This window comes from Bradysia coprophila, chromosome X, assembly GCF_014529535.1.
Source record: "Bradysia coprophila strain Holo2 chromosome X, BU_Bcop_v1, whole genome shotgun sequence".
Taxonomy (NCBI): domain Eukaryota; kingdom Metazoa; phylum Arthropoda; class Insecta; order Diptera; family Sciaridae; genus Bradysia; species Bradysia coprophila.
The window spans coordinates 8071151-8185398 of NC_050737.1; the positions used below are offsets into that span (position 1 = coordinate 8071151).

General features: G+C 34.6%; 5 protein-coding genes and 2 non-coding genes across 11 annotated transcripts; 3 read left to right on the top strand and 4 right to left on the bottom strand.

Annotated features, from left to right (window-relative positions):
• Nucleotides 1-15091: 15091 nt before the first annotated feature.
• LOC119085769 (homeotic protein labial) lies at nucleotides 15092-60071 on the top strand. 3 transcript variants are annotated; one of them, XM_037196259.1, is made up of 4 exons: nucleotides 15092-16251; nucleotides 51082-51165; nucleotides 56653-56834; nucleotides 58260-60071. In XM_037196259.1, the coding sequence occupies exons 1-4, from the start codon at nucleotides 15369-15371 to the stop codon at nucleotides 58416-58418; spliced, it is 1308 nt and encodes a 435-aa protein (XP_037052154.1). In that variant the 5' UTR covers nucleotides 15092-15368; the 3' UTR covers nucleotides 58419-60071. The 3 variants fall into 3 exon arrangements, with proteins under 3 accessions (XP_037052154.1, XP_037052155.1, XP_037052156.1); XM_037196260.1 differs by having other exon boundaries at nucleotides 15110-16251; nucleotides 56656-56834; XM_037196261.1 differs by lacking the exon at nucleotides 51082-51165 and having other exon boundaries at nucleotides 15110-16251.
• A 4687-nt stretch (nucleotides 60072-64758) lies between these two features.
• Nucleotides 64759-86939, top strand: LOC119085770 (slit homolog 1 protein). Of its 2 annotated transcripts, none has more exons than XM_037196262.1 (10): nucleotides 64759-65039; nucleotides 66202-66371; nucleotides 80043-80150; nucleotides 80215-80368; nucleotides 80438-80530; nucleotides 80597-80767; nucleotides 83063-83162; nucleotides 83223-83392; nucleotides 83461-83727; nucleotides 83813-86939. In XM_037196262.1, the coding sequence occupies exons 2-10, from the start codon at nucleotides 66331-66333 to the stop codon at nucleotides 86765-86767; spliced, it is 4059 nt and encodes a 1352-aa protein (XP_037052157.1). In that variant the 5' UTR covers nucleotides 64759-65039; nucleotides 66202-66330; the 3' UTR covers nucleotides 86768-86939. The 2 variants fall into 2 exon arrangements, with proteins under 2 accessions (XP_037052157.1, XP_037052158.1); XM_037196263.1 differs by having other exon boundaries at nucleotides 64759-64928; nucleotides 66217-66371.
• Nucleotides 68069-70449, bottom strand: LOC119085772 (verrucotoxin subunit beta-like). The gene is made up of 3 exons (XM_037196264.1): nucleotides 70265-70449; nucleotides 68595-70147; nucleotides 68069-68534 (listed from the first exon to the last, which is right to left on the bottom strand). The coding sequence occupies exons 1-2, from the start codon at nucleotides 70367-70369 to the stop codon at nucleotides 68879-68881; spliced, it is 1374 nt and encodes a 457-aa protein (XP_037052159.1). The 5' UTR covers nucleotides 70370-70449; the 3' UTR covers nucleotides 68069-68534; nucleotides 68595-68878.
• Nucleotides 86940-90049: 3110 nt separating the features above from the next.
• Nucleotides 90050-90121, bottom strand: Trnaq-uug. Its single transcript has one exon. It is a non-coding gene; the product is annotated as a tRNA-Gln (tRNA).
• A 383-nt stretch (nucleotides 90122-90504) lies between these two features.
• Nucleotides 90505-90592, bottom strand: Trnaq-uug. Its single transcript is given in 2 exon segments — nucleotides 90505-90539; nucleotides 90556-90592. It is a non-coding gene; the product is annotated as a tRNA-Gln (tRNA).
• Nucleotides 90593-95952: 5360 nt separating this feature from the next.
• LOC119085773 (forkhead box protein N4) lies at nucleotides 95953-113476 on the bottom strand. The gene is made up of 4 exons (XM_037196265.1): nucleotides 113276-113476; nucleotides 101347-102783; nucleotides 98055-98254; nucleotides 95953-96321 (listed from the first exon to the last, which is right to left on the bottom strand). Exons 1-4 carry the CDS (start codon nucleotides 113333-113335, stop codon nucleotides 96273-96275), a joined length of 1746 nt encoding a protein of 581 aa, XP_037052160.1. The 5' UTR covers nucleotides 113336-113476; the 3' UTR covers nucleotides 95953-96272.
• Nucleotides 98958-100274, top strand: LOC119085774 (glutathione S-transferase-like). 2 transcript variants are annotated; one of them, XM_037196266.1, is made up of 6 exons: nucleotides 98958-99198; nucleotides 99268-99282; nucleotides 99347-99443; nucleotides 99600-99713; nucleotides 99777-99839; nucleotides 99904-100274. In XM_037196266.1, exons 1-6 carry the CDS (start codon nucleotides 99166-99168, stop codon nucleotides 100218-100220), a joined length of 639 nt encoding a protein of 212 aa, XP_037052161.1. In that variant the 5' UTR covers nucleotides 98958-99165; the 3' UTR covers nucleotides 100221-100274. The 2 variants fall into 2 exon arrangements, with proteins under 2 accessions (XP_037052161.1, XP_037052163.1); XM_037196268.1 differs by having other exon boundaries at nucleotides 98960-99198; nucleotides 99907-100274.
• Nucleotides 113477-114248: the final 772 nt, after the last annotated feature.

A 114248-nucleotide genomic window follows, 5' to 3' on the forward strand; every position in this document is an offset into this window, starting at 1 on the left:
ACAATCACCGTCGCTCGACAAAGTGATCGGACTAGCGGATGTCATTTAATTTTTGTCTTTTTACTCGTATCTCATACATTTTCTCATTCCTTTATTTTACTCCATCCTCATGCACAATCATCCCACCACACGAGCACAATAGAGGACCTCCAACAGCCTCACAAGATATGTCGGCCTCCAACAGTCACTCATTCCCTCAAACGTGCTGCTCAGCTCGTTGGAAGATGAAATTGAAACCAATGAGCTACCAAATCCAAGCAACGATTGCTTCCAGTGACCGCTCACAGATTTCAAATCTCTAATCCAATGCTAGCTCATAGATCGCACGTCCATTCGATCTCATTCACAACATCCACGTAAATTTCGTTAATAATCCACATAAAATCAAACACACACATACTGATGCCACTTACGGATATTTTAATTGAAATTGAGCAAATAATTAAGGCAAAATTAAAGCAAAAAGACGAATTTTTTTCGGAGTAAAAATTTACACGTCCGTTCATTTTTATACAGCCTACACCTCCACGCTTTTACACAAACTATATCGTAAAACTTGCTGGAGACGATAGAGCGTGAAACACTGTGAAGCAAATCCGTTTCCACCCGTTAAAAAATGATGCTAGCGGAACTTGTCGTATATGCGTATATGCGTTTAAAGACACAGACCTCCGCCTCTCACAGTGTTGCACGACCACTTTCAACAGTTTGAGGCAATAGATGAAGGATCAATCTGATTCCTGAAACTGCAGTTCTTTCTTGAAACTAGAGTTTTGAGTCTTAAATCTTGTTCCTCATCAGATCGTTATTGTCGGAAAATACCCTTTGTTCGAATTTTCGTGGAAGCAATTTTCATGAAATTTTTATATCAAAGAAGCGGAAAGATCTTCAACTCTTCCTCGACCTTATTAGATATTATTATATTTACATTAGAGTTAGTGTAAATATCTATTAGGGTGCTTCTAAAAAAACGACTGTTTCTCTTACCATCGTAAATATCCCTCCTATATCTCCAACAAAAATTTTCCGATATTTTTTGGGGCATAATAAGGTGGTATATGCATGCAGGAATAGTACATTGAATGACAAGGGGCGAAAGTAAAAAAATTCAACCGTGTGCGAGAGTTGAAGCCCGCGCCGAAGGCAAGGGCTCTAATCGCACAGGTTGAATTTTTTTTACTTTTGCCCCGAGTCGTTCATACTATTTTTTTTGATACCAACATTGAAAATTGATACGTATCGCAAACATCGCAACAAAATGTTGAAAAAAAAGGCATTTAGCCAGAAAATGCGGGGGTCCAGGGGGCGGCAGCCCCCTGGTATATGAAAAATTTAATAATTTAGCCATCACAACAATAACACACACAACAATTAAGATATAACTAACAAATCATTCAGTAACAAAAAGTATCAACTTTGTATGCTAATTTCAATAAGAACACTGGCGCACAGTGTTTTACAATTTTGATCAAAGTATTCTGCATAATATGAGCGGATTTTGTTGACAACTCGACTCATTTCTCTCATTTTCTGTGACGTCAGTCACTTTCGCTGTTCGTTCAGTTGCGTTCGCTCTTCGTTAAGTACTTTCTCCCCGTGGGATGCATTTTTTTACTTTCGCCCCTCATATGCGGGGCGAAAGTATCATTTTTCAATGTTGGTATCAAAAAAACTTGTTACATAGTCTAGACTCCTTGTTTATTGAGACTCCTGTCGACAAAAAAACAGGTAAAAATATAGGCTTTTCAGCAACAAGGATTTCAAAAAATTAGCTTAACATAATGTATAGTTAGAGGCAGTGAAATTTTAGCTGATCCACACAAAAAATCAAAACTTTTTACCACTACCACGCGCGTGTGTGTAGCAGCTGTAACCGTATAAACCGGCTTGATTGTATGTGTGGATCAGCTGAAAAACAACTGAAGCAACATTATGGAAAAATTTCACTGCGTCTGACTGTAACGAAATTCCGGCAAGTCCAATTAATTGATCGGGGCTATCAAGCAAAGTTATTTTTACGCGATACAAAGTTCATTTAGAATACTAAATTGTTCTATCACATGCCTCAAAACCCTTCGGGTGTCTGAAAAACGGTTTTATATTCAGGCAAACCAAAAAAGTCTCATTCTCTCACCAGATAGAGACCCAATACAACAAGTTTCTCTCTCACTTTTATTTCCCAATTTCTCGTCCAAGTTCTGCCAATTTTACTTTATTTCCCATTTTTAGGACTTGCGCCACTTTTTTCGCGTTTAAGAGTTTTTTTTTGATACCAACATTGAAAAATGATACTTTCGCCCCGCATATGAGGGGCGAAAGTAAAAAAATGCATCCCACGGGGAGAAAGTACTTAACGAAGAGCGAACGCAGCTGAACGAACAGCGAAAGTGACTGACGTCACAGAAAATGAGAGAAATGAGTCGAGTTGTCAACAAAATCCGCTCATATTATGCAGAATACTTTGATCAAAATTGTAAAACACTGTGCGCCAGTGTTCTTATTGAAATTAGCATACAAAGTTGATACTTTTTGTTACTGAATGATTTGTTAGTTATATCTTAATTTTTGTGTGTGTTATTGTTGTGATGGCTAAATTATAACATTTTTCATATACCAGGGGGCTGCCGCCCCCTGGACCCCCGCATTTTCTGCCTAAATGCCTTTTTATTTCAACATTTTGTTGCGATGTTTGCGATACGTATCAATTTTCAATGTTGGTATCAAAAAAAATAGTATGAACGACTCGGGGCAAAAGTAAAAAAATTCAACCTGTGCGATTGAGGCCCTTGCCTTCGGCGCGGGCATCAACTCTCGCACACGGTTGAATTTTTTTACTTTCGCCCCTTGTCATTCAATGTACTATTTTTTGATACCAACATTGAAAAATGATACTTTCGCCCCGCATATGAGGGGCGAAAGTAAAAAAATGCATCCCACGGGGAGAAAGTACTTAACGAAGAGCGAACGCAACTGAACGAACAGCGAAAGTGACTGACGTCACAGAAAATGAGAGAAATGAGTCGAGTTGTCAACAAAATCCGCTCATATTATGCAGAATACTTTGATCAAAATTGTAAAACACTGTGCGCCAGTGTTCTTATTGAAATTAGCATACAAAGTTGATACTTTTTGTTACTGAATGATTTGTTAGTTATATCTTAATTTTTGTGTGTGTTATTGTTGTGATGGCTAAATTATTAAATTTTTCATATACCAGGGGGCTGCCGCCCCCTGGACCCCGCATTTTCTGGCTAAATGCCTTCATATTTCAACATTTTGTTCTGCTGTTTGCGATACGTATCAACTTTCGATGTTGGTATCAAAAAAAATAGTATGAACGACTCGGGGCAAAAATAAAAAAATTCAACCTGTGCGATTAGAGCCCTTGCCTTCGGCGCGGGCTCCAACTCTCGCACACGGTTGAATTTTTTTACTTTCGCCCCTTGTCATTCAATGTACTATTTACTGACAGCAGATTACGCAATATGTTGCAAATGAATTACGTAGCAGTTTCCAATGTATTTTAGTTTATTGTCTGCTCCATGCGCAAATTATTTATCACAAAGTAATTCAAGTCAATGTTCCACATATAATGGATAATTTTCAGGGGGTCAAACTGCCTTGTCAACATTCGCATGTGAGGCAATAAAATGATCAATTTTTACTCATCAGCGACGCCAAATGACACCACAGTTAATTAAATTATCTCCCTAATCTCAACTTAGGCTCCCGGAATAGCCAGAATAGTAGATCAAAATTCAAGCAACTTCATGTAGATTTTTGGTTTATTATTGGCTCAATCTTGACTTTGTCCGAATTTTTTTTTAATCGAGCCAAATAAAATATCGGCAAAGCAGTGTAAAATAAACCAGGCAGGAGCGGTTAATTTTCAAAACGTCAAATAAGGGACCTAACACACTGTATGAAAATGAACTCAAATGATTTCTGACATAAATTGAAAAGTATAGGGCTACTAGATTATTCAGGTCCCTATTCAAATCAGCGCTCCTGTCTGGTTAACTTTACTCTGTCATGATATCGGACGACCCGGAATAGAAAAATCGATAGTTCAAATAATTTTCGAAATGTGTTTACAATAGTTATTTGTGTATCTGTTTTGGACGAAACATTTTAGGCAATTTCGTAAGTTGTAGCCCGAACGAAGTGAGGGCTACATGCGAAAGTGCCTAAAATCAATCGTCCAAAACAGATACTCAAAAAAATTTTCATATAAGGGGTCGAAAACCCGAGAAAAATCTCGAAACTCCCTCATTTTCGGCAGCGACACATGAAAAATCTTTTATTTCATAAGTTTTAAACATTATTTGTCGTTCATTTTTTGAATGTTGCTGATAACTGATGTTGAAATAATGCGGTTATCGAACGATATCAAATCTATTTTCTTTGTCGCCTGCAAAAGAAGTTTGGGAAATTGTGTAAACAATAACGCCAGTGAATTAATTTTTGGTAATTTATGCGAAAACTACGCCTTTACGGAACTAAATTATTCATTTAACTCAATTACCTTACGAGTCAAAGTCAAAAATTCAAAGTAAAAAACTTTCGTCTTCATTTAAAAAAATAATTATTTATGATTCGCACAACTTGTGGTCATCGTCGTATCCTGCAAAAAAATTTTATACTCCGAAGCCACTTCAATCATTGCATATCTATCCTACCAATGTTTTCATCACGTCGAAAATTTTAAACTTTTTTCTGAATCGACGACAGTAAAATCATGAAGATACCGAAGGCAGGATGTTCGAAAATAAAAGAAAAAAATCCTTCGTTTGAAGAAGATCTGTTGAAATCTTCAATATATTTTATGAAATGCGCACATGAGACGTGCACAATTATATACTGCGTCGAATAAATGGAAATGTATCAAAAATGCTGTCTATAAAAGACACATTAGAAATTTTAGTGACATTTTTCGGTAACATTTTTGACATTTTCTCTTGAACCTTCTATGAAATCGTATTTTCGTGTCAGAAAACTGACAGTGAACAGAAGAAACGAAAAGAAAATCTTATCATCTCTTTAGTGTTCGTGTTTGATGACAAAGTAAACAAGAATAAAATTTCCTCATTTTATCATTTCCGCATAACGAATGTTCGCACTTTCAAAGACATTCACTTTTCTTGAAGATTCGTGAGTACTTCTACACTTTTATACGGACGACATGTGACTATATGTGATATAGCCTGTAGAATTGCAAAATTAAGAAGAACAACGTATTTTCTCATATTATTATAATACTTTTCCACATATCGATTGTCAAAAACCAGACTTGATCATTTCATTTCGCTTTTACCTTAATTTTATTGTTGGGAACAGATTCGGCAAACAAATGATTGTAAATCTGATGATTATCAAATGATTATTTCGGGACTATTTATAGCACATTATGTTCTTCCAAATTTTTATTATTATTTATCCCCTTTGGGTCGAGCCATTCCTCCCCCGATCGTAAAAATAAAAATTTGATAGCACAGACATATTGTACTATTACATACTTTATGTGTAAGAAATACAAGAGGTGTAATTTCGAGTTTTTCTTACGCAAATTCGTAGGTCAAAAAAATAGTAGCATTTGGGGAGTAAAGTTTTAGGAACAGGAGTTTTAGTTTAGACAGGAACCAAATTCAGGAACGTGGAAACTTCTTGCTGTTTTGTTGAAGAAACCCGAAGCAGTTTAAACGCAAGTGTCTGAAATAAACCTTCCACAATAGATAAAACTTTTCATGCTGAGGGCCTAAATTGCGAGAAAAATTCCATTCCCAACAAGGCATGAAAAACGACCTTGGTCATTTGAAAACCCTTATTCAAGATGCCAAATATGCGGTTAATCGAATAACGTTATTGAGAATTTGATGCATGGTGGCGCTGTCGATCAAAGGAAACCACAAACATATAAGAGAAACCAGACATGTTGAAATAATGACAGTGCCACCTTGACATCTCTATGAATAAAAAAATTAAGCTATACTTTCGATCAACGAAGAGAGGGCTACATGCGAAAGTGCCTAAAATCAATCGTCCAAAACAGATACTCAAAAAAAAAATCATGTAAGGCGTTGAAAACCAGAGAAAAATCTCAAAACTTCCTCATTTTCGGCCCCGACACATGAAATAGTATTTTACATAACTCTGGATAAAAATAAAAAGTCTCGTCTTCGTGTGTTTATTGACCTCGGCTTCGGCTCGGATCAACAAAATTCACACGGAAACTCTACTTTTCATTTTTTTATCACTTGTTATGTTGTTATTACACACTTTTGTTTTTCCTGGGTCGAAAGTGGCTTATTACACACATCGGGAAAACAAGAAAAGTATGTAAAATCCATAACATAACTCGGGATCAAAATAAAAAGTATCGATGTCGTGTGAATTTGGACCTCGGCTTCGCCTTCGGATCAACAAAATTCTAACGAAAACTCTATTTTTTAACTTTCTCCACGTTGTTATTTTCATAAAAAAACATTTATTTCGGTTATAACGTTACGGATACATTGAACGCTTCAACTCAAATCACATATAGATGCCTTTTTTCGTATAACAAAATTTAAAACGAACACATTTTGAAAATACGTTTTGCAAGGAGGTAAGCATCGATATTCAAATCCCTTGACGAAAGCATTAACGAAGACTGAAAATTAACCATTCAACAACAACCGCATCAGTATACCTTACGTGACGAATTCTCTCAGAATGATCAATCTTTTATTCACAACAGCCAATGACAATATATACAAAGTCCAAGGAACTTTTGTTGAAATGCATGTTTGAAGTAGAACGACCTTAGACTATGCGGAATACATCCACTTATTTTCACAGCAAGCAAAATATTATGTCCTAGAATCATTTAGTCAAACGGTCAAAAAATCATTCAATTTTTTCGATTGTGCGTCTCAAGAAAAATTCAACTAAAGTGTGGTGAGTATGAATCGAACAAATTAACAAAAAAGAGTGAAGAGTCGGCGATCTGAAAGAAAGGATGAGGCGTGTAGCGGAAAAATACTGTTTCACAGGAAGAAAGTAGCAATAATATAAATGCGAAGCTCAAACAACGTCACTCAAGCTGGAATCGCACATACACCGTTAAGGAAAAAGTTCATCCGTTTACACGACAACAAAAGCAGGTGAATCAAAATGATTTTTTAGAGAAAAGTAGCGGGGAAAGTTAAATCGTCGACTTATAGACAAACCGATCGCATCATTTGTTAAATGACCGTCGGAATGCCTTCCAACTTAAACCACGGCAATACTCTTAAATAATATTGGAAGCACACTTTTGTCCTTCGTCGCTCAAGCTGCAGAGTTCCCACTCCTACTAAAATTCATAAAATTCATAAAATGGACCAAATCCTCCTAAAATCTCCTAAAATCTTCTAAAACTCCTAAAATTCCTAAAATGAGCTCACACTCTCGAAGAAATTTTTTAATAATACTGAAAAAGTAAAAACGGTAAAAACAGCAAAATTATGCGGCAATGAATTTGAACTTCTGTATGAACCTGACTCAACTTGCGAAAACACTCCTTTCTTTGAGTCATGCAAATAGCTATCCTGAACGTGGATTTAGCGAAAATAAATACATTATCGAGGATCGCAGTTTGTTAGAAGATGCGACTATCGTGTCACTTCGAACGTTTAAGGACACATTGAATAATATAAACGTCACTGACTTCCTAATGAATCGACGTATTTTCCAGATGTCCTCCAATGTACTTTACTTTTCTCGAACAACAAAAAGTCGAGAAGGTACTACTTCTTAAGAAAAAAGAGGCGGAAGATAATACCAATAAAGCATCTTCACAAAAAAAAATCGAGTTCAGAAAAACTTTCCGATATCGAGAAATCTCTCCAGATCCAGTAGAAAAAAACTTTTTAGTGCACAAGAGCTGATAAATGATGGAAAAAAAATTATGGTGAATCTTGCTAATTCGAAAGGCGCAGTCGACAAGAAAAACCTGATAAAGGATCAGTTGCTGGCTAGTCGAGACTGGCGTCAGAAAAGATGAAATCATAAAAGTTTCAATTTATTAAACTACATAAGGAAAAATATGTTTTGACAAAAAAAATAACTTTTTGTCAATTTTCTTAAACATTTTTAGTATTTTACGAAGTGTATGAGAAACAGAGAAACAGAGCAAAAATTCCTCCGGAAATTACTTATACAACCTTTCCCACATTTTAAAAAATTCCTCCTAAAATTCTCCTAAAATTACCTTCCAAACCTCCTAAAATACTCCTAAAATTGCCTTTAAAATTTCCTAAAATTCCTAATTTTAGGAGCCTTCCTAAGCAGTGGGAACTCTGAAGCTGTCTACAGCTGGCCAAAGTCTTGAAATCTCGAAAATCTGTAACTTTCTCTAAAGATTTGTAGCTATCAAGAACTTTATTATTGTCTAGGATGCATACCGCGTGATGAATCGAGGAATCAAAAGTTTGAGGAGTTCGTAACTATGAAAACCGCTGTCCTCTTCCATAAAGTAGGTACAGTTACTTAACAAATTAACTTAATAGCAACTAAGTAGTGAAATTACTGTTTCCTCCTCAGACGTTTAATCTTAAAACGATAAACCTCTGAATGGAAGACTCCCTTGAATATTTCCAAATTTTACACACCCAGACCTCGCACTCAAAAATGGCGTGCCTTATTAAGGAAATAAGGAGGTTTTTTAAAAAAAATAAGGAGAAAATAAGGAGCTTGGAAGTAAATTTTTGGGTAAAGATCTTGATGATTTTTTATACGCACACCCCCTGCACGCTTTTTTAGGCTCATAATCAAAAATTACGAAGTTTTTCAAAAATTCCCATACCCATATTCAACGATTTTACACTAATTTAATCAACTTAAATCCACTTAAACGCAATGGGCCACGTTCAGAAACGAAACGTTCATGATATCTGGGTAAACTTTCACGACCAAAGTACATCGTGAGAAATCTAACCTCAAAGTTAAACTTGACAGCGTTAACTCAACGAAACGAATGTTCACTCAGTGAAGAATTTTTCGTTCCTGAACGCGGCCTATGAATTACCATGGTTTAATAGTAAAAGTTAAGGGGCCGTTCATAAATTACGTAACGCAAAAATCAACATTTTTCAGACCCCCCCCCCGGGTCTGTAACGCTAAAAGGGTCAAGTTTGACCCAATTTTGTTAGAACCGTAACGCTTGCCTCATACCCCCCCCTCCCCCCTCTAGCGTTACGTAATTTATGAACGGCACCTAATTTGAAATTATTAATCTTAGCTTACCGCTACTTTCTTATACCATGTCAATTGTTTATTTTGTGGACTGTGAATATTTACGTGTAAATATTAATACAAATAATCCACACAACCCACAAAATAAGACTATGGCTCTTTACAACATTCCATTGGTTGTAGGTCGTGTTTTGAACCTCAGGATAAAACTGTACATTTCTCAATATGCTACATTCCTTAATTTTCTTTTAGGTGAAGTAGAGATTTGAGGTCAGAATTATATCAAATTTGTAAACAACACAATAATTTGATCAAATGAATTTAAGTTTATGTAGGTCTTGTTTTTTTGTGTGATCTACCACCAAATAGTTTGTTGGGAAAGTTTCCCTCTTAGTACATCAGTGAAATAATAAAATAATGATTCTTCCCATAGATGACTTGGAACAGGTAGATTCCATTGACCTTTTCAAGCCTCCAACAGGTCGCACACAAGTGGCGTCCACCAAAATTTTGAAACTTTGGGACCCCCTCCCCCACTGTGCTCTATTGTCGTTAGATTGTTTCTTAGACTGACTTTTTGTAAAGTCGATGCTTTAACTGACTTAGTTTGACCGCGCTTTTTAGCGTGAGACAGAGGCAATTCTTTCCAAACATTCGTCCGTTACCTTCAATTCCACCCTCCCTCCCCTTCTTCAACACCGCTCTTCCCATTGAGTGGGAAGGTAGCAAAATTACTGTAATCCACGTGGATATTTTTCTTCAGTAAAATCGACAACAAGGAACTACATTTCTATGGTTTGTTTACTAGCAGTAGGAGATCGGGTGAAGATTTACGATGACCCTATTGCTCAGTATTCTGCCGCGCAGCGATTTTTTTTATTATCTGTTATCCAAAAATGTAGTTTTCTCGTCAAAATTATTGAAAAATAAGGAAAAAAAAGGAACTTTTTCAAAAATAAGGAGGAATAAGGTGGTTTTTTCAAAAATAAGGAAAATCAGGAAAATAAGGAGTAGTACGACCCCTGCACCATAGCAAAGGAATCTTGATATTTCAAGATACGGAGTCCCATATCCGAAAATCTTGATATATCAGCCGAAAATTTTAGTCAAACATATAAACATATCAGTGTTAGATACTAAATCTTGTACTTCTTTAGTTTGAATATACTTTTCACTATCTGAGACCACATTCAACGGAGGTTATTGCTTATTTTGTCATTGCTGTCGATAACAGATGACAAAAATGCAACATACAGCATTGACAAAATGAACTAAATACTACTAATAATGGAATTTTGCTTCACTTGGCCCAGAACGGAGAGTGTCTTTATATGTGTAATCTCGTGACTCCGTCATCTCTTTTGAATAAAATGTTGCCAATTGTTTGGTACAAACTCTGCACACTTCATCAGTTTCATTTTACTACGATGACTACCACCGGTGTCAACACTTTTTTTGTCGTTGTTGTAACGGTAACAGATGTCGTTCTAAAAAGTTAAGCACACTTTTCATGTCCAATTTTCGCCACACAGTGAAAACGTTTTTGTACCATAACCCAAACGTATCGCGATAAAATCATTTACACTGCCATTGGCAAAATTCACGTACACGATTTCTAACATTTGTGAACATACCTTCATGTGGACGTGCTTTATGGACGGCCTCTTGGTGTTTAATAAAAAAAAATTCAATCGCTCAATCTCATCATGACTGTATTCCACTCTAAAGTCTGGCCAAAGGATACGAACTGAAAATTGGTGATGCAAACGAATGCACCTTTAAAGTTGAAAAGGGACATGAAACATCTGTCGAATAAAAATTTGTGACAAAATTGTTTGTAAATAACTCGTTGATTAAAAAAGAACGGTTGCCGAGGGCGCATCGATTGCGAAAATATTATCCTTCAAAGTTGCGGAGAGATTTTTAAAGAAATTGAAAAAATTTGTTCAGGGTATCGTTTAAAACGCACAGTGGCCAATATTTTCTTTTCCAACCGAAATCGTATTTGCTGTTCTGTTTATCAAACCAACAAGTTAGTGTAACAGAAAGAGACAAAACTGAAACTCGTTTTGTATATACCAATGGAAGAACGAACTTTGTATTTCATTCATCGAATTAATCGGGGAGTGGCGAATGCGTTGAATCGTCCAATAGAGAGCGTAGTTTGCACGTTCCATGTTAACAATTCATAAACATAAATCTAACATGTTTTTGAAATGTAAACAAATTTCCAGCAAGTGGTTACAACGTTTGGGTATTATGAATAATAATTTATTTTCGACGAGTTGCTGCTATATTCGAGATCAGATAGTCCATACGGGTGTGACATCCTTACGCTGAAGCGTGTTGTCAATATTTTTATAGAAATTTTTATTGGGCATTTTAACCTGTCACAGACGGTAAGCACATTAACAGTTTTACGGTTCAAACTATTACTTCATTTGATCGAAGATTTTCAGAGATTGATTTCAGATATCTTTTACTTCATTTGTTTTGAACATGCTTTTTGCTATATAAAGTCTCATTAGTCAGAGCTTATCGCTTGTTATTGCTGTCGGGGTCGATAACAGATGAAAGCCGTCTGTACCAGCTTAACTGAGGGGAATAGGGGAATTCTGTAATTGGACGTACTATTCAGTTAGTTTCTCAATATTATTTTAATTTAAGGATCTGTTAAAGTCTGTTGAAACATTTTGAGACCTGGGAATTACATTGTAGGTAGAGTCCTTGCCGTTCAGTGAACGAAAATCGAAAGTTCAGGTAATCCATCTTCTATTCCTATTTTATCGATGACAGCAATTGGAATCTCTTGTTCGGAATTTTCCAAAAAAAAAAAAAAAAATATTGCCAAAATTGTGCTAAACCTCCTGTAATATCGTCATTTTATAATCTGAAGAATTTATAGAATGCTATTTTTCACACTAGATTCTCACAACGCAATATATTAGCTATTATGTTGCCCCTACTCTAAGTTTATAGGGGACGCGAAATCTTATTTGACTGAAAACAGAATCAATCTTCCGAATATCGCACCTCTAAAACCTACTTTATCTTTAGAAGTATTTGTCAGATTAATTCGTTGCAGAAAAAACTGATATTTCATCAATGAACAATTCTCGCTATAAAAATACGTACAAAAAGTTGAACGCTATGACATTCTATACACGATAAATTAGTGGAAGCGTTCGAAACAAAGTTATACGCAGGAGCAAACTGTTGCATTGATTGATACTCCTCCTCATCAACGAACTTTATTGACAACGTTCGTTTTTCTTATTTCAGTTGTAGTTGAATTAAAGTTTTTTTCAAAATCAATGTAAGTCGGTTTCCCTTAAACACACACATGGAATTTTGAAATCCGACACATTTTCTGTTACTTTGTTTTAATTGAGTTTCTGATTGAGAATGATTACGTGAAATAGTTATTTACGTATCCCGTAATTTATACCCAAGGCATGAAAAGGGTTTCTATAATTATAGTATTTGAAAAACTACGAGTGGAAATGAATGATCTGTATTAATGATCTGTACAGATGTTATAGGAAAATGCAGTTTCGAAACTAAATCTCAAATGTAATAGATTTTTGTATGATTCTATTACATTTCTAGTATATTTCGTCGGTGCAGAGTGAAGGCGTTTCACAAGAAAATAGATAGCAGATAATGATGTACTAAAAAAATTGTGCTGCCACAGACCAACTAAAGATGAAGGTCGTGGGTTCGGTTCCCACCTGTGCTCAATTTTTCATTTCAAATCACATGTCCACAAGAACACTACAATCATTTACACATACTCATTTGGTACTCTGATGGTCCGTTGCAAGATCGTTCAAAATATTAAATAATTATTTATTGATAATTTTTTGGTTTCTGCCTGTCACTAATGACAAAAAAAAGTCCAGCGAAACAGTGAAAAAACAACCTTCATACGTCTAAGAAACATCTAAGAAGTGTTGTCCAGTTGCGAAAATAATGATTAAAAACGTGCAAGTCGAAATTTGTAATTAAAATTTAAGGAACTTTCCACAACCTTTCACACAAAAACTTGAATCATCAATTTTTTCTTAAAATTGTACATTTTTTAGCAATATATAATAAAATCTAACCATGTTTAATGTTACCGCCGCTAATTTAGTTGTCATCAAATATTTACATTAAATTAATATTTTTTTGCAATTTTCTGTACCTAAATTCTAAATTGATAAATATTGATCGATTATAGTTTCTTGTCAGTTATGGAAGGGTTGACTTTTGCTACTTGCAAATACTTTGACTGGAGTAGTCCATCAGTCAGCATTTTTGGTTAAATTCACAGTGAAATTAATATATTAAAAGTGGTTAGTAGCTGCGTAAATGGGGAAAAAGGTGTTAATTTGTCACAGTTTCTTGTAATCAGTGTTCAGTTTCAACAAGGCGGGAAACTTTCAAATATTTTACTTCTTTCACGGCATAGTAAAATAATCCAGGCAGTAGCGGTTCATTTTTGAAAAGTCAGCAAGGGACCTATACACACTGTATGAAAATGAACACTGATATAAATTGAATAATTTTATCGTGCTTATTTTGAACTAAATATTGTCACAAAATTTTCTGTGACTATCTGCGCCTGGGTATACTCACAGTATTTATTATTGTAAATACTATTTATGCGATCTATATGACCATTTTAAAGGTCGTTTGAATAAACGAATCATTTCATGAAACTTAAGTGAGGCTACGTTTGAAAATACCGTCACTTATTGTTCCCTCATTCATAAAAAAACGTTTATGAATGAAAGAACAATAGGTGTCCGAGGATTCATTCTTGTCCGAGGATTGGTACGCTCACCCTATTACACAGTTTACTATTCCCACTCGCAGTGACTTAATGAAATGAGTTCATTGCATTGACAAAGAGACCTGCTTGATTTACGAAGAAATAAGGTCTTCCTCCAGATCATCGGTATACAGTGACAATCTGTAAAGTTTTAACAGAAAAATATTTGTTCAAAGTCGTTTCATTAAATCTTCATTTGTTAGATTGCCAACAAAACACAACAATCTAACTCGACTTCTTTTAAGCAAATTAATTCATAAAATTGATGGGTTACGTTCCGGAACTACATTTCAACGTCAGTAGATTTGCTAATGAATATGAACGGTGATCGGAAAGCCGAGAGTTTTATTACTATTTTTGTTATTAAAACAAACTGGAGAAACAACCGTCAATAAATTTTAAAATTAACGTCATTAGGAACGTCACCGCATGAGATTTAGGACCACTTTTGTCAATGCTTGTTGCTTCGACGTTACGAAAGTCCGTTTACTGACGATTCAACTAAAATCTGCAGCTGTACGCACAGATTTAAGCAATTAGGACGACAATCAGAAAAACAATTTAAAGAACGCGATCCAAGCACAGTAATTTCACCAATATGCAACTCTTTGCTTTTAATGAAGCTATACACAAATCCTATCAACAATCACATCAACTGCAAAACAATGTCCATAAAAATGAAGAAGCGTCCTCTGATGCAGTAACTCTCAAAGATGCAACAGCCACCGTATCTACTACAGTTCAAATCAGATTACGAACGTTTATTCGTGTAAAACTTCATTTTTAACAAAATGTAAATAGAAAATTTCTGAATTTCATTAATCGAACATAAGACTGACACTGAAAATACAAATCTGTGAATGGTTTAACATTCTCAATTGTTCACATTGAGTTGTACAAAATTAGTTACTTATGAATTACGAAACGTTACCGCCCTCAGTAAACAGCGATATGAAGCGGAACAGAGACAGTAAAGCTTTATCTTTGGCAATTCATGTGTTCAGAGTGGGATGACTACAATGGTTCCAATCACATAGCTTACAAATTGAATAATCGTAAATCATATGCAGTCTAGTCGGTATAGTGAACACATCGTGTTGTGTTGGTGATTGTTGAACGTTTTTTTAATTTTTGTTGTTTAGAACACCTCCAAAGTGATTGTGCAGTTTGTCATACATTAACACTGAATGAAATTATAGGATTACGTTTGTGCAAATTCGTCAATTGAATTTCCATTTCGTTTGTCCGGTTGTTGATTTATTGCTTCTTATTCGTCATAAATAAAAATTAAGTTAAAAAATGCGCGCCGGTGTGTCAGTGATGTGCTTCATTTGAATTTATGATTTATTTTGTATATCACGCGCATCTGTTAATCAAATATAATCAAACAAAGAGTGTCTTACAGATATATGTGCTCGTGATCAATATGATGGACGTTAGTATGTATGGAAATCATCATACATCACATCCAACCGGATATCAACCATCCGACATTGGATCATCCGGCTATGCTTATTTTCCAAGCCATCACCACCATCATCAAGTCGGTGAAAATGACTCGATTGCTTTCAATCATGCAAATGCAACACCAAATACAACACCCACATCCACGTCGTCGAATTCATCATCGAGTCACTGTTATCATCCCCATCTATATACACCATTAGCTGCCGAATACGGAATAACGGCTAATTCACCATCGGATGATAACTATTACGAAGCCGGTGGTGGTGTACCAAACTTTTACAGTTCGCATCCTAATAACCAGTCAACCGTCATCCAAGATCATATTATCAGTTCGGACAATGGGCTGAGCTATACGAATTTGGATTATATGTACAATCAGACGGCGCACGCTAACAACGTTTATATTAACACCGACGATAAATCATCGATTCCTCAGTCATACAACATTGGCGATGATATTCTAATACCTGCCGGTCAAAGTCATTCCCATTCAACGGCAACAACTCCATCAACTTCATGGCATCAGCATCGAGGTCCCCATACCGAATATATGGAGAATCAGCTAACACATCATATGGGAATGACGACAATGTCCACATTGCACAGTACGAATCAGCTGCGACAACTGGTTACACCGAATGTGCGGCTGTCGTCACACGGTTCACCAGGAGCTCATACCCAACAGCAACAGCCGCAAACATCGCAACCGACGTATAAATGGATGCAAGTGAAACGAAATGTGCCAAAGCCTCAAAGTAAGTACATCGACTTTTGCTTAACTTAAATATATCTAAGGTCTGACGGTTTGCAACGATTTACAGCAATTCTGCAGATTCATGTTCTCGTTTCAAGCCTAATGGTTCCTCTTCATTTTAGTGAATGATATTAAGTTAGAATTAAAATTTAAGTCTTTAGGCCCTCACAGTATCATCAGTGTAGTTATCGAGTCTATTACTTCTTTTGTTCTATATGTTTTCTACAAATTAACAGGAGATCTTCTACTTCTTCTTCTGCCGTCGATAACAGATGAAACATCTAGCTCTGACGTTGTTTAGATGAAAGAACCCTTATGATCAGCACATACAACACTGAGGTCCGAGCTACCTCCTTGAATTTAACGATTTCCTCTGAGCTAAATTTCTGAGAGTAAATTGATAGCTATTACGCTAACATATGCCTAAATATAAATTATGCGCAATAGATGTGAAAATTGTCAACCCAAGGCGAAGCCGAGTATAAGCACAAGTTAACAACACTTCCAAAACAAACATTTGAGCTTTGTCATAAAAAAAAATTCAATTTTATAGATCATTCACCTTATACTGAGTAGTGACAATATTTTATTGACTATCCCATGCGAAAGTTGAACATTACAAAGCAGTTTGCCTCATGTGAAGAAGAATTACATGAAGAATATTTTTGGTTCATTTTACGTGAATTACTTTATGGTAAACAACATTCACAGGGACAGGTAATAGACCAGACTACATTGATGTTAGCACAATGGGCACGAAACGTTTATGCGTGTTTTACTAGATAAAACAGCTGGTTTTAATAAAGAAAAACATTATATTGTCCAGCTCCTACGTAATTCATTAATTTCAAAACAACCTTGGTATACAAACTCACTCATGTGTTTCTGAGCAAATTGTTCGTCTTCCGCTCAGATATTAATATACGAAACTCTACTCTTACCATTAACAAAAGACATTTACCATAGGTAGTTGCTCAAAAAACACATTTGTGAGTTTGCTATTGTCCCAAAATTGTTACCTCATGTAATAAATTACTTTCGCAGCATCCAATGTAATCTACTATTTTCCTTGCATCATAATTCGTTTACTAACATAAGAAGGCGCTATTTTAATTTTCATGTCGCATAACATATTCACGGGATAATAGGCAGATGTTAATTTTTATTTTATAACAGCGAAATGTCTCTGGTGTCACAGTTCCTTTTCGCAATTCGTACAGAGTGACAGACTGTCTGATCCATAAATAAAATTTTAATATTTTACCTATGTTCAGCATGCTAAGTGTAGTAATAGATAGATTATTTGGAGGTGTACAACGTAAATCATTATTACGGGGGCGTATTGCTCGAGTGAGTACTTATATCAGGCACGTTACAAATTACTACAAAACAAACAGTTACTCTACTCATTATGTCGTAGGTAGCGGTTTTTAATTTCATCAATTTTAGTATTGAAACTCATTAAAATATTTGTGAAATTTCACGAAATTCCTTTTGGAATACACAGATGCATTCTATAAATGACAAGCTTATCCTCTGTTGCATAAAATGTTGTATAAATCTCGGTGCGAATTCTGAAATGGTTGTCCAATGTCTGGAAAAATCTGTTACTTACATTGTTCTAAGTATTGCTATGAAAATCTAGTACTTCTTCTGTTCTTTATAAACATTTCATTACATAAGAGCGCATTATTCTGAGCTTCTCGTTTATTGATGTCCTTATTGTCAATAATAGATGGCTAGCCGCTTCTAAAAGGTTTTATCCACTGATATCTCATACTCCTACTCCTACTTCCAGATCAAAATGATAGGCCACGCAGTGTCATCGTTACGTTGCAATTAATATCAGTATAAATTAAGGCGGATATTTTATATGACGACGTTGATTTAATTGATTGTCCATAAATCAAACACCAATTTTTTGCGTAGTCCTAACATAAACTACGAAAATTTCATTGATTAGAATTCACGGTTGTAGATAAGAGATGACTAGTCGTCCTGAGGTAGACTCACTCATCTTTTAAGTTATCGATATACCAACTTAAACTTGAGCGACAATACCCGTAACATTTCGTAATGATGTTGACATCATACACACAACATCCACCGACTTGAAGGGTCAGAAAGGTACGACGTAATTTTTTTTCGTCGTTTCAAATATTGAAATGAATCCTTTTGAATGTTTGACCATAAATAAGTCGCTATGAGACAGTCGAATATTCAAATTCATAAAATCATATCAAATTGCATGCAACATCTTCAAAATAATGTTACTGTCTTTTCACACCATGTCAATCGGCTAATTACATTATTAATGGGGTGCTATTGAAATGGACAGCAAAAAGTTTACTTTTCATGATTTGTTCGCCGACCTTCTTTACCTTATGCTCCATTTGAAGTGGACTGATGATAAAAAATTTTGGCAAGAGATGCACAATCTTTTTTATCTGCCGAGAACATTATATACCGAAATAAACAAAAATGCTCTAGAGGGATTTTAGTGGTAAATTATTTTTCTAGATAAACAATTTTGGCGTACAAGGTGAAACCACAAAGATATTGAAATAATTGGCTTAGTCATTTCCTCAGATTTTATTGAACGTTTAGTGAACAAATATGTTTGAACGGTAGCATGACACATTTTACTCCATAGTCATTGCGAGCACCATCTGATTACGAATCTTAAATAAGTAAATACTCATAGCATGTTATAGGTCATGAAGACAATGTTCTTGGCCATTGTCTGCTAGCTCTTATCCCTCAATCTTCAATCACTTCATAATGCAAATCATGTTGTCGGACAGCAAATCCTAAATCGAATTGAATAAAACTACTGAACATTTTCAATTTAATTCTACTCGCTTCAAACGGGTCGTTTCATTTCACGAAAACAAATATATCGAAACAGTTACACAATACACCCATTTTATGTAGAATTCTTCTTTTTTTATCCCAATGTATTATAGCGAGCATAACATGGTAAAAAATGTATAAAATCATTGATCTTGTCTAAATTAATCAATTAAAGAGCCCACGCTAAACTTAATCAAGTGTGCAGCGCTGGAACACTCATACTTTACAACAGTGAAAAAGGAATAAAAATTAGAATTTGATGTAATGAATGAAAGCGGGTATGCGACAGTTGTAGACCTTAGCAATTAATCGGTACCCTACAATAGTAAACAAATCTAGTGAGTTATTCCGTTTTAACATTTGATTTGCCTTTTCCATTATGTCAATATGTACGCAGATACGTGATACAATATCGTTCAGTATTTTCAGCTTAGTCCTCAGTCCATTAAAAAGGATTTCGTTTCACTCGTATCGAAGAGACTAATACTGAAAAACGACTTTTTCTGATTTCTCTCTTCGTACCCAAAGTACGGATTCCACTACAAATGATCCTGCCATTTCGACTTTCCTCTCACTGAATGCTTACTTTACGATCAAAAGATGGACCAAGTTTATTATATTCTACGCAAGACGGCATCGCAACTCTTGATTGTTTTTTCACTGAGTTATATTTCAAATCTGTCGTTGATAAAACATTATGATTAAGTGAAAAAATATTCGATGTTTGAATATTTTTAGTTTTAAGTTTTTTGTTATTGGACGGGTTACTACTACCATTACGATCTGGGCATGTATATGGTTCGTTACGTAATGAATTTTAAATTGGTTTTGTTTATTGAGGAGTGAAAAAAACGTGTGTATTGTAGTAGGTCAGCCTCAAGTGTTTTACTAATAAAGAATGACTCGTTAGTGAGCATGTAGTATACAACGAGTAAACAAAGATCAACAGAATCGCATTTTCGACATTCGACCAACAAAACTTCAACTGCGGTTTTGAACTCATTCGTAAGACATTCGAGCTAACCAAGTAAAATAATGGCCCAGTCATATTTTGGTTAGCAATTCAACGACAAGAAGAATCAAAACCCTCGTCACATGGGTATGTGTTGCCTGTGAAGGTTTGAAAAATCTTTCATAAGTTAACAAAGCTTAGCATTCGTTTGTTGTCAATGAGATTTAGTTAGAATATTATCTCAATAAATTTACAATTGTAAATATGTTCAATCCAGTGAACACCTCATAACGTCAAAACAAATAAAAAAATGAAGATTGTGTACAGGCCGAAGATAATTTTCCGCAAAACATTTTATCAGAGTCAGGATACAGTCAGGAGACAGTGAAATTTCAGCATGAATTTGCTTCAGCTGTTATTCAGCTGATCCACACATACAATGAAAACTGTTAATACATCTTGTTCTAAAAAACAGCTGAAGCAAATCCATGCTTAAATTTCACTGCCTCTGACTGTATCAAATTACAATCATTTTTCGTGTTACTAACCTATTTTTTACCCTCTTTAATTTTGAAAAAAAGTTGACTAATTTGAGTTATCCCTATTCTTCAAATTGTGGAAATATACCAGTAACTACTGTGAAAATTCGAATAGACCTGGAGCCCACGACACTTTGAGTCTTTCATAAGGCCACGGCTTCAAACCTATGCCATTTTGCTACACTACACAAACGAAAAACATTTGTTCTACGACTTCTAGAAGGGCCCTAACGAGGGTAGTGTGTATCTCGGCCATCTCACATCGTAATCCAAATTGGTGCCAAAATGAAGGTATTGGTGCCAAATGGCGAATGAAATTTTAAAATTAAATTTTTAATAAAAGGCCTGTCGTACCAGACAAGTTGAAATTACGATAATTTGATTTGTCTGGCACAAGAGGTCTTCCAATAAAAATTTGTTTTTAAAATTTCATTTGTCATTTGGCACCAATACCTTCATTTTGGCACCAATTTGGATTTGATGAAAAAGTGGACCGAAAAATACATGTCAACGCTTCTTTGTATGAAAATGACGCTAAGTCAAAAAGACCTCCACACTTTCCATTTTGAATTTCGACCGCACTTACGGAGTGAATTGATTGACACAAAATCTTGTAATTCTAACTGCCAAGACTAGCGTGATAACTTGATGTATTTACGGATGTGCTTTACATAAGTCTAATAATCGACCTATCATGTTAGCACAAGGCATCCAATGTGACCAACCTAACATACTCTCATTATAAAGAGCTTATCGCTTATTTTGTGTAGTCACTTTAAATAACATAAGGTAAGGTAGTATGGCCATAACTAATTTGGATGAATCGATCTTAAGAGTACATGCTGTGCCTTCCTTACCTTTTAAATCTTGGTAAAAACCATCGAAATCAAATGTCTGTTTCAACCACCTCCCGTCAGTTGTTCCACTCCAGATCCTTTCCAAGACAACAAGAGAGCATCGCTATATCATTATCGAATTTTTCACAATTTTTGTGCAAACAGAAATCGATCTTTAGTGGAATTTCAGGACTCGTTTGGAATCTTTAATCCTTCGTTCATAAAGTATTAGGACCAAACTCAATGTTTTCGTTTCGACTTGAGATAATCGTTCAATTCCTTCTTTGCATCTTATGCATTACATCATGTACATTGTACAAGATCTATGTCCTTCCCTTTTTTTTACCTTAACCACCGATAATAGTAATTTATTCCAAGCAGGAAATACCATTACTTTCAGTCTTCTCTGCATAACACCTACGCAATGTCACTCACCCATTGTTGTTTCCTTTTGTTTCACTTCATCGGACGTTTAAAACAAAGGCTATACAAAGAATGAAACGTTTATCTTCTGAACGAATTCGTTCTACTTTTGAATAAAGAAGTATACAACGCATGTTATTGACTTGAAGCCTCTAAATAGGGTAACGTAAATATCCCGTTGTTTTTGGTCAAATGAAAAAAAAAACATAAGAAACCAACACCGACATTTCATTATTAATATCATGAAAGCAAAATCACATTCAACGAACCACTCTATTTATAAGAGCCACTCGTCGTATGCATGATGTACTTTATTTACATGTACTTTAAATATTCATTTACTCTACCATATTTTGAACTGTTTATCAGGTGAAATTAACATGAATAATATTGAAACAAGCCAAGCGCACTCAGCTTTCTTGACGTTTTTTATTTTGTATATTCCATAAAAAAGAGGGTAGATTTTAGATTTTGTCGCCCGCAATGATGTGGGTGATTAGGCCAATTTGAATACCATAACATTAACCCCTATTTACACAGTGGTATGCTTCTTTTGTGTGTGCATGCGAGGTGAGAAACTTGTAAAGTAGTTTAATGACTTGCCAAAAATATCCCAGCCGTAGTTTAACTTTGAAAATGTTGAAATTGAAAAAGAGGAAAAAAACGAATCAATTAGTCGCTAATAAATTGGCTGATTATTTTGTGAAAAGAAAATTAAAATTCAGGAAGACATGTGACTTATTTGTTATCTATTCTTGGTTACATTGAAATACGCTCAATAATGTTTCGACGTGTTTTTGTATTTAAGGCTTCCTTTCTTAGTATTAACGCTACGAAAATGGTTCTTCTGGATCTGGTACTATAACTTTCTAACACAACACAGTAGTTAGCAGCCAGAACAAATTTGTAAATAATGATCTGTTGATACTAATTTATGGGCTTTGCATAAGTGACACCTACAATGCAGACTCTGCATTTATGTGGTCCTTAAAAAAGAAGAGGAATAAGGGGACGGACGAGAGAGGCGTTGATGATGCTTGTAAATGTAGAATCTAGAGCCCAAAATGATATAGTTTTGCACTGGTAAGAAGTGGCAAATCATCTAGGATCGACAACGACGACAATATTCTTTTCATGCCTTGGGCATAAATTACGGAATTTTTCTCACAACAGATGCGTAAATAACTATTTTATTTATAAAGTTTGCCCCTGCATTGTGTGAACTAATGAATTTAAAAAAATATTAGCAGATGATGTAAGCAAAATTTATGTTAAATTTATTGAAGTAGAAGATTTCAAATCATATACATGAAAATATTATAAACAGTAGTTACGCCAGTTGTTTGTAAATGATCTTCTTTTAAAGCTAAGTAAAAAAAAATGAAAGTCTCAAGTTTTCTTCTTGTTCTTTATTTTTAGTCATTTCTAACTTTTGGGGTTTTTCGTTTTTGTCTCCTATGAAAATATTGCAGTAACGGCATTTTTTTGTAGGGTTGAAGAACTTAGTGAAGTTTCTTTGGTCAATAGATGTTTTCACCATTTAGCTATTTTGGATCAATCAATCTAAAGAATGTGTGTAACTTTTAGAAAGATGTAGAAAACAAATTAGGCCAACTTTGGGTAAACCATGGTTCTAAAAAATTTAATTTCAAACGAAGTGAAAAGCATCTTAATAAATTCAAACACTGTATAACACTTAACATCTTTTTTGGACTTCCCCTGAGTCCTAATATCCTTAAGTTTAACCGGTCGCAGCGTCAAAAAATATTTTCGAATTTCACTTGTTTAATCATATAGATAACTCCGGTTGATCTTAAATCTCAAATCGGAATTGAAAATAATCGTTAACTTCAAACAAATACCTACTCAGCCTACCTCACCTCACATGTAACATTTATACCATTACATACTTGTCAAGTACTTGTATACTTGACTTATCGCGTTTTGATTAGGAAATAATTTTATAACCGTCGATGTGTCTACTTGCACGTATAGTTGAAAGTTTCTTAATTTTCAATGGACCTTAGAAAGTCTGGATCGGGTGACCGTTGGACTTTTATTAAGTATTGTAAAAAATGATGTTGGGTATGGATCACTTAAAATTCACTAAAATTACTCAAATATTTGCGTAACAAGTAGAAAAATGATTTGACAGAGCCATGCCTCCTAATTATCATATCATCAAAAGTTCAAGAAATTATTTAGAATCTTATCTCACTGTTATTGTAAATTTCGTCCTTGAGTACAAAGTTCCTGAAAAATGGTTGAAAAATGATTGAAAAATAGCATACAGTCCACTGACTGAAAAATTGTTGAAAAATGTGTGGAATTACAGTCCACAGTTACCAATTTACATTCTAATACTATACAAGTACTGGTAATTATATTTCACCCCAGTATTTCTATACCATTAGAATGTAAATTGGTAACTGTGGACTGTAATTCCACACATTTTTCAACGTTTTTTCTAGCCTAGTGGACTATGTAGTGTATGCTATTTTTCAGTAATTTTTCAACCATTTTTCAAGGAATATGTACTCGCCTTCAGTGTGGCTCTTGCGGCTCTTACTGTCGGCTAGATCACACAAGGCAAAATATCAATCTCCAAGCTAGTAAGCTATTCTAAATCCACAAGAATCTAGCCTAACGGCGGATTTTCAATCCAATGCACGCCAGCGTGTCTGTAGTTTTTAATTCTCAAAGATAATTGGCTGAAAGTGAAAGGAAAACGACAGGAAAAACCTCTACCTTACAATGATTAGTTAGGACACAATAACTAGTGGAAAAGAGAAATCGCCGTCTAACAAAACGACGAGTAACATCAACGGAACAGGCTGAAGATGAGTGGGTTTTCGGAAAAAGAACAAACTGTGATAAACCTCTTGGTTTGAGCAGATTGAATTATCCAACAAAATTATGAATTTTGGTGGTTTTTATGTTTTCATAATTTGAATTTTTACCGTCGCCTAGACGCTCGGTACAAACACGCTAAAGAAATTATGAAAATTTATCTCGAAAATGGTGTGGCAGATGATCTTACAGCAAAAATAGTTTGGAGTTACACTTTTAGAAACAAGAAATTCTCAAATAGTTGTTTGGGCACGTTTCCAACAGAAGAATCTAGTCTATCATTTGTTAAGCAACATATTATAACATAAGAGATTAATACATAAATCTCGTAACGGAAATTGAAAGTTATCTCTGTTGTGTCTATACTATAGACTGATATTCTTATTTTGTTTTCTAAGGACATTTTTTATAAGACAAACGAGAAGCCTATGTCTAATGCCTAATGTACCCCACATAGCCTATTATTATAAAAAAAATCTCCCCATCATCTCTGGTTGTAAGAATTATAAGCGACAACTGATTCTCATAATTTTAAAAACTTTGAAATTGATCTTGGCTCAGCACACAAGACATTATAAAGACACTAATCGTATAAAGATTGTTGATATTGTGTGTTTAACTACGCCATCAAAATCAAACAGTCGAATGGACGTGAAGTAGTTTAATATAATATACGAGGCGAACATTGCGATAAGAATCAAAATGGTAAAGTCACCCTTAATGAACGTATCATTTTACAGTTGCATAATATTTACGTAAACAATTTACAGAACATGATTTTTACATTAAGTTGCGTTTTGTTAAACCGCATATATGTGTATAGTCACATGCCTACCTAAGCGTATTTATTTTTACTTTCATTTAATGGCTAAAGAGGTAATTTTTTTCACGATTTTTCCAGTCAGCTTTATAGAATCATTTTCAGAGGTAAATAATTCCTTCGAAGTATATAGTGGAAGGACTAGCAAATTTTTTTTGTACAAATGTTTTTTTCTGTAATAAATTTAATGAATTTTCTAAAAGCATTCACTGTTACATTTGCATTTTCTGATCAAGTAACTGTGTATGTGTCTGTTCTTCAGTAAAGTCATTCAGACGACTATTTAAGGTCTTCTCATAGAATCGTCTACATCTAAAATAACTTGGTATTGGGTCACGTATTAAATTTCGTATGCTCGGTATATATATGCTCAAGGTGTACTAAAACCATAAAAAACATGTCAGAAAATGCCTTACATACTAATGTTATTTTCGGTATATTTCTGAGTTTACTTTTCACTGCCCATCAATCATCACCTACAAAAGTATACCAAAATTTTAACTCATTCGATCTAACAATCATCCGCAACTTATGTTTAGCAAGTCGTCATCAAAACTTTGGTTGCTCATAGTTATCAAACTTAGTTCTGTCCCGTGTTCAGTTACATGTTGCTGGTGTTGACAATTCGTTCATTTTTTTGTGTTTCTGATTGGTTATATACTGTAATCGGTTTTGATGCGCTTATGTCGGTGAGACAAATTAATTATAATGTCAGTGATAGAATTTTGCAGAATAAACAGAGTACGATAATGTGTTGGTAATGTGTGCTGAAAATAGAACTTTGGATATTTTTGAATTCAGCGGTATACTCGTGAATACTCGGTCTGAGTTTATCTCTAATGTGGATTAAATGCTGGGTAATAATGAGGTTTTCAATAGGTTTTAATCAGTCGACAAGAGATATCTTTCAAGCTCGAACCGAACACGTTTGTTTATGTATGTACTAGTCAGGGAAAATATTTCTATTTTTGAATTTGCGTTTGATTTTAAACAATCTTGTAAAATGCACTACATATAGAGCGTATTTTGTGTTTTATATTGAAGTTTTTCTACTATCTGGTCGACGATCTTTCTATTTCCAATCCATCTTAACTATAATGAATTCAACAAAAAAAAGCCCCATGTAGTGAGCATTTGTACAATAACATTAGTCCGATATACAGTCAAATGTATTTTCCATTTCCAGAATGTAATGTAACATTCAAGCGAATTTATCTTGTTTAACATTTTGTCTACCAGAATTGTAATATGAAATTCAATTTTCCAAAAATCGCAAAATATGTTTCATTTATTATTATCACTTCCCCATTCCCAACCAGTATAACAATATTCCATACTTTCCATTTGCACTAATTCTGTATGCCATTTTTATAATTCTGTAACGAAGTCTGACAATTTGACGGATCACCAATTTTATTTTTCTTCGGTTATATTAAGGGAAAGAAGGACATCAGGGACGCACATAATGTTGGTTGACATGTTTTCAACAACTTTGTTATGTATTGCTTTTATTTACACATGAATATGTATAGTGTAAGTGTACACATATATCGCATAATATATATATTTTCGGTGTTATTATATATACGGAAAGCACTGTAGCACTGAGAGCAGTGAAAAGATAAACTGCAGAAATTCATTAAAATGGAAATGCATGAAATAATTTACAGTTACACAAAGAAATTGATATATTAGGAAAGTTTGTACAGTAACTGTATTGTGTATTGTGCTGCCGGATTGGTTTTGGTAGTTTTATAGTAATTTTAAGATGGCAATAGAATTCTAGAGAATTTTAGTGCTTCGAGTTCAAACAATCTGTTTAGCATTACACGAATAGCTCAATGTTGGGAGTTTACAGTTTCATTTTCGCTCGGCGTATTTGATAGAGATCTGTATAAAGGAAAAGTCAATTCTAAAATATTGGAAAAGTGCGGCTGTGGCAGTTTTCAGAATTCACGCCAAAAGTGGGCTTCAGAATTCACGCCGTAAGTGTGCCTAAAATTTTGAATTTTAAGTGAACGATTCGATGAAAAAGTGAACCCAAAAATACATTTCAACGCTTCATTGTATGAAAATGACACCACGTTAGAAAGACCTCCGCACTTTCCATTTTGAATATCGACTGCACTTTCGTCGTGAATTTTAATTTTGAGTGAATCAGTGAATGAACAAATTAATTGCAAAATGCAAAGCACTGTATTATGAGATTAATCAGTCCATTTGCAGCATCAGTGCAGTAACTTTTTCGACACATTCATCATGTAAAGTAAAATGAATTTGTTTATTGTCATCAACTTCGTCTCGAATCAACAATCACTCGATAAGCCGAATTTTCATCCATACTATTTGATTTAATTTTAAACACATTACAAATAGTCCATCAAGACATAATCATTAATCTACTACTTCGTATCGCATGTTTAAAGTATCGACCATTGTTCGAATCTTTTTCTTCTTTTGTTTTACCATTACTTTTTCTACATAAACGCTGTACTAGCTGGAGCTCATCGCTCATAGCCTTTTATTAACAACAGTCGAAGTCAAGTAACCTTTGACAAAGTAAGACGTGAAAAATTTTGCTCCCTGAACAGAACCTTTGATTGGATTCTACAGCAAATATAGTTGTCCTGAATTTTCATCAAAAATCTCGTTTCTGACGATTTATAAACATGGTCAAGATTCGCTCCATCAGTTCAAGAAACTGGATCATCTGAATCAAAAAAAAAATCGAATTGTCCTGCCAAGCATTAATTGTTTCAACGACTTTTGCATGAAGTGGAAGTATATATATCTGGATTCAAAGAGGTTGTGGGTATGCCCGCTGCCAGAAAGGAATTTTTGATGCCTATCAAAAATAGCAAGTTATAGGCCTCAAAAATTTATTTAATTCAATTAGTGTAAAAAAGCCATACACTCACGGAATTTTGAAAACCGACACATTTTCTGTTCTGTGTTTTACTGGTTTTTGTGAATTTTGCATGTATTTTTATATGGAGAAATCAGAAACTCAAGTAAAACACAGAAACAGAAAATGTGTCGGTTTTCAAAATTCCGCGAGTGTATGAAAGAAAAAACAGTCAACAATTTAATCAGAACAAATGGATTATTTTTGGAGAGCAAATTGCAAATGACTATTGCAGGCTTACGTCCTCATTACAGATTCCTTTTGACAGTAGAAACGAGAAACGGTTTCCTACTTCGAAAAACATGACTCAAAACAAGAAATCGGAAAATTCTTACGCATTTTTCTCAGAATTTCCTTGAAAATTTTCAATTTATTGGCAGGGCCTTTGTATTAATTATACTTTAAGGTTTATCACCTAAAAATTTCTTCCTGAAACAGACCCTAACAAAGTATGCAAAAGTTCATTCAGCTTTTTTCTCTAAAAAAAATCTTTTGACTTTTACTTAAGCGTACGCACACCGTACACATTTTCATTACTAAAAGCATGTGGTAGCACAGTTAGCATTACTCATATGTGATGTTCTTTTTTTCCCTGTTCCACGTTCGCCATCTTCTCGAAATCAATTTGAACAATAACACAAAAGTGTATATATGTAAGAAATGAATATGAACGACAAGTATATAACGCATGTGGTTCATATAATAATGTATATACATAAAAATAGTAGATGGAATAAAGCGAACATACTTCAGTTTTCTCCATCGCATATAAAAATGGTATATACGTGGATGGAGAGAACAAATATAATAACATAATACATTTTATTTTTATCCCTACAGAAATCCCTCATCAAAATCTTTTTTGTACCATACGTCTTCTTTATTGTATTGGTTTCACAAAAAAATAAGGGCTAGTAAACCGTCAAGTTTGACATGACAGCTCTATTCTACCGTCTCTAACAATAAAAGCATATGTGTGTACAAGGGAGAATTAACATTGAGAAATTGATAAAAAAAAAATATGGCCGGCATATCAATATAATTTCAAAAAATTAAGATATTTCGATGGAAACATCTTTACTTTAGCCGAGTAAAGCTTATTTACCAATGGTCCGGGAGATGGTATTGTATAATAAAAAAAATATGTTTTTTTATGTGAAAGAATGAGGTCATTATCATAATTTTATACAATACACTTACAAAGCTACTCACCGACGACATTACGTCGAGATGGATAGACGATTCTAAGAAGAAGACGAAATCGAATTAGCGTTGTTACCTCCAAAGCACATCTTAATCAAATCAATCTCGAGATTACATTTACCGATTATATCATATCACCGGTTCTGTGTAACAATTATCCGTACGTTTATAATTTTAGTATTACATTACAACGTTGTACAACGCGATTAAGATTATACTTATGATACAAGTGTCAATTGATCATGTTCACAATCCGTAGATACATTCATAAAGTCTTGGGTTAGTAGAAAATGGAAGTGGTTTGAGTTACTTTTGCGAGTGATTCACACGAAATGGGCTTGATTTGGTTGATAATACTTATTTGCTGTATAATACGCTCATGGCCTTTTTCTGTACTTTGTCTTTTTGCCGAGTTTGCCGCAATTTAATGCGAGGTGTTGCACGAATTCTTTTAGAAGCATCCAAGCGCGCCGACTTCTAGGTGGCAATAGGTGCCAAAGCCCATAAAAATCTGCAGAGCACCGACCAGAATTTGGTGTCACTTCACCGCAGTGAATAGCAACAAATTTATTTGAAGTGTGTTTCTTAGCAGTTCATCCATTGATTGTAGAGAAAATGTACGTCACTAACAAAGAACGTTTTTTTTTCAATATTCTTTCGACTATATGAAGGTTAGTAATTTCTTCACTTCATGTTATAGTCGTTCGATTTAAAATCTAGATAGAATTTAGCTACCTCAATTTTCCACCTTTCATTTCGATGCCTTGAGGCAAAAAAAAAATCAGATGAAGACTCCACTTTCCATCTTTTCATCCCTAGTTTGTTATGTGACTGACTATTTAATGTTATGACTGAGTGAATTATGCTATTATCAATTGGAAACAAATACGTGCAGTTTGAGTTTTGAGAATGTTTGAATATTTAAGCTGCCAGAATATCATCGAAAATGAATATTGATCTGTGCATCGCATAAGATGGTCTCAATAGAAAGTTTTATATGGCAGGTATTTATTATGATCAGCATTTATTAAGCTTAGTTTCACTAAATCTGTTACTTCTATTGTCCGAAATATTTACAAAAGATCTGCATAGAAAATCTTCTACTTTATTATTTAGCGTACATTTTGTATATTATAGGAGAACACAGGTTTTTCATTTAATCATAATATGACTCAACATAATTTGAAATGAAAAGTGTGCCGGGTTGCTCAAGTGGTAAGAGCATTACCCCGGAAAGGTGAAGATTGTGGGTTTCAAATTACACCTTCAACATCACTATACATTCCAAATTTACTTTTTAACACTCAGAATTTCGAACATTTGAAGATAGTCCGTTGGTAAAGCGTAACGATAAAAATACCGAAAATTCTAATTTTCAATTGCAAATTTTGATTTAGCGAAACTGAAAACAAATTCAGAGGGTTTTTAGCGTTACAATTTGGGAACGGGCTGAGGATACATACATAACGCTCGGGGACGAGGACAACTACAAATAAATCATCAAAAACTCCTTTTCAAACTTTAATTTTGGGTAACAGAAGAGATAATAAAACAAAATTGATTTAGTTTTTATTGTTGATTGAAGATCCCGTGTAGAACAAATGTTGCGTCCTTAACCAGGACGTTTGGGATTACTGAAAATACCCCCATCTGAAATGCCTACTGATAAATTGCTAAATGAACACAAGAAAAATGACGAAAACAAACAGAGAAATCGATTCTATTCCCTCCCACAGCTCACGTTAAGTGAATTTTTAGACATAATTGCTGTTTCGACCTCAGGTACTGACGTCGGTCATTGGCTAGCGTGGTCTGACCATCTTCAGTCGCTATGTCAATACACTTCACAAGACAGCATAAAATCGCAACGATGAACAAGTTGTTAACGATTTTATTTTGAAAAAAATGCGGGAGACGACGCTTTCTCCGACGATAAAAATTATTTTTTTCAATAAAAAATTTTATCATTTTTTGTTGTTGTCATTGTCTATAACAGTTGACTATAACTGTTTACTTAAAGTTTGTTTTGTTCTAATTTGATCTAAAACGATCTAAGAATAAAACAACTTAAATTGTAAAAAGTTGACTCACACTAGAATAACGGCGTATAATTGGAACTGTAATCGATTTATAAGTAAATCCAATCTCGAATTTTCATTAGTTCAGCAAATCACTGATTGGTTTTTTGTCCCTAATCGCATTCAACTAGAAACCCTTTTCCAATTGTTGAAGTATTTTAATTTCGAGAATATTTTATCCAGACGTGGATAAAATGGTCTTAGTTAAATTCAATAGGTGTACTCAATTACGTAATATCAGTGCTAAGTTGGTGCAACACGTACAAATACCTCTGTAAATACGTTGAAGCCAGTGATAGTCCAACTATCAATCACTACTTTTCACACTCATTTCAAAATTGTTTTATCATAAGTGAATAGATTACACATTAGATAAAACAGTCATTGTGATTAAGCTCTTAGTTTAATAAAACAAATTTCTGCACCATCAAAGTGGATATGCCATTGGACTTTGGCATGCGGTTCGGAATTTGCATGTATGCCTTAGTCGATATTAGATTGTAGGCAAGCTGTGAACAAGAACAATGACAGGCAGATTCTAAACTTTAATACACAGCCAAATTCCGATTAAACTCTAGTACTTCTATTGTTTAAAGTGTCGGCTTGCGTTTGATGGTTTTAACTAAATAGCCTCAATTCAACTTACACACACACTCCTCGGTGAGTGTGTGTGTAAGTTGTATTGAGGCTATTTAGTTTTAACTTCAGTCAACTTTAGCGTAATTAAATATTTTACTCCAAGTTCGTCAGGGGTAGCAGATGGAAAGTCACTATTGTTACTACGGATGATATTGAAGAGTTTATGTGTCAAAATACAGTTTCTTGTCATTGGTAAGTAATCCTTCTCAGATGGCATGCATGAAAAATTTTGTGGAGACTATTTTTGTATTTAAGGGCACAAAACTGGTCTTGCAGGAACATCAGTCATGATATATCTCGACTCCTGACGTATTGAAAGTATTGTAGTTTAATGTCTTTTTCATAACTTTATCAATTACTTATCAAATATTTAGTCAAAGTGGCATCGCAACAATCAGGACTTATTCACTTTTAAGACTTAAAGTTTAAGTAAGGCAACAGGATTAATAACTAGAGATACATCGAACAAGATACACATTTCAAGCTAACTACACATAACTTTCGAAGCTGTCTAGTTTAATTCAACTGAGTGAAATATACGAACCATTTCAATTTCATTGACTCTTATGATTGCAGAATACACAGAAGGCTTATAAGTCGGCTTATTAACAGCATTTTTCGTTGATAATAATTTTATCACATAAGCGGTCGGTATGTCAAAGATATTCTGTCAAGCATCTGGGAGGTAGATCGTTTTTAACTCGCTCCCTTGACGTCACTAGTTTATTGCATTTACCATACACTAGCTAGACTTTGAGCTAAATTGAATTTTTATGTTTTATATCCCCGTGTGAAAATTCCACTCTAAGTACTCTTGCATTCATATTCAAACTCGTGCTGCGCCTTGTTTCAGTCACTAAACCAATGTTGTAAGATATTATTTAATGGAATCATTGCGAATCGGTTAACAGCTTGTAAGTTGGATCATGTACAGTGCCATCTTTTCAACAGACTCAGTTGAAAAAGACTAAGTTATAACGCATTTTGCGAAATCTCTCTAATATGTTTTTGTTAACGGCATCGATCATAAAAATGCATTACAAAAATAAATAAATTTAGAATGAAGACGACAACAGCGCGGTAATTTCTGAACATTGGACAATTGAAAATGTCGAGTAATCTTGATTCAATTTGGGCGTTTGGAGTATCCGCGTATTTTTAGTGTTTATAATGTTACAAATTCTATAAAATTTTCTTATCACTTCTTAATCAAGTATAAACATTGTTGAAATATGTCACTTAAAATCACATATATCTTCTCCACTTCAAACTTCTATGTTCAGTACTGAAGTACAAATACGGCTTTATCTTTATCAAATTTTATATCACGAAAAAAAAAGATGAAAAAAAATGTATTTTACTGAACTGTGTTACATTTATTCAAAATATAACCAAAAAAATATTCCAGATAGCTTAAGTCGTACTGTCAATATTTATGTATATATCTACATATTGTACAACGTGTACACTGTACATGGACACATCTACCTACCAAAGTATATATTTAGTAAAGAACAGTAGCGAAAATAGCTGAAAAAAACATTGATAACAAAATTAAATAACAATTGATAAAAATGTCATAAATATAAATGTTATTTGATTAGGTCGTTTTCTTAAAAAATACAGGAAAGGGTTTGCATTTCCAAAACCGAATAAAAAAGAAATGCCAGAATGGGACTCTGTGTCAATACAATATCGTTGGTTTGCTGGCGCATAGTTATCAGTTTTAAATAATTGAATGCATTTCTCGAACATCGTGTTATATCATTATATATGGTGTGTACAAAGGCGCGATAAAACCGTTGTAATTCATTTTTTATCGGGTGAGCTTCCGATTTTTGTCTAGTTTATTGCAAAGAGCATTCCAAACAAACAGAAATTGGTTTTGTATGCACATGTGTTGGGTGTATTCATATTAAATGGAACTGTTCAATAGATAGATCATATGACATTCCACTTTTCATGCACATTCCGGACAAATTATTGATGTGAACGGATTTGGCAAAAGCGTACGTTGAATACATTTCCGAGATTTTTTCCAATCATTTTTTAACTTTGCTGGTGATTTGAATTAACGTCGATATGTCTGGCCATATTTACGCTTATAATATCGAATGTAGACTTGAAGTGTTTTCTCGAATATATCATATAAATAAGCAGACTCAGGCTAGTACAATTATAAATGTGTATCATTTGTTTTGATGATGAATTTTTGGTTGGACCTAGATTTTAGGGGTTCTTTACAAAGTATGCAAGTAAACGATTTCACGCATTTCAAACCACTACCCAACTCAACAAATCTTATGACCTTCATTATCAAGTGATGGTACACGTTTCACAAATGCCTTGGTATTGTCATATTATAATCATAGTGTCTTACATATCAAATTGATATTTTCAATGCCATAAATGATGCAAACCAAGGTCAACAGTCGAAAACATTTCGTTCTTCCTTGTTTAAGGTACCTCCTAGTATTGTAGATACTGACGCAAAATCTTGTACTTCTTTAGTTTTACCTATTGAATTAGTAAGTAAGGAAAGTCTGTCAGTCGAAAACATGGTCAATAGTCGAAGTCATTCCGTTCTTGCTTGTTTAATGTACTTCATTCATTTATTATTCATTTTCAGTCGTCTTAAAACAAGCGGACTATTAGAGTATAAAATATAAAATTGCAAGAAGAATAACGTATCAAACATAGTTTAGAGTGTTCAAGTCAGAGTAAAGTTTAAGGAATCACAGATGATCGTCGATAGAGTTTAGTTAACAAATAAATTAATCAAATTAATAGAATGGAATAGAATAGAGTAGAGTAACACAGATCGTCACATAAAAATAGTTGCAGGTGTCAGTCAGCGTATCACATTCGTAAAAAATTAATCAGTTTGGACTCCAAACTTCGGAGTCTGGTCGCCGATACAAGGCATTGCGGTGTGTGGCAATGTGGGGTCGATAATGTTCGAAACGGCGTTGAACATACGACAGGCGTTGTTGAATGGGAAGTTGAACGAGCGACTCGTTCTACACGCGTCGATGAAGATCATACCATTGTGCGACATTGTGTTGATAAAGAGTTTAATATAATACGGGAACGAAGTGTCGGTGAGTTAATCTTTCCGGTGATCAGAGAATGGATGAAGGGTATACGCGCATTCGTTCTGCGACGGATTAATGTTTGTAGATCGAATCCAGCACATCTTTTAACATATGGACTGAGTACGTAGATATTGTCAGATCTTTTGAGATTATCACCATTCAGGAACAAAACGAATTGTTTCTGTGTGCTCTCTATCGTGCTCCAATGCGTTGCACAGTACCTCCTAGTATTGTAGATCCTGACGCAAAATCTTGTACTTCTTTAGTTTTACCCACTGAATTAGGAGGTAGGGATTGCCTATGAATGCATTTATATGTAGAAATTCATTTCCAAGATGTGCTACAATCTAAATTTGAATTTGTGAAAGTTTCCTTTCATCCGAATTCAATGATTTCAGCATATATGTATTGCTACATAAGGGTCAATAAGTTATTGCTAAGACTTTTTAGGCTTACAATTTTAATAAAACAGACAAATTCTGTAAGCCTAATTGAATGATGAACGCGCCTACGCATTCACCTACCAGCTTTGACTGTAATGAATTCCGAGCATAAGATGAAATGTTATACCGTTTCTTTATATTGAACGTTACAAATTAATAAATTTCATTGTACTGTCCAGTAAATCTGCTCATCACTTAAATAATTGTCAAAGTTAATGAAAGAAGAAAAAAAAGCAACGAAATAAAATATGTCCAGTCATACATATATACAGATATGGGATACATTCATGGCATGTGAAGCAATACAACCCTTCCATTTGGAGGGATTAGCTTGGAAATATCTCTTTTTCTTTTAATTTGTCCAAACATGAATCGCCATCTGTCAAAAAAATAAATAATGTTGTTTATGTTATTGCTTTCGCTTTCAGATTTCATCGTTGTGTAATAAGATAGGTCAAACATTCTATAATTTCTACCTACGAAGAATTGTATAGCATACATAACACATACAACAGTCGCGTAATATGTACAGTAGACGGCAGACACAAATCAGACAATAATTTGATTTGTGATGATTCAATAAGTGTTTGTATAAGTTTAGTGTGTTTATAGAAAGTCTGATTTGCGAACCCATATCGTTCACAAATCAAATAAAAACATTGTTTTAGGTTTAGGAAAACATTTCGCTTACAATCCATTATGTACTAAATCCATTCTATTTTACGTCTGTAAGAACTAACGGACTGAGGCTTGATAACACGTTATTCTCGAATCTCAAGTGTCTTATCAAAACAGGATAGAGACCAGATACTGATCCAATTACGAGCGGTCGTCTCGACCGCCTGGGTTCTTTCAAATGCATGTTTAAAACAATTGAAGTACCAGATGTGAAATGAACCGATTAAAGATACTTTGGAAGTAATGGAAGTAATAGACCCGATAATAATACTGGTCATACGCTAACCGTCTGTAACAGGTTGCAAAAATTAAATTCAACCACCCAGGTCAAAAAACGTGTCTGTATCCTCCATTATGTGTAAGAAATCATGTTTAAATGTTCTTACCATCTAATTTTCTGCATTGTAAGTTACATTGCAATTAGTGTTGATGCTGTTCTTTCATTACCAAAGTAATCTTCAATACCAGATCGAGGCGTGCAGCACTTCTTGGATGGACTTAACTCAAGAAGTGCGGCCCACACGTGATAATGAAGTATTTGTATTTTCCTTTAAGAGCGCTCACCCCTTGGCAATTTTGTAGCCTACATTTGTGCGCAAAAATAATCGTTTTTCTCTGAGCCAAAATCTGTTTTTGAATAAGTAAAACCATTAAAGCATGCAAAAATGTGTTACTTTTAAGGGAAAAATTGGTTTGTGGTTGATAACTTAATCCACTTGGAGAAACCTATGCAAAACACATAAATTTACACATTTGCAAAGGTTTCTCCAAGTGGGATAAGTTATCATCCACAAACCAATTTTTCCTTTAAAAGTAACACATTTTTGCATACTTTAATGGTTTTACTTTTTCACAAAAAGAGAAATCATGAAAAAACCAATATTTTTGCGCATAAATGTAGACTACAAAATTGTCAAGGGGTGAGCGCTCTTAATGCTATGTTACATAAAAAAATTCTAAAAATTAGAGTCTAAGAATTTTGGTTATACTATACTGGCTGTAGTTATCCCAGGCCACTAACTACTGTGTCTCAGTTATGATTGTGGTGTAAAATCTATCAATAAGTCGAAATTAGTACACAAAACTTTTCGTTGATTCTATTGCCGTCTCGGACTAGATACACATAAATTAGTAAAAGTCACAGTGCATTATCACTGAAATACGCATCTCTACTACTGTTACAAAATACAACAGGACATTGGACCTGTATTCTTTAGCGTACTAACCCAGTTAATATTTCTCTACTGACTTTCAAATGCAATCCACCACTACTCTGCGTACATTGTGGAAAATAATTTTTGCGCAGTTTGAATTAATCGGTGCATTTACCTCATACACAGATGACTTTCGATATCTATGTAAACGGTGCGGCTCAACTTTGTCAAACTGATTACGGATTCCACATTTGAAAACAAAAACGAGTGTAGACAGAAAAACAATGTGATAACTTATCTGCAATTGAAACAGCCATAAAATTATTCTCAGTGGTCGTGGTGGCACAGTATAGTATACATCCAGACAATAATGCGTCAGTTGTATTTGCAATACGGAAAGATTATCAGGTCCCATGAACGTAAACGCATAAAATTTGTAAAAATTCATTTTTTTTGTCTGTAAAAATTGAAATTTCCAAAGATGCTGTCAATGTGTTATTGTTGTAGGTCTCAACAATTTTCGAAAGATTTTTGTTAATGAATGATAGATGCGTTTGAGGTATAAATAAAATTTAAAGGACAAACAAAACCACACAAAACGAAGAGATATGCTGCAAACTGAAGATTCCCAGTGGGTATAACAAAACTGAATAGCGTCTATTCTACACCATACCTACATTTACTATTACCTACATCGTGTTGTTGACACACACAAAAAAATCCTGTTGTATGCTTATTAAAACGATATCCTGAACATTGAACATCGAAATTCCATCAATTCCCTTAAGAGATTTTATCAATGTATTTTCATGTTCCTGTGTTAAGATCAAACTCTGATCAAAAAAAAAAAAAAATTAAATCCGAAATCGTAAAATAGATTTTGTCTCATTTGATGGTTCTACAATAGACCCATGGAAAAATGAAATGTTTTGAACGTGGCTCGTTTGACTTTTCTCTCATAAATATAGGTAAAATAGGAAAGGATTACCATTATGTCATAGGCAAGTCAAACAGTCATTATGAGTGTTCAATTAAATTTACCAGCTGTGGCACACTGTTAGGGTCTCAACGGGATTTTTTTGCACAGTATGAGTGCTGGGCGTAATCATCGTATTCTTTAATTAAGTCACTTCGCTCACTGTCACATAGGCTGGTAGTATAACCTAATTGAATTCGGTAAATTAGAGTGAACTACACTTTAAACGGGTAAGGATTACATGGCCGATAGATTGTGGTTAGGATTGCGACATCCTTGCACCTTGGCCGTCGATGGGTCAGTTGCCCACAGTAAAACTAAGATTTAAATCTATTTTAATTGTTGATGAAATTCAGTACCGACTTGGGAGAGATATTCTCAATGTAGTTATAGTTAAGAACGAAGACGTCTAGGCACTTCACTCTAGCTTTTAAAAAAGCGGAGCACTTACACATTGGTCCCAATGAGTATCTTCTTTGATGCCGGTATGTAACATAGAATGGTTTGCGACTATTCAACTTGCAAATGTTATCCCTTAAGAGTGATACTTAGCTGAAATTAGAGTCTGGATTTGAGCGGTCCGTATTGTATTTTCGTTACTAACTTTTTACAAAAATCTTTTTTGAAAAGTGTAAGACAGCCCATATGTGGCTGTACCACTGCTGTTAATAAAAAATCGATTTGTTTGTAACAATTTGACCAGTTTTAAGAAAAGTCTACATGGGTCTAAATTTGCATAGACAGCTGAGTTTTCTCAAAGATGGGAAACTGTCACAAACAAATTTATTTATTAGCTAACACATTTGTGGTAATTTTTGTCGTTTTACACTTCTTCAAAAAAAAATTCTTTAAAATGATATCAGCGTACCTAAAAAACGTCCTAATGTAGGCATTTCGACGAAGCATCCATTCCCCTTAATTCTTCACGTCGAGATTTTTTTTAGATCAGTTCCGTAACATTAGAACTGGAAGGAAGAACTTTGTTTCTTTTCTTGTTTCAACACAAATATTATGTCCATGTCCTTGACCAAAATAAAATTTGCCAATATTTTTACATTGCTTCGTTGGGTCTATGTTTTCTCTTGAATTATGAATGTAATATATAATACAATCGTCTAAAAATTAATCATTGCCACCTCAATTCAAATATGAATCCATCACCATATTATTCTTTCGATTTACAATCATAATTCATGCTCCGTCACAATGTACTATCATTGATTGGTGAGTAATACAAATTCGTAAACGATTTGAAATGAGTCAAATTCATCACCTTATTAGAGATTTACAATTACGATTAGATGTTCCAAAACAATAATAAATGCGCGAATGCAAATTTTACTCTTTTTTTTCGAACAAGGTTTATCGCTCCAATGATTTGCATATTTTCTATTTACAAAAAAATGTGTTGTACCATGACGTGCTTTCTTAATTAATAATATAAAATTCATATTCTGCGCGTGTGTATAACATTAAAGGTCCTTTCGGTAGAGATGGGCGACTGGGTTTTTAGACACGAACCCGACTACACAGTTTCAATGGGGGGTTCGAGCTGTTCTTAACCCAATACTTCCGTCGCAGTCGAAAAATTAGGATCGAAGTGTTTCCTAAATAAACACCAGCTATCAACAAGATCTGTCTCTGAGTCGATTTAATTCTGAACTTTAGCAGAACTAATCGACTAGTCGAGCGGTTGTGACTTCAAAGAAAATCTGCACCGGCCATCTCTAGTTTCTTGTTTTGTTCCATATGCAAACGGTTTACGGCAGACAATTATTTTATACGTTAAGTGATTGTAATAATGGCCATGCATATTTGTGTCAGCACCGGGCTGTCAAATGTTAGGAAAAACATTTCGACTCAAACTAACTTAAATTTTGGTATTACCACTTCATCTGGAATTTACCTTCGTTTTGGTCTGAATTGCAACAGAGAAGGAAGGCCGAATTGAAACCCCCAAGATCAACTTCGGGCTTTGAGTCATCAGCAAGTATGAGATTCCGTTCCACCCTTTCTGGTAAATCAACACTTAATATTTGCTGAATTTGCTGATAATATTCTAAAAGAATCGAACAAGCAACACACTTGTCTCCTTGATTAAAAGAATTTCCATTAAGATTGTAACGAAATATCAAATGTTATAAGCAACACGCTCTTCAGCTGCTCTTGTATCGTGCTGTTCCGAGTTCTTGTCAAATGATTTGACAATATATTTCAATTTATATGATTGACATGACTGTGTAAAGTCATGTTACTTACTGAAACAAGTTACCTTGTTCGTGCTTAATGTTCCGTTCAGTTTAAAAAAACTTCAGTAAAATCCATGCAATTAATCAGTTTACTAGCAAGAAATAGTTTAATAAACGTCAACGTCAATGAGATAGAAGTTGCACTTCTCAAATTATATCTGCTGCGTATTGTCTTAGCAGTGGCTGGAGGAGGGTTCAGATTTCACACACTTGCCTGTCTAGAAAATAAGCGTACACATCAGTGATACACACAGAGTCGAACTGGCTCGAAAAAGCCACTCGTTATAAATTTTCATGGAAAAATCCCTTTGGGAATCACCCAAATTCACAATATGGCCGGGCCGAGTCTACTGATACAATTGGACGTTCAGAGCGTTAAACTATCCAAAGGAAATGTCGCAGGTGTAAGCAAAGACATTGGAATAAATTTGTATAGCATTGCAATGCGAGGACTTTCTTTCGAAAATTCATGTTTATTATGCAGTCAAAAATTGAACAATCAGATGGTTTCTATATGAAGATCATTCAATTGAAACCATCTTCATCCACATTGTAGACATCGCACATACGAACCGTATTGTGTGCTGAAATTGACTCATACCTTTTTTGATTGAAATGACACTTCCATGGTTATAAGTGTACGCCACTTCCAAAATAACACACAGACAAGAAAAATACCGAGCATTAGCAACATGATTTTATTATCATCTTTTTTTTAAATAATGTTTTTATGATACAAAATTTACCTAAATTCAATAGAAAGTTTATAAGTCACGTTAGGTATGTGTGTAGAATGTTGGTTTTTATTTTTATTATTATTTTTTTCCTGTTTGAAACATACATGTACAAAAATATTAAACATTTGCCTTAAATTGAAGATCAACGTCAAGATATTTTATTGTGTTTATTGTATGCAAGTCAATCATATGGTGACTTCCAACTGAGTTCTAGCTACCTTCTATAAACTGAACATAATCTTGAAATACATTTCGAGTATTTATTAACCATGATTTACATAGGCTACACGTAGCCGTAGAGAGATATACACGATACATAAGATACACAGAATAATATTCAATCATGCATTTACATTTAAGTGAAATTATTACGTTAATTTCTATAACGAATTGGTTAAAATTCATCGTTAGATGGCATTTTAATGTTAATAATTCACCAAATCTACGGCTTTCTTCGTTTTTATGTAAGACACACGGGCACGAATTCGGTGGATGCATTTCACTTCACGTTACAATTATATCTATTGAGTATTTACCAGTAACGCACCACACCTGTTTAAAATGCTTGTAGTTCCTAACGCACAACTAGAACTGTTATATATGGGTAAATTATGAGCATGCGATGTCTGTATCATAATTTTTTTTTTTTTGTTATTATAATGACAAAGATGTCTTTGCAAATACGAACGGCGTGACTTGGTTGTCAAAAAAGTGATTTGAATGTCAAAATTGCTTTTATTGAAATTTTTTTCCGAATCTAAGTCATAGGCCCGACCGAAAAGTTATTAGAAAAAAATGGGTAGAGATGTTACAATTTAGATATTTAAAGATGTTCAATCGTCAAGCGTATTACCATTAATGAAACTTTGAATCTGATACTTTCTATTCTCAATGTCATACTTTGATACCAAATCTTTTACTTCGTTCATTTTAACATATGAGTGGTTAAATGTGTTGAAGCATTGGAAATTGCGAATTTGATATGAACGAAGTAATGTGGATTTAGAATGCTAAAAAACATAAATTGTTTTTCAGCTGATCACGTAATTTCGGTTTGTTTATCCTGTTCTATGATCTTTATAACATCACATTTTTGCAAACAGTTCATATCACTAAACTTCATTACAGTCCAAGATAATTTTCAATATTTTTGGTTATTAAATTAAAATATTCAATTAATTATCTCGCTAATTTAATGTAACATAATTACGTCCGGCTGTACATAAAACCGGCTTTTAAATTATATTTTTGTAGAGGGGTAAATTTGAGCAAATTTTAGTATATTACCGGCCGAAAAGGCCAGTGATTCAGTTTAATATTTCTCTCTGTTTAATGAGTTTTGTGGGTTAGCCTCGAATAATAATTAATTCTATTGAATTATTAAAAAGCTTTTGAATGCAATTGAATATTCGCTGTAAGCAATTAACTATAAAAATGATAGAAATCTTGAAGAGCACCTACAGAAAGGCAACTTTGAATAGCAAACGTACCGTCATTTAGTTATTAGATCTGTTCCATCTTTAGCGGAACACCGCATAGTGTTTAAAGCAAAATCTCTTACTTCATTATCCCTTATTTTCGTGAATGTCGGTAACATATGATTAGTTAGCTTTATAAGGGTTTGAGATGAATCAGTTTCCTTAATGTCTTCATGTGGCGAATAATTTCATTTTGTAAAAAAATCCAAATTTTATCGTTCGTTCCGTTCTGAAATCCGAACCTATTAGTATCTAATACTTCATACGTGGACTCAAGAAGCGTCTTCGTTATAGTGGCACCAGTGAAATTCAGGAACAGTTGACACGGCCGCAATTTTATTTTCACCTAAATTATACGATTTGATTATTATTACAGAGTTCCCACGGCTTAGGAAGGCTCCTAAAATTAGGAATTTTAGGAAATTTTAAAGGCAATTTTAGGAGTATTTTAGGAGATTTGGAAGGTAATTTTAGGAGAATTTTAGGAGGAATTTTTTAAAATGTGGGAAAGGTTGTATAAGTCATTTCCGGAGGAATTTTTGCTCTGTTTCTCTGTTTCTCATACACTTCGTACTAAAAATGTTTAAGAAAATTGACAAAAAGTTATTTTTTTTGTCAAAACATATTTTTCCTTATGTAGTTTAATAATTGAAACTTTTATGATTTCCTCTTTTCTGACGCCAGTCTCGACTAGCCAGCAACTGATCCTTTATCAGGTTATTCTTGTCGACTGCGCCTTTCGAATTAACAAGATTCACCATAATTTTGTTTCCATCATTTATCAGCTCTTGTGCACTAAAAAGTTTTTTTCTACTGGATCTGGAGAGATTTCTCGATATCGGAAAGTTTTTCTGAACTCGATTTTCTTTGTGAAGATGCTTTATTGAGATCATCTTCCGCCTCTTTATTCTTAAGAAGTAGTACCTTCTCGACTTTTTGTTGTTCGAGAAAAGTAAAGTACATTGGAGCACATCTGGAAAATACGTCGATTCATTAGGAAGTCAGTGACGTTTATATTATTCAATGTGTCCTTAAACGTTCGAAGTGACACGATAGTCGCATCTTCTAACAAACTGCGATCCTCGATAATGTATTTATTTTCGCTAAATCCACGTTCAGAATCGCTATTTGCATGACTCAAAGAAAGGAGTGTTTTCGCAAGTTTAGTCAGGTTCATACAGAAGTTCAAATTCATTGCCGCATAATTTTGCTGTATTTACCGTTTTTAGTTTTTCAGTATTATTAAAAAAATTTTTTGAGAGTGTGAGCTCATTTTAGGAATTTTAGGAGTTTTAGAAGATTTTAGGAGATTTTAGGAGGACTTGGTCCATTTTATGAATTTTATGAATTTTAGGAGGAGTGGGAACTCTGTTATTAACTTATACTAAAAAACTTTTTCAGCTAATTCGATTCAAGCTCTCGCCTCCGGCTCGAGCTCTCATTCGCTAAAATAGCATTTTAGTCTGCGTAAGGAAAATAACTATTAACGATCAGATAGATATCTGAAAACTTCTTAGTAGATAGATTTCACAAATAATTTTTACAGAAGCGGTAAGAATTTAGTATTTCTTACATTATTCAATAATGCGAAGATCTGAATATTATGTAGCTTTTCTAAATGCTGCAGAGTTTAGAATGTAATGTTCAGAGCATATAAATTTAGTTTTTATTGATAAACATCTACACTTGGTATCGTAATCAATTTGAAGCTGCAACTACATTTGATAATTCGACAATTCACCAATCTGTCTATCCATTAAATCAATTGTTTTTCATAGAATATTTGGGTGACTTCCCCTTTAACCATCTATCGACATATATTTGTTTACCGTTATTATTATTTACCGCAGAGTGACTCCCTTGTTGCTGTTGTCATATGCAACATATTGATATTTTAAACGTAAATTTAGAGCTCAGATACGCAATTTTCAAGGTTCGCGTCTCGCACAATTCGCTAAACAGAGCTCTTCTTCGTTATGTAGCAGAAAGATTATCGTATCTCACTTATTCCATTTTTTTTGTATCATAACCGTAAATCCAGTTAAGCCTGTTTATCAATGGGATAAGTCGTTGGAATTTAAATCTAAATCCGATATTTGAATTATGAATTAAGGTATAAGACTGGTGTTTGGGAGTCTAGGAAAATTTGTCAACATTTTCCCTTTGGTCCATTCGAGTTGATATTTACAAGTAAAGTTAAAATTGTGATTCATATCTGATCGGATTGAGCAGACTGAGTGCCAGACTTTACTAGACGAAACTACTGTCAAGGAACGCCCATTAGTCCTTTCGGGATTTTTGCGTTTGTCCAGAAATGTTATGGAGATTTTCTTATGCTATTCATCAGTATCGTTGTCCGTGTTTATGATAACCCTGTAACTTACATGTCGCCACAAATTCTACCGAGCATTTTATTCGATTATTCTACAATCGTGTAAATAAGAAACAACCGGTCAATTATCAGTTTTTTAGTATAATTAGAGACAAGTTAATATCATATCTAACACATTTTTTTACCGTTGGTGCTATCTCCTTTTACTTGAATAATGGATTAAAAAATGATTCATTTCAAAATTCTTAAATCAAAATCTTATTAATTGATTACAAGTGATTTTGAGCGTTCGATAAAAAAAGTGCTTGTCAATTACTAAAAAATTTATTGATAAGACAGTTACACGATGTACAATATTCTGTTATAAGTCGAAAAAATCATGTCACGTGAATATCTTGTATTTGTAGAAAAAAAAAATGTTTTCTCTTATCTACCATTAAGTACATACAATTGCACATACATTTTGTTGTACTACATGTACACATCTACGCACCATTTATATACACCTTTTTCTGTTCGACTAAATAATGCCCACTGTCACTTTACTAATTTCAAGTTTGTAATTTTCGATAACGTAAAGCAAGATGGATCGTTATAAATACGTAATAAGATTACATGTACATAGCGAAATGATGCAACGGTTTCATGGCGTTTTTTTTTTTTCTTTCTTTCTTTCTAAAGTCGTCATCAAATCCTATTGCCGTAATTTTGTAGTACGTTACGTGAATGTATTTCTTATTATTCGCACAGCCTAAATGCGCAGTATCACTTAAGCCAAATGACGATATTCATGATTCAGTTGCGGTAGAATGACGGTATTCAAAATTTTGCGATAGACGAAGAACGATTAAGTTTCATGCTAGAAAATCTACAAGAAAATTTAATTTTGGTGCAAGTATTTTAAGCCTACCGGTAAACAGTTATTATCCGTAGGAGAACGTTTTGACGTTTCGTAGGTAATTCGCTCAAATAAAAACGAGCCCTGATTTTACACACATTACCGTCAATTGCATGTGGAACTTTACAAAATCTTACTCTTTGTTGAGCAAAGTGTTCAGAAACGATTGAGTATGAAACCTCCGAGGAAATTTACCTTAAAATTAAACTTTCACATCGAATTTTATTTATATATACAATCAACGTATCGCGTATCTCGATTTCGTCATAAAATCTATTACTTCTTTTGTATACAGTACTGCCTAATGTTCTTTATTTTAAATAGTTGTTTATCTTTAGCAAATATTTTGATTAAATAAGAGAACCTCATTGTTGTTGTCGTTGAAGATAACAGATGGTTAGTAGAATCTGCTCATTAACTTATTGATTTCCCAACTGAGGTACGTAAACATACGAACTTGATTTTATTTCAGTCATCGTAACTGAACCGAAATAAACGAAAATGGTAGACAGGCTGCCTCCATGGCTTTGGGTATTTGAAAGATAGTTTTATTTGGTGATTTATTTTATTGCGCGCGCAAATGATGAGCTTGCAAAAAATACACCTTTGTTTGACACCTGTAATCAAGTACTAGCACTGTGTAGGAACATTTGTTTTTAAACTTTTACGCTTAGAGAAGCTTAGAGAAGAATAATGAGACAAAAACTAAACATTTTACTGTTCATAAGACAAGTTCTGCGATTTATTCCGCCAAAACATTTTCGGACAAACACCTTTCCCACACCCGACTTTTGGGCCGGAGCTGTCACTTCATCATATTCATTTGATTTAACACTGATATGTGAGTGATTCATTTCAATTACTAATTACAATATCGCGAAATCGTGGCATTAATTCTGCACTTAGTGAATGTGCCCTTAGTGTTACTGATTTATTAGATATACAAAGTCCACAATTACCAAAATAATTTCAGTCACGTTTGCTATTTCAAGTACTTTTGGTTCATCCTAATCAGTGAAAACCGCATTGACATGGTAGCATAGGCAGTTTTTTTTTCTATAAGTGGCTATATTGATAACAATTATGTTGGAACAAGCCGAGTGTCGTCATCTGCGATTTTTTCTCCTATTTACTTAATGTTATTCCAGTTGTTACCAGAACGTTTGCAATGAGATTATGATACAATTTTATAATCAGCTCTATACTGGGACGTTGGATTTTGCATTGTAATTCGAATTGGTAGGAATCGACGAGTTTTAAAACGTAATTCATTGCATTGCAGACACGCATGTTCAATTTTTTTTCCGTCGTAGACTAATTGGTTTTTTTTTAGTAGTTTTTCAACATAATTACTCGCACCTTCAGGCTAAACCATTCAAACGTAATTTTTTTGAAAGTTACTTTCACGTTTTCTGAAAGTGTCCACGCACTTTCCTTTGCCTGCAAGCCTATAATGCCCACACGCATGAGCAGTAGGGTCTGTCGATTTTTGAATATTTTCCATCCGAGCTTTTGGACCTAGCTGATCCGACTCAGCGAAGTCTAAAGAAAATTTTAAGACCAAAAAAAATATTTTCAAAAATGTTGTATGCTTTGCCCAAGACGATTTTTTGAAAGTCTTCTGGGCTTTCTTGTCTTAGCCAAACTTAAATGGGTCATGACTAATTTTTAGTCACTCTCATAGCGATCACTCGACCGCATTTAAAACTTTTCTCAAAATTTTTTTACTTCTTGGTTCCCTATCAACGTAGCTTTAAAATAAGCTATTGTGCGACAAAATTTAAACTCTTTTTGTGGAAAAATCTGCAATAGAAACCTCTCTCAAATAAAAATATCGGAAACCTGCGAAACTTTTTTACCCGGAAAAAGTATTTTCCTTACAAAAAGCATGTGTCTTTTGGGTTTGTTTATTTGGCATAGACAAGAAAGCTTTTAGAGTGTCGATAAATCGAAAAACTAGAAGATTTTCAAAAAATCGTCTTGGACAAAGCATAGAACATCAGTTAGGTCCAAAAGCTCGGATGGAAAATATTCAAAAACCGACCGGCCCTAATGAGCAGTCCACTTATCTCCTAGTCTGAATGAACGTCTAGCCTGATCGTGACCCGACCCAGTGTTAGATCAACAGGTTCATACATTATCATTATTTGATACAATTTGTCTTGAAACGAAACTGTTTTTTTTTTGTGTTTTTTGTGCAACCAAATAACCAAGCCGATTCGGATCTGCGTTCAATATTCTCGGCGAGCTAAAAAGAATACTCAGTCAACACGTGCGAACAGTTGTTCACCACTGCGTTCCAAACGAAAACATTGATTAAACTTCCCAATGACCCATATTTTTAACACATTTTGCCCGGTAACAGACTGGTTGTACATTTGAATGTGAAACATCAGAAACGTAGACGAATGAATGAATGGAAATAAACAAAACAAAAACAGTGGCAGTGTAACTCCAAAATAAAAAAAAAGAAAGAAAAAAGTTACGAACGCAAATATAAATTCGAAAGTAATTTCTAGTCGAAAATGTATTTAAATAATGCTTGTCATAATATTCATTTAAATGTAACCTACCTGATGTCTAATAACCTTTTATGGATATACACACACATTTATTTTTCATAATTATTATAAAATATCAAAAAAACAGAGAAAAAAAAGAAAATGTTCTCTCCCTTCGGTAATATTGTTAAAAATTCTGATGATTTTATCTCCAATTGAGTGACATGTACAGAAACTACAAAAAAATATTGTTGCACGAAATCATATTGATTTTGCCGTTTGCTTACACCTAGTTTAGCCAGGTATAATGAATAAATATTCAAGCACATAACACTCCGACAATTCATAAACACAGAGAATATACTTTTTAATATTTCATTTGAATTATTGTGTTATTAATATATCTAAATTTATAAGTGTGTACAACATATATAATACGAGAATCAGCTATATTCAAAAACATGCCTATATCTCGCGTCCTTTGGTATAAAATAGTAGAAAAGTAAAAATAATATTTGAACGTCGAAATATATACATGTACACATATAGACTTCCTTCAGCTAACCGAACCACCACTGCTAATAATTTATGTATATTATGTTTACTTAATTAATAAAATGATTTATTAGGTTCGAAAGATTAACATTAAATCACCCTGTTAATTGATTGTTAATGTTAAAATGTCTTATTAAAATGTAACAGATTTATATATCTGGAGAGGTTGTTGGAGAAGGTAAATACCGTAATCCTTTGTGGCATGATAAACTTTGTTTTACTTAAAATAAATGAGTCGAATTAAAAGTTTCAATGAAACGTTTTTGTAGGTATTGTTGTTGTTTAGGGTATCAATGAGAGAAAATTTGAATATTGGTAGGGTGAGTTGATTGAGACTGGTTGCATCGGCATATGGTTTGTCGTTTTTGTTCTTTCTGCTGAAAATAATTTCACAGAAATTAAATTAGTACGGCGATTTTGATACAACGTAACGTTAGTCAGCAATAACATTTGAAATGAAGTGGCTAAGCTTTCAAATGTATGATCTTAGGAACTTTTATTCATCTGTTAACGGCAAGACAATTAAAATAATCGATGAACTCTCGAATGTGCTCTCTTGAATAGCAAATACATGAACCTATTTAAGGTTCAGACGATATTTGCTAGATTTACTCCTAAGATTCAGCTTTTTTACCAACGCAATTCACAATGTCAAATCAGCTGGAATTGATAAAACCTGAAATGTCAAATTTTGGGTCCTCGAGAGTATCATCATTTCATAACTACGGTTGATGTGCTCGAGCCAACCAAAAATCCTCAGATCATATTTTTTATATTGAAGGAAAAAATAAAATTTGGGAATTTGTGAACAATTCTGAGAATTTGTTTAAATTTTAAGAATTTAATTCCTTAAAATAGTCTCTAATGTTAACACTGATGAAGTAACAGATTTTACATCTATCACTAAACATCATTTCAAACAAAAGAGGTAATAGATTTATATGAAGTTAGTAACTCTTTTGTAAAAATTATAGTTCTGTGTGTTTACTTAAAGCTTACTCGCAAATGTGAACATAAAATGTACCACGATATACAACTATGGTTATTTAAAAATGAAAAACCAAATCTGAGTATCATTAATTGCAAGTGTATTATTGCGCTAAATCTTAAAAAAGTTTTCGATATACCGTTCCAATTCCAATAAACGAACTACCTCACAAAATACCACCCTTGACATAGGTTTTGCGTATGCTAATTTTCTGAATAAATTTTACCTAACAACTAGAACAACTCACCCCGTGATAATCACCTTCAACGAGTTCATAATCAGCCTGGATTTAGCTCTACTTAACGTCGACTGGAATTTGTGTTTAGTCATCGTAACCATTTGGTAGTTACATACATGGATTCGATTTCAGTTGTTCACCTTTCGTAGACGGCAGGCATATCAACAGTCTGTTACTTCATTCGATATATTCAAGAGATTGTTGCAAAATCTTTTACTTCGTTTACACTAACAACGTATTTCCTATATAAGAATACATTAGCCAGGACTTCCGGGTTTTCGCGAGGTTTTTTCTCTCGTCGCTGCTGATAACAGATGACGCTCCTCGTGAGAGTTTAACATTTTGAATTACTCATTTGATATGAAATGTAACACTAAATTACCACTAACGTTGTTCCATTATATTTTACAGCTCCAAAATTAACTGTAACACATCAGGAGTATGCTCATCCGGTGCACATGGATTCATGTAGGGAAATGTCCTCGTCTCTACTAGGTAATTTAATATTTGTTTAGAAATTCATACGGTAGATAATATTGCGGCACATCCTTCAAGTAAACAAACGATTCATTTGAACTGAATGTATCCCTAACGGTATTATCATCAAGTAGACAGTCGAGAGAAAGGCACAGTTTTATTAATAATGTATTCGATTTTAGAATTAATGTTAAAAATTTTGGGTTAAATATTTTTATTGAAAACAAATCGTTGCGTTAGCATTACAACAGTTAATTATTCTTCATTATGCTCTGTTTCTGCTTCATACATGATTGGTCCAAACGGAACCTAACTCCTGGATAACCCATCGCGTTTGGCCCAGTCACTTTGTATAAATATCCAACACTGCAATTGTTTGAATTGGTTAGCCATTCTAGCTCTTCATTAAATGATGTTTTAAATGACCCTTTCGGTTGCTTTGCATCTCTGTTGGCTGTTGCCACTGTTGTTTTGCTGGTATCTGAATTTCTATTAGAATCTGGCCTGTTCTAAAATTTTGAATCGTCAAATCAATTCAATTTGCCCACTGTTCGTTTTGGCTTCGTACATCGGATTAAGTTTAATGACTTTACTACCACCGAAAATGGCAACATAGAGATTCCCATCTAGATCATTCGTCATTCCATCCAACACATAGTCAGGCTCTGTGCCATTTCGCATAATAGAAGAGAAGATATGCTAAATATAGATGAGAAAGAATTATAATGTCCTCGTCTACGACAATGTACACCTACACAGATTGCCCGTTTTTGGCTTATAATCAAACTCTAAATAATGTCATAAGTACACGAGTCGATGTAATAAAATTTTCCTCAGACCTTTTCCACTTTCGTATCTATAAAATGGACCGATCGGTTCAATGCAACGACGTAATATAAACTTTGAGTTTGCGGGTCAAAGTGCGGTTCTTCACCATGAAATACCCTGGGTGATGGTACTCACTGTACTTGTGGTCTGAACGTTGCGTCAGCTGTGCATTTAGCGATCTAAAATTAATGGATTCAGCTTTGCGTCAGTTTTTTTAGAAGTACAAATTGGATTAAGGCTGTTCAACTGGATAATGCAAGAGCGAACCCCAACCGAGTATTATCAAAACAAATCTATTTTGCGTTTGCATTAAAAATATTGACTTGTTATTACGGTCGTTATTTCAAAATTAAAATGACTTTGAAAAGGTGATCGACTGAAACACAAAGAAGTTATTTATTGAAAATTTAATTGCTTCACTACTTGCAACTTGCGAATACTTATGCTATAAGAAATTATTATCGACGGCGTGGAATGTTGTGAAGAAAATTTCCAATTAAACTGTACTTACCTCAGTCATTTTTAATCTATTGGTCCAAGGATTCTTTAAAATAATTTGTTTTAAGTATTACTAAGAATGGTCCTGTTAAAGATAACCATCTTCTCAGCTGAGTGTTAGAATTGATTAATTTGTTTCTACTGATGAAATTGTAAGTCCGATTTTATGTTGTCATACGGCGATTGCACCCTTTGAATTATGTCAATTATTTTAATTGATTTTATCAACAAAAAAATCAGCGTGTTACATAATTAAATACAATTTTCTCTATAGAACCGAAATATTTCACGTCGATTAAAAATAGCATGCGACAGTATAGTGAGCAAAAACAATAATTAGTTTGTTCGTACATGTTAAGAAATAAGCTCTTATTCATATTGTCGACATAGGTTAAAATTAACCAATTCATCTGTTATCGATAATGACGACAAAAATAATGACAAGCTCTGGGTAATATTGTCCTTTATAATTCACAGACGTGTGGGGTGTAATTAGAAAGGTAATCACATGTACTATTGAGCCGAATAGGGACTTATTATTATTCTCTTGGGTCGTAGCCCATTCTAGGCACAAATAAAAAAGTCCACTGGAAAATGCGTCCGATTTCGGTAGGCTGTTTTTCAAAAGAATCCCTCAGTTCGAGTGTTGAAAAATCTTTGTATCTGAACAAGACTGTTATATGTGTTTGTACTTGCATAGTTTAGTTATGGCAGTGCTTCCCGTATTAAATCTTTCACAGGCATGATATTTTATGACAGGACAGTTACTTGACTTTCGTTGTTGACTTTCGATCAGCTAAACAGCTTAAAAAGAAGACTAGATTAGACTCGTAGATTTGTTATCATTTCATACTTTTTGTGGGGATCTTTGTTTGACGAAACAGTTCTGACTGATCGTTTTTACACCCTGTTACAGTTGCTGCTCTGCAGATGGTTTGATTTGTGAGACTAGTTCAAATTTTTAATGGTAAATCTGCACAGTAAATTACGAGGAGATGCTACTGCTACACCAAGTACTAAAATGAATATGTCGACATAGATCTAAAAATGAATGATTTTCTACTGATTTTTATTTTTCGTTCATTTATCGTCACGAAATCAACGACAATCTTTATTTTCCGGCTGTCATACAGTTACTAGATTGGAGCAAGCGGAATCTTACTCCTGGATAACCTCTCGCATTTAGCCCAGTCACTTTGTATAAATACCCCGAACTGTAATACTCGAAATCGTTATAGCCGTCTGTGCTTCTGAAACAATGAAAATCTATCTTATTTACCCCGCCGGTTGTTTCCCATCTTTGTTTCCAGTTGTCACGAACAAAATATCTAAATTTGGGCCACCAAAAGCCAGAGATGAAATTTGAGTTGCTGGCAGTTCAACTTCCATCAGAATCTTCCCTGTTCTAAAATTTTAAATCATGAAATCAATTCGACTCGCATTCGTCATAGTTTCGTACCCCGGATTAACTTTAATGATTTTACTACCACCAAACGCAGCAACATATAGATTTCCATCTAGATCATTCGTCATTCCATCCAACACATAGTCAGGTCTTGTGCCATTTTGCGTAATAGAAGAGAAAATTCTCTGTCGATTTGCTAATTATATTGAAAAATCTTATTGGCATAGTGTCCTCTTCGACGAAAACATCTCTAATTACATAGTTCGCCTGTAGTTGGATTATAATCAAACTCTTTGATATCATAGGTGCACGAGTCGATGTAATAAAACTTATTCGTCGTTCGCAGCCATGTCAAACCATTCGAGATAGTCACGTTTTCGAAAAGTTTCCTCAAACATTTTCCACTATCGTAACTATAAAATGAACTGATCGGTTTACTATCAGCTCCACACGGTTTACCTTTCTCAACGGCTCTAGTTCCACCGTAAAACCTCCCCCACTCGTCAGTTTTGACATCATTGAAAATTACACCCGATGTTCCGCAGTCTACTTCGAACAATGGTCGAAGAACAGTTGCTCTCGGTGACTTACCATTCCATTTAACAATTACTGCAGTTTTGTCGATGCCGACCAAAAATTTATCTTTTGTACGCGCAACGGGTAAAAGGAATAGCAGTGTACGTGCTCCGTCCACTTTAGCTGAGTAAACACGGTCCTCCTGATAATCATACCGTAACAGCGATGAACTATAGTCGCCGTTTTCATGAATGTCAACGTAATATAAACTAAGTGTATGCGGATCCCAGTGTGGTATTTCACCCAGTGTTGAACGCGGTGATGGCAGTTTTCTTACATAAGGTTTCTCAGTTACTTTAGCTGAACAAATGATCTATAAATAATATAAATTGAATCTAAGAGCGGCATTCACAAATAACGATTGCATTTCCGATTACAACTGAAGAACCCAACAAGGAACTCCAACAGAGGACAATTAATAAAAACTTGTCTTTAATTCCCATTGGAAAATTGATTTTGATGTTCGGTTGTTGTCGTTCGACAACCAAATAAAACTGAGTGGAAACCATAGCGAATTGCACTAAAATATTTTGAAATAATTACAATTGCTGTTGTTGATATTTGCTATCAGAAACCAACACATAGTCGACCTGAATTGGCGAATAATGTTTTTAATTTAATTGTACGCAAGTTATTGCCATCGATATAAGACAATGTGAAATTGCTTTAACGTAGATCAGATCCGGACTGGCATGAAAAAATTCGTCGTTGGCTTTAAAATTTTCATACAAACTTCCAAAAGGCCCTTCGCCCGATTGATCAGTGCGATACTGAGTCTATCTTTATTTCGGTTGTTCATGGAAATTTTGCTTCGATTACACGACTGTTCGTATCAATCGACTAGCATCAATTTTTGCTATATTTTTCCCTACTTTATATCTATTCGAAAGTGACAGTGTTCCAAAACGTTACTGTCACATTCATATAGTTATTTGTGTATCTGTTTTGGACGATTGTTTTTAGGCAATTTCGCTTGTTGTACATGCGAAAGTGCCTAAAATCAATCGTCCAAAACAGATACTCAAAAAAATTTTCGTGTAAGGGGTCGAAAACCTGAGAAAAATATCGAAACTCCCTCATTTTCGGCCCCGACACATGAGAAATCTATTTTTGACATCAGTACGTCACTTTGTGACCCCTTTATGTACCGAATTACCCTACAGTAACAGTAGACTTTCGAAAAACCAATAAACATTTTTCTTGGTTTTTTGGGTTTTTTAGCTCATTTTCCCTTGAGGGGTTTTGTAAATTTTCCTTGTTAAATATAAAAATCCTAAGGACGCCTGCCTCTCGCCTTCACTTACTGCTGCAGAAATGTTAGAGACAACGATTTTATTTCATGAGGCTTTTTTGAAATTTTTTGGTTATTGATGAAAATGTGGAATAAGAGATCTTTTTTACAGCGATTGGTGAGCAGGTAGGTTCGGGAACATAGCAAATACCATAAAGAATATGCTTGAGGTGTCTCAATGCAAGTTGCAACGTCCTTAGGATTTTTATATTTAACAAGGAAAATTTACAAAACCCCTAAAGGGGAAAATGGGCTACAAAACCCAAAAAACGAAGAAAATTATTTCTTGGTTTTTCGAAAGTCTACTGTTACTGTAGGGTAATTGGGTACATAAAGGGGTCGCAAAGGGGTCGCAAAGGGGTCGCAAAGTGACGTACTGATGTCAAAAATAGATTTATGAATGTGGCAGTAACGTTTTGGAATACTGTGGCGCGACGATGGAAGAAATGCATTTCGTCCACACCACAGAGTTTATTAAGTCACATGCGTTTTGTATTTGCAAAGAGTATTCTGTATTATTGCCTAAAGCTTAAAAACCATGTTATTTATTGATTTAACGGTAATTGGTATGGCCATTCAGAAAGTGCGCAAGCGAAAAATATCGAATTTCAGATCCCTTTTGCCTCATTGTACACAAAAGTGTAGGATTGTTTTTTCTTAAATATATGAAGCCCACTGTTTTCCTGACCTCTCCACCCTAATTCGCGAGCGTGCTTTGTGAATAAAGAATTTGAGACTGAAGATTGTTACTCACAGATTATATTGACGAGATTGTAATTCAAAATTTGCTACTGCATACCATTTTAAGTTCCTCCTATAAATGACTATATAAATCGAGCTAAAATGCACACTACAAAATTCCTAATCGAATAAATTTAAAAAATAATATTTTTCTATAATTTATCAGCAGGTTTACCGCCATCGAGTATTACCAGCAGTCTACTGGCAAACAACAACAATAATTCCGGGCGAACTAATTTCACAAACAAGCAGCTTACAGAATTAGAAAAGGAATTTCATTTTAATAAATATTTAACTAGAGCGAGACGAATAGAAATTGCCAATACTCTGCAACTTAATGAAACGCAAGTAAGTGTCCACTTTCCGCAGCGTTCTTATCATTATTTTGTCTGCAACGTATGGGGGCAAATAATCGAAGTTATCGTTGTTAAACAATATCCCATTCACGGTGCGCTTGAATTTTTTTTTATTTGACCTCTCGTGGACATGAAATGTTTTTAGTGGTTTTTGTAGAGGGCGGCAGCACGAGTAGGAATAACATAACAAGAAAATATTTCGATGGGAAAATTTTTAATTAGATCGATTTTTCGTTTTTCTGTGCCCTGCAGGAAGCTTCGAAAATTGTTTGAAACCTACTGGTGACTTGTTTGATCACAAAAATATAGTTACTGTTTAGCCTGAGGTCTAGGCTTTACAGCGATACCAATCATGACATTCATGACCACCAAGAAACATCTTTTATGAAGGAAAGTCATTCTACTATGTCGATGTGAATTTTAAAGGCTGTATCATACGTGGATTACTTATATTTCCTCTTAAAAAGTATTTTTAGTTAATTAACATAATTTAAGGGGTTAATAAAAGGTCAAAGGATGAGCTTGGATTTCATTCTGACAAAATCTTTGTTGGTACACCTGAACGACCACCCAAATTTCTTCGTATAATGTCTCATTTTTTAGTGGAAACAACTAAAATGTTGCAGAATTAGCTTAGAATGACTATTGGAGAAACTACGAACGAAACAAAAGAAAGGTTTTTTAATTTTTGACTCGAGATAATGCAGTTTACTCATGGGTGCAATTTACAAAGAAACCTATTTCGAGTTAAAAATCTTCTTTCGACCTTTTATTAACCCCTTAAATTATGTAAAATAACTAAAAATAATTTATAAGAGAAAATAAAAGTAATCCACGTATGATACAGCCTTTAAAATTCACATCGACATAGCAGAATGACTTTCCTTCATAAAAGATGTTTGTTGGTAGTCATGAATGTCATGATTGGTATCCCTGTAAAGCTTAGACCTCAGGCTAAACAGTAACTATATTTTTGTGATCAAACAAGTCACCAGTAGGGTCCAAACAGTTTTCGAAGCTTCCTGCAGGGCACAGAAAAACGAAAAATCGATCTAATTAAAAATTTTCCCATCGAAATATTTTCTTGTTATGTTATTCTTACTCGTGGTGCCGCCCTCTACAAAAACCACTAATAACATTTCATGTCCACGAGAGGTCGAATAAAAATTTTTTCAAGCTCACCGTGCATTCAAGAGGGAGAAAGAATATTTTTTTGAAAAGATTTTCTTTTTACTTGAATGAGGTGTACGAAGTTTGAGTCTGGTAAATGCAGATGAGTAGACACGTCGAATCCTCAATAAAATATCTCTTCATCTAACGCAACGAAACGAAAGTAATATTAATAGAATTATCTGCCCCTCCGTCGGTGGAACGTGTTAGTGCTTCTTAAATTTAATTGTTTTCTGTTTTATTTTAGGTAAAGATTTGGTTTCAAAACCGGCGAATGAAGCAAAAAAAGCGAATAAAAGAGGGCCTCGTACCAGCCGAAAGTGTAGATTCTATGCCAAATGTAACTGCTTCAAATAGTGAATCAACATTACCTGAAAATAGCGATAATAGTAGAGAATCAAACTAGTTACTAGAAAAAAAACCAACTATTTTAAGATGTAAAATGTAATACTAGATTATTATCACCGCCGTATTGTAGATAACAGAATATTTGACTAATTATTTCTTTTGAATTGGATAAGTTTTCACTGCATTCGTTGGGATGCTTTTTTCGCCACCATATCTAAGTTAATTTTCTAATGAAATGGCCAGAGAATACAAACGAGTATTAATCTTACGCTTACCTTACAACTGAACGTTATTTCGTAAAATAGTCCAAATTTTACAATTTGAAAATTTGCGCCTGTCGACCGCTTACTTTGTGGGTGGTCTGTGGATTGCCTTTCGTGCTTTTTATGTGTTATGCAGAAAACCCCATTTCGCGGAATGATATTGTTGAGAAACTTCGCTTCTTTAGCCACATTATTTAATCATTCCTTCGTAAAGTCAGATGCACTGAAATTTCAGCATGAATTTGCTTCAGCTGTTTTTCAGCTGATCCAAACATACAATCAAAACTGTTTATACGATTGGAGCTGCTGCACTCAAGCGTTTGGTAGTGGTAAAACCATATATAATCACGTATAAGGAGTTTTGATTGTTTGTGTGGATAACTTGAAAAACAGCTGAAGCAAATTCCTGATGAAATATCACTTTATAAAGTCGTCTGAACGAACTGATTTTTCATTTAGTTAAAAAGCTTGTAAGAAAATGATTGACCATTTTGGCACAAAATACAAGTAGATTTAGCGAAATATCTCAATAAATGGACCATCTTAACCAAATTTTCGACAATTCTAAGAATCGAGCGCATTGTTTTTTTATTTGCAACTGTGCTATGATTCATCACGTAGAAGTGTACACTCTTGTAACAAAACTTGGAACATTTGAATAGCAAAAGATGTCACCAGCATTCTGTTATCTAAAATATGACGGTTTCAGCATAAATATAATAAGTTTACACATTTAAATCTAAGACATTTGATAAACAATTGGTTAATTAGCACAGTTCACTTTACTGATGGTTAAACGTAACTAAATTTATCTAATTTGAAAGAATATTATCCCTTCGTTTGTTACGTTCATTGAAATGGTTCTGTACTTGAAGAATGCTTTCCGTTTTTCTTTTGTTTGAAAGATCTTTACTAAAAATTTAAAAATTATAAAGAACTTTGAAAGTACTGATGGGCCATCGTTGGCGTTGAAATTTACAACCCTTACACATGTCTACAGATTACAACTCTAAATAAAATCTAGTACGTAGCAGATCACAGCGGCTTCAGGCTTACAGTTAGTCCTATATCTAGTGTGTACGTAACCCGAGCGCGTAACCCGAAAGCCATACCTATTACAAACTATTATGCTTTGCAAAGCTCGTGAGTGTTTCGTAAATTTTTGACACTTAATGTATGAGTGAAATGTCAAATGTTTACGAAATAGTCGTACCTACGAATCATTCGAATTCGAAAGCTCATGATCCAGTTAACTCATAAGAAATGACAATTTTTCCGCACCATTTCGGAACTATTTGATCCCACTTCCGATCGGTGAGAATTTCAAAATAATTTTCGAAATCGGTAACTCAAATTTGGCTCAACTTTGCTACTTCCATCATTATCCAATAGTCAAATACAGCGAGATAAGCAGACCTAATTTTTAATTTTAGTAGTGGGTGTAGCAAAAACAAACGCACACACGAAGTAGAGGCCGAACAGCTTTTTCGTATTCAGAAAAGTATCGAAAAGAGAATCTTACGAGGAATCTTAGATTACCTACAAATAGTCTGGGCCTCGATCCTCATACGTTCGTAACTTTAAGAATTCGTACCTTGACAGTTCTTATGGGATTTTTTGCACGCAACTGTCAATTTACGAATATTTACGAATATTTCTAGACGACATTAGGGACACCAGTCGTAGACATGACTGTCTGAAAATATGGTAAATACGGTAGCACAGAGTTATAAAGTAAAAATCAAACATCCAAAATTGTTGTTAATGCTGTAATGTTCAATGAAGTGAAATATTCAAAATGGCAACTAACTATTCTTCAATTCAACAATTAGGCACCAGTTGCTTCAGATACGATCACAAAGTATGAAATTTAAATTTGATGAACAAACTTAAGCCTCTGTTCTATTGGATTTTACTATCAACTTCCAATTATACTTAGTAGGTATATAGTATCCCAAGGTGATATCGGTCCAGGTAGCTCAATAGGTAGAGGACTCACGCCCTATATGTCACGGGTTCGACTCCCGTGTCAGACATAGTTCATAGGCTTTTTCCTAATCGTAAATGATTAGTCTCTGCTGTTAGTTACCACTTCTCAGCTCTATCGACCGTAAGAAAAGTCTCTAAGAAAACAACAACAAAAAAATGCTGAACACAGTTCTCATACGTCACATGCGTAAGTCACTATCGTTAGTCTAAAAATGTCAACCACGAGCGACACCTATGTTCTAATAGAAAATTATATGATTCACAATTGTAAAATCCCTCGAAAACATGGGTAATGCACAAGAGGCCCATTTTCGGCTTAGGTGCTTGGAAAGTATCAACTTTCCTGTCCATCTTATCCTATCCTATCCAATCCTAAGGTAATAGAAGAAGGTGACAGTGGTTCAATATTAGTTGAATTGAATTTGGAATTCCATTAAATTTTATCCATTTTTTTCACTAACAGCTATTCTCACTTAAACATAGGATTCAGAAGTACTGCTCACATCGATATTCTGAAGACGCATGTAAGAGCTGCCTTAAAGAAAGAATATTTTACACTAAGCCCAAACGAAATTCATGTAAAACCGCTAGCTAGTGTGTGTATGTGTGTGATCGTAGCCCCTCGAAATCGGAATGACCATTTCGCATCACACATCACGTATAGTTCAACGAAGCGTTACATTCTCCGAATCATAGATTTTGATGTTATTAAGATAATTGAGTAGAACAACACAAAGGTTCTTCTTGCCCCAAAAAAAATAATTTTTTGTTGAATTGTTTGCTTTACTTTTTTCTTTTTAGTGCTAATTTTCGGTAATCTTTCATTGAACGAATATAATTTTAATTATTTAAAAATGTTTTTAAAAAAAAATTGTATTATACTAGTCAACAGATTTAATTAATTATAATACAGGAAGACCTACAAAAAATCAATTAATTTGTGTTTCATTTTGCATTGAATACTCAAGGGTCATCGTGACATAATTCTAAACAATATATTGTCGTTAAACTTTAAGATTGCGATTTCTTTCTGAATGTTGCCGGTTATTGTGGCTTGTCAACTTTAGGCACACCGGAAAGTGCTAAGGGAGTCGAGGAATACCTCCAAATAAATTTCTAAAAATCAATAATTTGACTTGATTTTTAGAAATGTATTTGGAGGTATTCCTCAACCCCCTTAGCACTTTCCGGTGTACCTAAAGTGCCTGCTCGAGCATTATCCCCTACGTGTTAAGTAGCGAAATTTTTCGCAAATTTTCAAATTAAATTAAGGGTCTGATAACAGTAACAAAGACCAAATAAGGGTGAAATTTTGTCATATTACCGACGGACATCCATTTGTTATCGATAACGACGTCAGTAATAAACAACAATTTATGACTAATGTCGTGTTATATAGCAATACTCATGTTTAAAAATGAAGTAAAAAATGTGAAATGGATCTCGATAAAATACTTAGATCGAATGAAGTAATAGATCCGATAGAACGACTGTGACTGTCGTCTCTAAAACGTTAAGAAACGACTTCCATTTTTCTACATATTTGCGTTGCAGAGCTTCCAACCTATGTTGAGAACCCACAACCACGTGAAATTCATACGTATCCACTAGTGTATGACGATAATCCTCATAAAATTCATAACGTTGTCCCCCCATAACCGTATGCAATTCATCTTTTCAACTCGTAAAACTCTAGAACAAATTGGTCATACTTTACGCAATAAAGTTGCAATCATAGAATTGAAGCAAGGCCTTAATTCTTCGTCAGTGAAAATTTTTAAAGCCGGGTATGAATATACAAATTATCGTTCCTTCAAAGAAAAAAATGAGCTTGGGATTGCTACTCTATGTAATGAGAGGATAGTCATTTGATTCCGACGGCAAAAATAGGCGATGAACTGATGACAAAATTGTCTTAACTAGCGGAATATACGTTAAAACTTACGACGAAGTAACAAAAACTTGGCATCAAACATTTGGTGACAGTTTTTTCAACAATAGTAGTAACAGATTTAATGATTTTATAGCGATCGATACGCTTGTCGTTTTTAAAGGATTAAAACGAAATACAATGAAACTATTACATCAAGTCAACTTCAAACTAATCAACTAGAATAAGAATTAGGCAGTTCTGTCGCTACCACAAAACTATGGACTCATTTATTGTGGCAAGTAAATCATTATACATAAAAACAAAACCGTCCGTGTCGTATGAATGCAATTTTAATAATTAAACCGAAGAGAATGTCTGTTTATGAATGCCATCGAACTGGAATTCAATCAAACACCATCAGGCGTACGATCACATCTTTGTTAATTGGCCGATAATCACAATCATGTATTACATTCATATCAGTCGTTATTTACCCTTTTACATGAATTAAAAGCCAACAATCGACAATTTTAACAGGTAAATTACAATGAACGTTTTATTAACCGTATAGTATAAATGCACCATCAGGCACACACTTAGAAGTCATTCTTGTGCAAGAAACAAGTTTATACACCGCAAGCATATTTGTGTATTTGTGTTATACTCTTCGAACTGGCAAAGCAACCATTTCGTGTGTAGTTAATACCATGAGGCTCGGTGATGTTGCCATGTTAAAGAAGATGGAAATGAATGTTTGTTTGGATGGTGGTGGTATGAATTGGTTAATTCAATACATACTTAACGTGGATTAGTCTCGTTGTCTTCGGCGATGCGGTAATGAAAGCTACAAACTGATTTTTGATATGAATTCGAATTTTTATCCCGTACGAGTAAAAAAGACGCTTACGTAGACACGTTAATGACATATAAATTCACTTCTATATTAGTCAGATCTTTCACTTCGTTTGTTTTAACGTAAACTTTGTTCTATAAGACGATAGGAGTCAGAGATTAATTGATTGTCTGAATACTAGAGAATGTTGAGGTCTGATGGTCGGGAGCGATAACAGAATTTTTCCTGGTAGCTTTCTTACAACGCCTTGCTAATAATAAGCTAGATTGAAACGTTAGAAATAATGGAAGATTTGTATGGACTATCAATAGTATAAATTTTCATGTCTGGTACACTTTCCAATGTCATTCACTTTATTTACTCGTATAGCTTTACATAACAAACAGTTCATTCGCTTCGCTTAAAAAAAGAAAACAATCAAATTTGTCTTGATAACACTTCGAACTAAACGTTTATCGACATTCTCATTGTCCATAAAACGCTTGATCCTATGGAAAGGTTCGATGCACAATGACCTGGGAGGTTCGATTTTTCATCGGTAGGTCCGCTGCAAATGTTAGGAAATTCACAGTTCATGTTGTAATCGATGATTTGGTTGTATTTTCGAGAACGAAAATTCGTGGGCAGTATGTCGTGTCCATATACTCTGAATAGTAATAAAATAATAAAAGCAAAACCAGAGCAAGAAAACAAGTGGCACTATTTACTAATTTAATCGATCAGTTCTATCTTTCTTCCATATGTTAGCGACAGCGACGACAATAATAAACGGAATCATCGGATTAACGATCTTTTTTAGCAAAATGTATGATAAAATTAATGAAGTAAAAGATTTTCTGTCAATCGTTTGAAAATACTTAGATCAAAAGAAGTAGTAGACTCGATAGTTAATAGTAGTAGCAACGCACTCCAAGAACAGGCACAATAACAAATTTTCTTTAACGGTCAAAGTCTCTTATTTTGGTCCCCGCAGTGGTATTGTACCAACATAAAAACAAAATTTATGTGAAAAATTCTGACTACTGCGTCGATTAGGTCTGTTTGGAGTGCGTTGATAGTAGTGATATGCTTGCTGTCTACGAAAAGACTTTTTTTGGGTCGTTTCATGAAACTATGGACGACGAAACCTTCTTAAAACACTAAACCTTCCACTTTACGGCTCCAGAGCCAGTGTAGAGTGTGTTTCGTAAGTTTATGCCGACTGTTTAATCGAAACAATTCCTGAATTTTATTTTTCACATCCTTACCATTAATGTATACGTAATACAATATACCAGAACCGATAACAATACACAACAACGCTCGGTGTTCGCTTCAATCGAAACACTCGAATCAAAGCCAACAGTTATTCACCTGACTAACATTGTGTGTTTCTCATTCATCCATCGAACCAAAATAGTGAGCGTGAAACATACCTATCTGAAAATGTGGTCATGAACATTGAATGTACCACAAACAATCATTTAGATAGTGGTGTTTTCACCAAGCAGTTCCTGCTATTTTCTGTTAGTCGAGTAATTCACGTTGAACGGAATTCATCGTCGATATACAAAATCGGTGTTTTTGAGTATTTAGTTCGAGTCCAAACTGGTTTACAAGAAAACATTGTTTTGTTATTTAATCAACAATATTTTTAAGACTCAAATTTTTACCTCATTTTTCAATTTAATTTCAATTTGTGTTTTTTTTCCGAAATAAACAGTAAGTTTGTGGTTGTGATTAAGACATAGTTAATCGGTTGTGTCAATCCGAATTCGAAAATATTTCAGATTTTTTTTTATTAAATCTGTGAATATTGTAAATGTTACAATCCTCTTTCAAGGGCAACGTTCGCGACCTACATTATATGTTTATATTACGAGAAGCATTAAATAATTCAAAAGATTTTTTTCGGTGAGAAAATTGTGCACAATGTGTAACACTATATACAAAACACAATTTTATATATTATACACTCCGCTCGTTGCTTGCCAGTGTCAAAGATTTACCATTGATTTTTACAATACATTTTTTTTTTGATAAATAACCGAAGAAGCAATAGGTTACTAACCTTTTATAATTGTACAGTGTATTACAGATCTTAATTTGATTCTTTGTCGAAATGAACCGCAGTCTATACACATGATGTGTACCAAACCAGTGTACTTTACACATACCATATTAAAGTTGTACAGTCTTAGAATGGTCAAACAGATCTGGTGTGTTAACAGTTATTTTTCGTGTATATTTTCATTTTTTTTATATTTCGATTGATTTTTTTTTTTAACCGCAAACGCAACAAGTATTGTACTTTACTTGCACACTTGTCTTATTTGACCTAACAGTTTTTACTCAAATGTTTGCTCTTTGATTTAGATTTTTTAAATTTGAATTTCAATTATATTTCTGTTTATTAAAATTTTGAATTGAAAAAAAAATTGTGGAAGCCGTGGTACCGTCTTTGTGCCAACATGATCAAAAATGACATCATTCTACGACAAGCCTTTTTTAATTAAAAATTCATGAACTTTTTTTCTTAATGTCCCATCACTCCCCCAAAAAGCATTTTTTTTTAAATCTAGCAAATCCATTGGGAAAGTCCAAACTCTTCGTTTCGATTTAAAAGCTTAATGTCTTCAATGGGAAATTTAAATTGAAATGCGCGTGTAAAAGTACCTGACCTGCGTAAAATTGTGTTAATGTAACGGGTCCGTATAGCCAAACATGTGCTTTGGACATATTAAAATCTTTTTTTTTTCGTCGAAATTATCCTCCGGGCATTATGCTATTAAGTGTTTTTGTTTTTGGTTTGGCACAGTTCGATTGGTCTCGGTTTTTCACATTCAGCCAGATTCTAAAAATTGGTTTTTAAAAACTGTTTCAGTGAAACGATAAATAGTAAATTGATTGTCTAAATAATTTTCCAATCAAAATGACTATATTCGAGTAAGAGTTTATATTGACAATTCTTCAAAAACTGTGGGCAATTTCTACACCTCAGGCGCAAAACAACATGTGGCTATATAGTATGCAATGTCATCAGAAGCGAAAAAGGTAGGTCTTTTTTTGCATATTTCTATACTATACGTACACATAAGTTTTGGTATATTAGATTACTGTTACTACATGTGGTAATTAGAAATATTTTTTTGTAATTACTTTCGTATCACTTGTACATTGTATGTAATATGCGAACCATGGTGTCTTTACTGCGACGCTTCCACTGTCTACTTGTTAATCGAAAGGAATGTTCTGCATAGGTCTTGCTGAATTAACTGTATTTGTAGTTATCACTTTACACACCTGTTCTGCCTGTGTGCATTCAAATATTTATGGCTTGACGTGTTATGCATTTCGCTTACACCGACCAAGGAGGAAGTTTATGGATTCGGTCAGAAACGAGTTTGGACCACCATGCACGAGATTTTCTCATTATTATATGCTTATTCAGATCTCTAGCCGAGGGCTAAAGAAATTAATTAGAAGAGTGTACTGGTCTTGCATGGTCTTGGACTTAGGCAGAAACAGCAGCAGAATTAGCAAGAAATGTTCAGTGTAATTGAGGGACACTATAGAGCAACTATTTCGTGTCATTTGTGAAATAGCGATATGAACTTGAGATATATACAGGTAGTTTGAGCTACTGCACGACAGAGAAGTTATCTATGTTAACTAGTGTACCCCGGAAAGATACTAGTTAATTTATTCTTATATTCCGTTGCCAATTCGCAACGTTAAAAATATCGAATGTCCTATTAAATTTCATACACACACTGAGGAAAAAGCGTTGAAAATCTCACCTGTAGCTGGTAATTTTGTCTCCAGGTAATGTACAATAGCTGAGGCAGCTGTATTTTTTGTATGCGGCGTTACAGCTGTGGTAGCTATTGTAGATTACCTGGAGACGAAATTACCAGGTACAGGTGAGATTTTCAACGCTTTTTCCTCAGTACAAAGACTAATATAATATCTATGTTCACACACCACACATACACTACACATTCAATCTAGCACTCTACACAACATAAAGGCGTTCGAAGTAAATATCATTTTGTGTGAACCCGTGGCTTTGGCGCTAGAGTTATCGACTCATAATCGGGAGGTCCCGTGTTCAAATTCGCGGCTGGGTAAGATGGTTTTTCCTTCTTTCGCTTTCTATGTAACACTTACTCGTAGATATTCTAATAGTCCGTTGCCAATTCGCAACGTTAAAAATATCGAAAGCCCTATTTTTTTCAAGCGATATGTTATTGTCCCTAGAGTGCTAAAGGTTTTGCAAGCAAAATTATATCACTAGAAAAAGAGATGTTTGCCTACTGCGATAAAGTACTTCACTGATATAGGGCTGTATATAAGAGACTCGTACTACAGTCGGAGAAATATCGATTTCGGGTTTTTTTAGAGATATCATCATTTCTCTAATTTTCTCAATTACCATTTGAAATAACATGCGAAATGAGAGAATACATAAAAACGATGAAAACGATGATGTCTCTTAAAATCTCGAAATCTATTTTTCTCCGACTGTAATACTTGCGCAAGCGCTCGTATACGTACACGTCTCTTATATACAGCCTTATAGCAGTAATGTACTATTATTTTATGAATTCAAACAATACACTCATTAAAACACTCAGCTTCCACCTCACCGAAAGAATTGTTCAGAAATGAAGTGGGATGGATGGGTCAGCAATATAAAAAAATTTGTCTCGTGATTCATTGGGCAGTTACAATTAAAACGACAATTTTGTCAAAAATAGGTGTCCAAGTTTTATTAAACAACCACTGAATGTCCGAATTTAGACAAAAACGAATTCCTTTTGTTTTATGTAAATTATGATGTCCTCTTGTATATGCGAATCGACATATTCTTAGGTATTACTTCCTTATGTTGAGTTTTGAAACTTATTGTTTCCCAATAATCATTTCGATACATTGCGGTTTGGAGTTGAGAGGTAGAAGTTGTTCCGTCTGAATATACAAAGTTGATGAATGAACTCGAACCACCACAAGCGTTTTGATTGCATTGAGAGGCTGAGACAATCCTTGGCGAAATATCTTCCTGTTTCCCACCGTTAAAACTTTTAGAAGTGCCGCCTTCCGCTCTGAAAAATAGACCAGCGTATAGTGAAGTGATTTGCTCCCAGTTGACTGAGGGCCATAACGTGTTAGGTGCAGGCATTCCAGGATATTGTACATACACGTAGCCAACTGGAACTTAAAATAAAAGGAATTGTTAGTTTGTTCAGTAATCCACTAAAATGGAAATTTTCATACCAGGGTTTTTCAGCTGAGTGTTGATATTTACAATCTGATTCTTCATGTAGTCCATTGACCATATTTCAGACTCACCAATTGGGTTCACCTCTGTATTCATTAAATAGTTCTCAATAATGCAATCGTGATTTCTATACAATCGCAGTCTGGTTGGCTCAACAAAATCGAAATAAGTCTGTTTTTCGATGTCCTTAAGGGCGTCTATTTTGATTGCAACGAAAATTCCGTTTTGGTCAAATGTTTCCCGTTTCGCCAAAATACTTCTGAATGCAACCATCGGCTCGTCAGTTAAGTTTGGAAACTCGACGGTGTAGAAAAATATTTTTGTTAAAGTGTTCTAACATAAATTCTTGAAAACTTGTCCCTTTGTCAAGTACTTTAACTTGCAAATCAAACAAAAATTTCAAAAATTTAAACTCTGCTTGAAGAGTTGAGAATTGCTCAAAATCTATTTTCTTTGGAGATAATTCGTGATTGTTAGCTTCGTTTAGAACGTTGATTAGTTGATCAATTGTCTCATTTCCTGATCTAACCTTGATTAAAGCCTCTGCTAAAGTAAGCTTTACTTGGTATCGGTAATTGTCGTAGTTTTCAGAAAATGTTACTATTTCATCTAACTTTTCTTTAGCAACATAATTTTGGTATTGTCTCCTCTGGGTCAATAAATCCTCAACTTGTTGATCAACAATATTCATCTCGTCGAACCATTTGACAAACGAATTAATTGTACCCTCGTTTATAGATTTCAAGATGATGCTGATGCTCGCTTCCACACCAAGCAATTGTCGGTACAATTCTAAAGGAAGTAGCGTGTAAGACACGGCCTTCCCCTTCCCTAGATTACCTTCTGTTAACAATCTTGCTGAAGTTTTCATGAGCACCACTGCGTCAACAAGAGTCACTGGCATTTCTGGTGGCAAAATATCGCCATATATCTCAAAGCTGTACCTATTGTACTCATTGATTAACGTGTCGTTAACGCTAACCTCACCGCTCGCACCTACTGATGCAAATAACATTTCCAGTTTGGCACTTAGAGAACCTGCAACTGTTAGTTGATCACTTCCCTCATAGTTAGAGTCCTCAACAGAAATGAATACATTTCCTCCCCACTGGATGCCAACTACTACGTGAGTAGCATCTATTTCCTCTAGCACATCCATATCGATTAACCTTTTTTCGTCTTTGTTTGTAAAGTCGACAGACTCGACTTCGGTTAACATTGATGCTGCCAACGAAACTTGAACACTTCTGGAACTGTGTTTTTTGTCACTCAAAAATTTTCCTGAACCACTAACTTGAACCAATCCGCCTAGAACACTTAACTTAAGTTCTGCTTGAACATTTAGTGAGGTTAGTTTTTCCTCCAAAGTGTTCATCTTCAAATATTTGATGTTGGAATGTTTATTCTCGGTGGACTGTATGGTTCCAGCAGGTAAATTATTTTCTGTCATTGAAATATGTAGAAATTGGTCCGAACGGGCATCATATAATTCACCGATTCTAGCTACTCTGCCCACAGCAGCAACAACAATAGGGGTTACTGTGGTAACCTGTTAATTTAATAAAGTTCATACAACTTAGTCGATATCTATGCAAATTACTAAGGCTATAGTACTAAAAGTGAAATTAACTGCAAAATTCCTAATTTGGCAAATGAATTAACATACCCTTTCGTCTGCGACCTGTGGCTGCAACCCTTGTGACCAGGTTATGTTTAAGAATGCCAAAATAAGGGAAGTTAGAAGAAATAGTTTAACATTTCCCATCTTCATCTATGTCTTTCAATTTATTTAATGCTTCACTATAGTATCGACTGTACCACTCGATGAAAATGGAATATTTTTCTGTTAATTTAAAATTGATCTGCTATTACGATCTCGTCTCAGTGTCTTTTATACTTATAATTGGCAGTTATAAAATAATAAAGAAGATAGCTAATCAAATATACGGCAGGATGTTGTTAGTAATACATCGAATAAAATTTGGGAGATAAACGAATGTAAAAAGATAAATTTTGAATTTATCAGTTGGGCTTTAAGGTCTATTCTCACTTTCGTTAAGTTTTGCAAATGAACAGTTAATTGCTAATCTGCTTTCGACTTTACGTTTATTTTTGATATTTGAGCGACCTAGATTTGATTGCTGTTGTAGTTGATGTTGTTGCTGCTGTTGATTTCGCAACATTTGCTGTTGGATTTGTGCTGGAGTCATTTGCATTCCAGGGTCCAGGCCCGGCATTTGACATACCAAAACCAGCTGAAACGATAGAAGAAAAATAAATTCAATTGCAATTCCATTACACACAACGTCGTCCCATCAAATCAAACTTACGTTGAGATTCGGATTGAATCCTGGTCGTATTCCATTGCCATTAAAACTCATATTTTGCTGTTAAGACATAAGTAAATGTCGCCATTCCTGTTGTAAAACCATCGGCGTTGTACACCAATACCATGACCGAATGGGCCACTCATTTTATGACCGCCACCATGACCAGGCCGTTGCATATACATTGAGTGTTGTGCCACTTACTTGTTGGAAGAATTTCGCCTGTTCGTGACGCATGTTAACAGAACCAGCCGGTCCCATATTATTTGGCATTATTGCTCCCATTCCCGATGGATTCATAGCATTTGGAACCATTGAATTCATACCTCCTCTTCGTTGTCCCATGTTTGGAATCGTCGATCCATTATTTGGAATACTTTGACCCATCATATTCGGGCCCACCCATATGTGGTCCAATATTCTGAGCAATATTCATCGATAGGCCCATATTTTGCAATTGAATTAAATTACTTCTGGCAGTGTTTGCATTTTGTGGAAGTCTTTGTGGACCGATATTATTACCGGCATTAGGATTCGATATACCAACATTCGATGGACCCATTCCCGACGCAAATATGTGCTGGTTTTGTGACATGCTAGCCATCCCAGCAGGATGTGGTGGTAAATTTCCGGACTGTGCGAATATTGCCATTGTTTGACGACATATTGCCAGATGACCCAGACATATTTGATAGAAAGTTAACACTAGTTAACTAGAACGGAGAAAGTTAACGTTATTTTAATCTGCCGTGGCTACTATCGTATGTTTTATTTATTTTTTTTTTATTTATTTATTTTATTCGGAATAATCATCGACAGCATGTTTGCTAACTGATGATGAACGATTACAACGATTATCAATCAAACTCTTAAAAATTATAAACAACAAATGAAGCCTGACGAAACTTAGAACGAAAACCAACTATCACTACAAAAAACTTGAATAAGAAAAATAACTATGTTATGTATGTTCTGTGATGACACACTTTCTCACTAAACAAATAAAGAGCGAACAACCCCGGATATGATATCATTTAGCCAAGGAAAGAGATAATGAATATCGTTCCGTTTTTTTTGTAGGGATATTACAAGTATAGGTGTGCAAGCAAGCGGTAACCAGAATGATATTTGTGCATTTAGAAGTTGTTTGAAGCATTTCAGCAACTAATATAAATTTCTATTTACTCGAAAATCTTTAACGATTTCCAGAGCAATGTAACAGCCGAAACGCATCTGAGAGCTACACAGCAATCTTTCAGTTAGACTTTCGAAATGGACCCGGACAAGAATATTAAGTGAAGAGGTCGGATTAGTGTTCTATAAAATAGCAACGCTTATGTTAAACCAAATGAAGTAACAGATTTTGTATCGAAAGTAGTTCAAGCAACAGATGAAGTTATAGATTTAATGATTTTATTGCGATATGCTGATCTTTTGAATAGGACTAAGGCTTGACCAATAACTATTTGATTATGTTCAGACTGTTCATACAAAAACGCATCAAATCGTCCTTTTATCAGTTTGAATTTAACAAACAAAACGTTTTCTGAATTGCTCCGTCTAATTCTTTTTCTCTATCGAATATAATTGAGAGCACTTGTAGCCAAAGTCGCGGTTCACTTCAAAATATTCGAGGCGTAATCGCATTAAAACACCAACGACAACAGACGGTTAATATACGTTTAAAGTAGGTGGCTTGCAAATTTGTAATTGTAATTCGGATTTATAAAAAAATCAAGATATCTGCTGACCTCGTAGATGGATGCAGATATCCAAATTAGTTAACAAAAGACTCCGAACAAGACTACTTACATTCATGTATACAATGCAAAACGTACGTACTCATTGTGCTAATTTTTTTTTTCAATTCGCCTTCTGTCACCGTTCAATGAGTGTGATGAATGAAATAAAAGAATTAATTGATTCTTCCTGTCGATTTTTAATTGGGAAAAATTTTCGTTTAATAAGACAAAAGCATCTTAGAATTCTTTATGAAAATAGTAGGTAATGCGCTCATAGGTAGTACAATAACAGACGATAATAATATTATTGATGTAACGGATATACAAAAAAATATTTGAAACTCTTACTATCGAGACCTACCTCAATCATTAAATGGTGTTTATCAGCGCCTCTTATTTTCAATCTTGTTATCGCAACAGAAATGTTAAAGGCTAATTTTTTTTCCTATCATTTTGTTGTTGTTATGTAATCCTACTCGAAGATATATATCTGCTGTGTGCTTTTTTATATTGAAACTATAAAATAAAAACTTGAATGGTGACATTCTTTTTCCTCAATCTCATCGTTATACGAATATGACTTTAAGTTATTAATATTCGGTTTCGCAAAATTGGTTAGAGTGAAGACACTCATACACACACACAATCGTATCCGTGCGCACACTACTTCATCGTTTAAAATACATAATTTTATGTTTGAAGCATAAACATTCCTGGATTTTCGATTTAATGAACAGAAAAAGAAGTTGTTTTACCTACACATACCACAGGTAATGTGTAGCGTATCAAATAGTGCGTTATAAGTATAAATTGATAGAATTTTTAAATTTACTTCGCTAATTATTTATCGCTGGGAAAACATGATAGCAACCACACATCAATACCTAAACCACTTTGTCTATGTGACCAAAAACTTTGTTTTCGTGACGAAGACGGAAGACTTTTGATTTTTTTTTTATTATTTCTTTTTTCAAATTTTTATATTTTTAGCAACTTAAACACTTACAACCAGCACACCATAAATATTGAAATTTGGTTAATAAATTCACAAAATTTTAATAATATAAGAGCGACATGATTAGTCAATCACGCATTGTGTATTATTACATAAAATTGCAAAATATTTGACGTATCAGACACATGGAATAGATTATAGAGTTAATGGTCAAACGATCCGATATTTTTTCCCACTAATGACTTTGATTATACAGCAATCAACATATATGTTAAACCATTTGCCTTGATTATATGTCTCATCGAGCACCTCAATTAATTGACAGTAGTTAACAGACATTGATTCTTATGTAATGTTTTCCAAGACGAAAAAAAAACATTTTCGTACGAGCCTGGATACACTGGGAAATTGAATAATACTAGTAGTATGTACTAATACGCACGGTATGTTAATGAAATGTGGTGGAGTACATATAGAATACCATATATGGCACCACGGCAGAGTAAAGTAAACCAGGCAGGAGCGCTAGATTTGACTAGGGACCTGAACTATCTAGTAGCCTTATTTTTTGCGAACAAAATTATTAGACTTATGTCAGTGTTCATTTGAGTTCGTTTTCATACAGTGTATTAGGTCCCATTTATATGACGTTAAAAAAATAAACCGATCCTGCCTGGTTTATTGTGCTCTGGTGTGATGTCACAAGTGTAGTGAATACGCGAGGCAAGTATTTCATACAACCTGCTAGTTTTATTCAGGTTCCATGTTTTTCAGTGTACATTTACAATGTGAGGAAGAAACCAGTTTGAATTTCATTAGCAAAAAAATATTTCAATTATTGTTTTAGCTTCAATGTTGTAATCGATATAGATTATTGGCCATTCCATACACAATTTTGTATTTAAATGAAATCCAAAACAACTCAAACTCTTGACTGAATGGAGTGACAATCCGTGTAACTTTAATTTTACACTGAACTTGCTTTCACTTTTGTACTGACGTAATGCAACAAGTCTATTACTTCAATGTCATTGGTTAGGGTTATTCAGTTATTCTACTCCAATACGCTCCGAAATTTAACGAAAACAAGTTCAAGAAATCTTTTGGAAACATCAAAATTAATTCATTCAATTGCTGTCGACTGCAACGACTTAAATATACGATGGTCTCAGGTTAATGTGTTTTTATATAGTCAAATAAAAGTTGAGTTGAGAGAATTTTCCACACGTGAGCTGCTACTTTGAACAAAAGAAGTAATAGATTCAATGATTTGATAATACTTGATACACTTCAGGTTACTACAGTATTAAAAATCTGTTGTAAAGCCATCAATGAGATGAGGACAATAATATAATAATGAATTTAGAAATGAAAATGAAATACAAACTTGAAAATCATATGGGGATGGGAAGAAACTAGACAACAAAAACAATGAAAATGGGTGTCAATGGTGCGATAATAGGAGAGAAATATGCGACAATTGACAATAGGAAAAAAGGTTATGCTAATAGTGTTTGACAAACAACATTATAATACAGATAGGTGTTGTAGCATTTTTTCCATTATCATGTAGCAGTGAAAAACTGATCTCTCATATATGTTTCCTAAGACCATCACTGAACGTTTTTATTTTCTTTCTTATTTTTTGCGATAGAATTGCCCGCCCGCCCCTCAATCGTTTACCATTCATTATGATTACTTGCTAATTTTATTACTCACAATATCAGAGAAAGAAAATTCCACCGACAATTTATATGCATTTTACTTTCGCTTGCATGTGGTATTTCTCTCAGATGCAAACTATCTAATTATCGTCCGCATTTAACCGAATTGTTTAAAAAATTAACACTTTTGATTGTTTTTTAATTTATTTTGTTTATTTATTCACGATTCAGTTAAAATTATAATTGTCTGCTGCACAACACATTTTCATTCATCTGTACTTGGATGATGGATTTTTCTTTCGTTTTTAATGAATTGGAATGTTTCACAGAAAATTTGGAGTCAATGTATCTTCCGATTAAGTTTCAGTATCGAGTAGAAGAATCAAGAATAAGTTACAACTTCGGCTAGAGGTACTCCCACAAGCCTAAAAAAAACATTTCCAGGCACTATTACAATACACTCTCTAGCAACCACCATTAAGGTGGTAAAAATGCAACGCAGCCTTTGCATTTTTACATATAAAATTAGAAATAACTCAGTAGTGTATGATTCTACATACAAAGGAATAAGGTGGTTTTTTGACAGCGTCAAAACGAAATTTGTTTGCTAGAGAGGGTATCGATTATTATCGTAACTAATCAAGTATTAGATTTTCCATGAATCTGTTGAAAATATTTGATTTAAATAAAGTTAGCTGATTCGATAATTAGAATTGTCATAACATGCTCATCGAATATGTCTTCAATTTTCTATGTTTCATTAAACTTTGACATCATTACCATAATGTGTCGATTACCGAAGACTTAAACTTTTTCGTAAGTTGGGCGGTGCCAGATAGCATCAATATCAATAATCATTTATGACGAAACGTTTGAGATCTTCGACATCTCTCATTCAGTGTTTACCTTGATAATGAACGACTGCGACGAATAAATCCGATACCGATCTTATACACATGTCATAGCGGCTATTTTCGTAAATATTACCACATCGAAATGTTTTTTATTTTTATTTTTATTCGTTGCTATTTTACATAATATTTTCGAATTTAATTTTCGACTACTCCAAAAACCAGTCTTAGCTATTCAAATCTACGCCATTCAACATGATAAATGAAAAGATTTTGTCGAAATATTGAAAACGATAGGCTAAAAGTGTAAGTGATGCACTATAATAATGAAATGACAATGAAGAATGTTGATTGAGCCGAACCGGCTAACGATGTTAGTTACCTGACCACATTATGGTTAACCAAGCAAAACCATTTTTTGTTTTGTTTCTGCGATGGTTAAGAAATTCGGCTGTGGAAACTCATATGGAAACTCATACCCTTTCAGTATCCCTTCTAGTTAGAACTTTTTTTTTCTAAGGAAAATAGTATTTTACTTTACTAGGGACGAAATATGGCCATTCCTTCCTTTACTCTTTCGACCTAGCTCGTAAAGTAAAATAGCACACTGCACCACACGGGAAATAATTTGGTATAGTAATATACTATTACATGATTAGGCAGGGATAAAAGTTATCCCGAGTTATGTAATGGATGAATGCGTCGAAAGTAGTGCTTGAAACATGAAAATTACAGTTGTCGAAGCATGTAAATAGTTTTAATTTGAAAATGTACTATTACCAAGATGCCAAGTTGCAAGAACAACCACAGAGAAGCCTTGCATTCATAAAGAGAATGCCCACATTATGCTGGACTGCAAGTAGTGAGGCAAGTTGCTTATGAAGAGATATGTAGAAGAAAATTGATTTTGTTTGAGTCACATTACATTTAGTCAACATGACAGATGCTGATACCCTTTATAAGCAATGACGAGGACTTCTAATCGCATTTCGTATTTAAAAGCGAATGGTATTTGAATGGCTAGTTGAAATCAGGACAGAGCCTTAGATTTTAACCTATCCCTGATATTTCTTTAAGAATAGAACCATTAACTACATTTCACGGAATGCCTGAAGAGATTAATCATCTGCTATCGATATCAATGACAAATATAAGTGAAATATGAAATAAGCCTGGTTTTTATATAATGCAGCGTGTATGGTACAACAAATGAAGTAAAAGATTTTGTCTCAAGAATATGTGGCTTGACACCTAAAACGGAAGAAATGTTATATCGCAGTAATCGGTAATTGGGATTTCTACAACTAATTTTTTAAAAGAATTAGAAAAAATTAGCATTTTTCCTTTGCGGTCAGTTCATAAGAAGAATTTTTTCCAAGAATGGTCCAACTTATCGACATAAAATTAAATCTGCATGCGTCCTTGATCAACGTATAAAATTGTTGGGTGTTTTTTTCTTATTTGTTTAATTGGACAAATTCAAAGAATATGTCTAACTTTCAACGAATAGTCAACGATTTGCTGCACCCAAGTACCCACATATATTACCATAATAAGTGTTGCTATCCGTCTCTGGGAAGCGCTTCAGTCTGAAACCATTCAACTTGTTGCATGCCACACTACGCAACAACCAAAATATTACAAACATTAAAAAAAACTACGAAAATAAGCCAACTGTTGTTTTCTTGTCGGTCGAGATCTGTGTTACGTATTTTACTTCCGTTAGGTGAATTAATATTCAAGAAAAAAAATTGCTGAAATGTGTAGGAAAATTAGAAATAATTAATTTTGGTTACTTTTTCCGCTGTTGGTTTCCCTGCAAGACATACAACATTAAATTCAGAGTTCACTAAATTTTGAACAGATTTTTAACAAACATATTTGCTGTCCACGATTCGATGATGTACTTTCTATCTTATAAGGGCAATGAATACAAGAAGTGTTTTGTTTGTAAGAAATATTACTATTATTGACTTCTGTATTCGTTTATTTATCGAAAAATTTGATTGAAGCATTTGCGGTATGTGCTTTGATTTCCATCGTGACGATCCAAATCTGCAATTTCGATTATTTATTTAGAGTTCACAAATTTCTATTTGATTGTGATGTTTGGATTGGAATCCTGGGAAGGTCATAATTCCATTACCAGAGTCATGATTTCTGTTAGCGAAGCTATGCTTTCGATAAGTCTTCTAGGATAAGTATTTTTCCATTATGTTATCTGTTACTGACACGGGAAAAAACGGGCTAATGTAAGACTCTTACATGGGAAAATGTTTAAACTAATGAAGTACCAATCATTTTCTTACTTCGATCTTACTCATATTCACATCCTAGTGCTCATAATTTTGTGAAAAATAGATTGAATTTCAAAGAGAAACAATCAAAAAATAAAGTTGGTAGAGGAGCTTAAATTTCCACCTTCCCTTCGTCTTTTGTCCCCTTTGACTTTAAAATCTTTCTAACATAACAGCACGTGCATGTTGTTTGTTTCATATTTACAAAGTTTGGTACACGACAAGGCAAGTTGTTCTGTTGCATAAACCGTTTAAGAAAAATGTTTTTGCATCAAGATACAGTCACTTCCATATTATTCTTCTTTTTTTATCTGGTGATGGCGACATGTTCAATAGGGGGGTCCAGAATCGTATGGGAAAATAAAAGTTTCGAGAAAGTTGGCGGACCCCGGGGAAAACGAACCTATATGACCCACTGATAAAAAATATATATGGGGCCGATGCGATCCGAGTTGGTTTATGGGTCGCGCAATGACGAAATATGTGAAAAACCACGAAAATGAGGGTTAATGAAAAATTGAACGTAACTAACAGATGCTGAGGTCACTTCTTAAGGTGAGTTGGATTATTTCACTTCAGAATAATCCAAAGAGACCGATTTAATGATTTGTAAGTGCATTCGCAGCTCCCAAGTCAGTCATAGATTCGTAATCTGTTCACTCAGTCTTTGGGTTCTTCCAAAACATTTATGGGATGTGCATCGGATATATTCATGTCTAACGAGAGCTTATGGCATAAGCTTTCATTGCAAAAAGAAATTTTTTCGAAAACAATTTTTTGAAGCTATATAGAAATCGATTTTGGTGCAAAAATGTCAGGGTCGTGAACTCAGGCAATTTTCAAATGACTGTTACGTCAAGACACCAACTTGAAACTTATTGTGTGTGGGCTCGTTAGAAAGCCACTGTCATTACCTTTACAACGACACCTAACACTTAATTTAAATAGTGACCTCGCCTGACTTTGTATTACTTGGAAATTATATGTCGATTTTTGTCTATATCGATATTGTTAGGTGTGCCCAGACGATATAAAAATTCCAAAAAGTGGAACCAACGCATTTTTGTTGCTTTTGCATCTAATCTAAGTTGTCTGGACCAAAAAAGTTTGATATTGTCGTAAAAAAAAATTTCTCATACAAAGTAATGGAAAAAATGTATGGAAAATTTCAGTGTCTTTTCACACATTTCGTCCTTGAGCGACCCATAAACCAACTCGGATCGCATCGGCCCCATATACAATTTTTATCAGGAGGCCATAAAGGTTTATTTTCCCAGGGGTCCGCCAACTTCCTCGACACTTTTATTTTTTGGACCCCCCTAATGTTCAAACCCTTGTAAGTGAACGTAGGATTTCTATACTTAAACATTATTGAAGTGAAATGTACTATTAACAAGCACTATCAAACCTTGGTCATTGTTTAGGGAAACTTAGGAATATCTCAAACCACAAACAAAGATTGTATGAAGCAAGTTCATCGAAATTAGCTAACGTTACTAAGTCAACATTGTGTAAGGTGTCAAGAACTTACAAGACGCGTCGAGCTTCTCTATATAATAAAGAAAGAAAATTTTGACGATTGTAAAACTAACATTTTCTTACTTCCAGATCTCTACGGTGCATTTACTTTGGAATATGGATTTTATTGCTGATAACACCGACCAGTGCTTGGAGAGCATGCTCAGAACTGAGTCCAGCTCTGCGATTTCCTTGCAGGTAAAATAGTCCTATTTGCCGTCGATTATGAATCATCAATTGATTACTTTGACTGTACGTACAGGTGTACCCTAGACGAATTCGGACCGAAAGTACAAACTGTTGCTATGGATTGTGACAACACTGTTTTTGCCGGTGGTGCACCGGTATTTCCGAAAGGTGCACCAATAACCATATATTCACAGAGATATAGTGGACAGCAAACAATTCCAGTTCAGGTTAGATATTTCAATGAATACTCAAGTGTTTGATTAAATTATTAATCGTCATATTGATCAATATTATAGGCATTCGCCTCAGCATGGATACCAGTCAGAAATTTGGACTTTTCTCACAACTTAATTCGAAGATTACAGGACAAAATTTTCAACGGAATTCAGGTACTTGATTTCATTCCGCATTTCAGTAAAAACGAATTTTTACCGTTTTTTCTCTCGAATCGGTAGGACACATTATCAGTTTTGAATTTGAGTGATAATCTGCTCGGCGACTCGTTGAATCCAATTTTCTCCACGGCCGAATTCCATGTATTGTCGAGCCTGAAAGTTTTGGATTTGTCTGGCAATCAAATAAAAGGTTTGGAGGAAGGCATTTTGAAAGGATGTGAGACGCTGCAGGTATGTCGCTTTACTTTAGTTTTATTGAAATAAATCAAAAATTGGGGAACCGAATTTCCGGACCCTAATTTCTCCCTAATTTCCGGCTCCATTTCTGCTAACATTCTGATTACCCAAAGAAGGAATTGGTGATTTTTTGGAGCCTTAAGTTTTCAGAAACGGCAAGATCATCTAAATTGTTGAATTACGAACATCTATTACTTCATTTGTTAAAATGATCGAAAAGTGTTTGATTCCAAATCTTTTCCTTCACTAACTACAACATACATTTTGCTATTTAGTAGACTCAAGTCAGATTTCAGCGTTTTTTAGTCATTGTCGATAACAGAAAACCACTCGTTTACGGAAGGTTACAAAATGACCCAATGAAGACATAAAGTTCAATGGTTTCTAAGGAACAGCGTGTCTCACTTTTACGCTCAGAATATTTACTTTCTTCGGCGGAATTCAGAGCCGAGACATTGCTCTGCTACACACAATCAATTTGAGAGCAACGCAAGTGAATAAGAAAATTTTAATTTTGTCTGTCTATCGTAAATATTAATTTCTTCACGATAAATTGAATTTTCATTCATTTGGTGTTACATTTTCCACCGTCATACGTTCGTAGCGTAACATCAAAATCTCACTTTATCGCCATAAAAAGTACTAATTAATTAAATCAAAAAGCGGCAAAAATTTATCCAACACTCAAACATATGTAGATGAATTGGCTTAGGTATCAGATGGTGTGTTGTTTATGCTAGCACCGTGTCTTCGAGACTCCTCTCTCATGGCTATACACAAACGTATCGTTGTGTACTTATACAACGAAAAGAAAGTACATAATAGAGGTTCCAAGTTAATTCATGAATAACTAACAATAACTTTAATTCATAGACGAAATAGAGGTTATATCTCTTTCCACGCAACGTTTCATTACCTTTTTTGAAATGCTTATAAGTTATGCGGGTATGTAATGTGTGTGTTGTTTTGTTACACTTCTAATTAGATATGCGAAAAATAAAATTTATTTTGTTTGAGTTACGAAAGCCATGGTCAGACGCCCTAATTTTCGAGGAGAACAAACAAACAAACACGTTTTTTTTAAAGGGTTTCACACTCACTGGAAAGGTATATTCATTCAGCATTTTTTGTGTAGAAAATTGTTGAATGCATTAGGTGCAGTAGATTTTATACAGATGAGTGGATATTCGATGATGGATTTGCTTTGTTTATGGGAGATATAAGAAACGAATGTTTGGAAAAGCAAGAGAATCAGGTCAATTGACTTTAGACAATGTTGCAGAGCGGTTGTTATACTGTGAATTTAGTATATTAAAGAGTACATCGCACGTTAATCGACTTTGCGATATTTCGATATCGAACATGCGGTCAAGATCCATTCGTTTAGTTCTTAGAAATTGATTCTGGCAATTGTCTTCTGAATCTTTCGAAACTATTGTTTGTAAAAAGAAATATTCGAAATGGTGATAGATTCAATGGTTCGATGCTCAATATCATACCGGAAAATTGCTCAGAGCTTGTAAACTTACAAGATGAGAAATAGATTGGTTATGTGCTCTTTAACCTGTCACAGACGGCAAGCACATTAACAGTTTTACTGTCTGATCTATTACTTCATGTGATCTAAGATTTTCATAAATTGATTTCAGAAATCTTTTACTTCGTCTGTTTGGAACATGCTTTTTGCTATATAAGACCTCGTTATTCAGAGTTTGTCGTTTATTATTGCTGTCGATAACAGATGACAAGCGTCTGTAACAGGCTAATCATCAGAACAAAATGTGTTGAAGTTTTCGGGAGGACACAATTAAGCTAGAGTACCGCAAACCACAGAACAGAAAACTTCTTTCAAATCTGGCTGAAAACCAGGTGCCACTTTTAGGAATTTACTTAAAATTCTCAAATTTATTTCTCAAAAAATTCCTTAAAATTCCAGTATTTATCGGGACAACGTTTAAATGCTATTCCATCTCACGATTTTCCCAAGTCGTTTCCCCTTTGATTAAAACTGTCAGGACCTTAAAAATATCAAGAATTTTAGACTTTGAAGAGGCAAAACTTTCGACGATAAAGTTCTTGAATCTTCAATACTCTGGGGTGTTAAGGAACTCTCGAGGAGGTGTAAAAATCTCATGATGTTGAAAGTCTCGGGCGGTCAAATTCGTGGGATGTTAGGACTGTCAAGACGTTGGAAATTGAAAGTCACTTAAAGTAAACGAGAGCCAGGCGAGCCAAGTGTCAGTGAACATTATAGTACGTGTTTGACGACTCTTTCTAATTTATTTCCAGGAAATTCAACTGAACCGAAATAACTTCATCAATGTACCATCGAATTCTCTGAATGGACCAAATGCGTTGAAAATTTTGTCACTGCGCTACAATCACATCGGTAAAATCATTATTGACAAGTGACTTTGCAGAAAAATTCCTAATTCCAAGTATATTGCAGATACATTGAAGCAACAAGCATTTGCAGCACAAGCGTCCCTCGAACGACTAGATCTTCGAGACAATCGCATCACAACAATCGAAAGCGGTGCGTTTGATGGACTGAACCAGCCGAAAGAAATTTATTTGTCCGGAAATCGTCTATCGAAAATGAATAGCGATGTTTTTCAGGTATTGATATTGCTCAATGTGCCATACATCTCGCCTATTCCTTTGATGACAAAAAAAAATGATTTCAGGGAGCCTCATCTCTGCAAAAACTTGATTTGTCGGAGAATTTCATTACGAGCTTTCCAACAATCGCCCTACAAACGATCGAAAATTTGAAAGTTTTAAATCTGTCGTCGAACATGATTTACCATTTGGACTCGACGAATTTCGAGCACTTGAAAAGTTTACAAATTCTTGACCTTAGCCGGAATGGAATTTTCTCAGTTCCGCCATCAACATTTAGAGATTTGAACGCACTGCGGTACCTTGATTTGAGTCTGAACTCATTGCGAACGGTGAGTTTTGCTTTTGTTTTACCATTCAGATAACTCCACCGAGCGTTTGGCAACTAACACGTTTATGAAAATCATTGTGTTCCAGATTGAAGACGATGCCTTCGAAGGATTAGATTCTCTGCAAACTCTAATCATCAGAGACAACAACATTTTATTGATACCAGGCAGTGCACTCGGACGACTTCCACGGTTGTCAAACCTTTACTTAGACTACAACCGTGTTGCGGCTCTATCGTCTGATATCTTGGGTTCCATTCAACCGGAAGACATTACCCATATGTCTCTGTCGCGAAATGTTATACGAGAACTGCCAGCGGGTAGTTTTCAAATGTTCAAGAAATTACGGTACCTGGACTTATCGGGTAATTCATTGGCTAGCATTAATGCCGATACTTTTGCTGGATTGCAAACCTCTCTGAACGAATTAAGAATATCGCAGAACAAGATTACCGGCCTAGGAACAACACCGATTGTGCTGCGTGGCCTTCGGATTCTCGATTTTAGTTACAACGACTTGGTGGACGTCCCACGAGACGCATTCGTTGGAATGGAAAACTTACAATACCTCAATTTGAGCAACAACAACCATCTGTCACCAGTTACAGTTACCCTGTTCCATCCGTTGACCAAATTGAAAGTCCTAGACTTGAGCAGCACTGGCATGAAAACGCTTCCAATCGAATTGTTTGCCAATTCGCAGGATATCGAAGTGATCAAAATATCCCACAACAGCATACAGGAGGTTTCGGATGGTTCGTTTGCCAATTTAAGGAACATATCAAGTATCGATCTGTCGTACAACAAAATTATGAGCATTCGATCGTCAGCTTTTATCAATCTGATGAACATTCGAAAACTGAATCTGCGCGGAAACCAGTTAAGCGCCTTCAAAGGTGAATTTTTCAATACCGGAACAAGCTTGGAAGAAATTGATGTGTCGAACAATCAGCTGAGCTACCTGTTCCCATCGTCATTCCGCATCCATCCAAGATTGAAGCGCATCGATGCATCAAATAATAAAATCCATTTCTTCCCATCGGAGCTGATTTTGTCGCTGCAATTTCTGGAATCTGTAGATTTGTCCACCAACTCGCTACGAACTGTCGACGAATTGGATTTCGCCCGATTGCCACGTCTTCGTAGACTTAACATGGCTGATAATGAGTTGGAAACCATCAGTGAAATGGCATTCCACAATTCGACACAGTTGCAGGTGATCGATCTCAGTGGTAACAAATTGGACCGAATCGGTGAACGAACATTCGAAGGACTAATACGTTTGGAGCAATTGAACTTGATGGGAAATAAATTGTCTGAACTTCCCGACGCTATATTCGAACGGAACAAGCTGCAGATTATGGAAAACATTAATTTGTCGCACAATAAGTTCGAAATCGTTCCATTCAAATCGTTGCAGCGACAATATTTCTTCGTCGTTTCGGTGGATCTCAGCCACAACAAATTGAAGTACATTCCGGCTGAAGACAGTATGATGGTGAATATCAAAAAATTGGATCTGTCTTTCAATCCACTGACCAAGGAGGCCCTAGACATTGTACTGAAAGAACCGAAAACGGTACGCGAATTGAATCTGGCCGGAACGGGCCTGAAAGAAATTACAGCATTGGAGACTCCGTTTTTGCAGATTTTGAATTTATCGTACAACGACATTACTGACATCAGTAAGAATGCATTCCAACGGGCTACATTACTCGAGACATTGGATCTGTCTAGCAATCTATTGACAGATGCAGAAGCACTATCGGATATTTGGCCAATGGTCGATAAATTAATGTTTCTCGATCTGTCCAATAATTCATTTGAAGCAATAGCTCAGGGTAATTTGGATGGTCTCGATATGTTGAAGACGTTAAACCTTGTCGGTTTGAAGAATTGCAGCCGACTAGAGAAGAATGCATTCAAGAATCTCATGAATTTGAATGAATTGAGAGCATACGATTTGCCTCGATTGGGATACCTAGACGTTCAAGGCATTGTCGAACTTCTACCGGCGCTCAGAATCTTGGATATTGAAATTAAGGATTCTACAGTTGGTGACGATGATATTCAAGCGTCCAAGCATCCACGTCTTAGAGAGCTTGGTCTACGTGGCCAACGTTTGCTAAGCATAACTCCAAGCACTTTCGCCAGTTTGAAGAATAAAAATTTGAATATCAAATTGTGCAACACATCAATCAATTCGTTGCCACCAACACTCCTGTTCCCGATTCCTCGATCATCCAATCTAGATCTGGACATTACCGGCTCTGATATCAAAGTTCTCACACCCCAACTGCTCAATGTGTTTGAAGATCGACGAAACAGTTTCCACTTGAAAGGTCTGAACTCGAACCCAATTCATTGCGATTGCAATGCGAGGGCTCTGCGGCGATGGTTACCGGGTTCGAAAATGCCCGAGCTGAAATGTGCCAGTCCATCGTATTTGAGTGGAAAACTTCTCATCGAAGTCGGTGACGATGAACTGACTTGTGATCCAAAGAAATTGACGACAACCGAGGCGCCCAAAACTGTCAGCAACATTGTACACAAGTCTACCAGTCGGGTGTACCTGCGGCCGTCAACTGCTGAACCGGAAATAATTTGGAGTATGCCACCGACACAGCCTCCGATCAAAATCAAAACAAAAGCACCTCTATTGAAAGCAAACACTTTGAACAATGACGACACTTTGATCATCGGCATAGTGGGTGGTGTGGTTGCTTTCATTGCAATTCTCATCATCATCATTTGCATTGTTCGATTGCGTATGAGTAGCCAAAACTACCATTCGCCACCGCCAATGGCTATGGGTATGCCAATGGGACCGGGAAGTGTGCAGTTAAGTTACAAAGGAGCTCCAGCTCCAGCCTTTTACACTGTTCCATCGTATGCACAAAGCTATTCAACGTTGCCACATAAAAATCTTCCGTCACATCATCAGTCTCAACAAAGTCTGAATCAATCCAGGGCCGGCTATTCAACAATGGGACGGGGACCATACATGCAACAGACAGCGAATGGTCAGCCATTTATCATCTAAAGTCAATTCTCTTATTTTTCTTCAATTTTTCTTTGAAATTATCGTTTCATAAACGGTAAACTACAACTGAAAAACCTGTCACAGGTGTGCTTGGAACTTTCAAATAAATCAAAATCCGGTCAGAACAGGAAATATTTTCGTGAGAAAATCTCGATGATTCGTTGAAATACGATAAAGTTTCGTGAAAAAGGTTTCACGAAAATAATCCCTGCTCAGGTGCCAGTTTGTCGTTCCAAGAAAATCATGGAAATCTGGTGAAAGGCAACACTCACCCACTCACACTTTTCAGACTATTCCTAATAAATTTTCGTCGTATACCTTGCCCTACTCCATTAAATACATAACTCGTTGGCGAACGTTTGAAAAGAATTTTTTTTAGAATAAAATGGGTCAGACGACACAATCTAATTTGTAATGCCCCCTACGTTTATGTAAAATTATTAATTTTTGTTTAAGTGAATCGAAGTGACAAAATTTAGTTAAATTTAAAATTCTAATTACAAATTTTTCACTAACAAATTGAATAATGGAAAATAGAAATTTAGAGTTAGTTCGGTATGCGTGACGCACTGATCGAGGCAGTTAGAGTGAAAGGGCGAGAAGAAAGCTGTGGTTGTAAAATTAAGAAGGTAATTTTTAAGTAGCTAATAACGAGAAATCCATATTCTGTACACAAACGTGTTAGGAGCAATGATCACTTGAGCATAAACTGAAACCCGAATTTTGACAATATTAGAAAAGATCCCAACATGCATGTTGTTCATTGTAACAAGACTCCGGAAAAGGTCACGTTGTTTAAAACTAACTCAGTCAATTTGAAACAAAAAACTAGATCGACGTTATTGGCTTCCTCTTGCACTCTGTCATTGCTAAGTATGGAACGTACTTATTTAAGGTTAAATTTCTAAACAGGTTAACCTGTAACGTTGAACCTGTTCATATTTTGGATACACGTTTGTTACGTTAGCAGAGATATGTGCAACATAAGGCCACTCGTTCTATGTTCGGACTCAAATTTAACTTGAGGTGTTCGAATCAAATTGTCGTTAGTGTTCTAGCAAAATCAAATTACAAATGTTTTGAAGTAAACTCCTCACATTTTTTCGTGTTCAAAAGTGCCCATATTCATAATACATCATCCGCACACCCAGAACTCAAGCGATTATTGCACGTAACACTCTCAAGTTTTGATTTGAAAGTACTATACACTGTTAACAATGATGCACAAACTTCGGCTGATTTATAGGTTTCGTTTTTCACTGATTTTTTCGTGAAAATCTAAATCCCCAAGTTTGTGCGTACATTTAAGAGTCATAATAGGATTGCGATGTATATTTATTTCATTGAAATTGTTAATTTATTAAGTTGATATATTTTATTGCATGTTTCAATTACAGCGTTTAGTAATGCGTTTACAAATAAATGAAAAATGATTTATAGATTTATACCAAAACACTGTTTCGTTTTAATGTCACATGTGACAAAGGTCCTTTATATAATGTTACAACCACCTCAAATATGTTAGAAATTTTTATGCAACTTCTTGTTTTTCTTCGTTCCACAAGGTCCACATTATTAAAAAATGATGCCACAAATATCGGTCCACGATAACCATAACCATGTGTTGTGGTATAGCGTTTCTCCTACCAGCAAATAACGGTCTGTCGATTTTATGTGAAATACCACAATTCACGGTCACCATAACAAGTGAGTCTCAACCCACACTCTATGCAACCCACTGAAAACATTGTATTTTAAATTTAAAAACAAAAATCTGTTTAAAATTAATTAATTACGCGATGCCAAAGGACCAATCTTCACTATAAAAGTGATATTTGCTCCTTTCTATGAATAGGCTTAAAGCAACGTACTCCAAGAACTTGTGCCTGTTATTGAAGTTCGTTGATTAAAGAAATAACGTTTTGAAATTGCAAATATTTTGATTCCCCCAACTCTCGGTTACATACCTTAATTGAAAGCATGAGTTAATGTCCTTACATCCCCATTACAAAATACATCTCGAGTCAATCTCACAAACACCTTTACGCATTGTTGGCGTGCATGCAGCTTAGTTAGTATCTGGTTACTCCCGAAACTCATACAGAGATTCATATGTTGCTTGTTGTTGTAACATTTGAGTACAGTCTGCTGGACACACTTCATCGAATCGATCGAAGCAACGTTTAAATTTAGTTTATGAAGACTATAATGTGTAGAGACATTAACGAAAATACTATCTAATATTGGAACGGTCTCTATTTTAAGACACCGGTTAATTCGCCATGTTACATGTTCCGAAATCTTAGGCGTTCTACATTAGGTGTACTCTTTAACTACTTAGTGTATCTAATATTGGAACGGTCCCTATTTTGAAACATTGGTTCATTCGTCATGGTCCAAAATCTTAGGCGTTCCCCACATTAGGTGCACTACTTACAATTACAATATCGACTATAAAAAACGATCATATGGGAAATTTTTTGTGTGTTTGAATGTATTCGTGACGATATTGTATCTTACACATCGCAGGTGCACATTTTTACGTACGAAATACCAGTCTAGGTATTATGGACTTACCGAAACTTCAACTCGGATAGTTTGAAGACCTTATACAATTATTAAAAGATTTGTATGTGCAGAATTTGCACCAACTGAATATCACCAGCTGGTGTACAAACAAAAACACTTTGTATAGATCATCTTCAAGGCAATGTCATACAAATGAATGAATGAACGAAACATTTAACGAAACGTGAGAGAGGTTACGTCTGAAAGTATCTTTAAGATGATCTATTGTAAACAATTCAAAGACAACATACACACAGTGCATTTCTACGTCATTTATGTGTGCAATTATGTGTGCAATGATTGAAGTAAACACATTGTTAAGAATGTGTTTTGATTGTTTGTCATACAATAAGTGTGTAAGTAGATCAGCTGGTGATATCCAGCTGGTGCTTATTCTGCACATACAAATCTTTTAATAATTGTAAATTCAGTTGAATAATATATATTTAGCAGGTCCTACCGAGATTTGAACTCGGATCGAGTCAGAAAACTCGTTAAAATACATCAAACATACCCCACATTTTCTTTCATTAATTCGAGAATGAATTCCCTATGAATCTCTCTTAGAGAATTTATCTATTGAACAAAGATTATTTATTTTTTATTTTTACTGTTGATTGTACTTTTGTATGAATTATGGGTTGTATCCCATGCACGCTTGTATAAGGCATGATAATAAACGGATTTATTTAAAAAAAGAAAGAAAAAAAATCTAGGTTCTACCGAGATTTGAACTCGGATCGCTGGATTCAAAGTCCAGAGTGCTAACCATTACACCATAGAACCACGTGAGTTGCAATAATTTGGAGTATATCTCCGACACAGTTTCCAATCAAAAGAATCCAACTCAAAACGAAAGCACCCCTATCATAGCAAACAATTTTGAACTATGACGACACTTTTATCGTTGGCATAGTAGGTAAACGCTTATATAGATATGCCAACGAGACCGTTCCATCATATTTACAAACCAGTTCAATGTTGCCACACAAGAATCTGCCGTCACATCGTCTCAACAAAGTCGAGGCGTCAGATAAATCTCTTAATATTTAATCAAAACCCATCCAACTTTTTTAATTATTTGTTCTGATGTGCTTCTTGAAGGCGTGATGTTGACGGCGTGATGTTGAATGCGTTAAATAATTCAAAAGTACCGGAGAAAAAAATCTAGGTTCTACCGAGATTTGAACTCGGATCGCTGGATCGCTTCATCAATCGATTCAAAGTCCAGAGTGCTAACCATTACACCATAGAACCACTTGAGTTTAAACTGTTAAGTGGCACGTTTGTAATCGAACAGAAGACTGCGTTCGAATTAACAAAAAAAAAACTTATTTATAATCAGTGATTATTAATCACCGACGATACACAGTTAAAATGTAGGTCAGCAATATATTAACGTGTGCAATTTAAATTTTTTCTTTTTTTTCTGTTGTGCGTCTAAATATATATATTTACCTTCGTAAACACATCTGCTAGAGATGTTATTAGTCAAACAAAAACTCGGCAATCAGTTAGGTTTATTTCACAAAATTAATTTTTTGATTCTACTAGTTTCGTTTGTTAATGTATTGTATAGCGTGTAGCGTTAATGTATCGTATTCAAATGATCGAAAACGATCATGCAACTATTTCCTTGAAATCTGTTCTAAAAAGCGAATAAAATGTATATGTCTCCGGTAAAATAACAATTAAATCAAAAGATTCAAAATAAAAAAATATTTCGTACGGCTGGTATTTCGTACGATCAAAAATATGGTCCCGACACCAGGTCGTATAAAATAGACATTCCAATAGCTAATTTGAATAGGCCCGAAATTTTACACCTAACTACGAAAATCGTTCAAGCATTAAAAACGAACTCTATTAGACTATGCGACAAATAACAGACAATAAAAATTTTCATTTTCTTTTTCATTTTCACCAACATTAGGGTGTTGTGATTTTTGTTAAATTTCAAGCCTAAATTTAGTAGCAGGAACTACCTAGTTCGGCCCAGTAAGTTTTGCTGAAAATTTAAAAGCAATTTTATAGTACCTGTTACTGCATCTACTAGCTTAAAAACCGAATCACGGTAGAGATGGGTTTTAGATGTGGTTTTTTTAGATCTTGACGGACTAACTAATACACCCTAAAAAGACAAATCCCCTTTACTATAGAAATATTTGTCCAGGAATCAAAAATATCTCGCGGATGTTAAAACTTTGGCTTGTTTTCAAGTTTTAGACATATTTTTTGAATGGTCTTTGACAGGTAGATCAGAACTTGTTGGAGCTGTGGCCATTATTTGACAAAACTATTTGAGAGTCGTCTCTAAGCCCTCACTACAGCGCCAATGTTCAATAACGTGTTAGAGGAAACTTGCCAAATCCCCTCACACATAGTGCATTTATGGATAGCCCCGGCTACAGCGAACTTGAAAGCGAAACTGAAAGTCTTTTACTTGATCGATGATTTAACAATGATTTTGTCACCAAACAAATGGACCAGTCAAACATCTGATTTTTATTTTTATGTCATGCAAGTGAGTGGTTTGATCATCCGGTGCACGGTGGTGTGAGTAAATTTATCTTAAGTTTTTCCCTTTTTACCACTCTCCCTTTATTGATTTGCATGCCAGTTCTTTTAAATTAACGCAAAGACTTTTGGTAATTAATTTTTTGTTTGTGTCCTTGTCATATGAGTTAACTTTCGTAAGCTACGCTTGCACATAGCACTAATAGAAGGTTTTTCCTTTTGTTCTGATTGATTAATAAAAATTTGAATTGTGTAATTTGGGACCAGCTTACTAACTGGTCATAACCTTTTGAATAAGAACCTCCGTACAATTGCAGTTACCAACAATTCTAACTGCGGAACATTTTCTTTTCCTTTTTTTACAAGTTTTACATCTTTGTCACTGTCCTAACATACCTGGGCATACTTCCACCTCCAGCCAATATCTTGAAATTCATTAACACAACTAAAGAAATTTAGTTAACCGTGAGTATTCACTGCAAGCTGACGCTTAGGTGCTGAACAATTTAATTTTCCACCCACTTATTCTAATTCTTATCCAATTTTCTTGCATTACCGTTACGCGTCAGCTTGTGTCCTACATGGATCCAATCTATATTCACTGTAAGTTAAACAGGTCAGCTACGAGACGCTTTTATTATAGTTACATTATAGTTACGAGCGCCTAGTCTTATCGTAAGGTAAGAAAAACGGGGAACTTTTTTTTAATTTTTCTTTATTTTTCTTATTATTTACAATTCTTCAATACAAAAAAGTTTTTTTTTATTACAAAATTCTTAATTTTATAAATGCAATTATTAAAACTGAATGATTATCTGTGAAAAAGTGTATAATCTTAATATTTTGTACTGTTTTGAAACATAAAATGTTCTTCTATATTCACCATCTTCTTCTCCTTTATTTTGTCATTTACATACATAACAAGGTAAAACATATCCTTCATTGTAAATTCTTTTTATTATAAAAAAAACTTGCAAATAATTTAAAATTGAGACAATGTGTTCGGTCCAGCTAAGTTTTGAAGTAAGTTAGAATTTCAAACGATTTCACACATTTAACTGGAATTTTTTGTGTTCATCTTACTAAGGCCCTAACACACAGAGCGACGAGACATATCAAATTTCGTTTGTTCGAAATTATTAGAATTGACAAAGAACGGAAGAAATTCGATACGTTCTCATGCATCGCGGTGAGACGGGTTAATTATATGCATTCAGGTCTGTTTTATTATTAAAATTATTCTACGAAAGAGGTAAGTAGATGGACGTGAATAATGGATTTTAAATAAAAAGAACAATCACGAGGTGTAAAGATCTCTTTGAGTTTTCTTAGCACCTGATGATGGCTCTTTATTGGCAGCATTTTTTTTTTTACTCGACGGAGTGTCTAGGGACACAAAACAATATGTTACTGTATTTCGTCAAATTTTGAAGTGTTGACTGCCCTACGAATATCTTACGTTTCTGCAGGAAAATTTATTTACTTTCGAGGTAGAAAATTTGTTTATCTTCTTTGCCTTCGGCTCGGGATACAACCTTCCCCCGAAGGTAACAAATAATCCTGCAAATGCGTAATGTGTCACTGAACATCTCTCCGAATTTCTATTCTCCTCAGAAATTCGAAAATGTAACTGTTTGGCACCATAGCCACACAAAGTCATCTGGTCGCCTTTATCGTAGAATAATTTTGTCCGCACTTTGAATGAAATGGTCAAATTTTCAACTTAGTTCAAAATTTAGCTATAAAGTTGAGAGCTTCAACTCTAACACGGAACACATTGTCTATTGCCAATGTTGTTGTTATCGCATTTGTTGAGCAAGATTTAACCATCCTTAGATGGTTAACATTGTCGCCAAATAAATGCGATAGGAGTGAATGAAATATTGATTTTTTTTTTTTTTCATTTGTTTGGTATGATTCATATGATTCCATATAATTCATGTTAATACTAGAGCTTTGAAAGTTTACAAAATAGAAATTCCACTACGAAATTGTTGCACGTTTTCACGTTAAAATGTTTTTGACTTTTTAAAATAATATATTTTAAAAATCAATTTTACAAAAAAAAAGAACTGAAAACAGTGGCTAAATGTCTAAATTAGTAGACTTACAGTCTAAGTAATGTCTAATAGACTAATAAAAGTATTTGCACCGTCAACATTGTTCATCATTCACACTACATAATTAATCCTTCCGTTAATTTTGGTGCAAAACGAATACCGTTAAATCTTTTACTTCAATTGTGTTTGTGTGTGTCTGTGTGTGTTTCTCCTTTCCTCAAAACACTTGTTTTACATTATAAAATTCCTTAGGATAAAAGTGTTTGTTATCTCTTTAATTCTATAATTTATATTCATCAAACTTACATTGACCAACATGAAGTTTATTGCTCATTTATATCTCTACAATACTGTACTGGCAAGTAGTTGGAGAACTTTGTAACGTGAGTTGTTTATTCGTAAATGATTATTTTTTTAAAGAACGTTTTAACTGTTTTTTTAAATAAGAGAAAAATTCAAATCAGCAAACTTTTAATGAAGAAGAATTTGTCAAAGTCAACCTCAGAAGAAAATGATATTTAACAATTGAGGTTAAACATTTCGACGAATTGAGGATTCCATTTTTAGGCGAGAATCGATCTTGGGCATATTATTGGCAAATTCACCGAACTTACCAAAAATTACCGAAATTTATTGAAATTTACCGAATTTACTTTTCGGTAAATTTAGTAAATTTTCGGTAAATTTTGGTAACTTTTGGTAAATCTGAGTAACGACGGTAAATGACCAGTAATGGGCCATGATTTTGGGATATGTTTCGAGATCGTTGAGTTCAAAATGTTTCACCGGACATGTAACGGAAATTTTCACTTTTGCTCTTTTTTTGTAAGTTGTAAGTTGAACTTTTACCAGTTGAAAATACAGTGAAACTGTTAAGATGGATATTTTCCAAACGGACCACAATTTCTCTCAATTTGATTTAGGTAACTGAAAGAGCCATAACGCCTTCACCAATTTTAATTTTCTTTGTTATGTCAGTGGACTTCTTTTTTTTACTTTAGTGGTGAGAGTAAATAGCCAACATTGCAACATTATACACCGGCTTTGAGTGAAACTATTTGAAGATATGACATTTTCTACGCTTAAAATTTGAGGCTTATTCACAACGAATAAATTGGATGAAGAGTTCAAGGAGTAAGGTCAAATAAAGTTACCAAAATTTAAGTAAATCGAGAACCGTGAAACCGAAAATTAAATAAACAAATCGACAAAGTTACTCACTAAATTTTTTCAAATAACATCAGAAATGTTTAATCCAAACTTTTTATTTTATCACGAACAACTCTTTCCATCCATTCCAACGGAAATGGTTATAGGTTCAAGAGTTTTGCTTTTATTTATTTTAAATCGAAAACTTTGTGCATTTTTTGAATAAAAATATTTTTTTTTCTTTTTTCGTAGGAAAATAAAACTTTTTTTTCGTTTTTAGAATTTTCATTTTTTTTTTTCATGATTTGGACAGTATAAGCGTTATGAATATCTTCTCATTCTCTTCCATTTTTAACTCAAAAAATTATTTTCTTTTTACAAAAAAAAATTAATTTCTTACTCTCTACGATGCATTCAATTTAACATGACCGATAAATATTTACAATTATTGGCTAATTAAAATACTATTTTGTCATACGTTGATAGTAAGTGTAGTATAAGTAGTAATAGTTGGGCTAAATCTAAATTTTAATTCAAGAGATCAATTTTTTTTTGTTTTTAAAATTTTAATTCTTAAATTTAGCGTATAGGTCGATATTATTAAGGAAATAATAATTGCAACGAAATTATCACTTTCGACATGGGGGGCCTTCTTTCTTTTATTTTATCTATTAAGTCAAAGTGAATTTGTTTCTCCAATTTTCTTTTTCTCGCCCCTCTGATGCATACCTAGCTATTCAGGATGGAAAATTCGATTTTCGTATTTCACTGAAATAAGCCAATGTCCCACCATAGACTTAAGAGCAACGGTGTCCAGCCGAGATATATTCATGAATTTATAAGTAAGTAACCGTAAAGCTCTACCTCGATTACAAATGTGAAAACATCGAGTCGATTTTGATTAAAAACATTTTATTTTTCGGTTAGTTCAAACGAACTCTTCATTACGAACAGACAGAACGGAATATTCTTACAATTAATGTTTTTGGGGATATTTAGTATACGATTTTGCAATTTAACAGAATCAACTACGTAGAGGGCAACGAAACGAAAAGTTTTTTTATTTTGTTTGAAGTACCATCACGAAACTTACAAGAAGTTCCGACCTGAAAAATAGCCTAGTTAACGACTAGGCTGTTTACTGTTCCACACAGACAACGCTTCCTCTTTTTCTGTTATGATCCCATCGAATCCTTGACGTCATTTTGATTTCATTTTATTGATAAATTTCCGTTGGCCGAGTGTGATCGATTCAAAAAACTGTCGAGTAGAAATGTAGCTTTTAGTAACTTGTGAGAAAAGAGTTCATGATTCATTTTCATGACTTTAGACATTGTTCAGGGTTTGCATCTTCATTAATGGTACACTGTTTGATTTAAGTGCCCTGTTTTTCAGCTTTAATGCTAGGGAGTGTGCTAGTTTATCATCTCTTCAATTTTTTTTTGTGCGGGACGCACCTTTATGCGGTAATAGATGACGTCAAAAAGTTACAACTTAAGTAAGCCGAAATGCAACCAAAAAGAAATCGTTTCGAACAGCTGAAGCTGTAACTCTTTGACGTTGTTACCCATACTACCTCTTTTTGATGAAGTGACTACGAAGGAAAAATTGCCGGAAACATAATTGAAACGAATGATCGAAATGTCCTCAATCTGTCCTATTTTGTCGATTCCACACCTAATTCCTCGAATTTTATTTCCAAATATGTGTTTCGCACTTGACTCACCATCTAATTCCGCCCCGCGACAACATAAAATTCCCAGGACTCGTAGATAGGACAAACATTTATTGTTAAGTGAAAATGGTTATTCAAGACCGGAACGGAAATGATTTATTACCATGACATGTGTGTGCTAGTGGTCATTTCCGCTGGGATTGAAGAGTAAAAAGTAAATAGCACAATTGCTTGAACATTGTCATTTTGAAAAAAGGAGCTTAGCATACCCGCACTCCCCAGTCATCAAAATAGAAATGTTCAAACAAGCTATATGTTCTGAAAGAACGGGTTAACAGTCACGAAGGCGGCTGGTAGCAAAATTTGGAATGTACAATAAGGACTATTTCTGGGAATACATTTTCCAAAATTTCCCCAAATTTTCACGAATTTTTCTATATTTTTCTGATTTTTACTTTTTCCAATTTTTTTTTTTTTCAAAATAATGAAAATATAGGAAAATTGAGGAAAATTCAAGAAAAGATTGGAAAATGTTTTTTTTTAATAGTCCTTGCTGTACAGTGAACAGTGGATTCTTTCCGTAATCAAATTTTTATTAGTCAACATTTCATCTTCTAAGTCTTATTTTGGCACCACTGGCTTCGTGACCAAAGGTATTATAAGCTCTTCTTTGAAAACCTTGCCAACAAGGACGTAAATCTACTATTTTCTGAATGACAAAATAGAACCAATTGATGACACTTGGATCATACAAAATTCAGTTATGATTTTTCAAGAACAATTTTGTCTTCGATTTTGTTTTTTTTTTTTTTGTTTCTCTCTGTTTACTTTAATTGAATTTTCATATTTTTTTTGTTGTTTTTCTCTTTTTCTTTTTCATTTAAATGACTAGTTTTATACCGATTTCAAGTTGTCAAGTTTATCATTAAAAAAAAAATTATTTGAAATGTTGGATCACTCTCGTGCGTTGAATAAAATTATTATTTGTAAGGAAAAAAAAATTATTAAAATAAATAAATGAATTCAACTAACCATCACAATTTTAGAAAAATATACTTTTCACTCACATTCTTTTTATTCATTTTTTTTTTGTTTGCAAAATTCTACTTTGCTTTTCCAATTTTTCTTATTTTTTTCACTTCTCTCTATTTTCATCATCTTCCCGAAAATGAATGATTAATTCCCTCACTTAAGAACTATTTTATTTACACAGAAAATATATAAATGAGACGCATGTATATACCATAACTTAAATCCAAAAAAAAAGTTTTTTTTGTGTGTTGCATACTGCATTAATAACTAAAAACTGCACACTTACACTATTCGATTCACAAGTGTCATTTTGCGACGATTCTGTTGAGGTTGTTGAGATCCATTTAGCGATTGAAATGTGCCCGCCGGTCCGATCGAATAGTTGATATCCAGACGGGCTCGTTTAGCTGGATGAATGTCTTCGGGCGACAATAGGTCCTTTTGATTAGCATCATTTAAGTCAATGTCATCGTATAAATCAGTAACCTGAAACAAGTACAAAATATGAATTTGAATAATTTTGGGGTAAAATTGTTAATAACGACAACGAATAAATCCGGAAAAAGTCCACTGACTGGTTGCATATTGAATAAATCTAAAGTGGGGAACCAGATCCATCAGTTGTACAATTAATTCAAAAAATCATCAAAGGCAATCCAGGTTCAACCATTTTAATAGAAGTCCGAACAGAGAAAATTACTCATTTTCCCTTGACTTTCCCAACTACTAACGTCGCTACTAATGGGCTTGAAAGCATCCTCGAGACATATTTATTTTAATTCATCTGCTGTTTGAAATACTGAACATTTCAGCTGATGGAAATTATTTTGGTGAACCTTTAAGTTACATTAAACATCCACGGCGACGGCTTCTTGAGATCCCGCAGACAGAATTCGATATATTCCATGCTTCCCGTTACTCATTTTTCAAGGCTAATGATTGATTTGATTTGTCGTATTCACATAAATTGTCTAAGATTCGCAAGGTTCACTAGAATCATGGGAAGATTTTCCTATTCTCAATCATCACCACTGCATCTTTTAAACTATATTGCGACTGATTTCATAAAAGAGCGCCATCTAGTGATTTGTAGATTGTAGAAAAAATCACGACATCAACTTGGCGCGTCAATGTGAACTACTTCACCATACATGAGACAGTCAACCGAAAAACATTACTTTCAACAAAATTTTGTTCATTTCACAATATGAGATCATAAATAGTAGACAGAGACACATGAGCCGCGATATACGTTTATTAGGTTGTGTATATATACGCTGCGCATACAATGTTGACCAGAGATAATGATTATAGAGGTAAGTTCTGATGACGATAACTAGCCACTTCACCTCAACTGGCTTCAGTTGAATGATTTATCGAGCTAGTGGGTAAACATTATGAGCTACAAATTGACGTATTTTGACACCGAAGTAAGTTAAGGCAAATTGTTTAGCTATGCAATTCACTTGACCCAAAATGTTTCTCTTCCTCTCAATCAGGGAATTGCCGAGCCGGTGTGTAAAATGGTGTAACGCCTTAACAGCCGTCAATTTGAATCAATTTATTCGTTTCTTGTAGATACGACTGTTGTTCGCTTATGCGGAACAGCCGTTCGAAGATGTTCGTTTACCGAAAGACGATTTTTGGCCAAAGCTAAGACCTGAAGTGAAAAGTCGTAAGTAAATAGTGATTCAAACACTCTAATCTCTATGCAAACAAAAAAAAAATTATTTTGTCGGTCTGTCGAAGACGTGTAGGTTGTGTGTATATGTTGTGGTTATTTACTTTTGTGTCGGTGTATCAGATGCAAATAATATTCAAATTTTCGTAGAATTTACATGGGGAACAATCCCAGTATTGGAACTGTCTGATCATCCTGGTCAAATGATATCACAGTCCATGGCCATTGCTAGATTTTTGGCAAAGCGTTTCAATTTAGTAGGAGGTTTGTAGAAACCATATCATTGCTTCTCAGAGACGATTTTAAAAAAATGTAAAAAAATTCCAGATAACGATTTTGAAAGCGCTAAGTGCGATGAGCTGTGTGATGCATTGAAAGACTATGTATCGAGTAAGTTTCACTTCCGTCCTTTTCCATCAAATGTTTCGGCTTCTTAACTCATAATCGGTATTAGCAGCGTGGTCGGGCATTTTGCACGAAACCGATCCAGCAAAACGGGCTGCACGATTTCAAACGGCCTTAACCGTTGAAACACCAAAAACATTTGGCAAATTGAACGAAATTCTGCTGGCAAACGGCGGAACGTGGCTCGTCGGCAATCGACTTTCGTGGACTGACTTATTATTAGCCCATACCAACAGATCGCTGCAAAAACATCTTGGCGACAAAGCTGACCTAACTGCCGGTTATCCGGCACTGAAAGCGCATTCGGAAAACGTTTTCAACATTCCAACAATTAAAGCTTATGTTGACAAGCGCGACAGCAAATAAAATCGATTTTGTTTCGTCGTTGTCTTTGCGATCAAGTTCAGCATTTTGATTTTATCGCAGAGTTACTGATCTGAGGAAATGATGGATCCATACGTGAGATCCGAATTACCGACACTCATCTGACTTCGATGTGCTTAATGAAGAACCTGAGCTCAATGAGGTCTAACAGAAATCAACGACAATACCGTGGATGATAACAAAAACAAATTTAAAGTGTTCGAGTAAGGCTAAGCAATCAATGATCATCCGTTAGCCTCTAGGCATCCTGCACTGTACACTATCGAAGAAGAAATAGTAGTATCATCGTTCGAGTGTTGGCTTCATCGAATCGATGGCAAATCTCTTAAGTTCCCCAGATCACAAACTCAAATGATTTGAGGCAAATCCCTAGAACTAGAAATCGTTTGCTTTGTGGCGCGACGTTAATTTTGTCAAAAGGTTACTGCTCTGCATACATTTTCCAATCCCTTACGCTAAAATCATAGCCAATTTTCCGTAACTGAATCATTAAACCATGAATTAAGCACGAAAGCCAAGCATTAACAATTAGAGAGGGAAAAAAACGAAATCGAATTCGACAAATCATTTTGCATCGCGTCGTCACAACAAACAATTATTAATATTGCAGCACACACATAACCCAATTATATAATGAAACGTACAGAGCATACATTAGCGAGAACTGATTATACTTTCTGTGCGTTACAGTGCACGTGCAAATTTGATGTGCTTCTATTTCTATAACTCCTCCCTTCCTTACATTCGAGCTTGTTTCAAAGTTCATTATTACCGCGCGAGGGCAGACTCGTTCTGTACATTTATGTGCATTCGAATAAACGAAAAATGCAAAATTATGAAACAAGGAGATTAATCGAAACAAAAATGCGATCGACCAATGTACACCAACGCAAGACAATCGGATAAAACAACCATTTGCCACTACAACGCAATGCACTATAATGGAACACGATAGGGAAATTCGAACTGTACTGCACGCTGAAATGTATTTCGCACAACTGTTGAGCAATGCGTCCGTGCATTATTTCATTGTGCAGTGCCAATGGTCTGTCATGCCAGACGGAGGCACTGTGATCGTTATTTAAAAAATGAAAAACAATTAATTTACCTCGATATCGTAGTCGATTTGAGGCCTGTCATCTTCGTCGCATGATTCCGGTTCGGTTGTATTCTGTATGGTATCGTCCAATTCCGTCACGTCCTGTTCCGAATCGGTATTCGTTTCGGTATCCTCATCGCCGACCTCATTTTCACCCTCACTGTCTCCCGTACTGCCATGTTTCATTTCACCTTTTTCCAACAGTTCCAAATTGTCCGGAAACACCATTGCCTTGCGAATGGCCATCGGATCCTTTCGCGACCATTTCTGAATCTCTTCGTCCATTTTCGTTATTTTCGACGGATTCATCGCCCATAGGCAACCCTTCCGCTGGCCGCCGTTCGTGACGGGCTTCTCGATTTTCTCGAAACATTTGTTCAGCGACAAATTGTGCCTCACGCTATTCTTCCAACCGTTCGGTGCCGTCTTGAAGTATGGGAAATGCTCACACATAAAGCTGTAAATTTCGGACACGGGTAGCGAGCCGGCCCGCGAATTCTTCAATGCCATTGCAATTAGACAGGAGTACGAATACGCCGGCTTTGGAAATTCTTGGCCGGTTATTTTCGGTTTCATTTGCTTGTTCACACCGTTGTGATGGCTCAAGCTGTTCGATGGAAGAATATGCTGCGTGGATATGTGCGATTTGCCATTTTGTACGCTTATACTTCGCGCAAACATTTTCTGTCCATTGGAATGGCCATTCAACGAACCGTTGTTGCCGATCATACTGGAATTGTTTAGTGGACTAGACTCGCGCTTCAAGTGCGTTATGTTTCCGTTTGCCACAATTTTACTGTTATTCTGTTTGAGCTTTGCGTACATTTGACTGTTTGCAAATGATAGGCCTCCAATGCCAGCTGCCAGTTTTATTGTATTGTGTCCATTGGTTTGACCATTCACTGTCATCGAATGTGTTAGTTTCACTACCTTCTCATCCCGCAGATCGTCGGTGAGATCTTTTTTGATAGCTTCTACACTGGTACGTTGTGGCTGGCACAGCAGCGATTGTTTCTTATTTTCCTGGACGACTGGAACTTTGATTGTGTTGGGCGAAAAGGTTAAATGACTTTTCTTTTCTTTCGGACTTGGCAGCGGAGAATTGTTCGAATGATAATTGTGTGTATTTAGATTTAATTGAGCTTTCGGCGACATCAGTATTGACGATTGTGTTACTGGTGCTATGGTATGAACCGAATTCGGATTGATGCAAGCACCAACATCCGCATATATGTCATTTGTGGTCGGCCATTTCTGTCCCGATGACCATAAAATGTCTCCGTCATTTGAATTTGATTCCAAGTCGAGGGACGGCAAATCATTCATTAGCGATGTAAATTCACTCACGCCGCCCACCACTGTCGCTACCTCCGATCGTATGTCTATGTCGAGCATATCCTGCATTGAATCTGACACATAAAAATCCAAAATCGGACCGGATGAATCCTAAAAACGGGAGAAAGAGAGAAATTAGTTTGCGATATTGACAAAGGATGTCTAAGCGACAACAATTGCAGATAAATGAAAAATTGGGGAATTTAATGGAAAATGCAAAAGTTATTTTGAAAGAACATCCAATCACGCAGTTGAATTCGATAACATCGACAGCGTTTTGCATTGTTGAAAACTTTAGCAGACAACATTTTCTTTGCATAGCGTAATTTCAATGACTTTTATATTCGACTTGAAAATGGCTTTTGCTGGCTCCTCATTTATACGAAAAGAACATACTCTCGCATCGAATAAAATCCACGATTTGATATCATAAGAAGCTTTAACGAACGCAGAGGATAATAGTGTGAACGAATTGTTAAGCATTTTGAATGCGAACTTCAATTTCAATAAGGCATCATGAAATTATTGAAATGAATTGAAATTATTTGTGCCGAAATAATGAACCCAGTTCATCACCATCGAAATACGAACTTTAGGAATGAAAATTAGTTAAGATTCTGTCTATACATCCATTTCACATTCGGAGCCCGCATTTGACTGCATTTTAATTTTAATTTACTGAACTCTCGTACTGGTTAAAGTGCTAAATTTGATAACCGACTATTTCTAATTGCAAACCCTCTAAAATCATTGTGTTGTTTGTTCAACATTCAGTCAATTGATGCAAGTTTCCAGAGAACGTTTTGTCTCGATAAGATCCTCTAAAACAAAACTCAAATAAATTGCAAAAAATGAAAAGTTTCCACTGAATGCAGCAGATTAAACCGTCGAAGAAAAATAAAATTATTTGAACGACGTTAAAATCTCGCATTGCCTTTAATTGAATCGAATGTCGATAGAATGAAAGTGTCTTATTCATATTCTACCTACTTCACACGTTTCATTACAGAAGTTTATGTTCAAACTAACATTTATTCAATAGAGTAGCACGTAAAGGCAGCTCTGGTACGGAGACCGATTTTCCAAATCAAAGAAAAGTCTGTTTTGTATTTTAATAAAATTGTGATTCAGATTAGGTTGCACCACTAGTTTTTGTTTTATTTCGGTCTGTCTTTGATTTTCGTCTCCCAGACGAGTCGGTAACAAAAATTTCGTTATGAACAGTTTATGACCGTTACCGTGATTTCGAATTTTTTTTTTAAATTTAAGATGGAAGTTCTGAACTTCACGAACCAACAAAAGAATTCTTTGAATTCATTAATTTCGTTTCAAACCACATTAATTACCAACCAACACAAGAGAGAATGAGAAAAAAAGAAACATTTTTCATGTTCCACCAACTGAAGAACTGAACTGAAGAACTGTTCGGTGGTTTTTCTTTCTCGATTAATGGCATGTATTCATAAAATCGAACATTTAAATAGATTTGCGAGAGAGTGTATATTAAACGTGCGTGCAGTTGGTGAATTTGTGAGGTTTTAAAAGTCTTGACGAACATTTAAAATTGGATCTCATATCAATGTTCACCGTTATTATGAATGAGAATTATTATTGACGATGTATTCGGTGTGAATGGTCCATTGGACAATAGAAGTAAAAATTGCAATTGTTTCGTCCTTTTTTCAATGCGCAGTAGCAATAATGTTCCATTGAAAAAGTCGGCAGCATTCAACAACATCATAATAAATTTGTCATCCTACATTGTCGAATGAACAAATTCATTTTCTACTAGAGAAACATTTTCGAATTGGAAATTTCCAATGTTTATGTTCCTTTTTACAGTCCCTACCCTAAATATTTAATGTTCTTCGATACACCAATGCGATGTATACTACTCCGAAAACAACAAAGGGATATTATATGAGAATGGATCTGTCTGTTGGATATTTACATTATTTCTGAGCATCAAATTATAATATTTGTTTCTCTTCCAGCTTTTTGCGTTGTAAGTTAGTGATCGACTGAAAAATAACTATGTTTTTAACAGGAAAAAAAAACATTCTCTTAGTGTTATTCTTCAGATCAATTCAAATCGAATCAATCGACGACGTTTTAAAAAAAAATGTGTAAACGAATCATAAATGAGAACATACATATATACCCGGTTCTTGCTTACAGATGGTATGTATAAAGCCCGCCAAACTAATACCATTAAACGTAAACTGAACTGAAAACACCGGGTAAAAATGGTAAATGTCGAAGTTAGTGAGGTACAGTCGCGTCAAAACATGGGTATATTTTGTACGACTTCGTGCGCTCGTTTTACCTCTCTTTCTTTCACTCTCTTTTTAGCAAAACGTTTTTTCATTGTAATATTTTTCGCTCTCGCATATACATACATATACGGATGGATCTACATACAACACTGCTGCTCACATCTTTTCAAACTGAAAACATAATTTCGATGTAATTCAGCAAAATGAAATGGAAAGGAATATAAAATCGAAGAGAATCATAATGAATTATATCGGAAAAATGGATTTTTATTGCTGTTTTGTCTTTAGACTAGTACGAGTTTAGCAATTAATATCAGCGTTTTAGAGTGGTTTTCGTTCATATATTTGAGTTATTGTATCGAAAAGAGAATAGGTGAAAGAACTTGAACATCGTTTTCTAGTCATTTTCAGTATTATGAGCACGATGCTAATTCATTATGGTTCAAGTTCAATATTCCGAAAAGAGCTGCCAAAAATTATTCATAGTTGACGCGCTATATTCTTACTCCATCGTGAGCAGAGTGTTATACACTATTCTAACAGAATATTTGCTAGATATATTCGGTCAATGATACCGAGAGAATATTACGTCTGAATTAGCATTTACATGTAAGTTTTATACCCCTATGCTATACCGACGAATAGACGTTTAATGAATTTTTTTTACTGTGTGTAATAAAGGTTTTGAAGGACAGTTGTGCGGCAGTTTTGCGCATGAACGAAATTTTTGGGGTGGATACACACGGTGTCATTTGATTGATAAATACAGAAACGATTTTTTTTATTCTCAATAAAATGCACCGTATTATACCTTTTGAATTGCTATACAAAACATGAAAATTGGTCGATATAAAATTTCCCGTTCATGGTCCAGAACATGTTAAAATGTTGCAATGATTTCCATTAATTAAATTACGTGGATAGAGAGCGATTAATGTTAATGGACACGATGGATACATAATGATGTTATTGCGATGTTGAATATATTTTTACCCTTTACCAAGCAATTTATCGTTTTTTATTTTAATTACTAGTTTTTTTTCCATAATCAACAGAACGAACAACAAATTAAAAGTTCAGTCACACAGAATACTTAAGTAGTTACGACAATTTTCGTTTAAATGTGTGGTTTCGGAAGGGGGTTGGAGAATCTCCAATGGAGATTGTTAGCGATGTTCGGCTAATTTACGAGGTTAAGCAAAACGGATTGTCTCCGACATGCAGAACTAAATATCAGTTGAGCGAGGAGAAGTAAATTTGCGAAAGAAATGTCACCAATGCAAATTGCTCTATGTCAACTTAAGATCGAGATAGAGGCAGAATTTCCAGTAGAATAATTTTTGATCTGAGTGACACATTCTGTGTTATCTGTTTTCCATCTGATAAAATTCGAATTCGAAGGGAAACATGGATTTTCTCATGGAAATTCGGAAAAGTGAAGGTTTTTGAGTTGTGGAAATACACTATGTCAGGTGTAGACGAACGTCATAATTTTTCTCACGTCTTTTGCTTTAAGGGAATTTTCGCACTTAACGTTAATGAAGTCATAAAATTCAAATTTAAATTTTTGACAGTTAACACAAAGCGGTCTACAAAAGTTCTATTTGTCGCACATTCTTAATTGGTTGAATTTGGATTAGTAGAAAGACAAGGAAAATGAATTGGATTACGATTTAGAGGACAAACAAGGACAAAAGTATTTGTTGTGAATTAATATCATTTTCGAATTAATGTCTGGTTTTTTATACAAAATCATTAGCGGGACTAGTTACGTAGGTATTAGGACTGGAACCATTAAATCTTCAATATTAAGGAAGTGATGAAGAGCACTGCATTGAACAGTAATTTCTTAATTGTTTGACTATTGAATTACGAACAGTAAAAACAGAACCAATTTCTGGATTCTCCATGTCCTTACTGTTCATTCCGATTCTGATGTAAGACTACAAACATTACATACGAGTCATAAAAATATTTTTTTAATGTTCAATGTAGAAACAGATGTCGACAAAATTAGTTCATGTTATCGAAATAATCATTTTACGATGGTTCGCACAGTTCGATTCAGTTCGTATGGTATTGGATGTATGTACCGTGAAGTGGTAAAACTTTATTTTTTTCTTCTTCTTCAGGATAACGATTATGGGTAGTGCATTAGTTTATAGAATGGTTAACCTTTCAGTTGATCATTTCATTTTAAATACGATTCTTTCACTACATTCATGTACCTTGTCTTACTCATAGAATGGGTGGAATGGAAGGGAAAATCCTTGGAAATTTTATGATTCTACAGACAGCTGTCAGACTAAATATTAGAAAAGAGTTTAAGTGGATGCAATTAGATGAGGGATTATAGCAAATTTGAAGATAATTTTCGCGTTCAAATAACATGACCAGACATTTTGCACTACAGTCGATCTATAGACTGATTTAAAGTATTTTCTAACATTTAATGCAGGATATGCCATTTATCGGCCACATCTACTAGTCGAACTGATTTTAATTTCCGAACAATTGATTGATTGATCGATTAATATCTCACTAATGCATGCATGTATCAAGCAAACAAACGAAAAAATAAAAAATAAAATATTTCCAAAACAAGCAGTCGATATAGAAACAAAAAAAAATGTTTAGTGTGTTCTAAGTCGCACGACTCGAAATGAGAAAAAAAAACCGTATGGGCACGTGTAGAAAGCAATATATTATCAACTTTATGCATGTAAATAAGCGTAAACCACGTGGTGTTTGTTTATGTTGATGTAACAAGTGTATCGATTAGGTCTAAACGAACTTTAATCGATGACGGGCGCAGTGAAGATCATTTAAATATAATAAAATCTTAATGTTGTTGGTGTGCCGGTACGGCGAGACAAGGTCAATATTTTATGTGGTCAAGCGACGAATGAAAAATGTTTTGTTGTAGACGAATTACTGGGCTGTGTTGATACTGAGGAAGAAGTAGTCAGAAGTAATCTCTACGCAGAGATGAATAAATCTCCCTATTTGTTATCCAAAGGGTGGATTTTCATATCTTCTCTTATAACCTAACTTCACTGAGATAACATAGTAGGAGCGACACACTACTCTACACGGAGCAGTGACATATTGTATGCAAAAATGGAAAAGAAGGCAAATCACCTGAAGCACAACTGGATTTAAAATCTACGTCTAAAATGATTCCACATTTACTTCGGCACCCAGCGACCTTAGGATCAATTTTAGTAAGTTTTTGGAGAAAATAGCAAGGGGTACGACATAAATCTGGATATTGATTTGTAATAAGTATCTTGGTTGACTTACTATATAACCATAAATATTTGCCTGCCAAAATTAAGTGCAAGAATTATAACTTTTTTTAACGTCTGACAGTTAAGTGACTGTGGCTGACCCGAAACAATTACTTAACATTGTCAAACGTCAATTTCAATAGCCATTTGAGAGAGTTCTTTAAAAAATCCAATAACAATAGCCCCGTAGACAGTAGACTGCCTTTCTTCTTTTCTTTTTCATTTTTTTTTGTAAGGGGCAATAAAATGGGATCATGTGAATATTTACAATAAAGAAATTTTGGGATAATAACAAAAAAAAAATATGTTTGCAGTAAATCAACAGATTTTTTTTTCTGCAACAACAACAAAAAAATTGAAAGAAAAAAGAGCAAAATTTCCTGATCAATACGGACAGCAAAAATTTTCCAGAGATCAAACCATTTTATGCAGATTGGACCATTATTGTCATGTGGTGTGTATAAGTATGTCATTTCGGTCACATCATCTTCGTGTGAACATATGGTGGCTGAGGAAGTTTACTTAATTACTTAATCTTCTGGTGGCTCTCATATACACATATTGCGAATATATTCGCGAATGGCATGGATGTAGAAGAAGAATATTATTGAGAAGAACAGCGAATTAAGACCTCATACCAACAGCATAAATTTATAACATACGCTCATGTGTACGTATGTTTTGATAATTCAATATCGCCCAGCAAGTTGAGCGATGAATTAATTTTTTTTTTTGTTTGGTTTATTAAGATTTACTGTGTGTACCTCTCTGGTGGGGTGTGTGTATACAATCATAATATTAAATATGTTCATCAACGAAACGTTTTTTGAGTTCGCGTGGATCAGCATTTTCCAGTTGGTGTGTATTTTATATCTTTGGAACATTTGCCATATACCTTTCAACTCAACGCATTAATTGTTCGTGCGACAAATTGCAATGCATTTTTCAATGACATGGAATGAAAATAGAATTTTCTTTCATGAAGCGAGAACTGTGTTCGGAAAACGTGAACTTCATTTCTTTCTGTTTTCTGTTTTTGTCTTTCTTTTCTTCTTTTTTTTTATTTTTCACAGACAAATAAAACGACATTTTAACCCAGATTACATCTTCATTGTCGGTGGTTCAGTTTGTGTCATGGATGTCTATTAATAATGTGCATGTGACCGATGATGGGTACCTTGGGGGGAGAAAAAGTGTAAAGGAATTGCATAAAAGCTCTTCATAAAAGATGTCTGGAGTTAGGTGGGTAGAATGTCAAGGATTTTAGACGTCTCTTTCGTACAAAATTTTTTCTTTTGTTAACTGTTATCTAAAAATGCAGGCAAGGACAAGTGGTGAATAAAAGGGAACGTAGAAAAGGTCAAAAATGTTTTTTTTTTAAATAGGACATTTGTTCCTTTAGACGAATTTGTAGTTTTGGGGATAGCATTATTTGAAAAGACACTACGGTATTGCCTAGCCGCATGTCTTTATCAGAACCGGCAGTGAAGAAATTTTTTGTGGTTTGTGATAAAGAAAAAAAATTCTTCTCCTAAGGTGTGCCCACTTCTGAATGATAGCTGAGACAAGAATTTCATCTACGCAAACATATTACTTTAGAGTTATAAGAACGGACCATTTCAAACAATCACAATCCAATATTGTCTCTCCTCATTTCACATACGTTATCAACACTACCACTACTGTGGATCATATTTGTGGAACGTGGATACCACATTGTGGAATGAAAATAAATTTTGATTGAAATTGTGCGTACTTATAATTCTCAAACTGTAGCACACACACACTAAACGACTATATTCTAATATCTTATTGGATTGTACCGACAGTATGGTTAATTTCCATGGTAAATTTCCTACCTGAACGGATCGTAATAAAACTGAATCTTATTCTATCCATGTGAAGTTAACTGTTAACATCCTTTTCGAATATATGCAAATTAACTTGCAGCAAGGAACGGTATTTAAAAAAAAAATGAAGAAACAAACAAAATACTGAGAAAGGGGATAAAACAACGGTCGGAACGTAAAGGCTTGCTGTTTGGGTTTAAACAAAATGTTTAACAAAATGTGCACCGTAAACTCACTTTTTTTTCCTTAACTCAAAATTGAAGTGAATTGTCTGCTGCTTATTTTAACTGTTACATTAAAGTCATTCAGAAATTCATTTTTATTATCAACTTCAGTTGAAGAACAAAAACGAATAATTGCGCGGTGTGTTTTGTGCAGCGAGAAAGAGAGCAGGTGCAAATGAATTGGTTATAAAACCAACTATGGGGTTACCTATTTGCCGCTAAATTTTATTTATTTTTTTTTTATTTTGGTTCCATCGTACTGGTTGCGTACACACATTCAAAAGGGCTAGTCAGAAGAAAGGAAATGGACAATGTCGAGAAGTCGACGATTCAGTGGAGAGTATTATTATGGTCTGTTATGCTATGCAACCATTGAAAGTTACCACCGTCCAACAACAACAAAAAAAACCAACAACAAGGAACAAGAATTATAAAAACAACAACAACAACAATTGCGTAATTCTTTTACATTCGTTCGTGAAAATATAATGTCAGAAAGTGAGCAGTACTCTTAATACCACCGCGCACAGCTAAGCGCTGCAGAAAAAACAATGTATCCAGATAGGCTCTCATAAGAGGAGAATAATATTTTTTTTGTTAAATCTGAAAGAAGAGTACCAGTTACGAGGTTACACAGCCATATAGTAGTGAACTATTCACGTTTCGCATACACCAGAAGAAAACACAACATATATATCTGAATAGATCGGCATTATAGTACGTACTGTGTGTATACGGTGTGTACGCTACATCGGCCAATGTACGAAAAAAAAAGAAGAATTATGTGTACACACAAATACTATCGTTAACATTCAAAATATCTACATCTTTTGTTCTTTTTAACCAGCCATGAACTTGTGGTAGGTAATAGTTTATTATACCGGCGCGATAGTGAAATGAGTTGAATGATTTGATTAAATGAGTAGTAGACGTATATATCAAGTATTATGCCATCAAGATCATGGTATATCTATCTATTGCTCTGCAGACTGGATGGTGTGTGTCAAAGAAGTTTTTTTTTCCTACTTTTGATTTTTTACTCTGCACGGTACGAAAAATTGAATAATTTTGTGTTTTGTTGTTGTTGTGGTTTTGCTTTCGACCGTTTAAGCTGAATAAATCTACTGTCATTTTACCTATAAGATAATGTGGGGATGAATAGAACAACATATTCAGCAATGGTAGGAATATTAAATTGTTAATTATACCGGACTGGGGCAATAAATAAATTCAAGAGAAAATTATTCTGCTGTCGAAGCTAGCGAATTTTAAAATTTGATTTATCTATCTGTGTGGTGGTTTTTCAATCTGCACGAATGTCGGAAATGAATATATTTTTTGACTGCGGTAAAGGTCGTCTCTTTTTCCTACTTCGCAATGGCTGAGCCGTTTTTTTTTTTTAAGTAATTTTTCATGCTGGTTGGTCGTTTTGTTGGAGTATACGTTTTCGATTCTGGGAAACTTTGGCTTCAGTGACTCTTTAAGTCTTCCTAAATTATTCTCTTGAATGAACAGTTTGATTTTGATGAAAACGAAAGGAACATACTACATGTACTCCCACAACCTGCGTTCTCATTCGAAAGTGGATTGGGAGATTCTTTGAATTAAGGTAGAGTTGATGGAAGTGTTTAAAGTGGTGTCCTAATCTCAGCAGAGTTATGTTCTTGGAAGTCGTTACATTTCAGGACATTCAATAAATTTGATTTCTTCGAATATAACACACCCGAATGATTTAACTCCACTTCAATGTTTCGATTCTGACCAGTGGAAAAGAAACAAAATCAAAAATTTTCCAAATTCTTTTTCGTTGTTTTTTCCCACCACAACACAACGGCACAATAATAAACAAGGAGAACGTCGTCGGACAACTTACAAAGGAGTTGGATCGTATGCATGGCTTATCACACACCTAATCAATCTGTATACGGTTAATAAAAAGCAACCGAAAATGCAAATTAAATTTTGGTGGGAATTGGGAAGGACATTCCACCGTGGTAAAAGAGCACCGGTCAGGTAAAATTAACAAAACAAAAACAGAGCCAATGAAAAAAGAACGTAAAAAAATGTAGTCAAGTTGTTTTGAAATTTACCTGTTTCCAGCAGAAGTTTAATAGATTTCTACCAAAATTAGTATACCGAATGATGGGTGAGCCGGGGAAAATATGATTTATTTGGATTGAAATCACCAGGAATGACACTGTCTAATGTTACGTGTTCTAAACAGATAGCTACTCGAATAATACCCAGGGCCATCCAAAAAAAAATCGAATAACTGACTGACCCCATGGGCCATCCAATAAGAAGTCCAACGATACTTTTATCAGAATTACCAGGCTTGCAAAAAACTAAAATCAACTAAATCTGTTAAGTACCTTAGCAAGAAACCGAACAACATTTTAGTATAGTACAGACTGCCGAGCTATTCGGAAAACGGTGGAATCGATGTTGACAAACACTTTATAAATAAGAACGTAGCAAAAAGTAAATATTTCGAATTAATTTTGTAACCATTTCAGCGGTTGAAGTGTCATCTGCCCCCATTTAAATTGATTTGTTACCGGCGAATTAATTGCAATTAATATTTTTGTACGCAATATAATCCAACGTATTGATAAAATTAACCGGCAAAATAAATATCAGAAATCCATCAATGCAATTTTCTTTTCACATTTGACATTTCGGTAAATACCGTCAAACAAGAAGACGTTTTTCAAATTCGACGACCACAATAATTTGAAAATATAAGAATGAAAAAAAAAGAACACTTCAAAACACATTCGGTGAGCAGCCCTACATTTCACTCACGATGAACGAAAAATGAGCGGGATACAAATTTACAACAACAAAAATTGGAATCGTCCATACAAATCAAGGCCGACACCCGGCAAATTCACTGAATGAAAAACCCGCCAAAATAATAATATTGCGTAATGCGGTCGTATTTATGTGGAAAATGCACTTACCGCAAATTTATTTAGAAAGATATCATGAAATCCGGTGCTAATTTCCTCAAATTGATTCATTTTTACTAAATTTTTTCCTTGATAATAAAGAATTTCTCAACAACACTCACTACACTTCACCAAACAAACAACTCAGCGCCGACTGATGTATAGAGAATATCGTTTTTCGTTTTCAAAGTTTCGAATGCGCGCTCAACAAAGAAAACGTTCAATTTTTCAAATCATTCCACAGCCATACTGTCATGTGACTGCCGTTTGTCCAATGACAATGTGTGGAGAGAGAGAGAAAGAGAGAGAAACCATGCTCTTGGTTTTTGTTTTCATATGAAATTGCACAATTTGAACGAACGTGTATGTAGAGACGGAGAATGGATGACATGTTGTTTGTGTGTGTATGTGAAACGTATGTATGTTTTGTAAAACAGCTCTCCCTTTGTTAGTTTTTGAAGAAGAAAAAAAAATTGTATATATCTGCTGCAGGGTTACCTAAAATGTTGGAAATTTTTCTGAATTCGATTTTACAGCAGTCCTGCACTTAAAAAAAAAATTATGACGAAAAGTATTCCAAGTTTTCAAATATACCCGTACAATATGCAGATATATGGATGATATAGTAGTGCAGTCTGTACATAACAACAATAAACCGTACAAGTGCAAACGAAAATTGTGAATTAAATTGATGAATATGGAGTAGATCGTTTTCGAATGCAAACATTTTCCCACTTTAAAAATTCTGAATACATTGACAAATTTTCGACCCATAATTGCTATCAACACAATTTGTACCCATTTTTCCTTCGAATTTAACCCGTAAAACGGAAGTTTCGAATAGACGGCCGGTAAATCATTTTGCATTTTTTTAAAAAATGTGAGCAAAACTTACGAGATGAACTCGCGCCAGCCGAATGTCCCTATAATGAAATCGGTAATTTTAGTCGAAATGTCCGTTTCTGTGCAATGAAAAAGTAGCTCT

Bases quoted from the DNA above. Each gene is read 5' to 3' on its own strand.
- LOC119085774 (XM_037196266.1), top strand. From the start codon at position 99,166: ATGAGCTACAAATTGACGTATTTTGACACCGAA. The intron at 99,714-99,776 runs GTTTGTAGAAAC...AAAAAATTCCAG, and splicing joins GCGTTTCAATTTAGTAGGAG to ATAACGATTTTGAAAGCGCT. The intron at 99,840-99,903 runs GTAAGTTTCACT...AATCGGTATTAG, and splicing joins ATTGAAAGACTATGTATCGA to CAGCGTGGTCGGGCATTTTG.
- LOC119085769 (XM_037196259.1), top strand. From the start codon at position 15,369: ATGATTTATTTTGTATATCACGCGCATCTGTTAATCAAATATAATCAA. The intron at 51,166-56,652 runs GTAATTTAATAT...ATAATTTATCAG, and splicing joins AATGTCCTCGTCTCTACTAG to CAGGTTTACCGCCATCGAGT. The intron at 56,835-58,259 runs GTAAGTGTCCAC...GTTTTATTTTAG, and splicing joins TGCAACTTAATGAAACGCAA to GTAAAGATTTGGTTTCAAAA.
- LOC119085773 (XM_037196265.1), bottom strand. From the start codon at position 113,335: ATGAATCAATTTGAGGAAATTAGCACCGGATTTCATGATATCTTTCTA. The intron at 102,784-113,275 runs GTAAGTGCATTT...TCCCGTTTTTAG, and splicing joins TCTTTCTAAATAAATTTGCG to GATTCATCCGGTCCGATTTT. The intron at 96,322-98,054 runs GTAAGTGTGCAG...TCTACTCGACAG, and splicing joins ACACTTGTGAATCGAATAGT to TTTTTTGAATCGATCACACT.
- LOC119085772 (XM_037196264.1), bottom strand. From the start codon at position 70,369: ATGAAGATGGGAAATGTTAAACTATTTCTTCTAACTTCCCTTATTTTG. The intron at 70,148-70,264 runs GTATGTTAATTC...TTAAATTAACAG, and splicing joins CACAGGTCGCAGACGAAAGG to GTTACCACAGTAACCCCTAT.
- LOC119085770 (XM_037196262.1), top strand. From the start codon at position 66,331: ATGTGGCTATATAGTATGCAATGTCATCAGAAGCGAAAAAG. The intron at 80,151-80,214 runs GTAAAATAGTCC...CTGTACGTACAG, and splicing joins GCTCTGCGATTTCCTTGCAG to GTGTACCCTAGACGAATTCG. The intron at 80,531-80,596 runs GTACTTGATTTC...TCGAATCGGTAG, and splicing joins AAATTTTCAACGGAATTCAG to GACACATTATCAGTTTTGAA.